The sequence below is a fragment of the Lagenorhynchus albirostris genome, chromosome 16 (assembly GCF_949774975.1).
Source record: "Lagenorhynchus albirostris chromosome 16, mLagAlb1.1, whole genome shotgun sequence".
Taxonomy (NCBI): domain Eukaryota; kingdom Metazoa; phylum Chordata; class Mammalia; order Artiodactyla; family Delphinidae; genus Lagenorhynchus; species Lagenorhynchus albirostris.
The window spans coordinates 68,154,763-68,276,658 of NC_083110.1; the positions used below are offsets into that span (position 1 = coordinate 68,154,763).

The 121,896-nt window shown below is 38.9% G+C and overlaps 2 protein-coding genes and 2 non-coding genes across 5 annotated transcripts; 3 read left to right on the top strand and 1 right to left on the bottom strand.

Moving 5' to 3' along the window:
• Positions 1–4,383: 4,383 nt before the first annotated feature.
• Positions 4,384–4,456, top strand: TRNAW-CCA (transfer RNA tryptophan (anticodon CCA)). Its single transcript has one exon. It is a non-coding gene; the product is annotated as a tRNA-Trp (tRNA).
• Positions 4,457–8,327: 3,871 nt separating this feature from the next.
• Positions 8,328–8,432, top strand: LOC132507682 (U6 spliceosomal RNA). The gene has a single exon (XR_009536257.1). It is a non-coding gene; the product is annotated as a U6 spliceosomal RNA (small nuclear RNA).
• A 5,491-nt stretch (positions 8,433–13,923) lies between these two features.
• Positions 13,924–62,537, bottom strand: CCDC186 (coiled-coil domain containing 186). Of its 2 annotated transcripts, XM_060126437.1 has the most exons (17): positions 62,359–62,537; positions 52,785–53,480; positions 48,249–48,375; positions 41,512–41,640; positions 35,994–36,206; positions 34,970–35,089; positions 31,321–31,425; positions 30,756–30,854; positions 30,503–30,589; positions 28,790–28,932; positions 25,387–25,642; positions 24,546–24,735; positions 23,274–23,354; positions 20,626–20,836; positions 19,157–19,376; positions 18,342–18,472; positions 13,924–13,957 (listed from the first exon to the last, which is right to left on the bottom strand). In XM_060126437.1, the coding sequence occupies exons 2-16, from the start codon at positions 53,444–53,446 to the stop codon at positions 18,389–18,391; spliced, it is 2,727 nt and encodes a 908-aa protein (XP_059982420.1). In that variant the 5' UTR covers positions 53,447–53,480; positions 62,359–62,537; the 3' UTR covers positions 13,924–13,957; positions 18,342–18,388. The 2 variants fall into 2 exon arrangements, with proteins under 2 accessions (XP_059982420.1, XP_059982418.1); XM_060126435.1 differs by lacking the exon at positions 13,924–13,957 and having other exon boundaries at positions 14,435–18,472.
• Positions 62,538–75,386: 12,849 nt separating this feature from the next.
• On the top strand, positions 75,387–113,269 carry TDRD1 (tudor domain containing 1). Its single transcript, XM_060125970.1, has 24 exons — positions 75,387–75,705; positions 77,849–77,907; positions 82,306–82,450; positions 85,098–85,203; positions 85,699–85,762; positions 86,931–87,035; positions 87,260–87,442; positions 87,955–88,098; positions 88,656–88,824; positions 90,581–90,667; positions 91,442–91,609; positions 91,729–91,836; positions 95,943–96,185; positions 96,544–96,681; positions 99,419–99,529; positions 103,027–103,302; positions 104,018–104,137; positions 104,233–104,235; positions 105,656–105,769; positions 108,249–108,416; positions 109,615–109,842; positions 110,489–110,535; positions 110,615–110,707; positions 113,156–113,269. Exons 1-23 carry the CDS (start codon positions 75,405–75,407, stop codon positions 110,705–110,707), a joined length of 3,180 nt encoding a protein of 1,059 aa, XP_059981953.1. The 5' UTR covers positions 75,387–75,404; the 3' UTR covers positions 113,156–113,269.
• The last annotated feature ends 8,627 nt before the right edge of the window (positions 113,270–121,896 follow it).

The window sequence follows — 121,896 nt, forward strand, 5'->3', positions numbered from 1 at the left end:
ACCTCGATAAGGTGTCTTTTCAGACTGTAAGGTCCTCATCCTTTTTATATGAATTGCATGCCCTGCTGTCATCTCAGCCGGCCCTGTTCCATTCCTCAGTCACATCTGTCATGTGGAAATAGAAGAGGAGGACTTGATTCTTAAACCAAGGGCCTCCATTAGCTACCTTTAGTTTTTCTCCAGAAATTGGAACAATTAATTGGATGGTTATAAACGACAGGAGAAAGTTTTGTTATTTTTAGCAATCTATAGCGAATGTAATAAAATTCAGAGTCATAAAGCAGAGCCTGCTGGATTTCTTCTTCATGTGGTGGTGATATGACATTAAAGCAGCTCTTTTTTCCAGGAGGGCATTTCCTCTCTGCTTGCAATGCTGCTTGATCAATCCCATCCTAAACTCTCTCCAGATAGGAGATAGCTGAGACAGAGCTCAGAAATAAAAATAGTGCTTTCTAGAAGGAAGGAAGGAAGAAAGAAAGAAAGAAAGAAAGAGAGAAAGAAAGAGAGAAAGAGAGAAAGAAAGAAAGGGAAAGAAAGAAAAGTAAGACCCATTGATTAAGTTGCTCAAGTTTAATCCAAATTAGCCTCCCAAATTTTGGAGTGTTAGAAACTAGATTAAGAAGTTAAAGATTTAGATAACAGTAGTGTTGTTGGCCCCTCCTGGGAGTGGGCAGTTTGAGAAGTGGATCTGCCAGCCGGAAACGAGACGGCTCTGCAGCGCATTGGGCTCATTCTCTCTAACAAACATCTGCAAAGTGCTGCAGGAATGTTGCCTTTCTTCCAAATGTCCAGCTCTAGGAGACTTGAAAATTCTTCAAAGGTTGGAAAGCTTTTGATATTTTCTGTTTAGGGATTTGGGCAACAGTAGAATCACACACTAGGTTATGCTAGTACCAGCCATCCAGGGTCACAGACTTGTCTGGGGGCTGAGTATACGCAAAGACGGGGACTAAAAGCCCAAGTTACAGGAACGATCTCTCAGGATCCTGCAGACTGGGCTCCCGCCAGGTGATGAGAAAGAAAGGGAGATGCATGCTTCCTAGTGTGTGATGATTGGCTGGTTTCATAACGTTCCTCTGCCACCTAGTGGCAGTTAGAGCCTACACTTAAGTCCCACAGAACCTTCTAGGAGTACCTATGTCAGGGAGGATTATCTACAAAACTTTTAAGAATTAACTTTATGTTTTACACAAACGCTTTTCAAAACATCCTTCCTGAGGTTCACCAGAGAGATCAATGAAAACTGACTTCGGGTCTATCATGGTGTGTGGGGCGATGACCACTTTACAGGGACACTTTGCCTAAGAACTTGTAGCAGGTAACAGCTTTTTCCTTCATAACAATGTGATCCACAGCACAAAAACTACACACACACACACACACACACACACAGTCCTTGCTCTCTTTATCACTAGACACAAGGAGTTCCACCGTAACTCCCTGGCTGGCCTCTACTGTATGTACTGCTTTGGAGATTCTTTTCTAAGGATGAGGCCAGCCTTTAATGACATCATGCCAATTTGCATGACTGCAGTCTTTTGCCTGGTATCTATGACCTTGCACTGTTCTTCCTTGCCTGGAAGAGCCATGTTCAGTGCTGGTGTTCTGAACTCTCTACCATGACAACAGCTTGTTTTTATTCAGTGCTCAAACTGCATGAAAGAGTAGATGGTATAGGCTTGTTATTTCATTTGAATCTCAAGGCAATACTACGAGCAAGGTACCTACTCTCATCATCATTGTACCTACGAAGAAACTGAAGCACAAAAAGGTTTCATCAAGTGATCAGACCCAGGTGGCCAGATTCCAGAATGTATACTCTTTAGCTATTTTGCCACAGCTTCCTTCAAGTTCATATCATATCCCCACTACTGGACTTTTTGATGGTATGAAACTTATCGAATTTTTCAAGCTGATCAAATTGCTTGATTAATAGTCCAAGCTCATCACTACGCACAAATATAAGGTCTCTCAGCATAAATAAACCCAGCCTTATTCCAGGAGGTGGGTGTCATATTGGCATTGCATGTCAAATTATGTCAAGGACTTCTTAGCACAGAAGCAGAGGCCTGGAAGTGAATTACACATGTGAAAGATCTGTAGCATATTTCAGACTAGCAAATCTCAGTGAATATTTCCCAGAACCATTCCAAAGGAAGAACTTATAGATGGTGTGAAGGAGTGAAATGAGCCCAGATCCAAAGTCGGGCACCTGAGCCCCTCGTATGCAGTCACATGAATTGGGAAACTAATTTTATTAATCGCTAAAAATCATTCTTTCAACAAAGCTAAAAAGTAAAATAAACATTGAAATTTAAAATCTTAAGCAAAATGTGACAGCATAAAAAATACTCCAATTTACACATTTTCAGGCAAACGTAACATGGTCTTTTAGTGCTTTGACATGAATAAAATCATTCAGTTCTGTGCCTTTCAATTTTTAAAGCCACTTGAGGTTTTAAGGCCGAGTGTTGCTCAATCTGTTAGATGTTCTTGTCACCTCAGGGTGCTCCTAAATCATTTAAAATTAGTTTTCATTCAGAGAAAGGACATTCTGCTGAGGATAGAGTAATGAGAATGGTCAAAATTAATAATATTAAAGGGAACATACTCCACAAAAACTTATACTCATGTCATTTGAGGTTTTTTCAATTTTCCTTTTTAATAATGATGTACAAACAGTAATTGATTGCACCCATATGATTAATTCTATAGCTCTCTACTTGAATATCTCTATCTTCTCCATATCTTTTACAACAGACGTTTGATTCATGTCGATTAATTAGATCAGAATAAGAAATGTCAATAAGTCAGCGACTGGCAAACTAACTGTACTTGGCCTTGAAATCTTGGGTCTATCTGGGCCATATCTTTATTTTACAATATGTGATGGAATTTTACATGTTGTAATCCTTTCCCATCCAATAAACGCTGAAGCTCAAAGAGCTTTTACCTTGGCTGTTGGCAAATCAATCAAACAAAGTAGTTAATGCAAAAAATTTTTAATATATTGTTGGATTGTTAGCAAAATGTCTGCCAAAGGAGCTTTTCAGTACAGAAAACAAATATTTTTAAAATATAAAAATATATTTGTAAATAGAAGATATGTTTTAAAATATAATTTAAAGCGGTCCTAATACAATATTGTTTTCCATTACCCATTAAAATGTAATGACAGGGTCTTCCCTGGTGGCGCAGTGGAGAAGACTCCATGCTCCCAAAGCAGGGGGCCCAGGTTCGATCCCTGGTCAGGGAACCAGATCCCACATGCATGCCGCAACTAAGAGTTCGCATGCCACAACTAAGGAGCCAGTGAGCCACAAATAAAGAGCCCGCCTGCTGCAACTAAGACCCTGCACAACCAAATAAATAAATATATTTTTTTTAAATGTAGTTAAAAAAAAATGCAATGACAAAGCTCTGTTTCCTTTCAACTAAAATGTGTCCGGATACCAAAGGGCAGTCCACTGCCTGGACAGCTCTTTGTGTTTGTTGAAGTCAATGCCTTCTCCCATATCCTGCTAGAGCAAAAACCGGCAAAAAGCAAGAATCTTTCCTAGAGACTCTACCATTTCTCTAGCAAGAAATACATGCCATTTTTGTATACTGTAATAATCAAGGAATGGTATATTCTTTTTCAATGACCTGCAGAGCAAATTGTACCTTGGGCTGCACAAATTAATCTGAATTACCCGGTACAGAGATCTATTGTGATATTGTTTATATGCCTGTGTTCATTTTTCCTTGGCATTGTATAATTTGGTCTTGCAACTGCTTAGGTAAATAGTAGTTAAGAGAACACTGAATAATTTATAATTCATTCACTTATTTGATAAGTGGTGATTGTGCATTCTCTAGGTGCTGGACTATGCTAGAGCTGAGGATTCGGGTGACTAGGAATTTGGTGTCCTTGCTGAGAGCAAAAGCTCTACAGTCAGCTGGCCTGGGTGCAGATGCTGACTCAGCTACTTACTAGCCAGGTGACCTCAAGCATGCTGCTTAAACTTACTTAGCTTATTCATCTCTAAAATTTATTTTTTTGCAAGAATCAAACGAGTTAACGAAACAGTACCTGGTTTATAGTAGGCATCTGCCATTTTAATTAATACAGCAATGGATTAGCACAGGCAGAGAGGAGGCATTCCAGAAAAGTTAGGTGTGAAGTTGCTCCCAGTCCTTGTCAGGGAGGCATTTGTTTGCTAGTGTTGTCAGATTTATTGATTTTATTAAAATTTACCTGCTCAAGGCCACAATCAATACCACTGAAACTCTGATCTCAGAATAGTCCATGTGCCCTGGTGTGATGCATCCATTAAATCGACCATTGTTTGCTCTGCCTGATATAATAGGTGTCTTCTCAAAATGCCATGAAGGACCACCACTTCCCTGGTGGTCCAGTGGTTAAGACTCCATGCTGCCAATGCAGGGGGCCCAGGTTCAATCCCTGGTCAGGGAACTAGATCCCGCATGTCGCAACTAAAGAGCCCGCATGCTACAACGAAGATCCCACATGCTGCCACAACTAAGACCCGGCGCAGCCAAATAAATAAATAAATATTCAAATCCTCTCCCACAAAGACAAAGCAGAACAATTAAAGCTCTTGTGTTCCCAAAATTCTAAAAAAAAAAAAAAAGCCATGAAATGCTCCTTGTCCTATCTTACCCCCACTCCTTGCAGTGTCTTTGAGACACAGCAATTGCTCACCGCCGTAATCTCTCAAAACAGGTCTCCAATTAACTTGCTTGCTTCCTGTAATTACCTGAATTCTCATCATTGGCTCTCACGGTCTAAGAAAACTATGAGACCAAATGATGCTCAGAGAGATTGCCAGAAGAGCTTGGATGTGCTAACCAGGCCCTGGTGAGTCTCTTACCGCTCTGTAGGTCCCTGCAGCACAGGCTGGAGCCAATGTGTTGTCATCTTGTTTGTTAGTTTATTTATATTCTGTCCTCGTTTTTCCTCATCCCCACTTCCAACTATGTGCCACTTAAATTGTAGAAAAGCAGTGAGTATTTACAGCTCACAGTTTCTTGGTACCGCCATTAGCAACTGAAAGCAGCTCAAGGAAGCACTCCACTTGACATAGGATGACAACTAGTTTGCCAACTAAATTTAAAAGAAAAAAGCTCCTCTCTTCAGGGCAAAATATTTTGAAATAATTTCTCAAACTATTTTGAAGTTACCCTTAATCTGAAGTTACTTGCTTTTTGCTAATATTTTAATCTTTACTAAAAATGTTTACTGCTGGTATTCTCAGCACCTAAAACAGCGCTGGACATGTGCTTTGTAAATTTTGCTGAATGAATTGAAGTACGATGGGCATGATTATCAATATAAGATTGTTCGGAAAATTATATGATGGATCTCATGATATGAAGAGGATTCAGTGAACTATATCCAGAGTAGAATTTATTCATTTATTCATTTAATAAATATATATGGTACTTAGAATTTGCCAGGCACTATTATAAGTGATTTATACACAGTAATTAATTTAGCTAATATTTCCTCTCTATAGGGCTGAATAATCAGATCCTAGAAATAGAGTCTGAACAAAAAGAGGTGCATAGATTTCTATGGATATTTTGCAAGAAATGTGTAAGATTTTTTCATAGTAATAACACCTTATTACTTATTAAAAAGGCCCATGTTATATGCTTTATAAAATAAACCCCTTTCATCCTCACAACAAATGTATGTTGTAAGTGTTCTTACAGGTATAAAAACTGAGGCTCAGAGAGAGCAGATATAGGTCCAAAACCCAAAGTTACAATGTTAAGAATTTGAACCCAGCTCTGAATTCAAAATTTTTGCATATTTGGAAATCATCTTTTTCCCTTATTTACTTTCTGCCCTCTTTCTTCCTCACTCCTACTCGCAAGTAGTTTGTAAGCTCTATGCATCGGCAGACAAAACCTGCTCCTTCATTGTACTATCCCTGTGTCTAGATCAGGCCAGGCATTTATGGGCACTGGGGAAATATTTGTTTGATGGGTGAATAAATGGACTCCAGAGTCCTTGCAGAGGTGCCACACTGCCTTCTGAATACCACCAGTTTCCTCTACAGTAATTTATAACAATTTCCAGACTTATTTTTCTAACTGAAATGTTTATTAGCTAAAGCATATGTAGTGTGTTAGGTACCTCCTCCAGATTTTTAGGAACCAGGTGTGCTGAAAGAACATGGGCTTTGAGAAGCCATGCAAAAGGCCAATGGGTACATGAAAATGTGCTGAACATCACTGATCATCAGGGAAATGCAAATCAAAACCACAATGAGCTATCAACTCACACTTGTTAGAATGGCTTTTATTCAAAGGACAAAAGGGACTTCCCTGGTGGTCCAGTGGTAAATAATCCACTTTACAGTGCAGGGACTGGGCTAATCCCTGGTCAGGGAACTAAGATCCCATGCTGCGGACCAACTAAGCCCTCGCGCCACAACTACTGAGCTCACATGCCTCAGTAGAGAGCTGCATGCCGCAAACTACAGAGCCCACGTGCTCTGGAGCCTGCAAGCCACAACTAGAGAGAGAAAATCCACACATGACAACTAGAGAGAAGCCCGTAGACCACAACGAAGAGCCCACACGCCGCAACAGAAAGATCCCGCATGACTCAATGAAGATCCCGGGTGCCACAAGACCCGATGCAGCCAAAAATAAAATAATAAATAAATCTTTTAAAAAAATTAAAAAAAATAAAAGGACAAAAGATAAGTACTAGCAAGGATTGGATGAAGGGGAACACTTGTGCACTGTTGGTGGGAATGTAAGTTGGTGCAGCTACTATGGAAAACAGTATGGAGGTTCCTCAAAAAATTAAAAATAGACCTACCATAAAATCCAGCAATCCCACTTCTGAGTATATATCCAAAGGAGATGAAATCGGCATCCCATGTTCATTGCATCATTATTCACAAAGCCAAGATATGGAAATAACCTAAATATCCATCACTAGACAAATGGATAAAGAGAATGTAGTATATATATTCAACAGGATATTATTCAGCCTTAAAAAAGGAGATCCTTTTCAGAAGGTCATACAACGTATTTCACTCTCACTTTCAGAAGCAGTCTGGGTCGTCAGGACACAGAAACAATACAGTATGCTAAACAAAAGCTTAATACAAAGAATTACTGTGATAAAGAGTTACTATAAGATATAAGGAAATTCTGTACGATACCTTTGGCTGAGGGAGAGGACCCAAGGAAGCACAAACTTGGAAGGGGTTCAGACTGTGCTGGAGAAGGTGTGGTTCAGCCCATTGGGTAGCAGAGGTGTTAGCAGGTTTGGCCAGGATGGAGCTGGTCTGGAGCTGCTTGGCCAACAATAGGTAGGAGTGCCAGCTGGGGAGCAGGTGGTCAGCAACCAGTGGTGTGGACCTGCACAGGCTATTTTGTGTGTAACTCTCTGGACCACATGTAACTTTGTGTAGCCATGCAGGGGCTTTGGTTTCCATGTTGAGAAGGCCATGGAACGGTTACCATAAAGTGCTGCAAAGTTGCAGAGGGATGCCTGGGGCAGGCTCCACTGGATGTCCTCTCATGCACAAGGCTGACACCCAGCCCCTGCCAGCAACTTCCAGAAACTTCTTCCTCCTGTAAGTTGCTTCTACTGCTCTCTGCCAAGGAAGGTTAACACCATGCTTACTTTAAAGGAGAGATGGTTAAAGGAATTCTCTTGTTGATCACTGGGCAGATATTTCGGAATGCATTTGGACCTGAGAGGCAGTAAGTCAATAACCCACACAACTTCCATCTTCAGAGCTTCCTTAACTCCTTTGGTTCCAAGGACCTGTAGAACCATAAGGTATTGGTATTAACTGTTTCGGGCACTATCAGGGTCATCGGTGCCTCTGGAGCAAAGAAAAGCCTGATGAGGTGTGACCTCAGGCAGATCACTTCCTCCCATGAGCCTTTTCCCTCATCTTATAATGAGCGACTGAAGTGAATCAGTGGTTTTTCAAATACCAGGCTCCACTGAAGGAAGAAAACAGAGCGTTTTGCAGAACTAAACTCATGCAGTTGAAAAGTGGAATCTTTCAGCCTTTTTTGAAAAGTGTTAAAACATCCTGTCTTTCATGAAATTATGGTGATAAACTGCAGTTCTTTTTGATTCTCACTTAGCAAAATAAAAGTCTGCAAGCTCAGAATTTTGTTTTTGAAATTTTACTAGCCTGTAGGACCTGCAAGTCTGGTCACTTGAGCCTAGATGCTCTCTCTCGAGCCTTCCTTCATCTCTCAGACCTGCGGTTCCACAGAGCCCTGTGGTCTTTGCTTCTCATCATCCAACTCTAAAGCAGGCAGAAGAAAATCTAGAAAAGGTGCTTGCTTCAGCAGCACCTGTTGTAAATTTGCACCCATCACAGAGATCCACATGGCCCCTGCACAGTGATGACTCACCAATAAGTGAAGCATTTCATATTTTTAAGATATTTTGTAAACCCCAGGGCAACCATCAAGACTTTTTTTTTTCTCCTACAGTACGCGGGTCTCTCACTGTTGTGGCCTCTCCCATTGCTGGAGCACAGGCTCCGGACGCGCAGGCTCAGTGGCCATGGCTCATGGGCCCAGCCGCTCCGCAGCATGTGGGATCCTCCCAGACCGGGGCACAAACCCGTGTCCCCTGCATCGGCAGGCGGACTCTCAACCACTGCGCCACCAGGGAAGCCCCCAAGACATTTTTTTAAAAAGGGTTAACTCCTAAGCCAGTACTGGAGATATAATTGAATCATACAAACGAATTAATCCAAAAGCAGGCAGAAATTCTAGAAAAGGATGGAAAATTTATTTTACACGTGTATCTTGCTTAGCATAATGACTGAGTCTTAGTGGCAGCAAACAGAGCCTGAGTTCTATCAAAACACACATTGAGTCAGGAGCAGTGCTTGAGTTATCTATATTGCTTTGAAAGCACCACAGAACCTAAAGGAAATATTGACAGTGGAGCTTTCTTAAACTAAGAAAATGAGCGACAACCACGTGGCAGGGGTGGCACGTGGTTAGGTGCCAGCTAACCGTCTGCCTTCCTATCTTCAACAGCCCACCAGTGCTTGTGTGTTAGCTAGGGGGTGGGTGGAATTGGAACCCGGGTTAGACCTCCTGACCTCCAGAGGCTACAGGAGGCAAGTCATGTGAACACCTCCCTTTGGCTGGTATTAGTAAAATTCTAAGCCCCATAGTGCTTTTTTTCCCTTTCCTTCCTCCTTCCTACAAAAGGGTGAAACACTCACAGTATGTTCACAGTTAGAACCAGGCCCTCAGGACAAAGTCTATGTGACAATGTCAAACAAGTATTAATTTTAAAGCTCCAGCCATCTAAACGCTCCCCCTGCTGACACCTCAGTGGCTGTGCACAAGAGGATGGGGTTGGCTCGAAAATGAGTAACTTGCATTCTTCTCGTTACTTATTTTCAACATGCAGCCGCCGAACCCGCCATCCCACCTTCAGAAATGGCATCAGGTTGCAGGTGTCTCTAGGTTGCACAAAGGTCTGAAGCAAGAATTGAATTATAGACCTTCTCAGGGAATGCTGCTCAAATGAACATTGGCAATACATCACCTTCTCCTACCTCTTTCCAAACTCAATCTTTTTCAAGAGAATAAGGAAACTGAACAATAGGATCTTTCCAGATAGTAACTATGTGTGTGTGCGTGTGTGTATAATCTCCACCCCTCACTCCTCCCTTTCTCTTACTATGCACTCCTATGGTACCAGCATGTGATATGATTCTTAGAATACAATTTTAAAAGTCAACTATAGTGGGCTTCCCTGGTGGCGCAGTGGTTGAGAGTCCACCTGCCGATGCAGCGGACACGGGTTCGTGCCCCGGGCCGGGAAGATCCCGCATGCCGCGGAGCGGCTAGGCCCGTGAGCCATGGCCACTGAGCCTGCGCGTCCGGAGCCTGTGCTCTGCAATGGGAGAGGCCACGACAGTGAGAGGCCCGCGTACCGCAAAAAAAAAAAGTCAACTATAGCAAAAAAGAGTACATATTCATTGAAAAATGTTTTGGAAACAAGAATTTAAAGTGAAATATGAAAGTATACCACTCCTCAGGGGAAGCCACTGTTGAGTCTATGTATCCAATCAGAACTTCTCCTTTACATATACACATAGTTGTATATATAACAGTATTTTTTCACTTTGTTGTAAAGGTTATTCTATTAAAGCAACAATTTTTATAATACACATATATATGCATCCTTCAACATTTTGAATAACAGTTTTTTAAAAAAAAACAGGAATTAGCCCTTTATTTTGAAAGACTTAGCTTATATGTCCACATCTCAGAGCTTTGCAGTTTACAAAGTTCTTCCACATTCAGTATCCTATTTAGTCCTCAGAAAAATAGGTTTTATCATCCCGATTTTACAGGTGAGAAAACTGAAGCTCAAAGTGGTAAAGTGACGTGTTTAAGGTTTTACCATCAGTGGCGGGGCAGGGTTGTCCAAGTCCATGTCCAGATCATTTCACAGCCCTCAGCGTTCTCCGGTTCCTTAGATGGAGATGGGGCAGGAAAGGGAGGCTCCATTACAGTCACCAACAGGGCAGCATGAAAAGGTATACCCATAGGTAATTCAGAAGCTTAAGGAACACCTATTCATTGCCCAGACTGTCAAGAAAATTATAATATCATCTATCAACTGTGAGTCCCCAGAAAATCTTTACTGAGTTTAAAAGGGAACAAAATGACTGATTTTATTTCTGTTCTTCTCTGATTGAAGTTAGAGGAAGAGCTTAGTCAAAAGACAATCAGAAAGAGGAAGAAAAGAGGGGCACCAAGTCTCCAACTAAGAGTCTGCTAAATCACACAAACTTGCACATCCATCTTCTTTAATAGATTATTGGTCTTTTGTTTAAACCATATTAGTGCAAAGAAAAAGAATCTAAATATGACTTCAACCCAAGTATTAGTACTTTTGACTTTTGGGAGGCGGCAGAGGATAGTGAAAGGCACCCCCAAACCGTGTTCAAATTCCACCTCAACAAATCCCTAGCAAGAAGATCCTCAGAACTACTGTGCACCTGTTTCCTAACTCATACGGTTGTCAGAGCCTCCCTCAAAGCAGTTCATTAGTATTTGTTCCCTGCCCCTGCCGTGATGTTTGTCCTTTAACTGTGTTCCTTATCATTTCAAAGGGAAAACAAACGTTCTTAAAATGCAAAAGCAATACAGTACATTGTATTTGATTTATTTCTGACCAGAGAGACTAGGTTCTAAATGCTACTGTTAAGTAAATACAGCATTGGGTAAACTCCTAAAACACATTAGAGCACCTCGCAGGACAAACCATGTTCATATATGTAGCTACTTTTCTTATACTGACAAGTGTCCAGAACCAATCAGAGGGCCTTTTAACTTCATTGGGGGATGGATCATGTAGCCAGCTGTATCAGACCATGAGCTCCATGGCCCTCAGGCCATCACCGCAGACCTCACCTTTACTTGAACTTAGTCCTTACCCCAACTCTACCCATCCCCCCAAACCTGTTAAGGTCTCTGCCTCTCATCTCCACAGCCTGCAATACAATATGACGCCTATTTACCTGTTAATGAGCATTTAAGACAGAGGTTAATCTAGAAAAACATTTCAGTATACTCTGTTTCCTAGGATTGACTGGCTTTTTTTCTTTTTCTGGAAGCTTTAATAGAAGTCAACTTTAAATTACATAATATATGAATACATTCTTTTAAAAACTGAAACAGTCCTTTAACCCTGCACCCCTACACCATGCCCCCAACACACAATCACACAAGGTTAATTTCTACTAGGACTTCAGTGTTTAACTCTCTGGAATCCCCTCCTTCAAAAAAAAAAAAACATACACATATGATAAGCTGGTACATCTCTAGTTCGACTTATAATTTCAAAAAGGTACAAAGTGAGATCAGGAATCACCATGGACCATTCTCTCTAAACAGCCACATTACATGGGTCTCGCCTCCTGCGGTATATCGTCTACAGCACAGGCAAGCCCGTCTATGACATGGAGCACTTCCACCAGCGAAACAGTAATTTGACAAGGAACTGAACGTGACAAGGAATGTCGCTGAACTTTCTCTTTTCCCTTTAATCTCTTCCTCACTTGACTGACTCGGTAAATAAAAGCCCATCCAAGCAGGATGCTGAAGGAATCGATGAAGGCTGGAAACTCAGAGACAGCCAAACCAGCTCTGCACAGGTAGAGTTCTGGTTGTTGTTTTGGGTGTGATAAGTTGTGTGATGGGGGAGGCAGTGAGTGTGGGCAAAGACAAAAGGAAAGGTCCTCTTCCGCTTTATCCCAAAGCTGTTACTGAAATGGAACGACGTCATGCCTGCAGGTAGAGTGCGATCTTTAAAAACCATCAGCAACGTTTGTGCTTCAGAGCATGCACTTTGCAAACAAGTTACTCAGACTGCTTAAACTTCACAACACCTTTGTGAGACTGTGATATTGGATCATCCAATCTCAGAAGGCACCTGGGGCTTGAGCATGTGGAGCACCATTCTGCCATGAAGTTATGCTTCCAAGCCTCTGCTTTAACTTTTTTTGAAAGTTGGTGCCTTGGAGCTTAGAAGGCATTTAACCACATAAAGAAAAAAGGTAATAAATGTTACAGGCAAGCACACAAAGCCTTTTTACTCATAAATTTTGATAAGACTTAGTCAGTCACTGTTTCAAAATATGATTTCTATAAGAAAGTGGGTTCTGAATTTCAATTAGGAAAGCCAGGAACAGACTTTTTGGCCGGCAAGTCCCACCAGGGTCTCCCTCCAATCCCTCCAGGCTTGCCCCAAATTAACCCCAAAACAAAACACAAAATCCAGGAAGAAGCCAGTTCAGAGCCCAAAGCAACAGCCTCCTTTAGCATGGACTCCTAGGGACCTGTTTTTTGGGGGGAGATGGGATCTATGGGGGCTCCGGTGGGAAGAGAGCTGAAAGTGTTTCATGTGGGCAGGCAGACTAGATCAAGGGCATCAGAGGTAGTGGGCATTTGGGGGTATCTTCCCTGGTCAGACTTCATAAAGAAGAAACTGCCAAAGAAACAATAGCTACTGTGGCAGGTTTAACTGCTATTTCTTGGGACAAGTAAAGCATAAGGATGCTGAAAACACATACACACAATTTCCTGTCCTTGGGCCTTTAATTAGTCATTAAAAGCAAAAACTACACAGTGAAATGGATGATGTGGAAAGCCATTCTAGTATTTAATATAGTTCCCAAGTAAATGTAACTAGAAGTTGACTCTCAACAAGCTAAGTTTTCTTATTTCAGTGAATCCTAAACTTTCAATAGAACTCTTTTTACACTGGGTTAAATGGTAGAGATTTTCCTCTCAGGTCTAACATCCTATCCTTTTTTTTGAAGTACAATTAGGGGGCAGACTGGCAAGTCTGACTGGCAAGAAGCATGGCCTTTGGACAATTTAAAGGCTGAAAATTCTTCAGAAATAGAAAACTACTTAAGTGGATGCTTCTTTTAAAAAATAAGAATCAAGTCTCTTAAATGTAACTTAGGAATTAATGGTGCATCTCTGCAGGGGCAGGGACATCAAGTCTAGTCACACTGTTCTCAGAATCATTAAAAGAGCATTAGCATTGGTCAGCCAGAGGCATCCTCCCAAGTTGCTGGTCCTGAAGAAGTGTGCATTCATTCTACACTCATTGATTGAAGCAGACTTTATTAAGAAAAAACAGACTTGGATTTAAGTTTGTTGGAACGGTCTTTTACGACTGTGGGTCACACTGAAGAACCGTAAGCCAATACTCTTCCAATAACTCACCCTCTTCTTTCATATATTCCTTTCTCTTGCAAACAAATCTACAAGTTGCTGAACGCAGACTATTAAGGATGTCAGGAAAGCTTCCTCTATTCTATCACTTTTACCTTTATTCCAAGGATCCTGATTTCAGGGGATTCTTTCCAATAGTAAACTCTTTAAGGAACGTTGCATAATCTGTGTACTTGAACTGTTAAGAGAAATGGAAAACAACACATTGTGATGTGAAATATCCACCATACACATTACCTTCATGAAATTAATGCCATTTCAATATATTTTTATTGAACGTATTAGATCTTTATTGTTAAAGCTGGATAATTCGGGCAAGTAAGTTCCATAATTTTGTGGAAAATCTGAATTTATTACTGGCTTGTCAAGTTCAATGAGAAATTTTCACATAGGCATGTATAAAAGGCCTTTTATAAAAGGCTGAATTTTGCTATCAATAATTTAAACAAAAATTTAAAATACAATGTGGCATTCAGTTTGCTTACTATTGTTCACTGACTTTTAATGGTAATCAGTAAAGACAAAAATGGAAAGCAAACATTCTTAATCTGGTTTTAAAAAAGAAAATTCAAGCAATCTGTATCAGGTTTTGCCAAGTCTGGAGAATCAGTCTGTTAGCAAGTGGTGTGCGTAAATAAATAAACAAAGATGCCAGTAAAATACAACTTGGTAAATAGGCATTACCTATTTAATAAGTACAATATATACATAAAATTCTCTTGAAAAGCTTCATTTTATACAGAAACATATTTACAAAATGAACAGTATAATCAAACTAAAGATTATCTGTACAATGCACACACATATATATATATGAACTTTGGAAGGTAAACAAGTTTCATCATAGTCAAAATGGACAGCCATATGCATTTTAAAAAAGAATTTCATTCCAGAAGAAAAATACATCTTTAATATACAATTATATTTTTCATTTATTTTCCTGAAAATTCTTTGTTTGGATTATCTTCTCTTGTTCAGCCTTGAAAATTTTCAGGTTTCTAGTGCCACCAACTGGTGTTAAAAATTAACAATCTTAGTGTCAAAAAAGAATTGTTTTGTTTTAAAAAGGTTACTGGAAGATAGACCACTGGACTCAGCATCCATAAGGCAAATTAATGATATGGAATAACATGATTGATAAAAATATTTTCACCACGGTAGCATATATAACATTTACAATATTAATGGTTTCTAGTGCTTTTTTCCTTCTACTGGTAAATCTTGGTCTAAAATTATATGTAAAAGTCTTTAGAGTATACTGCAAAACAAAGTTTGGAAATATGCATGACAATGTGATTAGATTCATCTTTATAAGCATCAAGTAGACATTAATAATTTACTAAAATGGCAAAAATCAAATACCATTTTATAGTCTTTGGATTTTTTTCCTTCTTCTTAAAGAATAAACATCAAGCTGTGAAAAAGTTAGGAATGTGCAGAACCACCATGAAAACAGCAATCTGCTCTCAGCGTACCTCAGCAAGGATTCATTTCCCAAAGCTTCACGCCAGAGTGAGACTTCTGGGTCACCTACTTGCACAAGTGAATTAACCCTCTTCCAACAGGGGCTGGTTGTGAGCTGCAGAGGCTTAAAGAGCCACTCCTACTGCCTCCCAGCTGTTTTCACTAGACCATAAGCTCCGTAAGGACAGGAATTGCCCTGTCTGGTCTGTCTACCAGTATAATGATGATACCCTGTATGGTGCCTGGCAATAAGAGGCTTCTAATAACTATGTTTATTACATGAATAAATAACATGTTGGTAGCCTGACAAAATTTAATTTCAAGATAATCTGCTTTAAATGGTTATGGATAGAAAGTTTAAAAAAAAAAACAACACTAAAGTTTAAACTCATTCTTCTGCCCAAACCCACCATTTTCAATCCTTAAAACTTATCAGGCTAACGTTTGAAGTGGTATGGGAAAAAGGGAGTCACAGCAAGTATGCACTTTAAAAGTGAACCTAGCGAAGTGTATACATATATATACACACACACAAAAATCATTTCCTGCTCAAAGAAACCAAAATACTGCTAACAAAAACAGCATTTGATGTGTTCAATTAATAATAAACACATAAAACAAAATTTCTCCTAGATCTCAAGTTTATCTGGACCATTTTCCTTTTCTAGACACCCCATTCTTCTCTCCATATATTCAGTACAGTAAGGGTAGAAGGTCCTCTAAATGTTTACATCAGAATCTGTCTGTGAATCAGTTTAGAGAGAGGGAGCTGATAAATGCACATTTTTGTACACATTTTGCTCAGTCCTGATCCATATACAAAAGGATATAGTAGAAACTAAGGAGCAAAAGGAAAATAAAGCATTTTCTTCAAGTTTTCCACAGTTCCATACATTTATGGGTGGGAAAAGTAATAATAAGTCAAAATATGGTTTATAATTACATTCTTCTAAAATTGTTTAACCATTAAACTTCTCTGAGTGAATGCTGGCACAAATGTTAATATTGGAATGTTTCATTTTCATATGTAATATATGTATGCAAAAAAATGTATATACATTTTTAAGGTGTATAGACATAGAATACTATGGTTCTGACCACTATTTGGTCTCCATTAATATATTTTGTGTCTTGGGAGGAAAAAAACAAATATTGTAGTGTATGAATCTATATCACATAAGAAGCTATATAAATTTAGTTATGTTGACTACTCTAAATAGTCTTTGGGAGTATCGACAGTATTGTCAAAAACAACTAGGAAAATAATTCAGATGTGATTGCACTTACCCTCTTATTTCTTTATTTTGATAAATTATTACTGGTAAAAAGAACAAGATACGTTATGGTAAGGCTAAACGTTTTACAGCTATTTTAAATATAAAATGTTTCTGAACTTGTATTTCCATTCTGAAGTGAAAAGATTTTGTTTTTAGATGACAACATATAACTCAATAGACAGAAAAAATGCTACATTGAATTATCTAATCCTTAGTAACTGATTTTTTTAAGCAATGTTCATTTAAAAAAAAAAGTTAAAACACATTAAAGGGAAATTGCCACCATAAGCCCAGCCCAACTTTTAAAGCCACACAATTCTTGTTTTTTTGGGTTTTTTTGGCGCTACGTGGGCCTCTCACTGTTGTGGCCTCTCCCATTGCGGAACACAGGCTCCGGACGCGCAGGCCCAGCGGCCATGGCTCACGGGCCCAGCTGCTCCGCGGCACGTGGAATCCTCCCGGACCGTGGGACGAACCCGTGTTCCCTGCTTCGGCAGGCGGACTCTAAACCACTGCGCCACCAGGGAAGCCCTGCCACACAATTCTTTAAAGGCTTTTAATCCACCGCAAAGCTTACTTCTGTTAAGGGGAGAAAGAAGTTGGCGAAAATCCAAAACGAAAATGAGGCTTGCTGCAACATCTGTGTATGTGCCAAGGTATCTACTATAGAAATTATCTGAATATAATGAAATGTGAAAAACCACACACAAAAATTAAAATAAGTGAGAAATTACAAGAGGTGAGAAAAAAATTCAATGACAGAAATACTGATACTATGACTGTCAACATTTAAGTGTACATCATAAATACTGTAAAACTCCAACAGGATACATAAATTTGGTTCTAAAATTCCTTTGGTTACGGAGATGTAATTATTTTGTATTTTAAATAAATATACCAAACATATCATATCTGGGGACTGTAAGATCACCCCACTATAATATATAATTATACCAATAGTAAAGAATGGTGCACAGATAAAATGGTTAACAGTGCCATATGCTGGATTTTCTTGGAAACTGGTTCTTTATAAATATCTTAAATTTATCTTTATACTTGATGTCAGTAAAACTAAAGTACTTCAGTTTCAAAGAATTCATTATTCATCTCTCTGTTCTAATGAGACTAATCCATTTCACATTTTAAAATATAACTGAAGTCCACAGGAATTCTCTAAATGAGATTATTTAAAATCATATTTTATGTAACTGGAGATTTAAAAAACTCAACTATTAACTCAATTCGAATCTGAAAAAAATGTACCTAGCACAAATAAGGAAACCTGACAGGGGCATACAATGCCTGATCATTGCTAGTTACCAAAAGCTAGCTTTCCTATTAGCTTCCATTAAAATCAAATGGTTTAAGAACTCATTGGCATCCCTAACACACAAGCAAATGTTATATTAGAATGTCAAAACAAGTTTTTATCACTTCTTTAGTTTTCTTCATGTTGGAGAAATAGCATATTACTGAATGATTAACACCTGTCCTTTCATGCATAATTTTAAAAAGTGAAATCATTTTTGAGATTATGTATTTTAAAGGAAAGAAATATGGAGAAGGGGTTTTCAAAAGCCCTTGTCATAATGTTCAGCACTTCATATGACTATCAGCAAATTAAATAAGTTGTTCTGATTCAATGACAGGCTGTCACCACACAAAAACAAGTTTCATCAAAGCTTACATTCTTACAGTATACACAGCAATGCACTTGTATTGTAAAAAGGTACTTTTTTATACAGATGAAGCAAAACAAATTTTTTTACTGGCTGACACACAAAGCAGGGAAAAGTTTCCAACAATACTGGGCAATGGCACCTGCTCCTTGTGTAGCTTTTGTCTGTTTACTGAGGAAGAACTTTGTGTTAGGTTTTCTTCGTCCTCTGTTCTAGGTCGTGCTGGTGTTTAATAAGACGTTCTATTTCTGTTCCAAGTGTTTGCAGATTTTCCTTTAACAATTGGAAAAAGAGGGAAAAGAAAACAGAACTACTAAGTATAATAAGTAAAAAGATTCAGTTTGAACTATTTTTGCCTAAATTCTGAACTGAAACAGTGACAGTCTTAAATGCCATGCAAGATAAACTAGGCACACGGCTGTTTTCAGTAAAGTAATCCTGTACACTTCAGAGTCAGAAACTCTTTTTACTGAAGCTATAGCAAATTTTAGTGCCTAAAAATATTACCAGATTAAAAAAATTATTTTTTAAATCCATTACTAACCATCAAGGCCCAAACAGCACAGATAGAATAGCTGGGTCAGATAACAGCTGCAAAAAATAAAATAAAGCTGGAATACATTAGAAAATAAATGCCTCAATCTTAAAGTCTCAGTAATCAATTATAACTAATTGTAATATATGTCAAAGGCCACCCATTGCAAAGTAAATTACTCGGTAAATGACTCATCTTAGCGTCTATCCAACAGCTAAACTGATTTTTTTGCTATTTCTTTCTTTCCTGCTAATTTAAAAAATTGTACTTTTCAAAAAGAGAAAAACACAAAATTTTATATATGGAAAAAACGGCTACCCTGCATTACAGAAATAGTCCATCCATGTGTTGGATTGAACTATGAAAGAGGCACCATTTTTGTCATGTTTATTGGTTGGTAAGTGAATGAGAAATACAAATACCTTCAAAGTAATATTTTTCAATAACGTATCCTCCAAAACAGCCTGTAGTTTTCGGTTGATCTCCAAAGAGAGTTCCAATGTTAATCCACTATCAGCTGGATGGGATGTGTATAAAGATGCCATGATGCCACCCCGTCTACTTAAATGGACTTTGTTAAAATCAGATGCCTCTGAAGAAAGTGTGCCTGATTCTTCTCGTAAAACGTAACTCTGAATTATTCTGCAAAATAAAACGACACTATCAGTTATGGCCTTGCAGAATTACAAACACTATAATTTGCAAGAGTCAACTAATCATAAGCTTAAAGATGATTAGCATAAAGTAATTATCTATTAGTTAATAAGAGAACTATATTAGAAAATAAAGGGGTTTTCCTTATTCAGATGGTTTCTTAAACAATCCCATTTTTGTTCTAACATGGTATTTAGATTAAAGATACATAAACATTGCTTTTCTATTTTTTCCTTATTACTTTAAATCAAAATATGTGAGCAATTTATTGTTCCAGTTTCAGTTAATATTTTCTATTTTCCTGTCATTAAACTTAAAACTGTGTTTTACTCTTTTTCGTTTAAAAGTCATGGGCAAATTTTTCTCTAAGTCTAAACTTATTTCAAAATAAAAATTTTTAAGTCATGGGTAAAGACCCACAATATTACTTAAATGAATATGGTATCTGTGAGAGGAATTTGGCCCAGCACAGGCTCTGGAGCCAGTCAGAGCTGGGTTTGGATTTCCAACTCTCGGTCTGTCACTTACAGGATGAGTGGTGACTCTGGAACATTTAGTAATTTGACCTGAGCCCCAATTAATTAACCTATCAAATTAGACACAGTGGTCCCCAACCTTTCTGGCACCAGGGACCAGTTTCGTGGAAGACAATTCTTCCACGGCCTGGGGCGTGGGGTGGGCTACTTCAGGCAGTAATGCGAGCAATGGGGAGCCTGCATTGCCAGGAGTTGGGGACCCCTGAACTAGAGGACTCATTCTCTCCCTGGGTAGTTTTAAGAAATCAATGAGATACTGTTAAGTCACAGGCACAGTGCCTTATATTTATATTTCTCTACTATATTTAGTAGATGCCCAATAATAACTCACTATGTCCTGCCCAACAGGAATGATAATCCACAACCCCAGTATCTCTTAAAACCACCATCTTGAAAATAAAAAGCTAAGTAGAGTACTATCTGTTTTTAAGTCCAAAGGTATTTTAGTCTCTTAAAAAATTAGTGTCTACTGAACTCTGTATCACCTTAAAGGAAAGACCTGTGTTTTCTTTAATGTCTGTAGTCCCAAAACCTAGAACATAAATAAGTTATCAGTAAAAGATTGGGAACTGAGTGACTATAGTTTTAAGAACTATTTTTTGAAAGAAAAGCTCTTGATATGACTAATTTTGAACACAATAACTTTACCATGTGAATAATGGTATTTTGAACACACATTACAGTACCATAATAATACATACTTTGTTTTTTTCCTAATTTCTTCCACCAATTGTTTGATGTGATCCTCCATAAATTCTATCTTTTCATTTTTCCGAGCATGTGCCTTCTGCAGCCTTACTATCCTCTCAATCAGCATGGCCTTGTCTACTTCTGGAAAGTTATCCACAGCTACTGACGACCCAGTATTTTCTGGAGATCGATCTTCTGCACTGCTTCGAGCATTGAGGGACCCTGAAGACAAAAAAAAAAAATCCACTTATTGTACTTAGTCTGGAGTCAACTCTAATCTCATATATTATTTCTTCTAGTATCATTTTCACATATTCAATTTAACAGAGTTGGGTCCAGAACACAAGTCATACGTGACCTGAGTTCTTGTTTCTGAATACATTGATGATAGAAAAAAGGGTCTAGGGCTTCCCTGGTGGCACAGTGGTTAAGACTCTGCCTGCCAATGCAGGGGACACGGGTTCAATCCCTGGTCCGGGAAGATCCCACATGCCACAGAGCAACTAAGCCCGTGCGCCAAAACTACTGAAGTCAGAAAGAGAAAGACAAATACCTTATGCTAACACATATATATGGAATTTAAGAAAAAAAAATGTCATAAAGAACCTAGGGGTAAGACAGGAATAAAGACACAGACCTACTAGAGAATGGACTTGAGGATATGGGGAGGGGGAAGGGTAAGCTGTGACAAAGTGAGAGAGTGGCATGGACATATATACACTACCAAACGTGAAATAGATAGCTAGTGGGAAGCAGCCGCATAGCACAGGGAGATCAGCTCGGTGGTTTGTGACCACCTAGAGGGGTGGGATAGGGAGGGTGGGAGGGAGGGAGACGCAAGAGAGAAGAGATATGGGAACATATGTATAACTGATTCACTTTATTATAAAGCAGAAACTAACACACGATTGTAAAGCAATTATACTCCAATAAAGATGTAAAAAAAAAAAAACTACTGAAGCCCACGTGCCTAGAGCCTGTGCTCCACAACAAGAGAAGCCACCACAATGAGAAGCCCGTGCACCACAACAATGAGTAGCCCCTACTCACGGCAACTAGAGAGAGCCTGTGCACAACAATGAAGGCCCAAGGCAGCCATAAATAAGGAAGGAAGGGAGGGAGGGAGGGAGGGAGGGAGGAAGGAAGAAGGGTCTAGTATGTCTCTCAGGAACAGAATGAGTAAGTGCAATAGAGAAACGAGAAATTCCAGAGAAGTCAGAAAAACAAGTCTGAAGTGACACCAAAATTAAACTGAGACAGACACAGATAAAGACAGAAGACAGAATATAGCCAGTGGGTTAAGCTCTGGAGCCAGTCTTCCTAGGTTCAAATCTTACTTCTCCACTTTCTAGCTGTGTGACTTTGGACAAGTTAACTCTCTGTATCAAGGTCACTTCGTTTCAAAATGTGAATCATAATATGATTTGCCTCGTAGGACTGTTATCCTCATTTAAATTAGTTAACATGTCTGAAGTGCATGAACAGCATACATAGTATGCACTAAGTGCATGTTAGCTATTATTTTTACCAATACCATTTGAGAAGAATTTCTAATCCTTTTTATTCTACAAAGACACATTTTTTTCCTAACCCTATTATGTAGATTTAAGACAAGTAATATATCTTATCCAAGGTCATGCACAAATAAATGGTAGAGCTGGGATCTAAATACCCAATGTGTAATCTCAAACCCATGTTCTCTCTACTACACAATTTTCCCACTATTGTAACAGTTGATGATGTTTTTTCCCCTAATGTGCAACTCCTGGGAGGCAGTGTATGTAGTGGCGTGCAGACTCCAGAGCCTGAGAGTTCTGTTACTGTGGATTTTGGGAAAGTCATGCAACCACTATGAATCTTAAGTTTCCCCATCTGTAAAATGGGAATACAACACTTATTTCACATGGCTGTTCTGTGAGTAAATGATATGTTTAAAACGTTTAGCACGGTTCCTGGCATTCCAAAAATGGTAAATATGCTGATATTTTGCCAATTATAATTTTCACAGTGCTACTGATCATAATTTTATAGATTCAATTTTTGCTTTAGACTATAGGTATATTTACCATGAGAAAAGCAAAAAGATTTAAAAATACACAGGCATAAATATATATATATATAAAAGCTGATATATAATGATGACCATTTCATTAGCTCTCAGGTGTTAAAAGTAATATAAAATTAAAAGAAAACGAAAGCGCATACTACACCAAATCTCTCTATAGATGGATACAAATCTGAATTTAAAAATGGAAGAGTAAACTGTTGCACAGAATAAAGAAGCAGGTATGGAAAAGGAGGTAGGAAGACAGATGGTATAGAAACCCATGACAAACTTGAAACCCTGTCTAATGATTAAACATTTAACTGGAAATATTTTTTACAACATAATTATGTACAACTACTGCTTTTTATAATTCAAAATTAAAGAAAAGCATATCGATACTTTTTAAACAAAAAATCCTATTTCTTTTCCTTTTTTTTTTTGACCATGCCGCAGCTCATGGGATCTTAGTTCCCTGACCAGGGATTGAACCCACACCCTCGGCAGTGAAAGCACAGAGCCCTAACCACTGGACCACCAGGGAATTCCCGAAAAATGCTATTTCTTTTTATAATCAATCACTAAAAAACAACTGTAAAAACATTAGTTTTTCACCTGATGAACTAGAACGACTTCCCATGCTGCTGACTTCTTTATCATAGCTTCCATTCTCAACCTGATCTAACTTTCTTCGTGCTGCAGGAAAAAGAAATGGATTACTTGTGACAACTGTCATGACCATTGGCCCCCACTATCTCTGATTTTAATTGCTAAAATCACTTAGGCCAAAATGGCATAAACAACAAGAGAAACTTCTTGAACATGTACTTTCGAAAGGAGGGCTGTAGGGTCATTCATATAAAATGACATCTAGAAATGTACAGGTCATATACAAAATATATGGAAACAACATTATGATAACAACTGATACAGGCATCACTTAGGTACACAGAACCTAACTTTTGGAGTCCTGAAAGATTTCGAAGAGCTCCACACTACCACAAATTTCCCCCAAATTTCCCTTTAATCACATCTATGAAAACAAACTAAATTCTTATGGCAAATATCTGAATATATTTATATTAAGTAAATGCTAAGTCTCTTTTACCATATTACTATATTTCACCCTATTTTAATACAAATAAAGCAGTGGGGAATAGTAGAGAATAGGATGTCAGAATACATCTCTTATTCATCTTTGTATCCAATCACATAGCACAGACCCCCAATTTGTATGAATTTTTAAATGTAAGAAATCTGGGTTCCAGTTCTAGATGTTAATTGTTGTGTCCAGGTAATTTATAACCTTTGTGGGTCTCAGTTTCCCCTAAGAATAAGGGTTAGGGTTCAATGATCTCTAAGTGAGAGGTCTACAAGGTGGGGGCAGGTACCCTAGATGCTGCACAAAACAACTCACAGACAAGGGTAGGGAGAAAATATCAGAACTCTATTTATACTTATATTTAATCTAATCTTTTTAAATTTGTATTTTTCATGTTTTTCTAATGTGCATAAACTAGAGTAATACATGTTTAAAATTTACAAATAACTAGATACAAATTGGAGAACAAATACTTAAATGCTTTTTTATTGACAGCAGTATGTGATCAACAAAGTCTAGACACTACTGCCTTGGTAAGGTACCTTCTCAATTCTTACATTTTGTGGTTCTGTGAATAAATGTCTTTTAACATATAACATGCTATAAACTATTCACGGAACTACAAGAAGGTCAGCCATGTGGTTTATTAACATTAATACATTAAAAAGAACATACAGCTCTAATCAATGTGGGAGAAACTGATGTAAAATATACTTTTTCTATAAATCCTTAACAATGAAAAGAAACAAAAACATTCCAAGTCTAAGTGTAGAAAAATTTTATACCTTGCTGAAGTTGTTTGGTAAGATCCTTGACACTAGAGGCATGTTTACGTCTTTGAGTTACTAATTCATCTTTTAATTCTTCCACCTGGGTACTCAGTGTTTTAACTTCGGTTTGTCTACAAGTGAGTTCAGCTTGCAGAGTCTGGACTTCCTCTTTTCGCAGTTCTTCTTCTTTTAACAATCTACTTTCCTAAATATTAAATAAGATAAAAAATACCAACTTTAATATCTGTTTCAATTACTGTTCACAGTTTAAAACCTTAAAAATACAAGGTCTTTCATAGTAAATTCTTCTGTCATCACTCATTATCAGGTTTTGTTTACGAGCTCCTCAAATTCTTTATACAGTAATGCAGGGGGATATATTAATGCATCTGCCATTCTATACATGTAAAACAACATGTGATACAGGTCTCTGTATTTTTTTTTTCATGTCTCTATTTCTGGTTTAAAGTCTCAAATTATTTCTATGAGTAACCTGAAGATACTCTCACTACTTGGAAATATTAAACCATTTTTAAGCTATAAAAATATAGAAATTTAAAGTTCTTTTAAGAAATATATAATAAATCCAGTTAGGAATAACAAAAACCCTGGTTTTCTTACTTTCAAAAGTGAAATATTTCTTCCTAACGATGTTAGGGAAAAATTTTTATTATAAATTACATAAGTTGAAAGGAAAAACTGACATTTCTCATAGCATTTGAAATTATCAGAAAGTCAGTGCCAAAAAAAAAAAAAAAGAGTTTAATCAACTACCATTAAGTTTATGCTTTTAGGGAAATTTAATTTGTGCTACTTGCCATGTTGCTTTAAAAGTTAAATGTACACTTATACTTACCAAATTAATATTTGTCTGTTTCATGTGTTCACATTGGCTTTGTAACTGACTTTCACTACAGGAAAGTTTATCAAACTGTGACTGCAAAGAATTGGATTCAGATTGAAGTTGTGCATTCTTACTAGTGAGCTTTTCTGTAAACAGTAGTAGCTCAGATTCTCTTTTCCTACTGCCTTCGATGTCTTTTTGTAGGTCATTAATCAAAGAATTAAGACTTTCCACTTCTTCCTTCAAATTTTCAATTTCTTGTTTACCTCTAGAAAACAAAGTTTACAATTAAGAAAAAAATTAAACTATTAAAAGACATTAATGGTTTGAGAATTTTCATCAAATGAAATTCTTTATGAAGGTACTCTTATTCATTCATCCAAGTATTTATTTGGATTACTATGAATGCCTAACATATGCTAGGAACTAAGAGCTGGGAATATACATAAGCAAGACTGACATGGCCCCTGCTTTCAAAGAGCTTTTAGTCAAGTAGTGTGAAAAAACATTTTTGATGATGAAAGCACAGAGTGGGTCACCTAAGCTAGTGTAAGTGATGAGTAAACTAATATTTAAAGGGTTAGCAAACTTTTCCTATAAAAGGCCCACACAGTAAACAATGTAGGCTTCTGGAGCATATGGCCTTTGTTACAACTGTTTATAACTCTGCCATTGTAGTGTGAAAGCAGCCACACATAATACATAAAGGAATGAGAGTGGCTGTGTTCCCAAAAAAAAGTTTATTGACAGAAAGAGGCAGTGAGCTGGATTTGGCTTCTGGGCCATAGTTTGCTAATTCCTGAGCTAAAGGGAAAGTAACAGTGAGTGGGAAAACAAAATATGTTCCAGGTAGAGGAAACAGTATGTGCAAAGCTGGGAAGGGAACAAGAGAATGACTTCTTGTTGGTACTAACAAACAGATGTTCAATACTGATGAGGATAAGGACAGTACTATATCCTAGCACTTAACACAGGGCTCGGCACCTAGGAGACAATTAATTAACATTTGTTAACCAACTATTGCTGAAATACAGAATAAAGAAGGAGAAGGCACAGAGGGAGAAGCAAGGTTACTAATGATCTTCCAAGCCATGTTAAGCCATCTGAACTCACTAGGCAATCCTTGAGGCAATGGGAAATCATTGAGAGGTTTGAGATTTCCTTTGTAAAAAAGATTATCCTAACCACAGTGTAGGAAACAGACTAAAAGGGAAGCAAAAAAACAAAACAAAACAGTTTAGAAGCCCTGGCAGTTTGCCGGGAGAGCTGATAACGGCTTGGACAATGGTAGCAGCAGTGGGGATGTAAACAGTAAATGGATTTGAAAGATATTAAAGAGTTAGCATCAAAAATATTTTGTGACTGGTTACATGTGTGAGGGAAAGGAAAGAAGAGCCAAGGGTAACTCCCAGGTTCCTGGGTTGGAAAATCATGTGGATGTCACACTCATCATTCATCTCAGGAACATCAGAGAAGCATATTTGTGGACAAGATACATGAATCAGTATTGGACATATTATAAGTTTGAGGTGTCTTTGATACTTGTGTATCTAGAGCTCAGCAAAAAGGGTTGATGATAATTAACTTGAAGGTCCTGCAGCACACTACTGGAAGAGTTAGGATCACCCAGGGTTATAATAAAATAAGAACAAAAAACAGCTTTATGACATAAAGAGAAGGCTGCCAAGGAGACAGAAAAGATTGGCCAGAAAGTGGGGAGGAACACCAGGAAAGTACAAGGAAATGAAGCCAAAAGAACAGAGCATATCAAGAAAGGTAATGGGCTTAGTGTGTCCATACTGAAAATTCAAGCAAGGCTTAATCTGGGAAATATCTACTATATTTAAGGATGCATTAGCAGTCTGTAATGGAATGCTGGGACATTAGAATAAATGGAGAGGAACAGAAGAACAAAGCATGTGAAGAAATGGAGAACAAGCACAGATGATTCTATAAAGACATTTTTGGTTGTGAAGAAAGGGAGAAAGGAGATCATAGGAGTTTTGATGTTTTTAAGATATAATATTTAAATGTAGAAAGAAGAAAAGTCAGTAAAAAGAGGGAGGTAAGAGATAAAGAATAAAGAAGGAATAATCAAGGAAGACCCTGAGAAGGCAGAAGAGCATGGGATCCACAGTAGGAGTAGGGACCACAATTTGATTCAGAAAGAATAGGAACATTTCTTCCATAATAACAGAAGGAAAAGAGAAATGACTGCAGATGCAGGCAAGTTCATAGGACTGATAGCAAGAGGTTGAGAGAACTGTCACCTGACAGCTCCCTTTTTTTCTGTGAAGTAAGAGGTAATCGCCTGACAAGAGTAAAGAGCAAGGTGAGAGGGAAGATCAGAAGTGTGAAGAAAGCAGTAAGGTTTGGAATAATGCTAAGAAGATGGGGAGAAGGCTCTGACTAAGGACATATGGTAGGACTGGAGGTGCATTAGGATTCCCAGTTGAGGTTGGTTGCTAACCATGAATTTATAGCAGCATCAATCTGGATGATCTTGAGGATTTCTTCAGCAACACTCAGCAGCCTGGGTGTTGGTAGGGTATGAAGAAGAAGGTATCTGGATCCAGCCTGAATCCCGGCTCTCTCAGGTAATGTCGTAAGTAGAATTTAGCTAAATGGCTTTATAAGAAGCCAAGGAATAGGACTTCCCTGGTGGTGCAGTGGTTAAGAATCCGCCTGCCAATGCAGGGGACACAGGTTCGAGCCCCGCTCCAGGAAGATCCCACATGCTGCGGAGCAACTAAGCCCGTGAGCCACAACTACTGAGCCTGCGCTCTAGAGCCACTGAGTCCACACACCACAACTACTGAAGTCCACATGCCTAGAGCCCGTGCTCTGCAACGAGAAGCCACCACAATGAGAAGCACGCACACCACAACAAAGAGTAGCTCCCACTCACCGCAACTAGAGAAAGCCCGTGTGTAGCAACAAAGACCCAAAGCAGCCCCCAAAAATAAATAAAATAAATTTATAAAAAAAAAGAAAAGAAGCCAAGGAATAATGTTACCTCCTGACCTTGAGCTACATACATGCAAAAATATAGACATAGATACATACCTATCTTTTAGAAGAAAACCTACTGTGTATAAGTAATAGAATTTGAAAGCTAAGGAATGGATAAAAAACTACAATCCATTCTGTCTTATAAATAGTTACTGCCAAAAAAAAAAAAAAAAAACTACTGCCAATATTTAGGGAATATAAACTTTGATTTTTTAGAAGCCGTGATGGGAACTACAAAGAAAACCCAAAATAAGTTCAAATGAAGACAGGAATTAAAGTTTTTTTTAATCTAGTAAAATATAAAATTACTCTTATTTAATGCAACAATTGCATTTAAAAACAGAAACAAGATAGACTCAAAAAGCCTGTTGATTAGCATAAACAGAAGTTGCTCATTTTATACCTTTGATGCTGCTCCTGTATCTGACCTGCAATTTTCACTTTGTCCAATAAATTCTGAATTTCAGCTTTTTGGCGATTAATAATTTCTTTATATTTTGATAGTTCATCTTCTGTTCTCAATCGTTCATCTTCTAGACATTTTACCTATCAAATAATCATAATTGAGTTAAACTACAAACAATATTTTCTTGTTCTTTATTAGCTATTTCAGACAGTGGTTATATATTAATAATCTAAGCTAAATTCTGAAGCAATATTAATTAACATGAAGAAAATATAATAGGAAGTTAACAGTCTTGGGTTTCAGTCTCAGATTTCTCATGATTTAGTCATGGGATTTTTAACATGCCACTTCATTCTGGCTGAATCTCCATTTTCTCATCTGAAAAGAGGATGTACCTTCCCTATCTGCCTCAAAGTACTGGCATGAAGAACAAATAGAAAGGTACATGAAAGACACTTTAAAAATTATTAAGTGATCGCAAATTCAAGGTGGTTACCTAAAAGCCTATTTCTAAATAAATGAAAGATATATAATGATAACATATTTCACACTTATATTAAAAGGGCAAATATTCTTAAAATGAGAACCATAACACTGGAAAAGATTTAAGAGGTTGTTAGAAATTAAAACTGTATACAAGGGACTTCCTTGGTGGTCCAGTGGTTAAGAATCTGCCTTCCAATGCAGGGGATGTGGGTTCAATCCCTGGTCAGGGAACTAAGATCCCCCATGCTGCAGGGCAACTAAGCCCATGCACCGCAACTACTTAGCCTGTGTGCTCTAGAGCCCACATGAGAGCCCGCAACTAAGAGAGCCCGCATGCTGCAACTACTGAGCCCGCGTGCCACAACTAGAGAAAAGCCTGCGTGCTGCAATGAAGAGCCCACATGCCACAACGAAAGACCCCACATGATGCAACGAAGATCCTGTGTGCTGCAACTAAGTCCCAATGCAGTCAAATAAATAAATAAATAAACAAGCAAGCAAGCAAACATTTTTTTTAAAAAACTGTATACAAGACTATTAAATATACCTAGGAGAAATGTAAAGGTTTTCTATTATTTTCTTTCTTCTTTTCTTTTCTCATTAATTAATTTTATTTATTTATTTTTGGCTGCGTTGGGTCTTCATTGCTGCGTGCAGGCTTTCTCTAGTTGCAGCAAGCGGGGCTACTCTTCGTTGCGGTGCGCAGGCTTCTCATTGTGGTGGCTTCTCTTTGTTGCGGAACACAGGCTCTAGGCACGCAGGCTCAGTAGTTGTGGCTCACGGGCTGTAGAGCACAGGCTCAGCAGTTGTGGCGCACGGGCTTAGTTGCTCCGTGGCATGTGGGATCTTCCCAGTCCAGGGCTCGACTCTGTGTCCCCTGCATTGGCAGGCAGATTCTTAACCACTGCGCCACCAGGGCAGTCCCTTTCTATTATTTTCTGACACAGCTCTAAAGCCCATGTAACAGAGGACCAAGGATAACTTATAGATAAAGCAAATGTGCTGTGAAACAGGAATGTTTGGCAAACACTTTAAAGGGACTGAAATGGAAGACACTTTTATTTCTCTAAGAGTCAATTTTGTTGCTAGGGAATTGACATGCTACTATTTGATTTTGGAATATTTCTATATAAATATCCTTTCCCCAAGATTTAAAAATCAGAATGAGTACAAAATTAAAGATAGTTATCCTTCCTCTGGAGTCATGACTAAAGACTGAATTACCTTTGTTCTCAGTGTTCGTAGCTCATCCATGCCCTCCTTAAATGTCCTCTTCAGATCTTCTAGTTCCTTTATTTTGGCATGATGCATCTTTAAAAACGTTTAAAAGAAACCACAAATCATTATATACTAAACCAGATCTAAAATTTATTACCTGCTCCTTCCAGAAGGCCTTAAAATAGCTGACAATAAGTACTTGTTCTTTCTCTCCTCTATATTATACCATCCAAGGTATACAAAGAACAAAGCTACTCACTTCTAGCTGGTTAGATTTTTCTTGCATTTGTTTTTCAAGTTCTCCTTTTGTGACTCTAAGCTTGGCATCAAGTTCATTTGATTTAATTTCTTCTGATTCCTAATGGGAAAGAAATGACAAAAGTATGACAATTTTTAAAGTTTTATGCTTTGAAATGTGAAGAAGGCTTTTGCAATTAAGTTTCCTCATCGTGAAATACATAGCTCATGTATGTAAAATTGATGACTGTATTCAAAGATTTTAAATACGTCAATTTTGCACCAACTAGAAGAGCATACTTAACATATATAACATAATAGAATGGGCTCTTTTTTTAAGTTATACATTTTCTTGTACTCTTCATTCTTCTAACGTTTTCTAGTGTTTTTATTTGGTTAAAAACTTCTCTAGTAAGATCTCTATTTAACCTGCAAGTACTTTAACATAGGAAATAGCCTGTATTTAATTTAGCTGCCCTACCAAATCTATTCCACACTTCGAATATTGTAGATACAAAAATTTATGAAACAAGATTACTGATATCTGGCATAATTTGTTACTAATCTATTCAAAAATTTAAGCATACCTGATATGTTTTTATCATATCCTGACAATTTTTCCGAATTTGATCTGCTTCTTCCTTTGCTTGAGTTAATTTTGTTGTTGTCTCTTTGAGTTTATCTTTGGTTTCCTGCATTGACAAAAAGACAATGTGAGATGATAGAAAATATATATTGGTCTCTGTCCCCAGTTCCTGGCACAGAGCTCCTAAAACCCTTGTAATTTTTTAAGTGATAAAAACATCAGGAGCATCTCTTGTTCTAATACTGGTCTTTAACCTCTGTTCCTGCCACAGAGCTCCTGAAATCCTCATAATTTCCCAAGTGATAGGAGTGTCTTTTGTTCTACTGAGGTGACTCTAACTGGACTTCCGGATGACAGCTGGTCCCCAGAAAGACCAAGTCATGGTTAGAAGCTTGGAATTTTCAACCCTGTCCCCCATTCCCTTGAGAAGGCAGAAGGGTAAAAATGGAGTTAATGATCAATCTCAAGCCTATGTGATGAAGCCTCCACAAAAAAACAAAAGTATGAGGCTTGGGGAGCTTCCAGATGGTGCACACATCCAATATCGGGAAGGTGACAAACCCTAACTCCAGAGGGACAGAAGCTCCTGCACTTGGGACCTTCCCAGACCTCACCTTATGTATCTCTTTATCTCACTGTTCATCTGACCCTTTATAATGTCCTTTAATAAAGTGGTAAAGGTAAATAACTGTACTCATTCCCTGAGTTCTGTGTGGTACTGTAGCAAATTTTTTTTTTTTTTTTTTTTGCAGTACGCGGGCCTCTCACTGCTGTGGCCTCTCCCGTTGCGGAGCACAGGCTCCGGACGCGCAGGCGCAGCGGCCATGGCTCACGGGCCCAGCCGCTCTGCGGCACGTGGGATCATCCCGGACCAGGGCACAAACCCGTGTCCCCTGCATCGGCAGGCGGACTCTCAACCACTGTGCCATCAGGGAAGCCCTGTAGCAAATTTTTGAACCCAAGGCGGGGGGGTTGTTAGAACCTCCAATCTATAGCCAGTTGATCAGAAGAACAGGTCATAACCTGGGCTTGGGACTGGTGCCTGAAGTGGGAGGTGGGGGAAGTCTTGTGGGACTGAGCCTTTAACCTGGGGGATCTGACACTATCTCTGGATCGATAGTGTCAAAACTGAGTTAAGTTGTAGGCCACTCAGCTGGTATCACAGAGAATTGCTTGTTGTGGGGAAAAGCCTTCTCACATTGGTAACCAGAAGTGACAGAAGTGAAGTGTTCTGTGTAAAAGTAAAAGAGACACAAAGGGAAGAAACCCACAGTAGGGAGAACTGGATTTTTCCCTACACTGAAGGAAAACTGGGTTTTTCCTTTACAGACAGTAACAAGGTTGGCATAGTGATGTGATGAATGGTGAGAACAATGACCAGACAGTAGAGAAAGCTCTTGTCGTAGCACTGCCACTGGAGTCAGATACTATTTTAGTAATAACATTTTATGCTTCTGACAAAAAACTAAATGTGGCCTGAACAGTTAATTGATAGTCATTAAATAAAGTTAAATTTGATAGAGTTTTCATCAAATCACTAGAAGTTACTAACCTGAAAAGACAAAAAGAGCAAAGTGTTTAAGCAGTTCTTTGTAGATCCATAAAAAGTCAATTGTTTGGTTTATGGCCAAGGTATCTATTCAAAACTTTTTTACAGATTCATGCTGCAATTTGGTTTCTGTTCCTAACTACTCTCCTAAAATAACAATTCTGAAGGTCTGCAGGGACTACTTTCTCATCAAATCCAATTGCTTTTTCTCATTTCTTCTTCTTGACTTACCTGTTCCAGTTCTGATCACTCCAGACTCTGAATAGCCTTCCTCTGTTTACAAGACAACATACTCCTGTTTTTGCCCACTTCATCATTGCCTTCACTGTCTCCTTGACTAGCTAGACTTCCTGTGGTGACTGTCCCAGTACAGCCCTACCCTGTAGCTCCAACGTTCTCCTTCAGAGTACCCATCCAGTCCCATAATTTGGGCTATTATGTGGATTTCAAATGAGAGTTTAGGTATCATCTCCTCCTAGTAGCTTCCCTTCAGAAAGGGGTAGAAGTTGCTATTCTGCCTTCCCATAGATAGAATCCAGGGAATCCCTAGATTGTAACACTTGATACATTGTACAGCAGCTTACATGCTTCCCCCACTGAGGATACGGCTTCTGGGTTAACACCTAGCTCAGTAGTTGCCACATATTAATTGTTCATGTAATAAGTGTTGAATTAACGAAGGAATACCTAACATAAACCTTCTGTTCTAGTTAGGTTGGTTTTCTCAAACACCAAATATTCATCTCCCTTTTCTCTCTTATCTTGCTGTTCCTCCACTTGGAAAGCCTTTCCTGTCATCTCTTAATGTAAATTGCATCTATCCTTCACACACGGCTTCTTATACATCATTTTGTTTTTGGATAAACCTACCATACAATTAAGTGCCTACTTACATACTTTCAGTTGCAGGTCTTTTAAAAATAATTTCACTTATATTAAAACTGTGTTACTTTTAAAATTTAAACATTTGAAGGCTTTTTCAAATATTGTTTTTTAAAATATTAGCTCAACAAGAAGAAGGAGAGAGAGATAGAGAACAGAACTTTATCTGTTTTACCCCCCCACTTCTATATCATCAATAACTAAAACAGAGCCTGATACATAGTAGGTACTCACTTCATTTATTCAAAACATAGCAATTGAGAGACTCCTGTGTCAAATACAATTTCAAATGGTTTGTAGCCCTGTGTGAGCCCTAAGGATTGTTGCCCCTACTCCTTCTGGCAGTTCTTTCTCTGCCCATATAGTTTCCTAACACTCATTTGCTGATCAGCAATTAGCTCAGAAACCTACCATTCTCTAACCTATCTTTGACCACTGTCAACAGACACTTCTCCCTACAGTTTTCTCTGATATTATAATATACAAATATCCAAAGGTTAACAGTTCTACCAACTTAGGATTATTTAAAGAGATGCCAATGATAATTTAAACAATATCATTAAGCCTATTTTTGAAAATGTGGTAACTGTTATAAATAACATGGCTCTTTTGTTTAAATCATATTTCAAAGTTTTTTTTTTTACTTCACATTCTATCATCTTCAGATTTTTATTACTGCTTATACCAGTTCAGTTACTGCTTAAAATTATGGCATCAGGTACCAGCCTTTATCACCACTTTTTATTATATTGTTTAATAATATGATATTCATTATACAAATAGAATTATATTCATAATAAACAGATAAGGAAACTTTCTTTGTTATGTTTATATTTAAATAAAAATTCGTATTTCTTGATTATAAGAATTGTATCATCACTAACATTTTTTTAAGAATTTCCAGAGTTTACTTTCAATTTTGATAACCTACATATTCTCCTCTTCCCCCGAACCTGACAATGTTTAATATAAAATATAGAACACTAAAAATGCTTAAAGAACAAAGTCATTGGGGGGTTAAAAACAATGAATGCTAAAACAACATTCTATCCAATTTAATATGTAAATCATGCAAGGAAGTATCTTTTTATGATCACCAAATATTCAGGCCCAAGCTATCCTACAGGAGTCACTAAGATTTATGCCTCATTAATAACTATTACTGCATGTGCTCTTAAAACTGATTCTAATAATTTTTCCACTGTATTACAGTACTCACCTTGTGTGAATCCATTTCTGCTTTTAATTTGTTTTGTGCCCATTTTACTTTAATGATTTGAGAGTTGATATCTTCCTTTAATTTGTCTATTTCTCTGACGAGTCTAGTAGTTTCACCTTCCTAAAATAATATCACCAGGTCATATTTTTCATTTAAACAACCAACCAATCATTTGTGTATCTTTTATATCTCAAGATAATTAATGCAATAACACTATAATTCAGGGCTAGCACATTATGGCCTATAAACTGACTTAAAGTTCAATTCATAAGAGGACAGTAAAAGCCTAAAACCAATTAACAGACATAAGATGATTAATATTTATATTTTAACCAACTAGTACACTGTGAGTATAAGCGTACCTTTCTGATTCTTCTCAACTGGCTGACATAAGGTGAAATATGAATTAAATTGGTTTTGCCAGAATTCTTGAGACAATGACAACATTCCTGAACTAAAAGTTAATTAATAAAAAATATCATTGATTACCAAGAAATGATAACCTACTGGACACAAGACTACGCCATGAGGATGCTAGTTAATAGCAAGGATTCTAAATAGCACAGTAATTAAATCTCCTTGGACAGCATGTAAGAACATGTTTTTCTACAAGTAAAATATAAATTCTATGATGTGTAAGTAAGTGTTACATTAAGATTCTGGTCAAAGTATACTTCTGGCTGAAAAACTACTCACATTTTGACACACCATGTATATCTTTTACCAAAATAAAATCTTCCTGTGAAGCACAAAGTCATTTCTTCAACATGCAGATTTTAAAAGGAAGTTTTTAAAAAGATCTGTCTAATAAACAACATGTCAGTTTCTCATCTTTTCATAGGAAAAACTTTTTGGAGCTAAGTAACAAGATATTGGAATTATTAAAGCATTCTTTGAAGGTAAACTAAGAAAAACAACTTTATGTTTAACAGTGGTTTAACCATGTTAAGTTATGATTATTTGATTAAATAAGGAAAAGCAAAGAGAGTAAGTTTCAAATAAGATACAATATCAAAAGTTATACCTTTGTTTCGTACAGCTGGTGCAGCCGTCCTTTCTCCTGAGAAAGTTGCTTAATTTTGTTAGTGTTTTTCTCATATTCTTTATTTGCATCTCTAAGTTTTTTTTCAAGTATCTCTTTTTCCTTTCGAAGGTCTAAAGATTCCTTCTCGCCTCTTACATACTTCATTACCATTGCTTCTTTTTCCTGGCGTGCTTCTTCACATTTCTTGTTGGCCTTTGAAAATAATATCTAGCATTAATAAAACATATTTTTCAAATAAAAATTGATTAAAACAAATAATATTTTCCTATAATATCACCAATGTATTTTTTGGTCTTTTACACAAGATTTTCAGGACCTGTGTCATGAAATTTTAAAAAAGAGAAATGATACAATGAACAAATTAATATCATTAATATTTGCTTCTTCCCTTTCCTATTCCTTTTCCTTTAGCTAATATGGTTGCTATTTTCTGTTTACTCCTTCAGATCACTTTTCCACTCTTTCCTAGCCCACTCTGTGCTCTGGGAAAGTGACCATCAGGGACCATATCAACAAGTTTCTTTGCCCTCATACTTCCAGTTGGGTTTGGCCAACAGGAGGCACTAAGCAGAAGATTAGGACGGTAGACAGAGAATGAGATCTGGCTCCTCCAGAATCATACACTGTTCCTGTCAGGTGACCTCTCTATGCAACTACCTTCTCTGGGTTGTACTACCTGCACCATCTCCTTATTCCTTTAGCCCAAAGAGTGATAATGGCTCCTCCAGCAGCCCCAGGATCCTGCATTTTCCCAGGTTGGACTCCCTAAATCTCACCCATACCTTTGTCAAGAGTCCTTTTATGAAATTCTCCCCAAATCACCAGTTTCTGTTTTCTGTCAGGATCCTGAGTCTATGGCTGACAATTTCTAAAATCTATAATCTTAGCTCCCTCACAAAAAAGTAAGTAATATGCTAATTAGTGATCGCTGGGTTCCTCTGTATGAAAAGTATTTGGCATTTTAACAAGAAATACCTAATTGGACTAGGTGTGACATCTACCTATATACTAACTTAAAATTCTCTGTAACTATAAGCTGGTACTCCATACTGTGAAATTTCATACAATGAAAACTTCTACAGATAGCCCTTCATTTAAGTAAATTCATAGTTTGCAAATACGATGAAGCACATACTTATTTTACAGAAGATGGATCCTTAAACTTTAAGGATCTTCAATGGCATCTAGTGGTAAACTCCAACTAATACTATAACTGAATTGAAGTAGGTTTAGCGTTAGGATAATGTGGGGAAACCTCCTATGCTCTGATGAAAGTGACTGACAAAAAATGTTTCATGAAGTTCTGCTACAGCTGATAAGCACATCTAGTAACCACTCAAAATACTATACATATAAGTATTTTTAAAAATCATCCAATTGGGATTTTTCCCCCATTGAAATAGCCTACTAATTTTCAAGAAATTAAAGAAAACACTGGAATAGGGATGGCAGAGATCCCTGAGGCTTTGAAGACATGCTTGTGGACAAATGATTGACAAAACCGTGATGGAATTGGCTGACAGAATTAGCTAGATTTTTAGATAATTGAATAACTGTACTTAGAAAAAGTCAACTAATGGTAATGTCAACTTTAAAAGAAGTCCAGTTCCATGATAACTTAATGCTTAGATAATGGATTAGCTTTTGGGAACACAATGAAGAATAAGCCATGGTAAGTCCTGGAAGAGCTCACTACCTAGTAAGAACAACACATAAACGAAGATTATGAAACAATTTCTAGTGCATGAATGTACAAAGTTCTTTGAAAATACAAAAATACTAACAGTCCCTGGGAAGGGTTGGCATGAAGGGTGAAAGATGCTATTTGTACTTGAACTAGGTGCTATACTTGAGCTAGGCATTGAAGGACTCAGTAAAGGGATCAGTCAAGGAAAGGAATTCAAGCTAGAGTGGTTATCATGTGGTTATTTTAGGCTCAAACGCCTAAAAGTATAAAATAGCATGATATATTTAGAGGACATTAAATTATTCTGTAGTGATTAAATTTGGTGTGTTGATTGCAGTGGAGAGGAAGTAGTTATAAAACAGAAAAGGAGGTAGAGATCAGATCCTGAAAGGAAGAAGGACTTCTCTTCTTGTCATGCTAATGATTTGAGATTTTATCCTACAGGCAAAGAGAAGCCAAAGACGGATTTAATAAAAGGTGTTTTAAATTTTATTAAATTAAATTGTGTTTTAAAAAGATACCTGGTAGCAACATGGAAACTTCACTGAAGTTAAGAGATAAGAAGCAGAAAACAGATAATTATAATACACGAGATAACATATTACAAGGTTCTTAACTACAGGAGGGGATATGCACCAGAATGTCCTGTTACCCAGAGTCATCCCTGAATCAGCTGCAAAAGAATAACCTGGGGTGGGACTTCCCTGGTGATCCAGTGGTAAAGAATCTGCCTTCCAATGCAGGTGATGCAGGTTCGATCCCTGGTTGGGGAACTAAGATCCCACATGCCACAGAGCAACTAAGCCCGTGCGCCACAACTACTGAGTCCGCATACCTCAACTAGAGAACCCGCGTGCTGCAAACTACACAGCCCATGTGCTCTGGAGCCCTCGTGCCACAACTAGAGAAGCCTGCGTACCACAACTAGAGAGGAGCCCGCGCAGTGCAATGAAGAGCCCACGTGTCGCAACTAAGACACGACACAGCCAAAAATAAATAAATAAATTAAAATTTAAATAAATAAAACAAATGGATTTATTAAAAACAAAAGAATAACCTGGGGTGCTAAAAGTTCACATTTCTATATCCCACCCCAGATAATAGCAGCACCTACTTCATAGATTGTTGGGAGTATTAAATGAGATAATTGACTACTCTTTAAGCTTCTATTGAAAGTCAGTCCATTATGGCACAGATAAAGAGGAGTCAGTAAAAGTCTTCGGATTTGACTAGTTTTAAGATGTTTACCATTGACTTGGATGAAGATATGAATAACATAATTGATAGGATTCAATAGTCAACTAAAATTAAGATAAACTGTAGAAATAGTTCTGCTTCTCCAAGTATGGCAGATGAACCCTCCCCATTCAAAACACCTAAAATTTTAGATAAAGTACAACAAATGTTTTTTTAATGCACAGTTGAGTTCACAAGAAAGTATGGGAGGGCTTCCCTAGTGGCGCAGTGGTTGAGAGTCCGCCTGCCGATGCAGGGGACACGGGTTCGTGCCCCGGTCCGGGAAGATCCCACGTGCCGCGGAGCGGCTGGGCCCGTGAGCCATGGCCGCTGAGCCTGTGCGTCCGGAGCCTGTGCTCCGCAACGGGAGAGGCCACAACAGTGAGAGGCCCGCATACCGCAAAAAAAAAAAAAAAAAAAAGAAAGTATGGGAAATTTCAGGGCCAAAAAATCTAATTAGCAGCAGGAATCCAGAATGCTTCGTTAGAGCTGAATACTTACCAATATGAGGTCATGTGGGGCTGAGGGAGACATGCTACAAAGTCCCTAAGAATTTATAACTAACTCTACCCTCCTGTAAATTTGAGGTTCAGATACATTCTACGTATCTGTTCTGAGAAATGGAGAAACCTCAAACTAGAAAATTAAACTGGGGAGTGTACACATGTGTGTGCAGCAACATGTACACACTCATGCTAGGAAGCTATTTCTAAATAAAACTCACCAGGTTTGGTGACTCTAGGTGAAGGGTAAACAAATGTTCATTTTACTATTCTTTTACCTTTTCTACAGGCTTAAAAATTCTCAAATCAAAAAGTTGAGAGGAAAAGTTATGGGAGAAAAGGAATGAAGCCAATCTAGAAACAACTGAATGGAACAATCTCCAAAATCTACATAAGAATACCCACCTCTTAGGGTTATCCTGAATATTAAATAAGTGAATACTTGTAAACCGTTATTAACCTCACCGACACTCATCATTAGAGAGGAAACAGATACAGAGTACTGAGTGTAGTATGTTGCCATTTGTTTAAAAACAGGGGGGAGGATGGGAGGAATAAAGGAAATATATACATGCTTGTCCATGCAACAAATATTCTGAGAAGGATATACAGGAAACTGGCATCAATGGTTGCCTCTGGGAAGGGTGCGGAGTGGGAGAAAAAGTTTGGAAGAAGACATGTTTTACTGTTTGAATTGTTATTGTGCACATTTTACTATCATTTTGTTTCTATTTTAAAATATAATTCCAAAGAATATATATAAATATTTAAATTTATTTATGGCTGCGTTGGGTCTTTATTGTTGCGTGCAGACTTTAGACGCGACGAACGGGGGCTACTCTTCGTTGTGGTGCGCGGGCTTCTCATTGCGGTGGCTTCTCTTGTTGCGGAGCACAGGCTCTAGCTGCGTGGGCTTCAGTAGTTGTGGCACATGGGCTCCGTAGTTGTGGCTCATGGGCTCTAGAGCTCAGGCTCAGTAGTTGTGGCGCATGGGCTTAGTTGCTCTGTGGCATGTGGGATCTTCCCGGACCAGGGCTCGAAACTGTGTCCCCTGCACTGGCAAGTGGATTCTTAACCACTGCGCCACCAGGGAAGTCCCCAAGAATATACACACACACACACACACACACACACACACACACACACACACACACACACTTCTTCTCTTATAAATTTATTTATTTTTGGCTGCACTGGATCTTTGTTGCTGTGTGCGGGCTTTTCTCTAGTTGCGGAGAGCGGGGGCTACTCTTTGTTGCAGTGCCTGGGCTTCTCATTGTGGTGGTTTCTCTTGTTGCAGAGCACGGGATCTAGGTACACAGGCTTCAGCAGTTGTGGCTCGGAGGCTCTAGAGCACAGGCTCAGTAGTTGTGGTGTATGCGCTTATTTGCTCCACGGCATGGGGGAATCTTCCCGGACCAGGGATCAAACCCGTGTCCCTTGCATTGGCAGGCGGATTCTTAACCACTGCACCACCAGGGAAGTCCCCAAGAATATATATATTTTTAAAGCTCACTAAGTTATTCTAATGAAGCTATGTTTGGGTCCACTAAAACCAACAACTTCTTAATGTCTTATCTTCTACATTTCTCTTTAGTATAAAAGGTTTGAGAACTGATAGTGTAAATTTTAAATATATAACATTCCTAATGCTCAGGGTAAGCATATTGTAAAGAATCACAGGAATAAAGGTTGAAGTTTTTTGTTGTTAGCATGCATTTATGTATTGCTTTAGCGTTTTTTTTTTCTTTTTTTTTGCAGTACGCGGGCCTCTCACTGTTGTGGCCTCTCCCGTTGCAGAGCAAAGGCTCCGGACGCGCAGGCCCAGCGGCCATGACTCATGCGCCCAGCCGCTCCGCGGCATGTGGGATCTTCCCAGACCGGGGCATGAACCCGTGTCCCCTGCATCGGCAGGCAGACTCTCAACCACTGCGCCACCAGGGAAGCTCCCTGCTTTAGCATTTTTTAAATCCTAATCCTAATACACACTAATGTCCAAAACTGTCTAAAAGGTTACTTAATATACAAAGAATCATCAGAAAGTTAATAATAATAATGCCTTGAAAAATACCTGTTCCATCCGATGGGCCATCTCTTTGTGTAATTGCTGAATTGCATTTTTAGTTGCAATGTCTTGAGCTAGTACTTTATCTTTGGAAGCTTGAACTTCTTTATTAAGTTCCTCTATTCTTGATTCTAACTGTAAAGAAAATTATTTCCAGATCATTTTTATAGTTATAACAAACAGACCCCCAATATTTCAAATAAATATAAACAATGTAAACAAGCATAAAGATGGCAATGAATATATTTCAGCCATAGAAATCAAAAGTAAATGTTAGCAATGTTCTGATATATCAATAGAATTAAGTCAGAATAAATCTGAAGCAGATTCTGGTAAGATGGATGATAAGCTCTAGAGTAATTACCAATGAAATAATTCAGAAAATATCATGAAAAAAATTTTAATGTTACATATTTACTTAATGCAAAATAAAGCAGTAAATGAGACACAGGGAAACAAAACAGAAACATACAGAAAGACATACAGAAAACACAGACACAAAATTTTAAAATGGTAGACAAAAATCGAACTGTCAACAGTAACATTAAATGAGAATAAATAATCATATCAAAAGGCAGAGATCTTCAGACTGAAATAGAAAACAAGATCTAGACTGGAATAAAAAACAAAATGCTGTTTACAAAGGTACTTTAGGGAATTCCCTGTCAGTCCAGTGGTTAGGACTCTGTGCTTTCACTGCTGAGGGCGCGGGTTCAATCCCTGGTTGGAGAACTAAGATCGCACAAGCCACGCGGCACAGCCAAAAAAAAAAAAAAATAAGGCACTTTAGATTCATCTCATAATGATAAAAGGGTCAATCCAGCAGAAAGGTATGGTAATTATAAATATACATGCACCTAGTAATATAGCACCAAAATACATGAATCAATAACTGACAGAAATGAAGAAGGAAGTGGACAATTCAATAATAATAGTTGGAGACTTCAATACCTCACTTTTAGTAATGAACAGAACTAGAAAGAAGATTAACAAGGAAATAGGAGACTTGAACACAACTATATAACAACTAAATCTAACACATCTATACAACATTCCACTCAGCAACAGCAGAATACACCTACTCCTCAAGTGAACATGAAATATTCTTCAGGACAGAACTTATGCTAGGTCTTAAAGCAAATCTCAATAAATTTAAAACACTGAAATCGCACAAAGTATCTTCCTTTGACAACCATAATGGAATGAAATTAGAACTCAGTAACACAGAGAGAAACTTGACAATTCATAAATATGTAAAAATTAAACAACATCTAAATAACCAAGGGAGAAATCAAAGAGAAAGTAGAAAATAAGGTGACAAATAAAGATACAACATATTTATGGGATGCAGCTAAAGCAGTGTTTAGAGGGAAATTTGTAGTTATAAACATCACTATTGAAAAACAAGAAAGGTCTCAAATCAAAACTAAACTTTCATCTTAAGACACTGGGAAAAAAAAAAAAAAGAGCAAACTAAATCTAAAGCCGGTAAGAAAAAGGAAATAATAAAGATTAGAGAGGAAAGTAATGAAATAGAGAATAGGAAAATGGAGAAAAATCAACAAAACAAAAAATGCTTCTTTGAAATGATCAACAAAACTGACAAACCTTTAGCTAGATTGATCACAAGAATCAAAATGAAAGAGGGACATACTGACCTTACAGAAATAAATGAAATTTACAGAAATAACTAATTATGAATGAATATTATGAACAATTTAACTTAGATTAAATGCACAATTCTTAGAAAGACACAAACTACCAAAACTGGCTCAAGAAGAAATAGAAAATCTGTATAGACCTACACAGGCATATCTCAAGAGATACTGCGGGTTTAGTCCAGACCACTGTAATAAAGCAAGTACTGCAATAAAGCAAGTCACACAAATTTTTTGGTTTCCCAGTGCATATTAAATTTATGTATACACTATATTGTAGTCTTTTAAGTGTGCAACAGCATTATGTCTAAAAAAACTGTACATAATTAAAAAATACTTTATTGCTAAAAAATGCTAACCACCATCTGACAACACAGGTTGCCACAAATCTTCAATTTGTAAAAACCACAATATCTTATGAAGTGCAATATGGTGAAGTGCAATTTTAAAAAAGGCATGCTTGTAATAAGAGATTAAATTAGTAAAAAAAAAAAAAATTTTAACTACCCACAAAGAAAAATTCAGGTCCAGGTGACTACATAGGTATATTCTACCAAACATTTAAATAATTAATACTAATTCTTCACAAACTGTCACCCCCCCAAAAAAAAGGAACACTTCCCAACTCAATCTATGAAGTCAGTACTATGCTGCACCAAAACCAAAGACATCACAAGAAAAGAAAGCTACAAGAGCAATAGCTCTTATGAATATAGGCAGAAAAATTCTCAACAAAATACTAGCAAAAACTTCTGTAATATATAAGAATTATACTCCATGACCAAAAGGGATTTATCACAGTAAAACTATGTTGGTTTAATATCCAAAAATCAGTTAATGTAATACACCATATCGACAGAACAAAAAACACATAATCATCTCAACAGATGTAGAAAAAGCATTTGGTAAAATTCAACACTCTTTCATGATAAAAATACTCAACAAACTAGGAATAAAAAGGAACTTCTTCAACCTGATAGCATCTATGAAAAGCCGACAGCTAACACCGTACTTAGTGGTGAAAGACAATGCTTCAGAAATGAGAGAAGGATATCTACTCTTGCCACTTCTACTCAACATTGTATTGGAGGGTCCAGCCAGGGAAATCAGGCAGGAGATGAAATAAAAAGCACTCAGATGAGAAAGGAAGAAGTAAAACTCTCTACATGCAGATGACATGATTTTATATATGGAAAATCCTAAGAAATCTGCCAAAAAATTTTAGAACTAATAAACAAGTACAGCCAAGTTACAGAATATAATATAAAAAAATTGTTGGGACTTCCCTGGTGGCGCAGTGGTTAAGAATCCACCTGCCAATGCAGGGGACACGGGTTCAAGCCCGGGTCCGGGAAGATCCCACATGCTGCGGAACAACTAAGCCATGCGCCACAACTTCTGAGCCTGTGCTCTAGAGCCCACGACCCACAACTACAGAAGCCTGCACACCTAGAGCCCATGCTCCACAACAAGAGAAGCCACCGCAATGAGAAGCCCACGCACCACAACGAAGAGTAGCCCCCGCTTGCCACAACTAGAGAAAGCCTGCGTGCAGCAACGAAGAGTCAATGCAGCAAAATAAATAAATAAATAAAGTTTTATATACACTTGTAATTAACAATCTGAAAATGAAATTAAGAAAACAACTCCATTTACAATAGCATCAAAAAGAATAAACCACCTAGGAATAAATTTAATGAAGGAATTGCAAAAATTACTCCGAAAACTACAGAGCACTTTAGAAAGAAATTAAAGATCTAAATAAATGGGCGGATATCCCTTGTTTGTGAATTGAAAAACATAATATTGTTAAAATGGCAATACTCTCCAAATGAAGTCTACAGATTCAATGCAATCCCTAACAAACCCAGTTGGCTTCACTGTAGAATGACAAGTTGATAGTAAGATTCATATGGAAATACAAGAAACTGAGAATAGACTATCTTGGAAAAGAAGAACAAAATTTGAGAACTCACACTTCCCAATGTCAAAACTTACTGCAAAACAACAGAAATCAAGATAGTGTGGTATTAGCATAATGAAAGACAAATAGATCAATGAAACAGAACTGAGAGTCTAGAAATAAGTTGATGTATCCAATTGGTTTTCAACAGGGATGCCAAGACCATTCAATAGAGGAAGAATACTCTTTTTAATAAATGGTTCTGGGACAACTGGATAGCCATATACAAAAGAATGAAGTTGTATATCATACAATATAAAAAAAATTAATTCAAAAAGAATCAAGACCTAAATATAAAAGCCTAATTATAAAACTCTTAGAGGAAAACATAGGAGTAAATCTTCATGATCGTGGATTTGGCAATGGAGTCTTACATATGACACCAACTGCACAAGCAATTAAAAGAAAAAATAGATAAAACTGGACATCATCAAAATTTAAAACTTTTGTCCAAGTACACTATCAAGAAAGTGAAAACAAATCCACAGAATGGGAGGAAATATTTGCAAATCATATATCTGATAAAGGTTTATAATCCAGAATATAAAAAGAACTATCACTACTCAACAATAAAAAAGTTTAAAAATGGGTAGAGAAAATACTTCCCTAGAAGTATCTATTTAAGATATACAAATGGCCAAGAAGCACAGGAAAAGATGTGTAATTTCATTGGTGATTAAGGAAATGCATATCAAAATCACGAGATACCATTTCACAACCATTAGGATGGCTATAATAAAGAAGTCCAATAATAACAAGCATTGGCAAGGATGTGGAGAAAATGAAACCCTCATACACTGCTGGTAGGAATATAAAATGGTGCAGCCACTTTGGAAAACAGTCTGCCAGCTCCTCAGTAAGTTAAACATAGAGTTATCATTTGACCCAACAATTCCACTCCTAGGTAGACACCCAAAAGAAATGAAAGCATATGTCCACACAAAAACTTCTACATCGCAGCATTATTAATAATAGCCAGAAAGTGCAAACAACCCAAATATCCATCAGATGATGAAAGGATAAATAAAATGTTGTATACCTATACAACAGAATATCACTTGGCCATTAATTTAAGTACTGATACAAGCTACAATTTGATTGAAACCTTGAAAACATTACACTAAGTGAAAGAAGCCAGATATTATATGATTCCATTTATACGAAGGAAAAGGACACATATTATAGGATTCCATTTATATGAAGTGTTCAGAATTGGCAAATATACAGAGAGACAGAAAGTAGATTAGTTGTTCCCTAGGGCTGGGGGGAGACAGCTGCGAGGGGTTGGAGGGAAATGAGGAGTGACTACTAATGGATTCAGAGTTTTTTGTATGATAAAATTTTCTAAAATTGTGACAAACCCTGCACAACTAAAAACCACTGAACTGTATACTGAAATAAGTGAATTATATGGTATGTGAATTACACCTCAATAAAGCTGTTATAAAAAACCCTAAATATTAGTTTACATATAGTACATGTGTACTAATTATCCTTATGACAAAATTATTTAGAGCAACACTGTCCAATAGAAATATAAGCCACAATTTTTTTTCTTTTCATTTTTGCGGTACGCGGGCCTCTCACTGTTGTGGCCTCTCCCATTGTGGAGCACAGGCTCCGGACACGCAGGCTCAGCAGCCATGGCTCACAGGCCCAGCCGCTCCGCGGCATGTGGGATCCTGCCAGACCGGGGCACGAACCCGTGTCCCCTGCATCGGCAGGCGGACTCTCAACCACTGCACCACCAGGGAAGCCCCTAAGCCACAATTTTTTAGTAGCCACATTTTAAAAAGCAAAAAGAAACAGGTGAAATAAATGTTTTATTAAATCCTATAAATATCATATCAACGTGTAATCAACATGAAAAACTGAGCCATTTTATCTTTTTTTGTACTAAGTCTTTGAAATTAAGTGTGTATTTCACACTTACATCACCTCTTAATTTGGACTAGCCACCTTTTAGTGCTCAATAGCACTATGGCTAGTGGCTGCCATATTAAGTGGTGCAGATTCACAGATAAAATTAGGAAAGAAAACTCTGCTATACTGGCTAGCAAAAGAATGGTGAATCGAATTTTCTCTTTTAAAAAGGCACAACCACTAACAAGCTCATGAAAAGAACAGCTCTGGTTCACCTCCATCTATTTAGTCTGAAGTTTCTGGTCATCAGCAGTGACCTGCCTACCAAAATACAGATTCAGGCTACTATTAAGGCACCTTCACACTTTAAAATTCTAAGTTTGGTCTGCATGCAGTAGCCCTTTCCACACAAAAATCAGGATTAAATATGTAAAATTTTACAAATATGGTCACCTTCCAACTATGTAAAGGTTCATGAAGTATACCAAGGCATAGATAAGTGAAACTTGGTTTTTTATTATATTACTACCAGCTGTTTACTTTTATTTTCATTATATAGCTTTCTGTGAAAGATGAGGCAAAAAGAAAGACTTTTAAGGCTACAATGTTTCTAATCCTTCCCACAGAAGAAAAAGCAGCTCAGAAAGATAAAGAGCAGCTGAGCTTTGCTACCAGTCTTGAATATGAACTTTGTCAATCCAAGCATCACAGTACATTAAAAAAAAAAAAAGAAACAAAGAAAACAAAGATGAACTTTGTCAATCCAAGCATCACAGTACATTTAAAAAAAAGAAAAGAAAGAAAAGAAAGAAACAAAGAAAGAAAAGGAAAGGCTAGGGAAGCTAGCTCACCAGATAAAGTCTGAAGAGAGCCAGTCTTCAGTATAGTTCACAAAATACTGAGAATGGAAACATATTAAACTATAAGCTTGAAAACATTCTAATGCGAGATATAAACTTTTAAGTATATACTGCTTCTTCCAAAACAATCTATTTGACTGCCAAACAAATAGTCTTTCCCGCTCAGATTTCTATTATATATAGAATAGTCACACATATCACATAGAAATATTAATTTATATAAAACAAAAAGATCAACTATGATTCCCAGTTCATAAAAGACAATGCTTCACATACCAAGCAATCTTCTGCATTTAAAGTATGATTTAACTTACAGAACTTCAATTTACACACAAATATTCAGGAATGTATTTATTTTATATATTGAAGAACAGACTTTAAAGATTTTTGTCTTTTTACCTGTTTAATTGTGTTCATATGCTGCTTCTCTGTTTCTGTTCTTTTTTTTAGTTCTTCTCTTAAATTGTCTTTTTCTGAACAAATGTCTAAGATAAGTTCCTGATGCTTCTTATTTTCTTTAATTAACCTAAATATAAAAAGGCAGTATCAGTAAAACATAATTAAAAATGACAATGTGTAATATAATCTGTTTGCAGACTAGGGTGTAGATACCTATGATTAAGAAATGAAAATTCCCAAGTAGTCCTTTTGTAATGATATATTATACTTTACAAAACATTCTCTGGCCAGTCAGGCTATTAACTTTTTCCTAGAAATTTGTATTATTTCAAATTAAGAGAAAAATAATCAGATAAAGAAAACCACACACTTTTAAGTTTATGTCTACAGGCATATGAATTATGTAGTTCATCCCTTCAGCACTGGAATTCCTTCAGGTCAGTCAGTGGCAACAAGGGGCAATTGTTCCCCTCCAGGCATGTGTCTGGAGAAACTTTTTGGTAGCCACTACAGTGGTGTGGCTTGCTACTGGCTTCTTGTACACAGAGGCAGGGATGCTGCTAAACATCCTACAATGCACAGGATAGCCCCAGCATCAACAAAAAATGATCTGCCCCCATATGTCAATAGTGCTGTGGTTGAGAAATCTTGCTTTAGATTTCTAAAATATTTTAATGATATTCTTATAGTTACAAAAGTAGTCAATGTAAAATAATAAAGTTTGAGCAGAAATTTCATTTTGAGTTCCCTAGAAAAATATAAATAAAACCTTAAAAATTACCTGTAAAAGTACTCAGAACTATAAAGTAAGATACCTAAGAGGGTTAACAGCTAATATTTTAGGATTACTAGCAACAGCTATTATTTGACATTTATTGTACAATTACTATTTACTAAGTTTAGCTTTAAATGCATTATTTAACACTCAGGTCTATAAATTAATAAGTCTATGAAATTATTATTATGCTTTATGAATTTGAAAACAAACCAAAACTGAAGCCTAGAACTTATTCCAGGTTATATAGCTAGTAAGCGGTTGAACTGAGATTTGGACCCAGGTCTAATTCCTTGCCATCTTCTCCTTTGAAGATCCCTCATTTACTCAACAAATGCTCACTGGGTACCTACTATGTACCTATATTAGTCTATATGTTGGGGGTACATCAGCAAACTGTCCCTGCCCTCATGATGCTTACATTCTAACAGAGAAATTAAACAATAAATAGATATATAATGAAATACCAAGTTGTGATTAAGTTCTATTAAGAAAACTAAAGGAGGGCAAGAGGACAGGGAGAGTGACTTGAGCTGTGATTGTACATAAGGTAACCAGGACAGACCTCTCTGAGGAGGACAGTAATGCAGTGAAGAGGAAAGTCATGAAAATATTTGGGAAAAGAAAAAAATGTGTAGCATGCAAGTTTCTTCAAGCCTTTTATGGCACAGGGGGTTAACTTTGTTTATGTACATGATTAAGGTGTACACTCAATTTGTTGCGAAAAACAACCTGAAACACAAAAATCCTGACTATACCTCAAAAGTAAACAATTTAGGGAGGGAGAAGTGAAGAACAGCAAGCCCTGAAATTGTTATTCTTACATGCCAAATGCATATCCTGTACACAAATAACTGTTCTTAATTAAGAATTCTGGTTGGGACCTTGGACAATAATATTGATGTTAGAAAATAGAGGAATGGATGTATAAGCAAAGCCATTTGAAAATACATGCATTCATGAAAATTTAAGCCAAAGGAACTGAAAGGTAGTTTTCTTTACAGAAAATTAAATGAAGGCAAAAGAAAAAAAATGAGTTGTTTTAGAGCTAACCTTAATCACAAGCATTTTATTTGAAATTTAAAATATTACATGTATGGGTTTCCCTGGTGGCACAGTGGTTGAGAGTCCGCCTGCCGATGCAGGGGACACAGGTTCGTGCCCCGGTCCGGGAGGATCCCACGTGCCGCGGAGCGGCTGGGCCCGTGAGCCATGGCCGCTGAGCCTGCGCATCCGGAGCTTGTGCTCCGCAATGGGAGAGGCCACAACCGTGAGAGGCCCGCGCACCGCAAAAAAAAAAAAAATTACATGTATAACAAAAAATTAACTTAGATTTAAAATAATATTTGACATTTTTATAATGCTTTAATGTCCTCAAAACAATCCCATCAGGTAAGTATTGTCCCCTCATAAAGATGAAAAAATCTTCGTCTTGGAGAGGTTGATTTAACTAAGGAAACAGAGCGTGCAAGTGGTAGTGGGAATCTTCCAACTCTGGGCTTCTGACCAGACCTGTGCTCACCCCAGTCTACCGTGTGGCCACTGTTCTGACATGACGGAACAAAAGAGGAATTAATTTTCTACTGTATTCCTAATGTTTTTAGATAAATTTAATAACATGTAACTTGTTCATTTCAGATAACCACATTAAAAAATCCACTGAAGCCAGACTAATTGGGTTTAACTTTGCCATTTACTAGCATGTGACCTGAAGGAAGTTACTTAACCTCTCTGTGCTTCAAGTACCTCATCTGTAAAATGGGAATAATAATAGTTCATACCACATAGGGTTGTTGTGAGGATTCCATGAGTTAATACATGTAAAGTGCCAGGCACATAATTAACAGCATTTAAGTGTTCCTGATATTATTATTAAATCTGTAACATCTTATAATTTACAAGAGAAGCTTGAAAGTGGTTAAGTCTCCAAATCTAAGGAAAGTAGAGGCATCAAGGATGATCTCAAAGGGAAGGTCTAAGAGATAAGCACAGGTAACAGGAAAATGAGGAAGTTACCCTAAAAAGCAAGAATGGCAGAAATACTGATGGTTCAAGTATAAAATCACAGTTTTTTCAATAATAGCAGCATTCCAGTAAAGTTATGAGCAGGAGTAGCTGACATTGGTTTTTGCATAGTATTAAGAAAGGTGTTAGATTCTCAAGAGATATTTGTACACTCATGTTAACAGCAACGTTATTCACACTAGCCAAAACGTAGAAGCAACCCAAATGTCCACTGATGGATGAACAGATAACAAAATGTGGTATGTATACATACAATGGAATATTATTCAACCCTAAAGAGGAAGGAAGCTCTGACACAGGCTACAATATGGATGAACCTTGAGGACATCTGCTAAGTGAAATAAGCCAGTCACAAAACGGCAAATAGTATCAAAAGCAGTTAAACTCTTAGAAACAAAGTAGAATGGTGGTTACCAGGGGCTGGGGCAGGGGGAAACAGGGAGCTGTTGTTTAATAGGTATAGAATTTCAGATTTGTAAGATGAAAAAGCTATGGAGATCGGTTGTACAATAATGTGAATATACTTAACACTACCAAACTGCACACATTTAAAAATGTTTAAGATGGTAAATTTTATGTTATGTGTATTTTATCACAATTGAAAAATAAAAAAATAGAAAAAAGAAGGGCTCTGGATGCTGAGATTAAAATTCATTGGGTAAACCAATGAAGGGTGAGCTGGCTTGGGGAAGACTGATCTACTGATAATCTGGAAGAGTAAACTAGAAGCAAGGAGATCATTAAAAGTCAATTGCATATCAAGCAATATTTGGATTATGGTATATTTTCCTCTGTCATCCTCCTCTAGCGTGTAGATTTCCTCCTCCCCTTTCTCTACACACACCCCTCCCATTCCAAAAATTTTTTTACCATTCCAAAAATTTTTTTAAAGTATCACTTTTTTAAAAAGAGAATCCGTCTGTATTTTAGTGAAGGCTAGCAAGTTTTATTTTCCTTTATTAAAGGTTATAGGAGTACCTAAACATATGCATCACTCACATATATAAATTTAAAACAAAGAGTGATATAATATTATTAGGAAAAGATAAAATGAAATTAAACTGTTGTTAAAATAGAAATTAACTCCATAAATCCAAGAGAAGTCTAAAAACAACTATGTTCTTATTTACTGAATGACACTAGACCAATTCTTCTGTTCTAATTTTAATTTTTTAAACCAATGAATTTACAGTGGGAATTTTAAGAAAATTTTTTGAATTTTATAACTTGTCATTCCTCTTGAATTTATCTTAATTCTGACATTATGTTTTACATTCTTTCAAAACTGGAAAATTTGAAAGAATATAAATTTATTTCTCTTTATAAATCTTTCTAGATCTTTAATAAACTAACACTTTAATAAAACATTTATTCTTTTAAACTTATACACTAAGACATATGTAAAACAGAAATTTTGAATCATATTCAAAACAGTGCCTTTTTACATAGATACATATGTTTCTATATATGCTAATGTATTTGACATAGGTATATTATATATAACTCTCATAAAAACACTGTTTACCTATTATTTCTAAAATAATGAAAATACAATACCACATTCTAAGAAAAAACAGAGTTATATATTAAATAACTAGGCAAACTTAACATCTGCTCAACTACCATGTGCATGGCTCTATTGTGGAAATAAAAGTAGATAAAATGATACCTTCCTTTAAAGAATTCAATCTTTAATCCCTGTGGAAAAAAATAACCTGAAAGAATAAAACACTTACTTCTTTATGGTATGCTCCTGCTGCAAATGCTTATCTTGCACACACTTTTCAAACATAACTAATGCATTTTCTCCCTTATTCATTCCATTTGGTAGTCGGTGTTCTTTTGCAAACTCAGTAGATAAGAGCTCAGATTCTATTTCTTCCAACAAATCCTCTGATGTTGAAACATTCTTCATTTTTGAAATAAGTTTCTTGGTGCAGTCTGTATCATAAGGACTTTCTGAATAGGTCTTTTGATTAGCTGCTTCTGTAAATGTAGATGACCTTAATTCCGCCAATATTTGTGTTACTGTTTGTTCTGCTTCATTTGTTTTCAAAACTTGCTTTGTAAAATCTCCACCAGGAAAATTAGCTATTTGTTCAGAATCTTCTGGGCATATGTCTGTTTTAGCACAGGAATCCTCACCTCCACCATGATCTGGAATATAATTTTCCTGTGTTTCAGTTTGATTATTGTGTTCACTGGGCTGACATAAAGTTTTATCAAACTTTAATGACAACAGTTTGGACTCATTTGCTAAGCTGCTGTTTTCATCACCAGAAAACGAATTGCACGAGTCTTCCTTTATTTCAGATGTTTTCTCAATATTTTGATCAGAGGAAATGGAGGCTATGTGCTCTGTTTCTGACATGCTGACTGGCACCAATTCACTTTGCATCTCTTCAAAGCTGTTCCTGATCTTCGTTTTACATCTGAGAAAGTCAAAACATAAATTTTTTTTAAAAAGGTTTTTTAAACCAAGACCCCATATATATTTGCACACATTCCATGATGTGGAAAATCTAAGGCCGCACATTTTACCACTAATAATTCTTTAAAAATTCTTTCCTTGGGTGGGGGTGGGGGGAAGAATAGAACAGCTGACCCACGTGAGCCACAACCAGTCAGGTGCTACATAGGCTCATTCTCTTTTCTCCTTCAGTCCAGTCCTACAACTTCACTTCAGTTGCAGTTTGGCATTCCCCAATCACCCCCATAAGATGTTGGGTATGGAATGATACTAATAACAGGAAGATTAGCGCCCAAGAATTGTTTAGAATTCCTTCAGCTCCACAAAGGGAAAAAGACTACCTAAAGAATTTGTAAGAAACTATTGGGGAAGTAAGATAGCAATGAAAACACTAGGCAAGAAATTACAAATCAAGATAATAAAACAATGTACATTAACAATGATAAATATTTACTGCAAAAGGAAAACTAAACAATAACAAAACACAGCTACCTATAGCCCAGACACCTAGAGCTGAGCTGAAAGAAGTCAGGGTGTAAAGGATCCCTGACAGGAATTCATTTTTCACCCAGGGTTGCAGGAAGTATCATGGCGATTTCCAAACATTCTCGTCAAGAACACACAATGTTCAGTACAACTCAAATGGACCTCATATACATTGCTTAGGTCATAAAAGAAACATTTACAAAACTAATTCAACAATGTTAAAATATATTTTATGCTGTTTATGAGCATTACTAATCTAGCTATTTTCTGAAAATTAGTCAACTTTAAAAATTATCCTGAGACAGAAAAATAAAAACATTCCAGCAATCTTGATGAAGAAGAATTGTCAACTTCTTTTGTCAGACATCAACCAAGCATGTACTGGAGTCATGTGAGGTTGGATAAAAATGTGGGCAGATCATAGTTTTGAAAGAAACTAGGGAAAAAATACTTCCAGATGTAAGGTATAAATGGAAAACAGAAAGACTAATATTTGAATAAAAGAAAGATACATGTTTACGTTGGTCTGTGGTGAAGGTGGTGGTCAGAGGATGGTGAAAAAGGGTAAGAGAAGATGGTCAGGTAGAATCCTCAGAATGATATGCAGGAGTGAAGGTTGTTAAGAAGGACGATAAATCATGACAGACTTGTATACTTGATATACCATAGAATTTCTAGCACATACTAGGTTTTCAAATATTTGTGGAATTAAAGCAAGAAGTAATATGAGAAAAGCAGTATTTGAGGACTAGGAATGCAGAAAATGGGAAGAATAATTCTAAGAAAGGAAAGAAAACCAGCTTGTTTGTTAAATACTCTGGCGTCGACTAATACAGACGTTGGCCTTAATACTATAAATTACCTACCTGTAAAACGTATTTCCAAACAATGAAACAAATTATCATTATTATCTTGCTGCATATATTGCATACTAAGACAAAGTCCACACTAGCAATAAAGGTTTGGTTTAGGCAATACAAATAAATGCAGTAACAAAAAGCCTTGTGAGTATGCTGTATTCCAAATCTAGGACAAAGTAAAATAATTCTCAAACAGGGACATTAGCCGCCTACATTACCTTCCTCAAAGTAACTAATTTCAAGATACAACTTGTGAACGTGTTGCTGCTGAATTTGAAATCTTAATTTAGAAACATCATAACTAGTCAATGCTATGTGATATCTACTTAAGTCAAATTCAGAGCTGACCAAATGTAATGGAAAGCAGATAAAGAATCTATTTAAAAGAGAATGAGTCTACGAAGGCATTGTGACTCTCCAGCATAGATAGCAAGTGAAAAAAACCTCTCATTTGAGAACTCTTAAGGCTCTTGCCTGTGCACCATGCTTTGCGAACAGAAAAGCATTACGCAAACAATCGTTATCTTCTCATCCAGCTTTCATATTCCCCAGGGTTCAGTCCTCAACTTTATTTTCCTTCCCAGAATTCATCCACTTTGATAACTTAAACCAAAAACTCACAGTTGATGCCCACTTTAATTATTTTCATTCCTGTGCTCTTGAGTTACAGATAATGAATTATCTCTTTGTCTTCACTCTATCTCTACATAAAATAAAATCTCAAATGAATACAGGCATTTCCAAAGGCTCAACTCAAAAATGGTTAAATCCAAAATCATAACAATAGCTCCTAAAATTGAGTACCCCCAGATAATCTTTTTTTTATTTCTGTCAATGGTATCATTTTTCTTAGTCATGACTCCTTCCTTTCCTTTAGCCTCATATTCTTTTACTAATTTCATGTCTCCTGCAATTATACCCTCCTTTCTACTGTCACTGTCCCCAACCTGCAACCCAACCCAGGCCTGATAACTTCCTACCCGAAACACTGAATTGTTGGTTTCTCAGTCTCACTCCATTCCTCCCTCCTGCGTCACCCAATCCAGAGAAGGGGTTGAAGAATATACTACATTGGCTCTGCCAAAGGGGAACAGGAGCTGCCCTATGAAGCAAGTCCTCAATGGCACAAGGGTCCACGGAGCTACAACACTGCCCCCCAGAAATCCACACATACCACCTCCAGAGACCACCATCAAATACAACCAGATGGACCAGAGTAAGGCCAGAGCTATCTCTTCCCTCTTTAAAGTTTCAGAGAGTGAGAACTCTGCCTCCACTGGCTGGTTTTCTTCCCCCAACTCCAAAAGGGCTAGTTAGAGAAAGGAGAGGGAACATATTTTAGAGCCAAATTACACCTCTTCTTCTTTAATCCAAGCAGCTGGGAACTAACAGCTTCAACACTTCTTTAGGGAGATGATAGAGTTTATGATTAACATTTTTTGTTGCTTTTGTTTTGTAAGCGATTGAAACCTGTCTTAATTTCTGGAATAAGTTTTTTCTGGTTATCAAAAGTGGCAGCAAAAGAGTTATGACATCAAACCAAGACATTATTGAAGGATTGCACCTCAGAGGGAAGTGGAGGGGATGTGAGCATTTCATGTTTATACCTCAGAGTTGCAATTCCTCAATAAACCAGTTGTAGTATTTTTCCAATCTTATCTCTCAACACATTCCTAAAATCCTAGTACTTCACTATCCAGTCCCTGACCAGTCTATTCAAGATTCCTCCAAACAGTGTGCTCATTAACATTTCCATGGCTTTGCTCTAATCTAGAACATTCTTCCCTTCAGTCTATCCAGAGCCTAATTATATTTAAGGACGTATTCTAAGGCCACATTTTCCTTCAAATTTTCCCTCATGAGAAGTACAAAAATAATCTCTCATATAAATGAAAACATACTTCATTTATACTCATCAGGTACATAGTGGCAGTCTTCCTTGTGACGTTTCTTTTTTTGTTTATTTTTTTGTTTTGTTTTGTTTTTCCTTGTGACATTTCTGAACAGCCTTTTAAATGATCTCTTGCAAAGAAGAGGAACCACGCTCTGAACTGAATCAAACTTCTTAAATCTCAAGCAATATAATAGTAATAATAAATAGATAAATAAATCTAACAAATATATTCTCTACTACCTTTACAGTCATTCTTGCAAAGGCTGTTCAGTGGTTCTCAGTGAGGGTGGGATTGGGTTTACACCATGAGCTGGGGGGGGGGGTTGAAGGACATTTAGAAGGTGGGAACCAGGTTGTAAGAAGACTTGTCATGTGTAAGACAGTACAGAACAACAAAAAGGTCTCATTCTGCTGGATATTCATCTAGGTAAAAAAAAAAAAAAAACTTTTTATAATTACCTCAGCTTGGACTGTTTTACGTATTATCCTCCTGTAAATTAAAGAAGGCTTAGTTCAACCTCAAAAGACAAGCACTGGGCTTCCCTGGTGGCGCAGTGGTTGAGAATCCGCCTGCCGATGCAGGGGACATGGGTTCGTGCCCCGGTCCAGGAGGATCCCACGTGCCACGGAGCGGCTGGGCCCGTGAGCCATGGCCACTGAGCCTGTGCGTCCAGAGCCTGTGCTCCGCAACGGGAGAGTCCACAGCAGTGAGAGACCCGCGTACCGCAAAAAAAAAAAAAAAAAAAAAAAGACAAGCACTTTCTATACTGTTGCTCAGTAATATGCCCGTGACCTTTGAAAAAACTCTTCAGATGAACTGGCATCTGAGAATCACTTAACTTGCAAACATAGTTTTCTGATGCTCAAATGAATACTGATTGGAGGCAAAAGAAAAAGGAGAGAAGTTAAAGAAGATTTATGTGTATATATGTAAAAAGCCATCACTAAAGAGTAAATAACTGTACAAGAATGGTGCGGGGAAGAGAGCCATGATGAGCTTGATTGTCCACGATTAACCAGGGGAAAAAAGAGTCAGCTGACTCCTCTTGTGGGCCTCCAGTTGGCAATGGTGATATAGGCCAATTTGGCTGCTGTCCAAGTTTTTTCTTAGGGGTGGGGGTAGTTATCATTAAAGCTACTGAGGACTGAATAGCCTAGAAGTAGATTAAAGGTGTAGGATGTAAAACTAGACATTTGTTTACAAGATTGTTTTAATTAAGAAGTGCTTGTATAAATCAAATTCACACTCATGTATATAGATATAGCGACTACAATTACAATATCTGTTGCTTTTTTGAGGTAAGAAGTAACACAGGTTATTTGACTTTTTAGTAACTCTTACTCATTAGGGGAAAATACTGTATTTAAATTTAGCAGTCACAAAATTCCTCTTAATTCAAGCACTATTTTCCCCCCTGAGAGTTGTTTCTGTTTCTGACACAGTACTACAGGACCAATTCACACTTCAAAATTGTTTCAGTGGAGTGAGAAGTGGTTTCGCTCTTACTGGAGCTCGTCAGCTGTAGGCAACTGGTCGAGAAACATTTACTTGCCTTAAAGCCAACCATTATCCACCTTGGATTTTATTTCTTAATCAAAGAACTAGCAATTCTACAAAATTATTTCCAAGCAAAAAGCCTTATAAACGAAAACACTGTCTTTAACAGCTTTTAGTACTATTTCTTGTTTCTCAGTAAACAGCAGTATAAACAACAACAACAAAAGAACTTAAGCTTATTCAATAAATGCAAATACAAATGAATCCAATTCACAGATATTTGGTAATAGATTATCAAACATACAAGCCTCATACAAAAGTACCAAGCCAGAAATACATTTCTAAACTAGATATTAATTCATTCATTCACCAAATATGTATTGAGCATGTAATTATGTTCAGGCACTGTTCTATGTGTTGGGAACACAGCAGTGAATAAAACAGATATCTCTTCTGGAGTTTACACTCTGGTGTAGTGGACCAACATATAAAATCTATGTTAAATCTTTTGCTCTTGTGTTTACAGTATTTTAATTTGAAGGTCTGTCAGCGTTCCATCAGAAGCTGTATAAGATATGCATGAGTGTCTAAGTCCAAATGCATGAGTGTTTAAGTCCCACAGAAACATGTGACTCAGTTCAGCATAAGTGTTACTTACAACAAACTAAAAATTTTAAACTTTAAAAATTTTAAATTTTAAAAAGTCTCAAATAATACCAGCTATAGCTTCTCAAATAATGTCCATTAAGATAAGCAAGTTGAGCCTGTGAGGGCACTCCTGTTCTTCAATATAATGGTTTACTGTCCTTTGAAGGAAAAGTAAGTACATCCAAAGGTCTTTTACACACTCCCCGAATACACTCTGAAAGCAGCATAAACAAAATAATGACCTATCTTTCCAACCAGTTGTAACAAGGTTCTAAAACGGCAATTAAAATCAGAAGCAATTAAAAACTGGTTATTTCAAAGAACTCTAGTTTTACCAAAAGTAAGATATATTTATAAAGTAGTCACATTGTAACTAAGCTTTTGGGTAAAATTTAATATACCGAGTTTCCTTTACGTGAAACATTATTACTTGCTCTTAAAAGTTGTCTTTAGTCCACTAGGTTAAAAAGCATATTATATGAGGCCAAGGTCAATTATCCCTGTAGGGATTTGTTTAGTTTTGCAACCAAGGGTTAGGGCATTGTGAATTTTACAGTGTGTACACTATATCACCAAAAAAAAAAAAAAAAAGATGTTGAAAAGACTCAGGGCAATAGATGCAGCAGGATACCCCACCCCCACCCCAAACAGTACCAAATCCTGTGACATGAAAACAGAAGACATTACAGTCCATCAAGATTCCAGGAAAAAGAGCGTAAGTAGCCACATCATACATCACATTATCAAGTATATGTCATATTATCAGTTTGGTATCTTAGATCCATGCAATTTTATGTATCTCTAATAGTAAGTTTTAAAATAGAAAAAATTTTAATACAGAAATCTCAGTTTGAAGCTACTTGTACAGAGCTCACCAAATGAACTTTAATAAGTCTAAGAAGACATGCAAAGTATTTTCAGCTAATTTCCCCCCCAAATCTGAAAGCTTAAAAAAAAAGAGGGGGCGGTAATTGGCCTATAGCTCCCTTTTCAAAAAGGAAGGCTAATAACTTAAAAAAAAATTAAGTTTTAAGTCTGCCTTATATTATATTAAGAAGTTCTGGTTAATGTTTAAATTTTGAAGCCACCTTTGGCCTGGGCTTGGTTAATTTGGTACAATGTAGTTTACCAAAAAAATAAATTATTCATTAGCTACTACATAATCATCCCTGAAATAGACTTAACAGTTCATGTGCCTTAATGACTGACAACTATACTCACAATCCAATCAATACTTTGCTGGGTTTGATTTCCACTTTGTGTCTATTGCCCCTTCATGCCAATACTTTTTCTTTTGTTTACTTCTTAGCCCAAATAGATTTTTAAAATCTCAGTAGCTGAGAAATAAATTTTAAAGGTGACATTTGCAATAATATGATAAGATTACAGGGTTAATTTGCAAATTTAAATTATCTATGCTCCCAAGGTTGCCCTGAAACGACACTGAGCATAACATTCCCAACACTGCAAGCAGCGTGACATGTTTATGAGAAACTCAAGAATCAGCTTTAATTATTTAAAGCTAGAGATAAGGGATAAAAGAAAGACCTAAATTTTACTGAAAGAAAAGAAACAGAACTTCAGGTTAAGCAGTCTTACTTTAACATGAAACTGTTAAATGAATTTGAAAAACTAGCACAAATTAGGGAAAGATGATTCCCTTCAAAGGGAAAGATGATTTTTCTAAATCTCTAAATAAAAGCTGCTTCAACCTATCATCTCTTCCTAAAGAGTGAGTATACTTCACTGTTTTACCTTCATTCCAGGATGTCAGCATGTAGCTGTAAATAGATGGTTTTAAAGTGAATAAGTAATCATTATCAGCTATGCTGTTACTGTACAGCATCAAAGAACAACTCTTTAGTTTATGGTTGAAGGAACTAAAAGGTTAAAGAGTGGTTACTGTGCTACACCACTCCTTTCCTGTTAGCAGCGAACAAGCCTCTGAAATACCAATGAAACTCTAAGGAATCTCCGCTGTTTAAAGAAACCTCTGAGTTTATATCCAGGTATCAGGAATTAGACAAGGTCTTAAAAAGAATAAAACCAATATAAACACAATCCAGGCATTTCCAGGTAGAATCTTCAGTAATTATACATGCTTGCTTATTACAATGTAATAAGGAGTTTTAATTCTTTATACTGCAAAATTTGTTAATCACTAAATACTGTCACTGAATTTAAAATAAAAGACCAAAAAGGAAGAAAAAAAAAAAAGAGGCCAATCATCACTGTTTTCTATTTGTGTAATGATGGGTAAAGAATTGGAAAGTAGCTGTACAGAGACGAGCAGACTTTATACACAAGCAGATAGTTCAGTTTTACTATCAATATCTCTTGAACCTTAACCTTTCCCACACACTGCAAATATGACAGTGTAGTTAGTAGTTGGGAAGGCTGCACCCACAACTACCATACCTAAACACTTAATAGATTTTTCTTTTTGAGTGACTACCAGCACACCTCTTGAAACACTTCCACTAATTTGCCGCACAATTTCCTTAGAAAAACTCCCAACCTATCATTTCGGAAAAAATAACAAAGCTAGGCATCAAAGGTACGTTACACACGCATACACGGAGAAAACTGCCAAACGCCTGGGGCTGCATGGCCTTCTAAACAACGCTCCTAAGTAACAAGATTATCATGTCAAAGGTAATCCAAATGTTCCAAATCCAGGCCTCTTTCCTCAAAACAATATCAAAATGTAAATATTAGCTCAAGTTATTAAACTGTTAACAGCCAAGCAATAATTACACCTGTTCCCCAAGACTGCTACTAGGGAACATGTAGAAGGGGTTTTACCATTTTACAAGTTTGAGAGAGGCTCAAATTTGAAACATGATCCTTACCAACCAAGGTTTATCAAATGCCTTGATGTCCTTGGAAAAAAGGCAACATAAACACCAAGAACGATTTCTCTCATATCCACAATCCCAAAGAATCGTCTCTAAATTACTTAAAATCACAGTAATGGAAGTGTTTGGAAGAGAGTTTAAAAAGTCGCTAACAGTCAACATAAAACACATACACAGTGAACTTGGAGAGGAAAGGAGAAATAGGCGACTGCGTCTATGAGGGATGGCCGAGCAGGTAGGGCTTAGCTACAGTTCGCATTAGGAGACCGGGCAAGCGGCCCAAGTTCCGCCGCTCTCTAGGCACCACTCTGGAGGCGCGGCCCTCACGGCCCCCGGCGACCCCTCGGCCGCCTCCTGCCCCGGCGCCCGGGACTGAGGAAGGGAGGCAGGGAGAGGAGGGGATTCCGAACTCCTTCCCCCAGCGCTCGCCTCGCCCCCTAGAGAAGCCAGGCAGGGAGCCGCCCCGGGACCTGCAGGACGGGGCGGAAGGTGGGCACGACGGCGCGGAAGGTGGGCACGACGGGCGGAAGGTGAGCAGCCCGCCGCGCCGCCACCGCGACTCCCCGGCCCGCCCCTGGCATCCCTCAGGCACTTACCCCACTTCTTCGAGCCTTAGGCCACACCCCTAAAGAGGCCATTGGAATTCCCGCGTAGGGGCCAACTTCTCCATAACGGGGTCCAGAAGAACAGGAAGTGCAGGGGCGGGGGGCAGCGATGAGTAACAGGGCCGACACCAAGCTCCCTCCGCCGCGACTTCCCCAAGCCCCCGCAGAGCTGACACATCAACAAAGATGGCGGCGACGCTGAAGCCGGCCCCACTACAGCTGAGGGGGCGTGGCTCCCTGGAGGAGCCAATCAGCACGGCGCGGGCGGCGTGACGCGACGCCCCTTGGTGCCTGGGTAACCTGTCTGCAGTGGGCGGGGCCGGCGCAGCGCTGTCTCCTACCCCGGGAGCGCCAGGCACGAGAGTTAGACTTGCTGGGCACCCCGCCACCACCCCGCATCCCCGGTCGACCCGGCGAACCGGTTCTCCCGCCTCTAGTTCCGTCCTATCTCTCACGCCCCTCCCCGGCCCAAGCAGGTTATTGCTTCCTGTAGAGCGTGCTCCTTGGAGATGTTCCCTCTGAACCCTTTGGCCCTTACTCATCATAGGGACATAAAGTTATAAAAATGAGAATTCAAAATTGTGACTTGCAAGCTTTGATGCGTGTCTTGCACCTGACGTGGGCGGCGTCAGCAAGAGCAGCCTACCTGCCCGTCAGACAGTTCATCTCTGGGAGAGGTTCTGGGGGTTTCCAGAACACCGCGTTCGAGTCCACCACGCGGCCCCTACTGCCATTGTTTAATAATAAACTGTTGGTGCGTTCGTCGCCTGTACTGCACTGTGAGCCTTGAGCGCTGGAAGTGTCCTCATCCCCGCACGCAGCGTCGGGGTTGACATGCTGGAGCAGCTCAATAATTCGCAAAAAACTTTAAAAAGTGTACTGGGGGCCGGGGTGGGTGGAGGATGTGTATTCAATATAGTTGCCTAATCGCGTCCTGAGAAGTAAGGTGAGAGCAGTTTCAGTCTGGAGGGTTTGCAAACCTACTCTGTCCAGTTAAGTGCTGTTCTTTAAGATATCTTACATACAACTCCTGCGTGAATATGTTGGTTCTGACAAGTCAATTCAAGAGTTTATAAAGAAAAACTTCTTTTTCGGTTAAACTTCTTTGATACTAACTGCTGGCAAAACAAAAACAAAAACCTAAAAAACAAAACCAAAAAACAAACCCCACTTTAAAAAATTCAACATTTTGTAACTCTGTTCCTCTTTCCTTTCAACAGGAAATGGCACCTCCCTCCTTAAATGAAGATACTGATTAAAGCACATTATGCAGTGAAAGTGTGACAGTAAAGAAATTATTTGGCTTTTTTTGTTGTTGTTGGCTGGTTGGGTCTTCGCTGCTGTGCGCGGGCTTTCTTTAGTTGCTGAGAGCGGGGGCTACTCTTCCTTGCCACGCGTGGACTTCTCATTACGGTGGCTTCTCTTGTTGTGAAGAACAGTCTCTAGGCGTGCAGGCTTCAGTAGTTGTGACCCGTGGGCTCAGTAGTTGTGGCTTGCAGGCTCTAGAGCACAGGCCCAGTGGTTGCAGCACACAGGCTATGTGAGATCTTCCTGCAGCAGGGCTCGAACCTGTGTCCCCTGCATTGGCAGGGGGATTCTTAACCACTGAGCCACCAGGGAAGTCCCAAGAAATGATTTGACTTTTAAACAATAAATTGACCAAATATTCCTACTGAGATGTTATTCCAAGGGGGAAAATTAAAAAAGAAACTTTAAGCTTTTTCAGTGTGCATATTGTCAGTAATAACATTCATACTGTTATTTCTGAAATATATTAGTATAAAGCGTATATGTAATCCTTGGGAACCAAGATTTTCAGTATTGGAGAAAGGAAATACACATATAAAAATCAAAGAAATTAAGTAAAAATACTACAATCCTAAATTTGAATTTAGAAATATCAGTATGAACTCATGGCACATTTCATTTCCATTTAAAAAAAAGGCTGTCCACTGGAAAGGCCTAGAACAATGATCAACCCAATGCACACCCCTATTCTCCTATCATCTCTAAATATAATTTACCTCTAAAAGTCACCTGGGATCCTTGAAGCTCAAGGGCTAAATCTACATCTGGGGCAAGAAATGTACAAGAAAGCCTAGGACATTTTGGTTGTATCAGAAAGCAAAGAAGAAAGCAAAGATCATAGGAGTTGTGTCAAAAAGATTCAGGAGGCAATTCAAAGGTGTTCCCACTGGTCAAAGATAGGACAATTTTAGCATTCAAAAATAACAGCAATAGAGATACATCTACCAGGTTAAAAATCAATGAGCGTTGATTTTTTAAAATGTCATTGGTCACCTTTGGAGGATGCCAAGGAATCATCACATTCTGAAAACTGATAAAAGAATAAAGCATCCTACCTTTTCTGTTACAAACTGAATCTCAGTCAAGTAGTTGATGTGAGAAAGTTCTTTATAGAATTTCAGGTAATAAATGCAGAGGAAAAGATAGACTATCACCATTTTGGAAACCCTAGTGAAATAATGTATCCAGGTAATGATCATCAGTGAATCCAGAATCATTAGATGAAAAGCTGACTGGAAACTTTACAGTGCATGGATAGGTCTGACAACATTAGAACCTGCTAAGTTAATTTTAATATCCCCCAAAGAGAAAGGACTAGATATTAAGTGTCTTCTGATGTGGAGCAATAGAGGAACACACCACCTGTGAAGTATTCTTGCTAGAGAGGATGTAATCAACAAAATTGTGAGAAAAACTGCAGTTACTTCAATACATAAGCTGCAAGAAATCTCTTTTTAAAATACATCACTGAATGCAAATGTAGGATCTGATTTGACCATAACAACTGTTAAAAATCATTTGAGACTATCTGGAAATTTTCAATACTAATTTGATGACATTAGGAAACTATTTTTAAAGGTGGGATAAATTTTGGTGATTTTTTTAACAGTCATAATCTTTTAAAAATACATCCTTAAATATATATGGATGTAAAGATACAATGTCCCAGAAAGTAAGAACGTGCTCAAAAAAATAAAAACAACCCCACATTGATGGGAGTATGTCAAAGGACAACAAAAAAGAACTGAAGGGACTTCCCTGGTGGCGCAGTGGTTAAGAATCCACCTGCCAACGCAGCGGACACAGGTTCGATCCCTGGTCTAGGAAGATCCCACATGCCACGGAGCAACTAAGCCCATGGGCCACAACTCCTGAGCCTGCTCTCTAGAGCCCACGAGCCACAACTACTGAGCCTGCGTACCACAACTACTGAAGCCCGAGTGCCTAGAGCCCGTGCTCCGCAACAAGAGAAGCCACCGCAATGAGAAGCCCACGCACCACAACAAAGAGTATCCCCCACTCGCCGCAACTAGAGAAAGCCCATGCGCAGCACAAAGACCCAATGCAGCCAAAAATAAATAAATAAAATAAATAAATTTATAAAAAAAGAAGGACTGAAGGAGCTTCCAATGGCCCTAGTTGGAATTTGAGCAAGGAAATAAAGTAGTATTGGATTATAACCCAAAGTATAAAATAAATATCTATGAGTTCCTACTGATAGAGATGATTGAATATATTAATAAATAGAAGAGGCGAGACAAATCTCCCATGCAAAAGAATTTTAAATAGGGACTTCCCTGGTGGCACAGTGGTTAAGAATCCTCCTGCCAATGCAGGGGACACGGGTTCGAGCCCTGCTCTGGGAACGTCCCACATGCCGCAGAACAACTAAGCCCATGCAGCCCACCTACTGAGCCTGAGCTCTAGAGCCCGCTAGCCACAACTACTGAGCCCATGTGTCACAACTACTGAAGCCTGCATGTCTAGAGCCTGTGCTCCGCAACAAAAGAAGCCACCACAATGAGAAGCCCACACACCACAACGAAGAGTAGCCCCTGCTCACCGCAACTAGAGATAGCCCTCACACAGCAACGCAGACCCAATGCAGCTAAAAATAAATAAATTTATATTTAAAAAATTCTAAATAATTTCTGTAAGTACTCTGCCCTTAAGGAAGTGAAGCATAACCCTCTTTCTTTAGGTGTAGACTGCACATAATGACTTCTTCCAAAGTGTATAGTATGTAAAGGGAGGGGGAAAAAGTAACTTTATAGTAGGGAAACCTGACAAGTACTAGCCAGGTGATCATGGAAAATATCAACTGTCATAAATCATGCTCATAGAATGTACCCTTCATATGATGCTATAGGAATGACACTTTACCTCTGTAGTCTTCCTGCTAATAACCCATAACTACTCTCTTAACATGAGAAAAATATCAGACCAATTCCATCAATGGTGCATCGTACAAAAATGCCTCACCATTACTCCTGGAAGCTGGGAAGGCCATCAAAACACGGATAGTCTGAAAAACTGCCATAGCCAAGAGCCTAAGGAGACATGACAACTAAATAAGTGTGTTATCCTGAATGGGATCCTGGCTCAGAAGAAGGACAATAAGTAAACACTACGAAAATCTAAATAAAATATGGACTTTAGTAATAATGTATCAATATTGGTTCCTTAATTGTAACAAACATATCCTACTAATATAATGTTACTAATAAGGAAAACTGGGTGTGGCTTATGTGGGAATTCTCCATACTGTCTTCTCAGTCTATTTGTATTTCTAAAACTGTTCTAAAAATAAAATCTATTAAAAAGAAAACAATATACAAGTCGGAATTTGCCTCAAAACAATGGATGGAGAGTATGTGGGGTACAGATGCAGACAAGATTGACTGTAAATTGATAATATTGAACTGGGTGATGATTACATAAGGGTACCCTTTTTCTTCTCAATTTTTTTAAAGGTCATAGTTCAAAAAATAGCTAAAAATATTTTTTCTTTGAGCAACATCAACCTATAATCACGTGCTCTCAGGGCAAACTGTGATCACGTGTACCTGGTTTCCACGTGCAGGCAGAAGCAGTGGATTGATTTGAGAAAACTTCTTAAGACTTTAAGTGATTAATATAACTCAAGTGACCCTTGCGGAGACAAGGTCTGCATTTTTGCCCTTGGAGTTTCCAGGGACTCCTTTCTAGAAAAAGCAAAAACAACTACCTTAAGTTTCCGCAGTGGACCTCCCTCTGACCCTGCAGCTTTTGTACCAACGTTAGAGCACAAAAATGGCGCCGCCAGGCCCAGGGCGCAGCTCCCAACGCGCAGAGAGCTCACGTCGCCGCAGCGGCAGCACGTCGCCGCAGCGGCAGCACGTCGCCGCAGCGGCAGCACGTCGCCGCAGCGGCAGCACGTCGCCGCAGCGGCAGCACGTCGCCGCAGCGGCAGCACGTCGCCGCAGCGGCAGCACGTCGCCGCAGCGGCAGCACGTGGATGCGGACTGCGCAGGCGCGCGTTGCCGCGGGAGAGCGGCCTGGGCGTCAGGAGCGAGGTAAGCGCGGGGAGCGCATCCGGCGGCCGGGGCTCCGGGACACGGGCAGGTGCCACCACCACCAGGCTTCAGAGGCTGGTCGGGGTCAGCGGCCCTTTTGCCTCTTTCCAGGTCAGGATTCCCAGGCGTATGGGGAAGCGAAAGGGACTGCGTGAGGGTTACGGAGCTTCAGTCGTTGGGGCCGGATGTTGGGCGCTGAACGTTTAGGTCGTACGTTGAGCGGGTATCAGGGGCCTGGAAGTGGAGAGAGTACGGAAGGTTGAGAGAAGCCCTAGGAGCTTTGGCTGGGAAGGCAGGTCTGGGGTGGGAGGTTTTGGGAGGAGGGGCGTATTGGGAGGAGGGGCGAGAGACGTGGGAGTTGAGCTTTGGGCAAATGCGGGCCTTGCAGCAGATTTGGAAAATAGTTAATACTTCCAGGCATGACTCTCCAAAGTGTGAACATCCGCTTGCATCCCATTGGAGGACCTCTTTCCCCTTCACTCTAAAACAATTTGGTTCGTGGATTCAATGTCTTCATTTAACTCAAAGCTACAGTGCAGACAATACTTTTTAGACTTCTTCCCCCTACTTATCTACTGTAGAAAGGAAGATACATCGCAGCGTTCGCTTACATATAGGTGAGGCAACACTGGTTCATTTAACACGTATTTATAGCATGTCTGCTGTGTACTAGTCGCTTTTCTTGGCACTCAGCCCTTGCTATAAATATGCTTGCCCTGTTGGCCTCTGGTTCCCTTATTGAGCCGTCCGGTTATTGAATGTGCAATTGCACGGCCTAGGAATGTGACGTGAGTTTTCATCTTAGCTGTGTAATGGCGCTGGTCCTCGTGGTTTTGGCGAGTTACTAAACCTTCTCAGGTCTCCCTTCCTTGTCTGTAGGAATAAAGAAATAGTAATACTTTAATCCTCAAATTAGTTTCGTTTTCAGTGTGCAAACTAATTCCACCTGAGTGAAAGAAATTCTTTGTGTGTGGGAGTGGTATAGAAGTAAAGTAAAAATAACGGCTGCTTTTTAAGGATTTAGTAAGGTCCTGCCACTGTGCTGGGTAGTTTACATGCAGTGTCACATTGAATCCTCATGATTAGGTGTTGTGAGGAAGTTACTACTTCTGGCCACACTTAACAGCCACTGAATCCTAGAAAGATGAAGTGATTTGCCTGAGGTAGCATAGCTAAATGAGGAAGATGAGACTGCTCAGACTTGGGTCTGACCGACTTTAAAGCTCGTGTTCTGTGGAACCATTGAGTTTCATAGCTTTAAAACTGACTGTTTCCTTTGAATAGCCATTCTCTCTGAATGCAGGGGGTTACCAGGAGGACAAAAGCAAACAGAGAAGAAAAAGTATTAGTTAAGTATCTGCTGCATGCACTTTTGGTATTAAAGGAATTAAGTCACTGTGGGTTTACTCTAGCCTCTAGGTTGTGGTCTCTTGGAAAGACAGGAGAGGCCTTATGTCACTGTTTACAGTGTATCCTGGGATGCTCTGGGCTTCCTAGGGGAAGGGTAGCTGGATTTCAAGGGAGTAAAAGAAAGGTTTTGCCCCTTGGGGAGCATCAAGTCTTACTGAGATCAATTCATGAAGTACAGAACAAAAGGACAACACAAAACCAAGGCCTTATTTTTGCCTGTAGAAATGCAGAAGTTAGTTACTTTCATTCCACTGCTCTTATTACATCAGTGATTCCTTAAAGAAATTTGGGAACCCTTCTAATTAATCTCTAGTGTTGGTTAAGGAAACAAAACTAATTACTGTAGATTTGAGGATTATCATAAATATATTTTATTCGTCACTAGTAGCGTGTAAAAAATAGTGGATTGTATATGGGGGAACTGCTTATTTTAAAACTGTGTGAGGTAAGCCTGTCCTCAAGGTATGACCCCCAAAGCAATATCTATCACACCTCTGTATCTGTATATTCCAGAAGTTTGCAACCCAAGATTGGGAAACACAGAACTATGGTATAAGGCCTGTCCTCTCCAGATTCAAATATGCCCCAGTGATTGACACACGATGAAGCCAAGTAAGGATAAACGCACATTCTTAGTTTTTTTTAATGTTCAAATTCAGCTTTAAAAGTGTATTTTGTATCCCAGTTGTGGTGGTTACATAAATCTATATATGTGTTAAAATTCACAGAACTGTAAATTAAAAGAAAAAAGACAATTGCATGGTATGATAATTACACATTTAAAAAAAATTAAATTCCAAAAGATTTTAGATGAGTGCAAGTTTTATGGGTACTCCCAGTAGTCCAGGCTTCCCTCCAAAAGCTAGTGCATAGGAAGAAGTAACTTTCAGAGTCAGGGATAGTGTGATTCTCCTGCTGACCCTTTGTCGGCCCACATCTAGAATCCTGTGCTGTTAGGAGAGTCCTGTCTATATGAGGGTTTCGGATGAACTAGAGAAAGTGCTGAATTGTGAGAAGTCTAGAAGATTAAGGACCTGGAGGAAAGTGGACATGGTGGCCATTTCAGATCTTTGAACGGTTGGGGTCACGGGGCAGCAGCAGGAGTCACTTGGGAAGAGAACCATTTTATAAAGAAGCATGCAGTACAATTGGCCGTCCAAAATGAAAGGAAGTTAGAAGCTTCTAGTTACAGGACAGGGCTAGATGTCTATTTGCCCTGGGTGTTGTAATGAAAATTCCTAAATTGGGTGAGGCAAGTGAGATAACCTAAATTCTAACCTAAATATTCCACCATAGGTGGAGCTTCTTTTAACCTTAAATCCTTTTTGTTTGCTGCTTACACTTTACATTGGGTCTAAAACTGATTGTTATCCTTCCTAAAGTCAAATAACTTTATTAATTTTTGGACTTCGGAAGAGTTGAGGTAAGACATGAAGTATTGCTATTAAATTTCAGTAAACCTCATAGCATGGTGTAATTCTCCCTTTAAGATTGCTAGATGAAATTTCAGACAGTGAATTTAACTTTCCCTGTCCAGGTTGTCAGGAAAACAGTGCAATAGTGCATTTTAGATAGTTTTATCATACGAGTATCTTTTGTGTGTGTGTGTGTGGTAAGCGGGCCTCTCACTGTTGTGGCCTCTCCCGTTGCGGACGCGCAGGCTCAGCGGCCATGGCTCACGGGCCCAGCAGCTCCGCAGCATGTGGGATCTTCCCGGCCCGGGGCACGAACCCGTGTCCCCTGCATGGGCAGATGGACTCTCAGCTACTGCACCACCAGGGAAGCCCATACGAGTATCTTTTGAATGCTGCATTGTACCAGACGCAGTGGTAGGCACTGTGGGAAATCAGAGGGTTTTTTGTAAGTTGTTTTAGTAAGACATGGTTCCTGCACTCAAGCAACTTAAAATAATTGTCTATAGGTAACTCTACAGGGTAGTAAGGAGTTAAGGATTGACTGTCAGCCTTATTAATAAGGACAAAGTTAGAAAAGCTATTTCAGAAGTTAAAGGCTGTGTATTGAGGGTCCCAATGGTGTCTTGAAACAGTGTCTGTACCCTGGTTTTGTGGTTTAAATATTACTGTGATCTTTTATTTGGTTTAAATTAACCACAGTTTACGAAAAAAAAGTTTGAACATGCAATGATATTTTAATCTTTAACATACTTTTTTATATAAAAGTAAATCATCCTAAAATATAATTTGGAAAATGAAAAAGATTGAAAAAGAAAAAGATTTCCTCAACTTACCTACCCCAGAACATTGTTATTTAAAATTTAATGTATCTCACTCATCTCTTTTTACATGGAGTTTTGTTCTTTTTTATTTTGCAGTTATTATACTGAATATACAGTGTTTTTCTGATTTTTCATTTGCCATTCTAATAGACATTTTACAATGTTTTTGAAAGCTGTGATTTTAAATGGTAGTGTAATATTCTGTGTAGTAGAAGCATCACTGTTAACTTTTTTCCTTTTTTTTCTATTTTAAATGGATATTTATACATGCCGTATTTTTTGATATTTAAGATTATTTCAGTGGGATGATTTCTAGAATAGACTTGTCAGGTGAGTGGCTATGGATGTTTTTAAGAATATATATTATATGTTATATATGTATAATATGCACATATATATTATATAACTATATTATGTATAATACACATGTACATATATAAATCTCCAACTTATTTCTCAGGCAGAACATATTAATTTATATTCCCTTCAGTAATGAGTGTTTTACTTGCACCTATGCTGTATAGAAAATAATATATAGTTATTTCAATTTGAATTTTTTTGTTACAAATGAGGTTGAATGTTTTCCCCCTTATGTTCATCAATGAATCTTCATCCTCTACGTATCCTTTCATGCCTTTTGCTCGTTTTTTTTTTGTTGGTATCTGTGTCCATTGGGCTTCAAATAGCAGAAAATCCAAAGGTGTATTTTTCTGATGCCACGGCAAGGCTGTGCCTAGGCAGATCAGGGCTGGAGTCAGGGCTTCTGCCAGGGACACCAGACTCTGCCTTCTCCTCTCCACTGTCCTGAGGGTGTGCTGCTTTCTCATGCTTATTGCTTTCTCATTGCATTGTGGGTGATATATTTTCAGGCCTCAGGTCCGTGTTGTAGGAAGAAAGAAGTGAAAGACCCTGCTAGCCAAATCTGTCCCTGTCCATCAGGAAAGGAGAGAGCTTTCTGAGAAGCTCCACTCAGAACTCTGATTATGGCCAGTATTTAACTCAAGCTGGCAAATCAGAAGTAGAAGGTGATGTTTGGGTCGGTTACCCACAGTGTCTGCTACAGTGTCTGGATGTTTTTACTATTTATCCCACTTTTTAAAAGGTATCAAATTTGTCATCTTTGTGTTAGTACTTATTTTTCCGACCTCTTTGCTGTTTTTTGTAAGTTTTTAATTGTTCATTTAATCATGTTTGCTATCATTTCGTTTATGGTATTTTACCACTTTAATAAAACAGGGACTTCCCTGGTGGTCCAGTGGTTAAGGCTCAGAGCTCCCAAAGCAAGGGGCACGGGTTTGATCCCTGGTCGGGGAACTAAGATCCCCAGAAATAAAAAAATAAATAAAACCCAAACTCCTCATCCTCCAGCGTGGGTGTTGCACACTGATTCTCTGGGAAGCAAAATCTGAGATGGAGGTTTGTATAGTGTGATGAGTGAACATGGCCCGTTTGGAACTAGTTTCTTTTGGAGTTAGTTGAAGTGGACTTCGTAGTCCATTATGTCTCAGTGTTGGAAAAATGAATGTTCTTGGTTGTATTAGTCCCTGTTAGATCAGGTTTATTGTGTTAGTAAAATATATATCACTGCTTGTTTTCTATCTGTTGACTATTATGTGTCTAAAGCAGGTGTGTCCTTATTGTGACTGCATTTCTCTTCTAATCAGTTTTTACTTTATACTTCTCAAGGCGATGTCATTGTGAGTCAGAGATTTCTGGCCCCTCTCTCTCCTGGGAGGGTTTCTTTTACCAATGTAAAATATCTCTCTTTATCCCAATATTTTCTACCTTGAGTTCTATTTTATCTGCTGTTAATGCTATTAATATTAGCAGCCCAACTTTATTTTGGTTATTTGCATAGCACACATTTTAGTCCTTTTATTTTCAAGCTTACCATGTATTTTGTTTAATGTGTGCCTTTTGTGCACAGTACGTATCTGGATATTTTCCTCCCTGGGTCCATCTCTCTTTTTCTATTTTGAGACTGAATCATTGATATTTAGATTACTTGGGCTTGGGTCTGTCATCTTATTTGATATTTTCTGTTTACCATACTTGAATTTTTTTTTCCCTGTTGGATTGTGATTTTAAAGTTATGCTTTGTTTTTGTCCTTGTGGTAGTTGCCCTAATACTTTTTTTTAAATTTTATGTATGTATTTATTTATGGCTGCGTTGGGTCCTCGTTGCTGCACGTGGCCTTTCCCTAGTTGCGATGAGCACAGGCTCTGGACGCGCAGGCCCAGTGGCCATGGCTCACCGGCCCAGCCACTCCACAGCTTGTAGGATCCTCCTGGACCGGGTCACGAACCCGTGTCCCCTGCATCGGCAGGTGGACTCTCAACCACTGCGCCACCAGGGAAGCGCGGGGGCCACTCTTCATTGCGGTGCATGGGTCTCTCACTGCAGTGGCCTCTCTTGTTGCAGAGCACAGGCTCTAGGCGTGCGGGGTTCAGCAGTTGGGGCACGTGGGCTCTAGAGCACAGGCTCAGTAGATGTGGCACACGGGCTTAGTTGCTCCACGGCATGTGGGATCCTTCCAAACCAGGGATCAAACCCGTGTCCCCTGCATTGGCAGGCGGATTCTCAACCACTGTGCCACCAGGGAAGCCTGCCCTAATAATTTAAATGCATGTTCTTTATATTTCTTGTACAGAGTCTAGCGTTACTCAATATTCACATCGCCACCCAGCATCCCCTGGAAGTTATTTTCCTTTTGTAATTTCACAGTATTTCTGTCTTACTGCATCCTTCATAGTAGTTCTCAATCTGATCCTTCAGTTTAGGTATACCTGAACATATCTGCTACAGGTATGCTTTCCCTGACAGCTACAGTATCTCCCGCCACAGCTGCCCATCTGCTGGCCTTCTATTAGGGATCTTCCCACCTGTAAGTCTGCTTGTGTATTTCTTTTCTTTCTTTCTTTTTGTAAATTTCATTATCTTTTCTGTACTGTCATTGAATTAGGCTGGGCCTGATTTAGAGCAGAGATAGAAGTTTTAGGACACCACGAGGGAGGATTTTTCTGCTCTTTATCTTCTATTTAAAATAAGGTCAAATAATATTTAGCTATTACTCATACCAGTTTCAGCTATCTGTTGCCTTTTTTTTTCCTGAGCAGTTTGGGGAAGATAGGCAGAAGTTTTGTCTTCAGGCTGAAGACAAAGCGATAGGTCACTACTTAAAAATAAGGGTTGTTTGTCTACTTATATTACTTCCTCTGTGCAAACACTTAGTATTTTCAAGGAGTAATAGGGAAACAACAAGCCCACATAATGTCTGATTAGAGGTTTCTCAGAAGCGCTTTGCAACAGTATGTGTACCTTATTTTCAGTGAAGGGCACACACAGATAAGTCCTTAAAAGCAGTAGATACAAGTTACAATTTATGGAAGCCCAGATGGACATTATGAAACAGAGGACTTGGGAAAAACAGACCAAACCGGAATCAGCTGAGGCAAATTGTGAAGGATGACTAGGAAGGAAAGGGTTGACCAGGTGGATGAGAGAGTGAGGGCATTCTGGGGACCTGGTTCAGCATAGTCAAAGACATAGCAGAGCAACAAGTAGGGGAGGATGGAGGGATTCTGAGAGGCTAGACAGGTAGGGGATGACCTGATCTAAACACTACCCTCTATTGTATTTCACCATTAAGTTGTAGGCTTTAGGTTGGAAGTACTTCGTTTAAAACTTGATGGTCCTTTTCTATTCATGTTGTTTCCAGAAGCTTTTTAAAGTAAGGAATGGTGTCGAATCCAGAGATAACTCTTTTGATGTCTCTTGATTTGCCCGTTGTCGAATTCTGTTAAACTTGGGAGTTTGTACTTAAAGAATCGTTCTTTCCTCGTGCCTGTAGAACAGGCTTTGATATCATGGTTGCAGTTACATCTGCTTTGGAATCATTGATGAGAAAGAACTGTTACATAAAGAGAAATCACCTGGCCCTGCACTGCTTCTACTTTTGGAATTAAAAGTTGCCTTTTAAATACATTTCTTCCCTTAGACTTCTGTGAATGTTAAATTGCCGCTTAATATGATGTCAAGAAGTAATTTGGAGGCATCTAGCTGTAAAATGACAGAGCCATTTAATTTTGAGAAAAATGAAAGCAAGCTTCCACCGCATGAGTCTTTAAGAAGTACCGGAGGACATCCTAACCATCCTAATTTCAGGTTGAAAAGCCCAGAGAATGGAAATAAAAAGAAAAATTTTTTGCTTTGTGAGCAAACCAAACAATATCTGGCTAGTCAGGAAGACAATTCAGAATCTTCAAACTCTAATGGCATCAGTGGAGAAGTGGCTGGATCCAGAGGAGACAGGACGATGCTGCCAACAGGTGAGTAAAACCTGTAGGCTTAATACTACTTGATTCTGATGGTTTCTTCGACTTATCGAAAGTATGTGTAACTATACACCAGTGTGCTACTAACAGAACAGCCAAATGGCTAACTTACAGGATTTGCATATACATATTAATTTAGAAGGAAAAACCAGATGCCAAGTAGCTACCTTTGGCTACATTAATCACAGAAGGATTCCTGAGGAGAAAGTGTCTACAGACAAGCCTCCCTCCTCCCCACCTGCCCCAATCCAGAGACATACTGGGAATGTAGAAAGCAAACACTGGCTTTTTATGGATGTTCTAAAGATTGGCCGTATTCTAAAAATACTATGCAGATTTTATGCATGTAATAGCTCACAAAGGTATGTCTAAGACATTAACTTGTTTCATTTGATTTTTTAAATCATTCCTTTAGTCTTAATTCTAAAAATCTGCTTTTTAAGGAGACTGGGGCCTGGTGGAATTAGCCTCTGTGAATGTGTATGAGATGTGATCTTTTAATATTATGGTGATGTAGTTCTCAGAGTATGGCCCTTGGGCCTCTGGAGTCACAACTATTTTCCTAATAATATTAAGACATTACTTGCTCTTTTTCACTGTGCTGACTTCATGCTGGTGGTGCAAAAGCAAAGGTGAGTGGACTCTGGCACCTTGTTAACTTGCCTTTAGCAGAGGTACCCGCTTGGGCTAGTGGTCATTGTTTTTCATTTTCATGCCCTTGCAGTTAAGACAAAACAACCCAGAAGGGTCAGTTTTACTTAAGAATGCCCTTGATAAAGCAGTACAAATTTATTAATAAGTCTTGAGCCTTGTGTACAGGTATTTTTAGTGTTTTGTTTAACAAAATGGGAATTGCTCCTAACTTTTGCTGCTTACTGAAGTATGAAAAGCATGTGTGTGATTGAGTTGTGAGCTGAATGGAAACTTTTCTTGGAACGTCATTTTTAATTGAAAAGAATGAGACACTGTGGTCATTCGGGCTTAGATATCTGGCAGTCATTTTCTCAAAAATGGACAAAGTGAGCCTGTCACGTCAAAGAAAAGAGCTGACAGTATTTTGTTGCTAATGATAAAGTGCAAGCTTTCAAGCAAAAATGAGAATTTCAGGAAATGTGTATCTGCCACTCTGAGCTTGACAGCTTCCCAATACTTAAAAGACTTTTCTGGTGAGATGCATGGTGATATTAACACATAAGGTTTTTCGGTACTGTCTTATGAAATGTGTCAACATTTGGAAGATCTGCATAACTCAGGAGTTTCTCAATCTTTTCCTGAAGACCAATGCATGATGCTCTGTAGTCCTGCATGGGTAAAAATCCATTTAAAGTGCAAGATAAATCAATGGATTCTAATATAACAGTATGAAAAGTTTATTGATAACGGTTTTAGATTCCACATTGCAGCTAACCCTTAAACTACCTCTTGAGTTTTGGGGTGAATTAAAGGAGAATATCCACAGTTACCTGAGAAGGCCATAAAATACTACTCCTATTTGCAACCATGTATGTGTGTGAGGCCAGATTTACTTCACAGTTAAAGCAACATATCATAACAAATTGGATTCAAAAGCAGATATGAGAATCCAACTATCATTGGTTAAGCCAAACATTAAAGAGATGTGCAAAAATGTAAAACAGTGCCACTCTTCACACATTTTTTTTTTTGCTTTGGAAAATAGTTTTTAAAAAACCATGTCAACATGTAATGCAGTTATTATTTTTAAGTAAATATATTTAAATGTTTAGTTTTAATTTCAACTACTAGTATTTGAAATTTCTAATACTTAGTTTTAATTTCTAATAATGCTAAATATTGATAGTTACAAGCTATGTAAACAAAAGCTCTTTGAGGTCCTCAGTAATTTCTAAGGGTATAGAGTCTGGAGTTCAAAAAGCTTGGTAACTTGTTGCCTTCGTGAATGGAGAAAAGTTCACAGTGAGGTATATAGTAGTCAAGGAAATTTCAAACAAATCCTTTTTTTTCATTAGGAAAAGTAGGATGTTACTTATTTATAGTGTAGCTTTAAGGTTATTATGGTATAGCTTTATTATCTGAATGTTACCTAATTATGTTGCTGTACATTTTCAGGAATAAAGTAATATTTGACTTTTATTAGGCATTATGTTTTACATCCCAGGTAACTCTGTGTCACCATTAAATGTTGGAAATAATTCACCACCCAAAGAAGTAAATAGTGTAAGTTATTTATTTTTTTTTCTATTTTGTGTTTTTGGATAAAAAATTCTAAACATGTTTTTATATCGTGTTAATGAAGAATTACTCTATTTGCGGGTATTGTTCAAGGTCAGACTGTCTTATCTCTAGCCTAGTATCTTTTTAAAAATAAAATTCAACTTTTTCTATTTGGGTAATTATAGATTGACCTACAGTTGGAAGAAATAATAGAGATTCTTTGTAGCTTTTACCCAGTTGTTTCCTGTGGTAATAAGCTGAAGAGCTATAGTGTAATATTACAGTCAGGCTATTGACATAATACAGGCAAGATACAGAACATTTCCATCACTCGAAGGATCTCTTCTGCACCTTTTTATGGTCACATCCACTTCCCTCCTGCCCCTACCCCCTTCTTAAGCCCTGGCAACCATTAACCTAATCCATATTTCCAAAATGTTGTCATTTCAAGGATGTTATTATAAATGAAATCATAGAGTATGTACCTTTTGGGATTGGATCTTTTTCATTCAGCGTAATTCTCTGGAGATTCACCTAGATTGCTGTATGTATCAATAGTTCAGTGCTTTTTATTGCTGAGTAGTATTCTGTGGCTTATTTAAACATTCTCACATTGAAATACATCTGGATTGTTCCCAGTTTCTGGCTGTTGTAACTAAAACTGTTGTAAACATTCATGTGTAAGGTTTTATGTGAACATGAGTTTTTAATTTTTGTTTTTGCTCTAGGATAAATGCCCAGGAGTGCATTTTCTGGTCATATAGTAGTTGCATATTTAGTTTTTTAAGAAGCTGCCAAAGTGTTTTCCAGAGTGGCTATACCGTTTTACATTCCCATTGAGAATGTATGAGTGATCCAGATTCTCTGCACCCAGCATCCTCACCAGCATTTGGTGGTGTTACTATTTTTAGTTTCCCTATTGTCACATTTGTGTAGTGATAGCTCATTGTGGTTTTGTTTGACTAATGGCTAATGATAAACATCTTTTCATGTGCTTATTTGCCATCTGTGTATCCTTTTTGGTGAAATGTTCTCCATGTCTTTGTCCATTTTCTAATTTGGATTGTTTATTTTTTTACTGCCAAGTTTTGAAAGTTCTTTATATATTACAGATTCTAGTGCTTTGTCAAATATGTGATTTACAAATATTTTCTCCCAGTTTCCGGCTTGTCTTTTTATTCTCTTAACAAGATGTTTAGCAGAGCAAAAGTTTTTAGCTAGGTCCTGGTCAGTTTTTCCTTTTATGGATTATACTTTTGGTGTCAAGTCTAAACTTTTTCTGCTATAGATGCAGAAAGTTTTGGGGTTTTTTTTCCCCCCAAAGTTTGTAGTTTTATATTTAAATTTGTGGTCCATTTTGAGTTAATTATAAGTTGTGAGACTTAGGTTGAGGTTAATTTTTTTTTGGCTAGGGATGTCCAATTGCTGCAGCACCATTTGTTGAAAATGTTATCTTTCCTCCACTGAATTGCTTTTGCACTTTTGTCAGAAATTAGCTGGGCTAATTTGTGTGGGTCTATTCTGGATTCTCTTTTCTTTTCCACTGATCTATGGGTCTTTCCCTCCACCAATACCACACAGTACTGGAGCTATGATGGTCAGTCTTGAAGTTGGGTACAGTGATTCCTCCCACTTTCTGTTTCTTTTTTCAAAATCATTTAATCTAGTTTCTTTCCTTTCCAGTATACATTTTAGAACAATCTTGTTTGTATCTACAAAAAATCTTGCTGGAATTTTGATAGGAATTGTATTAAGCCTGTATATCAATTTGAAAATTGTTGACATCTTTGCTGTGGTGAATCTTCCAATTAACACAATCTGTCTCCCAATTTATTTAGATATTCTTTTATTTCTTTCACTTTGTGGTTTGCAGCTTACCAGCGGTGCACGTTTTGTTAGATTTACACCTAAGTATTGTTTTTTGAGTGATTGTAAATGCTGTTATATATTTTATTTCATGTGTCCTCATGTTCATTGCTAATATATAAAAATATGGTTGATTTCACATGTTTATCTTGTATCCTGTGACCTTCCAGGAGTCACTTATTCTAGGAATTTTTTTGTAGACTGCTTGCAATTTTCTACATAGACAATTATATCATCTGCCAATAAAAGACAGTTTTATTTCTTCCTTTTTAAAATAAATGGTTTTAATTTCCCTTTCTTGCTTTATTGCACTGACTAGAACTTCTAGCATTATGTTAAGAGTGGTGACAGTGGACATATTTGTTTCCAAACCTAGGGGGAAAGCACTGAGTCTTTTCACTGTTGAGTATAATGTTAGCTATAGAATTTTTGCAGACGATCTTTATCAAGTTGATGAAGTTTTCTCTATTCCTACTTTTCTGAGAGTTTATATCATGAATAGGTATTGAAATTTTTAAGATGCTTTTTCTTCATCCATTGATATTGTTGTGATTTTTTTCCCTCCTTTAGCCTGTTAGTTTGGTGGATTGCATTGATATATATTTTTTTAATTTAACCAGTCTTGCATCCCTGGAATAAGCCCCAGTTGGTCATGGTGTATAATTATTTTTTATATGTTGCTGAATTATATCTGATATTGTTTCGATGAGGATTTTTTACATCCATTTTCATGAGAGAGGTTGGTCTGTGATTTTCTCTTTTTTATTGTCTTTGTATAGTTTGGGTATCAAGGTAATATTAGTTTTCTAGAATAGAGATTGTATAGAGTTGGTGTTAAATAATTCTTCTTTAAACATTTGGTAGTATTCTCCGGTGGTAAAAACCATATGGGCTTGCGGATTTATTTTTTGGGGAGTTTTAAAATTATGATTCAGTTTCCTTAATATTTATAAGGCTATTCAAATTATCTATTTCATATTGTGATAATTTGTGATTTTTCAGGAATTGGTCCATTTTGCTTACATTGTGAAGTCTACATAGAGTTGTTCGAAGTATTCCATTATCATTTTTATATCTTCATGGTCTGTAGTAATATATCCCTTATTTCATTCCTGATATCGGTAATTTCTGCCTCTGATTTCTTCATTGTTAGTCTTGCTAGAGATTTATCAATTTTGTTCATCTTTTCAAAGGACCAGGTCTTGTTTCACTGATTTTTTTCCTCCAAGTTTTTATTTTTAATTACATTGATTTCTGCTTTTATCTTTATCGTTTCCTTCCTCTGCTTGCTTTGGGCATGTTTTGTTCTTATTGTTTAGGTTCTTGAGATGAGAACTTACATTATTAATTTGAGACTTTACCTCTTTTCTAGTATGTGACTTTAGAGCTATAAATTTCTGTCTTGGTGATACTTTGTGTCCCACAAATTTGATATGTTGTATTTTTATTTTCTTTTAGTTCAGTGTATTTTTAAAACATTTCCCTGAGACATCCTCTTTGACTCATGCATTATTTAGAAGTGTATTGTCTAGTTTCCAAATGTTTGGAGATTATCTGTTCTCATTCTGTTACTGATTTCTAGTGTAAGTCCATTGTGGTTGAATAACACCGTCTGTATGATTTAAATTCTTTTAAATTGGTTGAAGTTTGTTCTATGGCCCAGGATGTTCTTGGCTGGACAAGGGTGGGAGTTCAGCTTCCCAGCATCCTTACTGCTCCCGCCCCCCCCCCATATCCTCTCTACTTAACACGAGGTGGAGGGAGGATTGGAGGTGGAAGGGTTTGGAGACACTCTACTCATTACTGTTGAATGGTGGTGGAAAATCCTGACTGTCCACTAGGTTTCCTCTTAACACCACCCCAATGGTGCTGGTAGTTGGGGGGCATGGGGGACACTCTTTACTGCCAGGCAGAAGTCCATGCTCCCCATGCAGTCTCCACAGGGAGACCCCACGAGGATGAAGTGCTGGCTCCCTACTCTGTTGGCCTTCTCTGATACCACCCAAGTGGGAGAGAGGGGCACCTCACTGTAGCCTGGTGAAGGTGGAGGTCTAGGCTCCCCAGTCTACCTTTGCTGGTGGGATGGGGCCACAGTTTTTTCTGCGGCAACTGTCTGGAGTAGAGCAGTTACTGATAAAGTTTTTCTGTCTGGCTGGACCATCCCTTTCCTGGTCTTTTGGCTAGAGAGAGCAAGCGAGCAGGCTTTTTGTTGGGGCTTTTATCGTCTGTGCCTTTGGGTGTTTCTGACTTCTCCAGCACTGCATCTGAGATATATGAGGCAGAATAAAAACTCTGGGGACTCACTGCCATGTCCTTCTCTGGGTGCCAAGTTCCTAGCCTGTCTGCTGCCTTCCTTCAGTGTCACTGTATGTTTATTTTATATATAAGTCCAAGGTTTTTAGTTGTACTTAATGGTAGGAGTAAGGGAAAGTACATCTATCTTGTCTTCTCGGCAGAGGAAATCCCAAGTCTAATATTTAACAAACAAAACATTATTACCAAGTTTTAATACTGCTATTGCTCTTTTCTTACTAGAAGACTAGCAATAATGTGTCTCCTGCAAAATCAAAAAAAGTACACAAGTTGGTTGAGAGTTCCTTGTCCATAAATGATCCAGCACTCTTCAGCTCATTAGGACCTCCTCTTCGGTCGACAACTTGCCATTGCTGCGGTCTGTTTGGTAAGCATATTGCTCTCAGATGCCTGTTGGATTATTCCTTTACACATTTGAAAAATATTTTTATTATGTAAAACATTACATATAAACAGAAGAGTATATATAAATCATATACCCATTTCCCAGCTTCAACAGCTGCCAACATCCTACCATTCTTGTTCATCCAGGCCTTTTTTTTTTTTTTTTTTTTTTGCAGTACGCGGGCCTCTCACTGTTGTGGCCTCTCCCGTTGCGGAGCACAGGCTCCGGATGCGCAGGCTCAGCAGCCATGGCTCACGGGCCTAGCTGCTCCGCAGCATGTGGGATCTTCCTGGACCAGGGCACGAGCCCGTGTCCCCTGCATCAGCAGGCGGACTCTCAACCACTGAGCCACCAGGGAAGCCCCATGCTTCTTTATTTGATTATTTTTTATACTTTTTTTGAGATAAAACATACTTGCACTGAAAGGCACAAACTCATAGCCCAATCAAGATGAAGAATACTTCCATCTTCTCAGAAAGTTCCCTCATGTCCCTTCCCAGTCACTATACCCCCCAGAGGCAACCACTGTTGTTGTTTCACCATAAATTAATTTTAACCAGTTACAGAATTTCTTGTAAATGGAATCATACAGTATAGACTCTGTGGGAAGCTTTTCCTGTTCAGAAAATATTTCTGAGTTTAATCCATGTTTTTGCCTGTACATTAATTTTTTTGTTCGTTGCTGAGTAGCATTTCATTACATGATATCACAGTGTGTATATCTGTTCTGTTGAACATTTCGCTTGTGTCCAGCTTTTGGCTATTATGAATAGAGCTCTCTACACGTTTTTGCATAAGTCTTTGTGTGGACGTATGTTCTCGTTTCTTTTGGGTACAAACCTAGGGGTAGGATTGCTGAGTCAAAAGGTAAGTGTATGCTTAACTTTATAAGAAAAAGCCAAACCGTTTTCCAAAGTAGTTGTCCCATTTTGTATTCCCACTGGGAGTGAGTTCTGGTTGCTCCACATCTTTGTCAACATTTGGTGTTTTCAGTCCTTTTAATTTTAGCCTTTCTCATGGATGTGTAGTGGTATCTCCCTGTGGTTTTTTTGTTTTGTTTTGTTTTGTTTTTTGCGGTACGCGGGCCTCTCACTGTTGTGGCCTCTCCCGTTGCGGAGCACAGGCTCTGGACGCGCAGGCTCAGCGGCCATGGCTCATGGGCCCAGCCGCTCCACGGCATGTGGGATCTTCCCAGACCGGGGCACGAACCCGCGTCCCCTGCATCAGCAGGCGGACTCTCAACCACTGCACCACCAGGGAAGCCCCTCCCTGTGGTCTTAATTTGCATGTCCCTCATGATCAATGATCTTGAGCAGTTTTCCTGTGCTCACTGGCTATTTGGATATTTCGCTTCTTTTTTCCAATTTCTTTTAGAGTGGAGGCATTTGAGGCCAGCCTGATTTCGTTGTTTCTTTATGTGTTTTTTGCTTTGTTTTCCAGATAACTTGTTTTCCTCTGCCTGGAAACTGATAGGTTTTTTTTTAAACTTCATTTCAAAAACTTACTGGGTTTTTCTAGGTGTGATTCTCCTTGTTGGTTTTTGTCTTGTTATTTTTAAATGGCACGAGGTGAACCTCATCAGACTGTGTTTGCACATGTCTGTTTTCACCACTGCGGATTTTCTGTTCCCTTTGATTGTTCCTTTTATATCGTGTGTTCTGGGTTCTGCTTTAGGAAAGTCAGTTGTGTTTCCAGTCTGTCTGATAACAGCCAGGGTTCTTGGCCTTCCCCAATCAATAGAAATTGATCAGAGGACAGGCAAGAAATTCAGGCAAGGCTTTATTGGGGCAGTAGGGGGAGTGAGAATAAACAGCAGGTTCTCTTGCTTGCTCACTCCCTGAGTAGGGGGTGAGCTTGTTGCTTATATGGGGTGAGGGTAGGAGTGTGTCCAGGGGTCAGGCCGGCGGGGTGACTTTAGGCGGTTTGCCCACCTAAGATGATATGGTGCGCAGGGGGCATGCGCAGTACCCTGCTTTTCCTCCCGACCTCCTGGTTTTGCTCCTGGCTCGTCAAAAGTGGCAGTTGGGTTTTTCTGGTCTCTTGGTATGTTTTGTCCAGAATTTGCCCCAACTGCACATGCATGCAGTTATCTTTAGTCCCATATGGTTTCTTTGTATTTTGTGGCTCGAGGAGAGGTGTGTCCGGGTGCAAGCACTGCGGCAAAGGGTCGCAGGTCCCAGCCTGTCTCGTGTCCTCCTTCTCTTTTTCATCTTGGCCCCCTTTCTCTGCAGTTCAACGGAGCTTTATAAATTCAGTTTGTTTGTTTGTTTGTTTATTTTTGCGGTACGCAGGCCTCTCCCTGTTGTGGCCTCTCCCGTTGCGGAGCACAGGCTCCGGATGTGCAGGCTCAGCGGCCATGGCTCATGGGCCCAGCCTCTCCGTGGCATGTGGGATCCTCCCGGACCAGGGCACGAACCCGTGTCCTCTGCATTGGCAGGCGGACTCTCAACCACTGCACCACCAGGGAAGCCCTATAAATTCAGTTTTAACACCTAATCATAAACAGCATAATCCTCTTCACATATTCTCCTTGATATGATTAATAGAATGACGTCTTTGAAACGGTCTCGTTCCTGCCAACAAATATTTGCAATAAAACATTGGTGGTGTCATGGGCTGTGTTCTGTAGGGCCGCTGAGGTGCTCACAGTGCAAGCAGACGTACTACTGCTCTGTCGCATGCCAGAGAAGGGACTGGGCAGCCCACAGCATCGTGTGCAAACCTGTTCAGCAGAAGTAAGTGTGATTTTTTTTTTTTTTACATTCATTAGAGAATATTTTAAAATACGGGTTTTTTTTTTTTTTTGGTAGTATAAGGATCAAATCAGGTAAGCAGGCCATAACTATGTAAAAGTTGCTGCTTTTTACTTTTTTATTTAAGTATAACATAAAGTATACAAATCTGAAGTGAACAGCTCTACAATTTTTGATCCCCAAAACTCTGTTTTAAGTAATGTAGGTATTTTCTCCATTTTGCAGATAGGGAAACTGAGGCTTGGAGATTGTGGCTATCTCCCTTTCATTAGGTGGCTTTTGGAAGAAGCACACCTGTGCACAGGGCAGACCCTTGCATAGCCAGCATGGGGTTGTTTTACTTTGTTACTACTGTGATTCTTTCTGGAAGAAGCTGTTTTGTTCTTTCTGGATTTTGTTGAGAATTTAACATTATTGTGGCCCTTACTTTTAATTGGTTCTGTGCTGTAAGTATTATAATTGGTTGCTTTATTTCAGTTTCCACAAACTTGAAGATAATAAATCACCTTTTGAAACAAAGAACATGGAAGTGAAAAAAGAGGTATGATATACTTACTTTCTCTTTGCCTTTAGAGTGAATTTTTAATGACTCCCTTTATTTTGAAGTAAGAGGACCTAAGCTAAATAAAATATTTATGACTTATTTCTCCATTTCACCAGTGTTTGTTTATTCCTGTTGAATAAATCTGTACACCCTAGTGATAGATTTGGTGAGCGTTGGGGGTCTATGAGAACTGTTTATGCCCAGCTTTTTCCAAAAAGGACTTGAGATGGCCGTGTCTCGCTGTAGGTGGACTACTGAGAAAGTTGTCTCTTTGTAGTCCCTGCGTGCACATGCTCTCTAGCTTTGTGTACTGGATTCTAATAGGGCCCTGTTATCTAAGGAGCACTTTTTCCTGTTAATACCTTTCTTCCATGTAGCTAACTGTATAGGGTAAATCATTTGCAATCTGGAAAGTATCAGTGATGTCCAACTCATATTTTATAGGTAAATTTTAGCTTTCTCTAGCTGGTCCTAGCTTCTACTTTAAAAAAAAAAAAATCCATTCCTATAAAAATGTTAACAAGTGAAAACTTAAAACACGACCCTCCCCGCCCCCTTTTTTAAAAAATAAACTCAACATTGCCATCACCATCATGGCCTGATTCTCGGGTGATCCCAGTGCTATGCACACTGCCTATGGACGGTACGTTTTAGTGACTCTAGAAGACGTATGTTATTTCTCTACACCCTCATTCAAACCTGGGAGTCAGGCTGTTTTGACCTCGGTTCTAGCAAATAGTGGCCATGGTATCATTTATTTTATTTTATGTTATTTTTAATTATTTATTTTTTATTTATTTATTTTTGACTGCATTGGCTTTTCGTTGCTACACGTGGGCTTTCTCTAGTTGCGGCGATTGTGGGCTACTCTTGGTTGCGGTGCACGGGCTTCTCATTGCAGTGGCTTCTCGTTGCAGAGCATGGGCTGTAGATGCACAGGCTCAGTAGTTGTGGCTCACAGGCTCTAGAGCGCAGTCTCAGTAGTTGTGGCCCACGGGCTTAGTTGCTCTGCAGCAGGTGGGATCTTCCCAGACCAGGGATCAAACCTGTGTCCCCTGCATTGGCAGGTGGATTCTTAACCACTGTGCAACCAGGGAAGTCCGGCCATGGTATCATTTAAATATGTGCTTGTAAGTAACTCACTTAATGTGTTTTTTCAAACCAGAGTGACTGTCCTGTTGGAGTTACTAAAGAAATAGCCATTTGTGCTGATAAAATAATGTTTTCTGATTTGAGAAGCCTACAACTCAGGAAAAGCATGGAAATAAAGGTATTTGTTGTTTAATTTCCATAGACAGAGATCCAAAGAACTGTAGATTTTTATTTCCTTGTTTCCTGTGTTTGAGTTTATAAGACAGCTCCAAAATACAACTGAAATTGATAAAGATTGCAAAAACTTGTCTACAGTACTTTCTGTATCTTGTTATAAAGCTTTACAAAATTAACATTTGCTTTGTTCTCAGTGAGTTATTGCAACTTTTTTGTCTTTGAAAGGGTATAGTTACTGAATTCAAACACCCAGGTGACTTTTATGTGCAGTTACATTCTTCAGAAGTTTTAGAATACATGAACCAACTGTCTGCGAGCTTAAAGGAAACATATGCAAATAAGGCACATGAAGAAGATTATATTCCTGTAAAGGGGGAAGTTTGTGTTGCCAAGTACACTGTCGATCAGGTAACCCCTAATGAAATATTTAACAAGACATTTTAATTTACTTTGGTCCTATCAGCTTGACACCAGAGCTTTTAATGATGCATTAGATGGCTTGAGGTGAGACTCTGGTCACACTGCTGTTTCTCTTCCTCAGTCAGGAGTCCACATCTGTTTGCTTACTTCCTCCCTGCCTGAGGCCACTCCAGCTCTGCATGTAGGCTCCTCAGTTGCTGGGTACAGAGTGATTGCTAGTCCTAGAGCTTGTGTTTATTTGTGTAGCTGAGGCATTAGTGTGTCACAGAGTCCGCTGGGCTAGAATAGCCTGGGAATTGTTGTGTATATTAAAGCATCTAAAATGGACAAATTTGGGGATTTCTGAGCCAGATTCTTAGGAAATTAAGGTAACTTGTTCATAGAGTATCTCAGAACAGAACAGTAACTTTTCCTTTGCATGTTCTGTAGATTGAGAGTTTTTAAACCTAAGATTGTGAAATGCTGTTTAGAAGCAGAATACCGTTATATTTCACTTTCAGACCTGGAACAGAGTAATAATAGAAGATGTTGATGTACTGCAGAAGAAGGCACAAGTCTTATATATTGATTATGGAAATGAAGAAATAATTCCAGTAAACAGAATTCACCAACTAAACAGAAAAATTGACTTGTTTCCTCCTTGTGTAAGTCTCTTTTACTTTTTGAATTCCTAATAGCATCCCAAAGGAGCTGTTTTTAATGTTTTGATGGACATAATATTTGCGTGTTTGTTGCCATGGTTATTATGAGAAAGGACCTATTGGTGTATCTTTTACTATGTAGAGAAACAATCATGGACTTTCTTGGCTCCATTTTATTAGGCATTCCTTAGTTAAGTACTGCTTCAGGTAGGAAACTTAGCATTTTTAGGGACATCTTATCAATCTGCTCTTTAAAAACAATCATTTTTATATTTATTACATTATTTGGAAGCAACTTAAATTTGTGTGTAATTGAAGGATAATAACCATCCTTTGGTTGATTTCTCAAGCTTAAAGTCCCAAAAGGAAAAGCATTGTGGATAGAATATCAAGAGAGACAAATAATTATTCATAAAATTGTTTATCGGATTAGTACTTGAAGATTTTTGATGAATATTCAGCATGAAATACCTTGTCTTTAAAAAAAATCTTTGCATAATTAATTAGAAAAAAGTCACTTTCAAATACTAATTTTTAGTAACTTGTGTAAAATCTTTCAGGCCATAAAATGCTTTGTAGCCAATGTTATCCCAGCAGAGGGGAATTGGAGCAATGATTGTATCAAAACTATTAAATCACTGTTAATGCAGCAGTACTGCTCTCTAAAGATTGTGGACATCTTAAAAGAAGTGATTTCCTTTGCTGTGGATGTTATGCTGACAAGTTCAGGTAAGATCTGAATCTTTCTTTTTTTTTTTTTTTTTAAATTTTATTTATTTATTTATGACTGTGTTGGTCTTCGTTTCTGTGCGCAGGCTTTCTCTAGTTGTGGCGAGTGGGGGCCACTCTTCATCGCCGTGTGCGGGCCTCTCACTGTTGCGGCCTCTCTTGTTGCAGAGCACAGGCTCCAGACCCACAGGCTCAGTAATTGTGGCTCGCGGGCCCCGTTGCTCCGCTGCATGTGGGATCCTCCCAGACCAGGGCTCGAACCCGTGTCCCCTGCATTGGCAGGCAGATTCTTAGCCACTGCGCCACCAGGGAAGCCCTGAATATTTCTTTTTAAATGGAGCACTTAATATGTTATTTAGTGCCCACCTGTAACTCAGAGAAGAAATAGAAACATGAAGTGAGACCAAGTAAGCCCCACTCTGGAGTCATTCAGATTGTGACAGGAAATATGGCCTTGGCTCTGCTCTTGCAGTTGGCAGTTTATCAAAGACAAGGCACAAGTTATAGAATTTGGTACATTAAAAGGCTAGATCTAGACTTATTATGGGAAAACTCTAGTATCTTTTTAATACAGCCATTATAATATCCCTGATTTCTACTCATTTACTGGGAAAATTCAGGAATTTTTCTGTGAATTTGTCCATCCTTACCATCAGTGCTTTTTCTTTGAACAACCTTCACAGAACTGCATTTGGTTAGCATTAAGCCCATAAGCACATAGTATTTAAGTTGTGGAAATGGAAGCAGTTTGGAATCCTGTTCTTCCTTTATGGCTTTGTACATATTTAAAAAGTGACTTCTGACAGTGTGCTTATAATTGCCTCTTGGTTTCCAAGGTATTATTACTCTTCTATTGCTTGAGACCCATCATTGGTTGATTACTTGGTAGAAAATTCAGTTAATCCTGTTGTGAAATTGAGTATAAAATCTCTGTGTTTTGTTTCTTTGCTATGTATGTTCCATGTTGTGACTTGAGCTTTTGGATACTGTTTGAGGGAACTTGAAGTTTATATGGCTGCTGGTTGACACTTGATTCAGCCATACTTTATGTCTGAGATGAAGTAGTCTTATGTCTTAAATTTATTTTTTCTTATAAATGGTGGTCATTCTAAGCATGCCAGTGAGGTGGTAACTAAATCTTCCATGTTATTCATAATTTTTAAGTGAAATATTTTTATTAAATTTTTTGTTAAGTGATGATGGGGATTTTGACTCAATTTTTTCTAATAAATGTATTTATTTTTGGCTGCATTGGGTCTTTGTTGCTGCAGGTGGGCTTCCTCTAGTTGCAGCGAGTGGGGGCTACTCTTTGTGGCGGTGCATGGGCTTCTCATTGCGGTGTCTTCTCGTTGCAGAGCACAGGCTCTAGGTGCGCGGGCTTCAGTAGTTGTGGCACACGGGCTCAGTAGTTGTGGCTTGTGGGCTCTAGAGTACATGCTGAGTAGTTGTGGTGCACAGGCTTAGTTGCTCCGCGGCATGTGGGATCTTTCTGGACCAGGGCACGAACCCGTGTCCCCTGCATTGGCAGGCAGATTCTTAACCACTGCACCACCGGGGAAGCCCTTTGACTCAATTTTTAAAGCTGAAAATTAATAAACTATATTTTGCACATAGAAACTGAACTAGTAAAAAATATGCTGGTGTGCGAATAGCTATAATCTTTAAATCATGTGATTCATTTCTTTTGTATTTATTCTTTTCCTCTAATACTTAGTATAATATCTCAATGGAAATATGTTCTCTTAATTACTTTTAGGAAAATTCTTAGACCATGTGCTCATAGAAATGGGATATGGCTTGAAACCCAAGGGACAAAATCCTAAGAAGCCAAGTGCAGATTCAAGTGAGTATACAGATTAATATTGAACGGTGTAGTGATTTTAGTTATTGAAGAAGTTATTGTCTCTTGTCTGTATTCCTAGAGTACTGCCTATATGAAATCCCTGAAACATCAATCTTGGGTGAGACAGCTCTGCTGAACAGTTCTCAGGAGTTTTTTTGGCCATCTGGAGGAGAAAACTCAATACTTACTGGTCTAAAAGTTATCACGGTTGAAATTGTAAATGATGGTGGTGTCCTAGAGAGACTGTAAAGTGAGAGAAGTGAACCTGAGCTTACAGTACCAAGGGAGAAGCTGTGTTGGGAGAGGTGGAAAGAGAACAGGGAAAATGTTGCCAGAATAACAGAAGAGTAAATGTTCTGGGAAGGAGTCATCAGCAATAATAAATGCTGCAAAGGGGTCCGGTGGAAGGAACAAAATCCTCCCAGCAGTATCTGCTTCACTAAGGCACTGTGGAGGTGCCTTCAGGGAGGGTATTCTGTGGGCAGTTATACGCCCACATAGAGAAGAGATTATAAAACGGTGGCAGGATCGCAGAGTGCAGTGGGGGCCCCGGGAAGGGCACCTGACCCAGATTTGGAGGAAAGCCTTTCACAGTGACATCATACTGAGCAGGAACTACTCAAGTTGCTGGGAGATTTGGGAATATGTTCTGGGAAAAAAGACCAGCATGTATGTATTAAGGCCTAGAAGTGTGAAAGAGCACAGTTAGGCCTGAGAAACTGGAAAATTGGATTAATGAAACCAAAAAGGCTTATATTTCTGCTTTTTGATAAGGTGATCTTGAAGATGTCAGGAAAATCACAGCTGAAAACAAAATTGTTATAAACAGAAGTGGCCTAATCCCCAAAGTGTTGACTTTGAACGTAGGTGATGAGTTTTGCGGTGTGGTCGCCCACATTCAGACTCCAGAAGACTTCTTTTGTCAACGACTACAAAGTGGGCGTAAGTAAATCTTGATTTGTGTTATCAATATAACATACATCAAGAGACTCAGCATGCAGATATGCAGATAATGTGTAAACTTGTGTTTCTTTAGTTTAAGATGTGATCTGTATCCACAGATAAGCTCGCTGAACTTCAGGCGTCGCTTACCACGTACTGCAGTCAAGTGTCTCCACGCTCTGATTTTTATCCAACCATTGGTGATATCTGCTGTGCTCAGTTCTCTGGTAAGGAAAAGAGTATTATTGAATTTTTTACTTACAATTAAGTACCAAGAAATGAACCAATCTTCGTTTTGCGTTGATGGCTGCATTTGAAGTTTGAGTAGTGCACCAATTATGTTTTTAAGTATATCCAATTAAACTGAATCCAAGTGTGTAAGGGAGGAGGAGGACCTGTAAATGCTGCGGGGGTGGGGGTGATGGAGGTTTTTATTTTATCAGCCCTTTAGTTCTGGAGACTGATACAGACATTTGTTTATATCAGTGTGGGAATGTGGAACCTCCCAGGGTCATGTCTTGGCCAGTTTTCTTTGGAACAGCAAGAGTGTCTGGAGGCACATAGCTGTTGTGGCCCGGCCTCTGTAGCTGCACAGATGATGACCCTGTGATGACCGGGTTCAGTTCTTTGCTGAAGGGAGGACCAGTGGCCTCACAGGAGGGGAGAGACAGGTAGGCCTCCGGTAAATCTATGGCTTGGTTAGTGGAGTCTGGTTGACTCATACTGCCAGGTATTCTAAAATTGATCAAGACCTAATGGATTCACTCACATGACCAGGACATGTTCCCTTGTCCTAATGAGTTAACTGTCCACTAGAGGGATTAAGCACTTAATAAATAAATAATGACAAGCATACAACATGAGTTACCTAGAAAGGGATGAATAAAGGTGACATTTCAGGAGTTGAAAGCTTCTGATAAGGAAAAGTAGGAATGGTGAATAAGCATGCATAGTTCAGTAAAGCTTGATGTTACATGAAAATAGAATCTATAAATGACCATCTAAATTGAGGAGGAAAAATTTTTGTGTATATCTACATTGGAAAAGCATTTCAGATTGAGTCTCTCCTATTTTTAGAGGATGACCAGTGGTACCGTGCCTCTGTTTTGGCTTATGCTTCTGAGGAATCTGTACTGGTCGGATATGTAGACTATGGAAACTTTGAAATCCTTAGTTTGACAAGACTTTGCCCCATAACTCCGAAGTTGTTGGAATTGCCAATGCAAGCTATTAAGTGTGTGCTGGCAGGTATGTAATTTTTATAGTTCCTGTATTCTTAAAATATTGAAACCTAAAGTTAAGAGCATTAGAATTGAAATTAAACTAGTGAGTAGATCAGGGAATGTGTTTAGCTATAACTTACCTCAGTACAAAAACAATCCTTAATGGAACATTTAGGAAATACAGATGACTATTTTGCTATCGGTAATAAAATGAAGTTGAATGTACCTGTGTTTATGAAGTTGAGTATTCTTTTTTGTTATTTATAGATCCTGCATTATCAATACATATCACAGAAGCCTGTCAATTGCATGAATTAGGGGGAAACTGCTTTTGAAAGCAAGAACATTAACGATCATATGCTTAGAAATCACTGTATATGTAACATGTCCCGCTTGGAGCAGGAGCTTCTTTCCAGTGTAAAAGACTAGCTTCTACAACTTTTCATTCACATGCACCAGAATTTAACTAGTATCCAGTTATCAGAAGGATATTTCCAAGTTTCTGCTACTAGCAGTGTTCTTTTAACTACATTTTTTAGCCTATCCAAGATCATATCCTTAGGAAGAGGTACAAACTACTGTGTATAAAATAAGTAAGCTATAGGGATGTATAGTACAGCACAGGGAATATAACCAATATTTTATAATAACTTTAAGTGGAGCATAATCTGTAATCTACAAAAATACTGAATCACTGCATTGTACACCTGAAACTAATACAGTATTGTAAATCAAATATACTTCAATTAAAAATTAATGATCTTTTTTAAAAAACTAATTTTTAAAAACAGATAATTTCCTTGGGATAGGTTGCAAAACGCACTTACATTTGCAAAAATACCGCCTTAGGTGGAATGGAGGTGTCAGTGGGTATGCTTTTCATGTTTGTGATACACATTATGATTGTTCCCTAGAAAAGGTAGAACTAGTTTACACACCTACCAGAAACGTAGTAGGGAGTCAGTTCCTTGACACATTGGTGTACCAAATATTGGGTGGGCCAAAAGGTTCGTTTCGTTTTTTCCGTAAGATGGCTCTAGTAGCACTTAGTTTTCTTTAACTTCACTCGAAACAATTTTGTTAGATTGTATGTGACAGCTGTCATATCAGCGTGCATTTAAAAAAAGACTTACCAAAATTGGTGAATTTTTGTGTAGCCATTTTAATATTGAAGGTGGAAGAAAAACAACTTTTTTGGCATATTATGCTTTATTCTTTCAAGAAAGGTAAAAATGCAACTGAAATGCACAAAAAGATTTGTGGAGAAGGTGCTGTGACTGATTAAATGTGTCAAAAGTGGTTAGTGAAGTTTCGTGCTGGAGATTTCTCTCTGGACGATGCTCCACGGTTGGGTAGACCAGTTGAAGTTGATAGCGGTCAAATCAAAAAACAATAATTGAGGACAATCAACGTTATACCACGCGGGAGAGAGCTGACATACTCAAAATACCCAAATTGAGTGCTGAAAATCATTTGCACCAGCTTGGTTATGTGAATCGCTTTGATGTTTGGGTTCCACATAAGTTAAGCGAAAAAAACCTTGACCATATTTCCGCATTCGATTCTTTACTGAAACGTAATGAAAACGTTCCGTTTTTAAAACAAATTGTGACGGGTGATGAAAAGTGGTTACTGTACAATAATGTGGAACGGAAGAGATCATGGGGCAAGCGAAATGAACCACCACTAACCACACCAAAGGCCAGTCTTCATCCAAAGAAGGTGATGTTGTGTACGTGGTGGGATTGGAAGGGAGTCCTGTATCAGGAGCTCCTTCTGGAAAACCAAAGGATTAATTCCAACAAGTACTGCTGCCAGTTAGACCAACTGAAAGCAGCACTCAACGAACAGCATCCAGAATTACTCAACGGAAAACGCATAATCTTCCATCAGGATAACGCAAGACCACATGTTTCTTTGATGACCAGTTAAAAACTGTTACAGCTTACCTGGGAAGTTCTGATTCATCTGCTGTATTCACCAGATATTGCACCTTCAGATTTCCATTTATTTCGGTATTTACAAAATTCTCTTAATGGAAAAAATGTCAGTTCCCTGGAAGACTGTAAAAGGTACCTGGAACAGTTCTTTGCTCAAAAAGATAAAAAGTTTTGGGAAGATGGAATTATGAAGTTGTCTGAAAAATGACAGAAGGTGTGGAACAAAAGGGTGAATATGTTGTTCAATAAAGGTCTTAAGTGAAAATGAAAAATGTCTTTTATTTTAAAAACTGAAGGTACTTTTGTCCTGCCCAATAGATATTTCTGGATTGTTTCATCTTGGCCAATTTTGATAAGCTAAAAACTAAATCATTTTAATTTGCTTCATTACCAGTGAGACTGGATGTTTTTTCATAAGTTACTTGGCTCTTAATTTTATGAAATGACTTGGTATAACTTTGGGGTTGTTGATTTGTAAGTGCCCTTTCAGTAAATGCTACAGATGTTTCAGACGTCAGTATTAGTGACCGGTGTTTCTTCCTGGATTGTTTTATACTTTTGTTTGTGATTTTGTTAACAACCTTATTGACATATAATTTATATACCATAAAAGTCACTGTTTTAGGGAATTCTCTGGCAGTCCAGTGGTTAAGACTCCGCTCTTTCACTGCCAAGGACGTGGGTTTGATCCCTGGTCGGGGAACTAAGATCCTGCAAGCCGCACAGCCAAAAAAAAAAAAAAACAAACAGTGTTTTAGGTATACAATTCAGTGATTTTTAGTAATTTACCGAGTTGTACAGCCATCACCATAATCCACTTTTGGAATATTTCCATCACCCCACTGAGATCTCTTGTGCCCATTTATATATAGTTAATCCTAGCTTCCTAGGCAACCATTAATCTACTTTCGGTCTTCTAGATTTGCCTCTTTGGACATTTCGTATCAATGGATTTATGATGGTTTGTTTACATAGAAATATAGAAGCGTTTTACAGACGTTTTCTTTATAATTTTGCCTTCATTTTCATGTTTAGAAAATCCTTCTCAGATGGGACTTTCTGGTTCCAGTGTTTGTCATAGAGTCCTTAAGTTTGTGGAAATTAGGAGCTAAATTTGTAAAGGCTTGCAATAAGAAATATTTTAACATTCTTTTAAAAATTCTTTGTTAGGAGTAAAGCCATCATTAGGAATTTGGACTCCAGAAGCTATTTATCTGATGAGAAAAATTGTACAGAATAAAATGATCACAGTGAAAGTGGTGGACAAGTTGGAAAACAGTTCCCTGGTGGAACTTACGGATAGGTCTGTGATGCCCCACATCAGTGTCACCAGAGTGCTCATCGATGCAGGCTTTGCCGTGGGGGACAAGGGGGTAGTGACAGTTAAGCCCAGTGTCATGAAAGAAGCCAGTGGTAAGTAAATTGTCCACCAGATAATGTCCGTGCTGGAATTCAGGTGGCTTTGTGAATGTATGGGTTCTCATACTTTAAACAAGAATTGATGTTGAGTACCTTTTGTCCTTTTAAATCAAGCATTCATCTAAAGAGTGTGTTTGGGTCACTGGCAGCTGAAGGTCGATCAGAAATGTGAATTTGGAATTCAGTGAGGTAGTAATGGTTAATTCTCATACTAATTAACTTTCCTGCAAAGTCACTAAGAAAGTTATTGGACATTCAGTTCTTCAAAAGCAGACTCTTTATCTTTAGCAGCCCTGCTTCCAACTCCCCGCTCTGGCCATTTGTTTTGCAAATCGTCCGTTTATTTTCACAGTTCCCTCGGGTGTAGAAGCAGAAATCAGTCAGTTGGAGTGGACGTGGGTTGAACTTGCTGTTGATCAGACAGTAGATGTTGTGGTCTGTGTGATGTATAGTCCTGGAGAATTTTACTGCCATGTGCTTAAAGAGGATGGTAAGTTGACTCTTACTTATTTCTTTTTACAGTACACTGGCATAGATAATAGGTCAAGATAAGTTTGTTATTGGGTGGTGAAACTGTTCTCTTTCCAGTAAAGGCCAAGTGGGTATTTGTACTTTCAAGAAAGATTTGGTTTTACTTCGTTGCCTTTCATTCCATTGTAAGACATTATTTTCTGTTTTCAATAGTCTCTGTTTAAACCAGCTTAGAGTTCACAGAATGTCTCCTAAATTCATTTTTGAAAAATTTTAATTGTTGATCTCATTGACGTATGACATACATACAGATAAGTGCACAAATACGAGTGCAGCATAACAAATTCTCACAAAGTCAAAACCTTGTATAACCAACCTCTGGTTACCAGTAACCCGGAAGTTTCCTTCATGTCTGCTGACAATCACTGCCACTTCTTTCTTTCAGAAGTAAATATGATCGTGCCTTCTAATAATAGCATAGATTAGTTTTTCCCATTTATGAACTTTATATAAATGGAATCATACGATATGTACTATTCTGTGCCTTGTTGCTTTTTTTTTTCACATTTGTGAGTTTGGACCATCGTTTTCACGTGTGACTGTAGCTCGTTTTTTGTTGCTGCATAGTGATCCGTTGTGTGAATGTACTGCAGTTTACTGTTCCTTTCTACTCTTGGACATTTGGGTTATTTCTAGTTCTGAGCTATAAAATGTTGGTAAGAATATTCTCATACAGATTTAGCGCACATGCATTTCCATTGAACATGTACCTAGGAATGAAATTACTGGCCAAATCTTAAAGGGTATGTGTGTTTTCAGCTCTGATCGATGAATGCTAAAAAGTTTCCAAAGTGATCATGGCAGTTGTTGGTTGGAGAATTCTAGTTGTTCCACATCCTCACAAACACTTTGTATTTTCCGTCTTTTTCCCTTGAGCCATTCTGGTGAGCATCATTGATTTTAACCTTTCTAAGTTTTGGGTTTTCTCTCTGTCAAATAAGGATGTTACCCTAGATAACTAAGTTCCTGACTGGCTCCCAACTTGTGAGGTTTGTCATCCCTTCATACAGAATCATCTGGTCGATAGGCTACTATTTTAAAATATTTGCCACTTATTTTCATAAGTGATTGTACAAGCATATGGTACAAATTTTAAAGTTACAAAAGAGAATATAGTGAAAAGTTAAGTTTCCCAGTTCCTCTTCTCAGATTTCTAAATATCCTTCCAGTTCCTTTTCTCAATGTTCTCAATATTTTTCCAAAGTTGCTCTATACATATGCTTGTAAGTATATATATAATCCTTTTTATGTAGGCATAAATGGTAAAATAAATAATATTTGCACTTTGCCTTTTTCTCCCACTCTGTCTTGGATATCAGTTCACATAGTGTTTCCTCCGTTCTTTTTAAAATATACTTTTAACTTTGGAATAATTTTAGATTTACAGAAAAGTTGCCAAGGTAGTACAGAGAGTTCCTGTATACCCCTAGTTTTCTCTATAGTACCACAATTACGTAAGATGTTAACATTTGTTACAACTTAAGAGACCCACATTGGTAAATGTCTATGAACTAACCTCCAGACTTTATCTGGGTTTCGCTAGATGTCTTTTCCATTTCTGGTAATGGCCTTTTTCTGTTCCAGGGTACCACATCACTGTACGTCCTCATTCCTTTTCATGGTTACATGGTATTCCTCTGGGTGGGTTTACCCTAATTTAGTTAACCTAGGTGCAGCTACAGCTAAAGGATTCCTGTGTACAAGCATTTATCACTAAAAACAATTCTTGTAATCTGTGATTTTATTCTGAGACTATATCCTTGAGACAAATTCCTAAAATTGTACAATAGTTATTAAGTCAAAAGATATGTGCGCTTGTGCTCTTGAGAGAGTGCCCTCAAGAGGCCATCCAGGCTGATTTCCACCATCAGTGTATGAAAGTGCCCTCTCCCACACCATTTCCTGCAGTGTGTCCTTAAACTTTCTTATTTTGACTAACCTGAACGGTGACAATTCTAACTCGATACAACTTAATTTCCATTTCTGTGGATGGGTCTTTGCCACATATTTAAAAGATATTTTTCTTTTACTTCTATAGTGTTCAGATCCCTTTACTTGGCATTTTAAAGCTCTCCACGGTCTGTATATTTCCAAGCACATCTCTGGTGTTCTTCTTCAGTGATTCACCTTTCCATTCCTCTTCTCTGCCAGACTGCTCCCAGCAAGTGTTTTTTTGGCTGCTTAATTTGGTACTTTGCCTCAGAGCCGTTTCTTTTTCTGGAATTACCCTCTCCTTTTCTAGCAAACAAGTCATACTTCAGATTTCTCTATGAAGCCTTTAGTGCACAGAGCTCACCTCTCTGAAAGTCCTTAGCAGACACTATCTGTGCCAACCATTTAGTAATTACATATACTCCTTCAGGACAGCTTATATGTAACTTCCTTTTTGTGCAGGCTTGTGCACTGTTTCCTGGTCCACATGCAAAGCTCATGCTCTAGCATACTGACAACAATGCCATCATCATGGCTCTGTGCCCAGTAAATTGTTGGCATGGGGTTTACTGAGAGTATTAACTAAATAATGACTTATTTGCCCAATTGCTTAATAAGGAGAAGGGAGAGGTATTTGGCGTACTTTATAGTTGCTTGGGGATATGCCTGGGTTTTTATGATCAAAACACTTTCCAACTTTAAATGAAAATCTGTTACTCTGCATGTTTTTAAAATATTAAACACTATGTGTATTGTGTTTTCAGCTCTAAAGAAACTCAGTGACTTGAACAAATTGGTAGCAGAATATTGCCAGCAGAAGTTGCCTAAAAATTTTAAGGCAGAAGTAGGGCAACCTTGTTGTGCTTTTTTTGTAGGTAAGTTGCAGTTGGCACAATATTGACTATATTAGAATCTTTTATTTCTTGACTTTCAAACCTCATTTTTAGTGTATTTTCTTCCTGATGTTTAAGCAGATATTTTTCATAATCAAAATTAAGTGAATGCTTAAAATACTGTGGGTTTTTTTGTTCTTCTCTCTTTGTAACAAGGAGCCTCCAAATGATACATTCTTACCTAACTTTGTCAAATGCTTTTCTTTCCAGAATTTCTGATAATATTAAAAGCTAGAGAGTGGGAAACCTGTTCACTGCAGATTCATTGTTTCTTCTGGTCACCCTGTGCATGTTTATTTTGAAAATATGTTTGATGAAACACCTTAATTTCATTGCATGTTTTTCTGTTTATTTTTTCTATTATTTACCAAGTAACAAGTGAAACAATCTCATTAGTGGTGAGACTATTATAAGTCTTCCAGTTTGACAAATATCAAGTTTATTAAGTCTTTACTTCACTTAATATTCTGCATATTGGTTAGGTTATGAATGAAATCTTTATAGTAGATGTAAAAGTGTGATGCTATAAAAACTTCGGTGATATTCTAAGAATGAATTTTGAGAATCCTCCTTCTAGGGATTTCTGAATTAAAAACTAAAGGTGTTGTCTGGGAAGAGAAATATATTAGCTACTTTAGACAAAGAATGGTCTTTTTCAAGATAAAAATTTCAAACCTTAATAGAAGGGAAATATTCCATGTTACAAATTCTGTGTTAAATCTAGGTGATGGTAATTGGTATCGTGCTTTAGTCAAGGAAATCTTATCAAATGGAAATGTTAAAGTACAGTTTGTGGATTATGGAAACATTGAAGAAGTTACTGCAGATGAACTCCAAATGATCCCATCCAAATTTTTAAAACTTCCATTTCAGGGGATACAGTGCTGGCTAGTAGGTATGGTGCAGAGTAAGAAATTTTCTCAACTGTCTTCTAATACTTAGAGTACATAAATTTCTCAGTATTAATATATTTATAATTTTAATATTTTGTGTAAGTTATTTTCTGTTTCATATTATAAAATTTAGAAACATATATTTAAAGATACTGGCCAAAATGTTCAGTGTTGATGTCAAAGTAAGGAAGCAGCTGCTTTTCTATACTTATGATAGGAGTGAAAACTGATGCTTTCTTTTGGAGACATTTTGCAGGATTCCTTAAGAGCCTCAAATATTCTTACCTTTTGTCTTAGCAAGTTTACTTCTAATAATTCATCCTAAAGAAATAATCATGTTATTTCACAAAGTTCACCTACATGGAAATTCATTACACTGCTGTTAATAATAGCAAAACAACCTAAATAGCCAATAGTAGAGGCTTGGTTAAATGAGGATCCACATAATGGGTAGTGGTAGTACCTATTTCATAGGTTTGTTGTGAAGATTATTAAATTAATGTTTAGATCAGGGTCTGTCTGGCACTCAGAGTTCTATTAAGTGTTCGTTCTTATTACACAGTCATTAAAATGTTAAGTATGTGTTGATGTGAAGACTAGTTCATGATTTAAGTGAAGGAAGCAAGTTATGAAAGAGATGGCAGGATGGCATTGTGATTAAGAGGACAGATTAGAAGCAGCTCTGCTGCCTACTAGCTGTGAAACCTTAGGTAAACTGTTTAAACTCTATGCTTCCTTTTCCTCATCTGGAAAATAACGGTACCTTCCTCAAAAAGGCATTAAGGATAAAAGAGATACAAGGCATAAAGCACTGAATAGTGGCTAACATTACAACTATTTTTATTATTATAAAAATTTCTTTATAAAAGAATTATGAGTATATATGTGCATGTGTGTATTTCCATATGCACATAAAGATTATGAAAGGTTGGATACCAAAATGTTAATAGTGGTCATGTCTAGAAGCATTAGATGCTTTTTATTTTTCCTTTTGCCTGTTTAATTTCTACTTATTTTACACTAACTGTGTTCTGGATTATTGTTTTTAATCACCATGTTTTATGTCAGTGTTTCTTAAAATATGACCCCTCCACCCCACAGCCAGTAGTATCAGCGTGAGAACTTGTTAAAAATGTAGATTCTTAGTCCCCATCCAAGACCTACTACTAAATTGGAAACTCTAGGGTGGGGCCCCAAAATCTGTTTTCACAAGCCCTGTACATAATACATATGCACACTCACATTTGAGAACCACTGTTATGAAAATAAGGGTATAAGCCAAAGTTATCCCAGAAAGATAATTTTTGGTTAAATAATTAAATATGATACTTTGAAATTATCATTGGAAGACTCTTCACAAAGGTGCAAGTGTAGGTTTAACATCTTTTACTAGAATAGTTGATAACTCATCATTGTGTATGTAACCATAGTGGCTTCTAAAAGAAATAATAATTCTATTTTTGCCTATTGGGAAAAATGCCAGGTGAAGATAAGTTAGTGAGGAAAGTAAAGACGGATCCTGAGCCTCCTAAAACAGTAGTATATTTGTAGATGCATTATCTGCAACTCAGGCACTGAGGATGTAGATATATAATTGATTATTGAGAAAAGATATTCAAAATCACTGACCTGAATGGTAAACTTGGGAAGGGTCCAGTCCTGGGTATTATTGAGGCAAAAAGTGCAGCTTTGGGGCACAGAATTCTTACTTTTTTTATTTTTATACTCCACATCTTTATTTATTTTTATTATTTTTTATACTCCACATCTTTATTGGAGTATAATTGCTTTACAATGGTGTGTTAGTTTCTGCTTTATAACAAAGTGAATCAGTTATACATATACATATGTTCCCATATCTCTTCCCTCTTGCGTCTCCCTCCCTCCCACCCTCCCTATCCCACCCCTCTAGGTGGTCACAAACCACCGAGCTGATCTCCCTGTGCTATGCGGCTGCTTCCCACTAGCTAGCTATTTTATGTTTGGTAGTGTATATATGTCCATGCCACTCTCTCGCTTTGTCACAGCTTACCCTTCCCCCTCCCCGTATCCTCAAGTCCATTTTCTAGTAGGTCTGTGTCTTTATTCCCATCTTACCCTTAGGTTCTTCATGACCTTTTTTTTTTTTTTCTTAGATTCCATATATATGTGTTAGCATATGGTATTTGTTTTTCTCTTTCTGACTTACTTCACTCTGTATGACAGACTCTAGGTCCATCCACCTCACTACAAATAACTTAATTTCGTTTCTTTTTATGGCTGAATAGTATTCAATTGTATATATGTGCCACATCTTCATTATCCATTCATCTGTTGATGGATACTTAGGTTGCTTCCATGTCCTGGCTATTGTAAATAGAGCTGCAATGAACATTTTGGTACATGACTCTTTTTGAATTATGGTTGAAAGCTTCCCTAATGTGGGAAAGGAAATAGTTAATCAAGTCCAGGAAGCACAGAGAGTCCCATACAGGATAACTCCAAGGAGAAACATGCCAAGGCACATATTAATCAAACTATCAAAAATTAAATACAAAGAAAACATATTAAGGGCAGAATTCTTCTTAATGCTGTTTTATTTGTTAGATATACAGCCTAGAAACAAACACTGGACCAGAGAAGCCATAGCAAGATTTCAGACGTGTGTCACAGGGATAAAACTCCAAGCCCGAGTGGTTGAAATCACTGAAAATGGAGTGGGAGTTGAACTCACCGATCTTTCCACTTCTTATCCCAGGATAATTACTGATGTTCTGATTGAAGAACATCTGGTTTTAAAAGCTAGTTCACCATGTAAAGACTTAGTGAAAAACAGTCCTGTTAATAAACATGGTCTTCAAATTGATGCCCCATGGCTTCAAGGTAACATTTTTAAACTGCTATTTAAATTTATGTTATCCTTTGCTTTTATAGGCTGTGAAAATTTTTCTATTCCAAGTGACATGATTTTCCTGTAGAAATATGCTTTGTGGAAATAGATTAGTAATAAGTAAAGTTAGTTTAATATTTATTGAAACATGGCTTTTTTATTAAACACTGTACTCTTTTTTTTTTTTTTTTTTTGCGGTACGTGGGCCTCTGACTGTTGTGGCCTCTCCCGTGGTGGAGCACAGGCTCCGGACACGCAGGCTCAGCGGCCATGGCTCATGGGCCTAGCTGCTCTGCGGCATGTGGGATCTTCCCGGACCGGGGCACGGACCCGTGTCCCCCGCATCGGCAGGCGGACTCTCAACCACTGCGCCACCAGGGAAGCCCTGTACTCATTTTTAATGTAATTACTTGTCAGGCAGACGTGTATCATACAGCTATGTATCCTTTAAAGTTTGAGTAAATTTTAAGAATTAAATATACTACAGAAATGGAAATATACTACTGAAATATACTATAGGAGCATAATAGTTTAAGGATTCTTATTATAGATTGAACTTTTTTGTAATGCACACCAAGATCCCTGAAATTAAACAGATTGTTTTATGTAAACACAGATTTTCGTTTTGGGAATTTGGGAATGTTGGTATTCAGTAGAATACTAAATGTTATCTTTTTCATGAGAGACCTGTATTTCGTATGTTTTCAGCCACCTCTTCAGCTGAGCAGTGGAGGACAATAGAATTGCCAGTTAATAAAACTGTACAGGCAAGCGTATTAGAAATCGTAAACCCAAACTTGTTTTATGCTCTACCAAATGAAATGCCAGGTAAGAAACCAAACAGAGTTTGAGACACATTTATGCTGGTCTTTTAAACTGTAGAATGAACTTACCTGAATTCCTTAGGAAGTGATGGGGAGAAGAAGGTGATGATTTCTGTTTCACTCATGTTTTAATTGATCATAATAACACTTAAGGAAAATTTAATTATAAAAACATGAATGTGAACATGCCGTGCATTCAGCACCTACTCCACCTGGTCTTGATCATCTACAGCTTTTTATAACAAAGCAGCATCCTTAATTACTGTATAATTTCTTGTTTAAAAATAGGTACTGTCTGTATTGAATTGTACTTATTACTAAGCTAACCTTCTACAAGCATTACGAGAATTTGAACCAAAACAGTTTAGATACGTTGGAAAAGTACTTCCTAATCAGTCTATAATCACAGTGTTACTGTATCTTAGAAACTTGAAGAAATCTTTTACACTGGCCCTAATCATGAAGAAAAGTAGCATGTAAATATTGACTTTCCTTTTTTATTTCGTGAAAGATTACAATTAAGGCATCTCTTCAGTGTATTTTAGTGTTTTTTTTAAAATTATTTTATTTACTTATTTTTGGCTGCATTGGGTCTTCGTTGCTGCGTGCGGGCTTTCTCTAGTTGCGGTGAGCGAGGGCTACTTTTCGTTCAGGTGCGCGGGCTTCTCATTGCGGTGGCTTCTCTTGTTGCGGAGCATGGGCTCTAGGCCCGCGGGCTTCAGTAGTTGTGGCTCGCGGGCTCTAGAGCGCAGGCTCTAGTTGTGGTGCATGGGCTTTGTTGCTCTGTGGCATGTGGGATCTTCCTGGACCAGGGCTCGAACCCATGTCCCCTGCATTAGCAGGCGGATTCTTAACCACTGTGCCACCAGGGAAGCCCCAGCGTATTTAACTTTATTCTTGCAGTATCAGAGGCTGAGTTAGTGCAAGTTTGCTATTCAAAATAATTTGCAGGTATTTGAAAGCTGAAAAAAATGAAAAAAAAAGTTTTTTCAAATGGTCAAACCAAGAATTGTGGTGATAACAATAACTGCTCCTAAATTTATCCTCCAGTATTAGGAATAATCAACTTTAAACTGTATAGTGGAAAGCAGCGTCTTAGGATTATTGCATCCTGACAATAACATATGGTATGATGAATTGGAAGTACTTTGCTTCATTTAATTAACTATAACACACTTACTGAAAAGTATACTGAACAGTCGTAAAACTGCAGCTTAATAGAACAAGTTTTTGTAGAATGAACACACTAGAATAGCCACCCTGATCAAGAAACTAGCCCCCCAGTGGCTTCCTTCTTGCCCCCTCCCAGTCTTGCATCCCTTCGCCACAAGGTAACCAGTAGTGGTTTTATCTTTTTTTGGCTTTATCTATTTTAAAAATATAAATGTATATTTTAATATATATGGGTTCTTTTTTGAGTGGTTAGATTTGACTTTCCTTTTTATATAAATACTTTATTATAAATAGTAGCTTAGTAGTAGTTGAAAATTTCTTCACAAAACGTTTTCTATATATGTTTTAGATCAGGAAAAACTGTGTGTATTGACAGCCGAATTGTTAGAATACTGCAGTGCTCAGAAAAGTCGATCGGCCTTTAGACCAAAACCTGGAGATGCGTGCTGTGCCAGATACACAGGTAAGACTCTTTTCTATTCCCCAAACAGTGTTCACCTTAAAATTTAGATTTGCAGTTTAAAAATGTATTTCGTTTCCCTCTTCTTTTGTATGACAACTAGATCTACAATTTCCCTCTCTTTCTTCCCAGTAGAAATGTGTCATAATTTTTGTTTAGATAAGTATTCTGTATTACGTTATTAGTTTTGCATAAACAGTATTCACAGCCTACCCACGTAGTTACTATAATTACATTTTTCTTTTGCAGCCTTTTTTGTTACTAGTGTCCTATATACTTTCACTAATGATCTCCAGTTCTCTGCATTGGTATAAATTCTCTCCATGAATACTGCCTGTACTTTATCAACTTCTATCATATTGTAGGCAGCTCCAGCCTTCTGACACACTCCTATCCAGACTGCTTGTCCTCCAGACCTGAGCTGTCATCCTGAAATTTTCCTTTCACCATCATACTGGAGATTGTTTCAGCACGAACCCCCTATGTTTCTTGGATTTCTCTCCCACCCCACCTTGTTGGCTAGATTTCTCCCTCCCTCATCTCAACTTGTTTTCTGGACCCTTTACTTTTGATTTAATATTTTGGTATATCTATCTCATCCTCTAGAAGCTGAGAAAAGGTACATGTAAGATAAATTTTGTTATCTTTCATGTTTGAAAAAGTCTTTATTCTACCCTAATAGTTACTTGATAGCTTACCTGTAGATAAAATTCTAGGTTGGAAATCATCTTTCTCTTAAAATTTTGAAGGCATCGTGGATGTTGCTGGTGGAGAGGTAGATGTCATTCAGGTTCTCCAAACTTTGTACGTATTTTTTTCCTCCTTTCTGGAACTTTTGGTAATCTTTTCATCTCAAGTTTTGAATTTTTTTTTTTTTTTGCGGTACGTGGGCTCTCACTGTTGTGGCCTCTCCTGCTGCGGGGCACAGGCTCCGGACGCGCAGGCTCAGCGGCCACGGCTCACGGGCCCAGCCTCTCTGCGGCATGTGGGATCCTCCCAGACCGGGACACGAACCCATGTCCCCTGCATCGTCAGGCGGACTCTCAACCACTGCACCACCAGGGAAGCCCCTGAATTTTATGATGTGACTCAGCACTGGTTTTCTTTTCACCTTTGTACTGAGCACCCAGTGAGTGGGCCCTTTAGAAATTCATGAGCTTCAGTTTTGAAAATTTTTCCTGAATTTTTTTATTCCTTTCTTTTATTTTCTGCTCCTTTATGAACTCCAAGTATTCTCACGTTGGACTTAAACTCTACTGCTGAATTTCGTTTGCTGTTTTTTTTTCTTTTTTTTTCCCCAAGAGATTTCCTCAGTTTTCTCTTCCAGCCTTCCGTATTTCATTTTTAATATCACATTTTTGGTTTCAGTAGCTTTTTTTGTTTCTCAAGTGTGTGGTTTTTAATAACTTGTCTTGTACTTGCTTCAAGGATGGAAGGTCATTTCTCCGAGGATGTTAATATCATTTTTTTAATTTTCATGGTCTTCTCCGTCTTTGGGTCTCTGTTTCCTTGAGTTCCTGTTTGTTTCAGTCTTCTCTTTCATTTCAGAGACTTTCTTCTACTATCTGATCATCTTTCGCTGTTCATTTATATAAGGTGAAGCACTGAGAAGCTAATTGGAGGTTCCTTTGTGCACAGGCAGAGCTTGTCTGCTTAGTGGACTTTCCTGTAGGGTGACCTGGCTCTGCCGTTTCACTGGGAACTCCTGATGCCTGTGTCTTGAAGTGCTTTTGCTTGAGACGGTCGTCTCCTCCCTGGAGTGCATAGCTTGCCTGGCAGGGTTCTTGTAAACTCCCTCTTCTGCTCTGCCTCACGTTCCCCAGTCCGTAGTCTTTCTGGTTCGTCCTCTCTGGGGAGGACACTCGTCTTCTGCCCATGGGTAGGAGCAGTTACCTGAAAAGGGGGAATTTTCTAAGCGTTATTAAAACACGTAAACATAAAACTGAGCATTCTCTTTAGCAACTTTAAAAATAGATATTATGTGTAAATGTGTTTATAAACTAAAGTTTATTCACGTGCCTTGGGGAAGCAACTCTGCTTCTGTTATCCAATCCCCATTTCATCTCCACCTTTGCTCCAACTTTTGAATGAGTAGCATCAATTATTGAGCCTTGATTGCTTGGGGATTTGAGATGCAAACTGAGATGTTTCTTGGCTTCTTTACACCCAGCTTTAGTTGAGCTCTGCTAAATCATTTCCACTCACATATTTGCTTTCCACCTTCCACTATTACACTGTCTTCCCTCTTGTTCTCTATCCTTGTGGTTTTAGGCCTTTTTCTATTTAGTTCTGTAACTGTCTTTTGAGTAGAATCTGCAAGGAGTATATGTGATGCTCCTATTTAATCTAAACTCCTTGGCGTGAAGTCAGAAATCTTGGTGTGAATTTCTAAGTGATGTAAATGTAACTGTGAATAACCATCTTAAAGGAGGAGGGCATCATTGAATGTAACTTCTCACCTGAGATTCCTCTGTATTTTCAGGTGATGATTTCTGGTACCGTGCCGTTGTTCTGGGGACATCAGCTGCTGATGTGAAAGTGCTCTATGCAGACTATGGAAACATTGAAACTCTGCCTCTTTGCAGAGTGCAGCCAATCTCTGCCAGCCACCTGGAGCTTCCTTTCCAAATTATTAAATGTTCCCTTGAAGGTACACAATTAAGTCACTTTCCAATTTGGGTGTCTGTGGGATGTTTTTCTTCCTTTTATAGCACTGAGTCTGAAACAAATGAGTATTTTAGGACTTCCCTGGTGGCATGGTGGTTAAGAATCCGCCTGCCAATGCAGGGGACACGGGTTCGAGCCCTGGTCCGGGAAGATCCCACGTGCCGCGGAGCAGCTAAGCCCGTGCGCCACAACTACGGAGCCTGCGCTCTAGAGCCCGCGAGCCACAACTACTGAACCCACGTGCCACAACTACTGAAGCCCTCAACGCCTAGAGCCCCTGCTCCACAGCAAGAGAAGCCACCGCAATGAGAAGCCCGCACACCGCAACGAAGAGTAGCCCCCGCTCACCGCAACTAGAGAAAGCCCGCATGCAGCAATGAAGACCCAACGCAGCCAAAAATAAAATTAAAAATTTTAAAAACGTATTTTAAGCAACAGCCCAGATTTCTAAATATCAAGCAGAGTTTACCAAAAAATCTCATACCTTTTATTATTATTTCATTCTCACAAAAATTATGTTCATTTGTTCCATCTTTGTTTACAGATTAGTTTCAGAGAGTCAAGGCTCAGAGATTCTGGTTTGCCTCAGGTTGCAAAGCTAGTTAAGTGGCAGGGCCAGGGTGAACTGGGGTCAGTCATCTGACATTTTGTGCGGGGGTCTTTCTGCTTCGTCACAGAGGCTAGAGACATTCAAATGGCACCGTTTGGGGCTACTTTCCTATTCATACCATATCTGCGTATTTATTCAGCCCTTCAGTTGGAATTTGAATAAACGGAACTAAAATGCTAAAGTAGCGTTTTATTCTTACTCCTGGTTTCTTTACCCAGAGGTCCCAGCAGATAATAACACACTGATTTCCTCACAGTCTGCTTTGGTTTTGACTCAGAGAGTTGGAAAATTATCTTTATTATTGTTTGCTTCTACCATTAGAATGTAAGTCCACAAAGGCACACATTTGTCTGTTTTGTGGCTTCTAGACCTAAATGAGTGCTTGACATAGTAGGGATTGAGGAATATTTATTAAGTTTGATTTTTTTGAATGCAACAGCAGTAGTACATCAAAGCATACCTAAACCTAGCTTAAATCAGTGAGCCTTTTGCTTATTATCCTTAGATAATTTATCTAAATATCATTTTTCAGGAACTTGAAGATTAACTCTAATATTCAATTTTTTTCCAGGACCAATGGAATTGAATGGAAGCTGTTCTCAATTAATAATAGAGCTACTGAAAAATTTAATGTTGAATCAGAATGTAATGCTTTCTGTAAAAGGATTTATCAAGAATGTCCACACAGTGTCAGTTGAGAAGTGTTCTGAGAATGGTACTATCAATATAGCTGACAAGCTGGTGATGTATGGTCTGGCGAAAAACATCACATCTGAAAAGCAAAGTGCTTTAAATAAAGGTATTTTTTTCAAGTTTAATTAATAGCAGGTGTAAGTGTAGCCAAGAACACATGTGATCAATTTAGTTGACCTGATCCTTCCTTATTCTCCATGGCCACGTTCCCTCTGTCGTCATCCTTTACAAATCCAGCAGCAGGGTGCTGACTCATGTTGCCACCTCAGAGGAGCCACCTGGAAGGAAGCAGGCCTCCCAGTCCAGATTTTCCTTAGATCAGGCTCAGCAACGCTGTTGATAGAATTGATGCTGAGAGCTTTAGAAATGTCAAGCATTCAGAGTAGCTTCCAACTTCCTTTTGATCCTGATCAAAGTGAGAAGAACTCGCATATTTGAGAATGGATCTTACTAGTTATTTCATAAGATGATGCTTTGGCAGGCCTGCCCTCAACCGAAAAGAGATATCCCGTGTATGACAGGCAAAAGACCTGAAACCTCGGAGGTAAGGGCACTCATTTGGTAAAACCCAGGACAGGAGTAGATAACATAAAGCCCAAATGAAAAATTAATTGATCAAGTCCTTTGTAGTTGGAAAGGATCTGCCCTGAGGGGCAGATCTGTATATGTTCAGACTGCAGGTTTTGTTTTGTTATATTATTTCTGTTATTTATAGTGCTAGTTGTCTAATGGCTTTTTGCATTTGCTTTTAGAAAAGGTGAACAGGATGAATTGCTGCTGCACAGAGCTACAGAAACAAGTGGGTAAAATTTCCTTAAGTGAAATTATACTCCCAACATTTTTAGGAATGAAATAACACCATTTCTTCTCACCCTCAGGTTGAAAAACATGAACAGATTCTTCTCTTCCTCTTAAACAGTCCAACCAATCAAAACAAATTAACTGAAATGAAAAAATTGTTAAAAAGTTAAGTAAGTTAAATTTGATGTTTTTGCACTTGTGTAACCCCCAGCAGGACATCTCCAGTCATGTTGTCATGACAGAGCTAATGGGGTTGACACCCGTTTTGAGGCTGTACTTTATTCTGCGGTGTAATGATCTGAGGTCTGGCTGTAGTGTTTCTGCTGTCTTTGTAGGTTTTGTTTGGTAAGCTCCCTTTGACACTGCTAGTGGGACTGAGTCCAAGGCTGTCCGGATTGCAGCGTCCTTTACTGTGTTTGACATAGAGACAGCTCTTGATGATATTTGCAGGGACTTGTAAAAATTGTCGTGAGGTCAAGCTTAGCGTGAACTTCTTTGTGTCTAGAGTGAAATTAACTCTCCCTTGTACGTACTTCTATAAAAACATTTAGCACTTTTTGTGAAGAGGTTCTAAGAGGCCAAGAACAGAAAATGGGCTGTACTGATAGTATATTTCATTTCAAAACAAAACATACTCTTCCTTTTTTGGCTGCGGTGACTCTAGTGGTTCAAGACTACATTGGTGGATTTTGAATAGTGGTTCCCCTGCTTTTTTATATTGCCTGGGATCCTTTGTTCTAAGGTGGCCCTCGGAAATTGTTTTGTGATCAGTAGCCAGTTAGAACTTCTCATCAAAATGAAATCGTCCTTCTCACCACTTTGAATTGATAGAATTCTAGCTAAAAGCAAAGGATCTTTGACTTACTCAGTATGTGCACTCTTGCTGGCTAACCTGCAGTTCATATCTGACCATTTGCAAGTAGCTCCCGAGGTCCTCCTGCCCTCTGGGGCTCAGTGGGTGTAGCAGCTCTCAAGGAGGTACCTACTGGGGTCAGACCTATTCTCCACATGATAATGGACAGTTGTTTTGTTTCTGTTTCTAAGAAAGTATGGCTAAGTTCTAAGCTAAATATCATTCATGCAAGATCAAGAGTTTTGCTTCTCATGATTTATTTTGAGATGATTTATTTTACTTCACAAGTTTTGGGTTATTTTTAATAAATGCTGACTTGCAGTTACAACTTTCAGTCCTTTCTAATATATTTTTAATACTGACTGCTGTTATGTGTACCATACTTGAGTTTAAAATTTAATGATACCAAATCACCATATTTCTAATCAAGTTGATTAACTGTATGTGCTTTAATCTTTATATCTGTGCAATAAGCTTTTTTTTTCCCCGTAAGAATATTGAGTGTGTTTGGGTACACAACTTCAGATGAAACCTGTATTTTCTATTGTTTCTAAATAGATTGAAGATATTACTTAAAAAAAACCAAAACACTTGATTTAAAGCATAGTGGTTGAACTGGCTTTACCCCTACTGCAGAAATAAATATAGGTTGTCTACCTTTGAATACCTTATATTTGAGTAGTGCATTATCTAATAGTCACATATTTTTTTTACATCTTTATTGGAGTATAATTGCTTTACAATGGTGTAATAGTCACACATTTAATCTTCACAGTGCTCAGAAGATTTCAAGAAGGTAGGCCTCATTTTATAGATGAGGAGGTGAAGGCTCAAGGAGGTTAAGTGGCTGCCCCAAAAACCACACACACACAGACTGGAAAGTAGGTCTTATGATGCAAGCTGAGTTCTCCATACCACCGTTTGCTGCTTACCTGTAGCTGTGCTACAATATCATTTTAGATTAGATCAGTTCTGGACGGCAAGAAACTAAGGGGTTATATTACTAGAAAAAATTACATACATGGTTCCGTAAGCATACTTCCTTCATTGTGGTGAAAATATAGTTGGTTTTGTTTTGTTTTTTCCGGTACGCGGGCCTCTCACTGTTGTGGCCCCTCCCATTGTGGAGCACAGGCTCTGGACGCGCCAGGCTCCGGACGCGCAGGCTCCGGACGCGCAGGCTCCGGACGCGCAGGCTCAGCGGCCATGGCTCACGGGCCCACCCGCTCCGCGGCATATGGGATCTTTCCGGACCGGGGCACGAACCCGCGTCCCCTGCATCGGCAGGCGGACTGTCAACCACTGCGCCACCAGGGAGGCCCTGGATAATTGTTTAAATTATTCTTCTTAGAGAAGGATAAAATGTGCTTAAAGTTTCAGTGTTTCATCATCTCTGGAGAAATTTGTTCGTAATTTTATTGTAAAATTGCTAAACTAGGAGTGATGTGGTGATGAGAACATAAAACTCCCTGGAATCTATTACTCAAAAGTGGTATTTCAGCATACAAGTTAATAAAATATTTTTTATATTTGGAGGGAGAGCAAACAGCTATATTTTATATCTGTGAAGGGGAGTACAGACAGCTGTATTGGACATAAAGCACTGTTACTGTGGTGGTGAATTTTTTTTAATTGGCAGATTTGACTTAAAGTAATATCAGTTAAAAGTGAATATTTGGTTTACTTTTACTTAAGATAGAAATTAAGAACCATGGTAATTGAGTTTTTATATAAGGCGTAATGATAGCTGATTTTTCTCTTGCAGAAACACTCTCAGAGATCAACACTTACGAGAAAGGAAACAGTGAAGGCTTGACTGAGGAGAGAAAGTACAGCATCTTGTGTTTTTGTTCCTTGGAAACTTTTTCTTTAATGACATTTTATGCCTTAATTTTTGTTTGCTTACCACTCTTCTGCCTAGGCGGGGTAGTTTTATTTTTTTCCCTCGAAGTTCTTCCCCCCCAAATAAGTCTTGCATAAAAGATTCATACCAAGTGCGTGGGAATATGGGAAGGGATACATAGGGGCTGTCTAGTGTACATGTAACTTTTTATTACTTAAAGGTACTGAAGAAAATATGGCTCTGGGTTACTGTTGGATCAATTTAGTTGATAGACACATGAGTTTTATTTTTTGGATTTTTCTGTATGTTTGATATATTTCATAGTAAAATATGCCCTACTCTCCCTGTCGCAGTCTGCCTCTTCCACGTAATAAATGTTCTTTGGTTTGTTGTTGCTTGGGTCTCTGCCCTTCTTATCCTGTTCTCTCTGAGGTCATCAGCTTCTTTCTCTCCATGTTGATTCGGATGGCGTTTCCTCTGCCCTTGGGCACAGTCTGCCCTTGGGCTCTCACCCACTAGGTGGGCGGAAGGCACAGATTCTTCTCTCTGTTCCTGCCATCCACAGGTACCTTTCCAATCTGTAGCCACTTAGATTGTTAATGTAGATAGAATTTACATTTTCTGAAGCACAAATATAGTTAACAATTTAAGTTAAAAAGCTAAGTTAGAGTATATATTTTTCTGGAAGCACATACAGTCATCTTAAACTGTAAACTCACATATACAGAATTATGGGCCAGCTGACTTTCCTGCCAGCCTGTAAGTTTCTATTTGGGAATTTTTCCATGATTTAAGTATCAGACTGTGACAGCCTAAGAAGATGTTGTCACCAACTCAAAGAAGAAACTCGACTTTTTTTTTTTTTTTTGCTTTTACTGGTAATGTGTGTCAGCTTAGATTAAGTGGAGTTTTTCCTCATGTTAAATGTTGTTCAAACATTGATGTGCTTCTATTAGATAAAAATTTAAGCTGCCCAGTAAAATCCTTTTCCTTCACAGCCAGATTTCCCTTGTGTCCTTATTGCCAGCAGCATTTTGCTAATTTCCTTTTCTTGTTGGCACATACTAGGAGCACTGGACGTTTAGTTTGTTCATACTCTGTTCAATTCCAATCACAATGAAAATGCAAATGAAAACTGGGATCGCAGAATTGTCCTTTTTATTAAGGAAAATTAGGGAAGCAAGTCATGGAACACATTAAAAAAAATCTAAGTTCATCGGATTCCAAGGTTTTATTGTATGGTACATACTGGAAGTTTGAATAGAAACCGTTTAAATTAAATGGAGTTTAATAATAGTTGGTGGTTGAGCTATTTGCCTTGTTCCCAAAGAGAAACTAACGTAATCTATAGTGCTAGTCTCACAAGTAGAGAGATGGGTTAAATGTCTTCTGGATTAATGCAGCATATTCTCATATTCTCGTACTGGACCACCAGATCTTATTTTTGATCTTTCACATTAATTCACATATTTACTGAGCTCCAGCTGTGTTCCTGACACTGAGGTAAGTGACGTATTTTTTGTTCAGTAGGGCCATGTGTGGTCCGTCAACACCTGCCAATCCCAGTCTTGGGGTTCCCTCAAAATACTTAGTTCAGTCATAGATAAGTACTTAACACCTGAGACCATATAATCAAACAGTTATATTCCTTGGCATAGGGCATGCAAATATTGAGACAAATCAGATCCATTGTGCAAGGGATTCTTAACCATGGGTTAAGCAGTGAACAGGGGTGGTGGGGGGCAGTGTGGGAAGAGGACATATTTGATGGGCCTTTTTCTTTTGGTAGAATGTTGTTTGCTAGGGCCGCTAGAAATGAAAAAGTTTCAAAATTGTGAACAAGGGTGAGTGATAGTCTGAACTCGAGCTCTCTTGCTCCAGAAAACCTGAGGATCCTTCTCAGCAGGGCCTTAAACTGCTGAATTCTAGGTGAGGAATAAAGTCATTGTGATGCCCACCACTCTCAGTCTGCCAGACCAGAGCAGTAAACCAATAGAGTAACTAGTGGGCTCATCACCAACATGACTGCTGCCTGGATTGGGCCAATCGAGCTCTTCTGGGATTAGGCAAAGAGTGACACCTGGGCTCCTCACCGCTGTGGGTGTTTCTGTAGCCAGACTTGCACCCAAGGAGTGCTTTACTTGTTAAACAGAAGAATCTCAAGGGTGCTTTTTGTTTGCTCTGTTTTTCCAGATGAATTAGAGGGCAGCCTGTGGTTCCAAACGTGCAGTTAGGAGTCGTAGGATGGTTTTGTTTGCTGAAATTAAAGAGAGGTTCAGATACGCTAAGACTTCTGCCTATTTGTATGGGGCAGGAGTTGTGGAAGGCTCACCCAGGGAACTGCTAACACTTCTTCTATGCCTGAACATTGTTCAAGTTACCGTTCAGGCACTGCGGTCTAACTTCCCTAGGAAGGTTCTCAAATCTTGGCAGTAGCTTTCAGATAACCTAACATTGGTTTCACTTAAGGCTTTAGCTGCCCAGCCTCAGCCATTTTCCTATGCTTTCCTTGAGACCCTGAGGTGATGCCGTATTTAAAGACTTGTGATAACCTTTTGATGATCAGGTGCCCACCTCCTGTTACATGAGCCTTCCAGGACATGAGACTGACTGTGAGGTTGATCATACATCAGGCAGAGCCTAGTCTGCTGCCTCCAAGGGTGCGCCCAGATTCTTCTCAAAATGCACTCAATGAATACTTACATTAAGGCATGCACGTATATGTGAAAACTAAAGACACAAAATTTGGAACTATTGACAGTTTGAAGTCGAGTGCATATGTGGTTTTGGATGTTGATTGAATGACTGAATGTTACCCAAGCCTTTGCCTTTGCCGACATTCCACGCTTACTCATGTAGCCAGAAAGCATCACGTTTCCTAAAAGCAAATCCAGTAAAACCTTGTGCATAATTTTTCTCACTGTTTTAAGGAGTTGAGATGCTTTAACCCTTAGAACGATTAGTGCCTGCCCCAAACCTAAGGGTCATTAGCTTCAAGATGGCGGTATTTCTGTTCCTTATGTCCCCCTGCCACGCCTTTATTCTCTCTTGCTGCTGTTAGCGCCACAGTTTTTGCTCTGGCTTAATTTGTTGCCTGTGGAGTACTTGAGAGCCAGGCCCTTTGTTTCCTCTGGGGTGGTTTCTTCGCCGTTAAACATGCGTTGTTTCCTGTTCTTTCATTTTTCAATGGAGGGTCCTGGTTAATGGCTGCCTTGTGGGTTCTGGGAAATCTACAACTTTCGTGGCTCTATTATGAATCCTTCTCTGGGTTTTTTAATATGTGCTTCACCTTTATCATGTGGGGGAGTGGATGCAAAGAATTTGAATTGGGCTTCCATAGGTTTGGGAACCACTGTACCCATCCACTTTTATAGTCCAGCAAACGGAACAGTCAGATATTAAGCATCTTATCTCTTGTCAGAAAGCCAGTAGGGAAGAGAGCTGGGTGGGGAACCCCAAACCACCTCATCTCCAAAGCGGTGGTCATTCCACTACGCTGGGTGTCTGCCTCTGCACATTGCTGGGAGCCAAAGTCCCCCTTTATCTCTTCGTGGAATTCAAAGTTGTCTTTATACCTTGTGTGTTTACAACTGAGACATGCTGTATAGGGCAATTCATGAATTAACTCATTTGAAAAGGGCACTTACTACGTAGAGTTACAGGGCATTGGGGCCACAAAGATGAATATGGCAAGTCCTTGGAAGCAAGGGGCTCACAAGCCCTTTGGGATGAAGGTCCTTCATGGTGGCTATTTTTAAAATTTCCACAAATCTTCAACAAGGGAGGGGTTGCCATGGATGACAAAAGTAGTTCCCCAGCTTCTCCCTGTATTAAAATCCTCTACCGCTGCTAGTCAACCACTCAGCACACGGCATAGCCTGGGCCACCTGCTTTCCCCGCCCACGCATACATGGAAGAAAGGCACAGGTGATTAACTTTTGATGTGAGGGAGTTTGAAGCAACTGATGCTGTTACCAAAAGAAGGGGTCCATCTACTTGCCACTCTAAAGCCAATAAAGAAGCAAGGTTGGTGGAAAGGAAAGTTTGCTTTATTTTGGAGGCTGGCAACCTGGGGGGAGGGCGGACGCCTGTCCAAAGGCCAACTCTCCAGAGCTGACAGAAGGCAAGAGCTTTTATAGGCGGAGGGAGGGGGCTACATACAGAAACAGCACAGTCAGCTCTGTCATCTTGAATTTGGTTATGCGGTGGTCTGATCAGCATCATCTTGATTGTTTTTAAGTACAGTTAATCTTTAGTTCCAGGGTTGGTTTGTTCCCATTTCTTTGAGGCCAGCCCTCGGAATTGTGGCAGCTTATGTCCTGACTACAGCCTTGTCATCATTAGTTCACTTCTTCCACCTGGCGGGGGTTTCAGTATAAGACAGCTCGCAGGATGTGGCTCAGAGTATTATCTATAGCCCTTGAAAAAGGATCTAGAGGTCCTTGATTTGTGTAATGACTAAACTATTATTATTTTGTTGGACTGTCTTCCTGTTTATGCATTTTCTCACTTCTCTGATTAAACTTATTCTTTGGCTAAGGTTTTTTCACAGACAGAAGGCAGGCTGAGGACATGGGGGTGGGGGGGGCAAGGACCATATAGGGTCCTACTCCATTTCAATATCTCCACCAGTATTTATAGTTTCAGCCTTTTTACTTTTTTTTTTTTTTTTTTTTTTTTTTGGCGGTACACAGGCCTCTCACTGTTGTGGCCTCTCCCGCCGCGGAGCACAGGCCCCGGACGCGCAGGCTCAGCGGCCACGGCCCACGGGCCCAGCCGCTCCGCGGCACGCGGGATCCTCCCAGACCGGGGCACGAACCCCCGTCCCCTGCATCGGCAGGCGGAGTCTCAACCACTGCGCCACCAGGGAAGCCCCTTTTTACTTCTTAATCATGGAATGAAAATGTGAAATGCCCCCAACTACAGATGTAAAACTGTCAGGAGCATCCAGAATTGAAATGTAGCTTCTCTCAGGTAAACCTGCTTAGGCAAAGGTGTGCTGGTTCACTGTCAACAACCAATCAGAACAGGTTGGGGAGAGGGTTGCCAGCTGTGAAGTTCCCACTTTGACCAGGACTTGGTCTGCTCTTCTCAAGCCCCTGCTCTATATAGAGCTGCATGGGCAACTCGACACTTGTGGCTATTGAACACTTAAAATACAGCTAGTCCAAAAGCAGATGTGCTGTAAGTGTAAAATACAACTGAATTTCAAAGATTTAGCTTAAAATATCTCACTCTGATTACATGTTGAGATAGTATTTGGGATCGAATGGGTTAGTAAATTAAGTTCACCTGCTCTTTTTCACTTTAATATGGCTACTAGACCATTTGAAATCACCTGTGTGGCGTGCACTGCCTTTCTATGGGACAGTGCCCATCTAGGGGCAGAGACCATGCCTCCCCCACTGAGCATTTAGACCCGCAGACAAGTTCCCCTGCACAGGTGCTCAGGCATTACTTATGCTGCTCTGGTTGACTGTTTTTACATTTGGGTGCTCAGTAAATATTATTGGGAGGAATGAAACGAGGTGAAAAAATGAGGCCTCTTTTTTTCCCCTCTTCAGTGAAGTTTGCAACAATCGACATTACCATGGGCCACTTTCACTGGAAGTTGTCAATATTGGGAGGATTGGAAACCAACTGAGAACCACAGAGGGAAATGTGACATTTTTAGAATTTTTTGAAAAGGAAAGATGTAAAAACAGAATTGTTATTAGTCTATCAGATTGCCATTTATAAGAAAAATGGGGGAGGGGCTTGGAAAAAAGGAAACAGGTCAATCTTCCTGGAGGGCAACTTGATGATACACATCAAAAGGCTTAAATTGCATATATAGCCTATAGCCTAGAACTTTACCATCTTGCAGTTTACTCCAAGGGAGTAACTGGGCAAAAGCACAAATATCTAATGATTAAAATTAAAAGAGTGGACTGGTTAAGTACACTAGAACATTAAAAGTGGCTAAAAGCCACAGAAAGAAGCAGAAACTAACACACCATTGTAAAGCAATTATACTCCAATAAAGATGTTAAAAAAATTTTTTAATAACAGATTTTTTTAATGAAAAAATATCTCCACTTGCAGATAACATGAATGTTTATCTAGACAATAGTAAGGAATCTACCAAAAACTGCTAGAATTGTGGCAAAGTGTGTTTCCAAAAATAGTCACTGCAGAAGTTCTGGTACCATATCTTACAGAATCTTGTTACTCCCCCCTCAGAATCTTTTCCCCTTTCCTCGAAATTGGACTATTTTGTGACTGACTTGAAAAATAAAATGCAGTGTAAGTGAAGAAAAGCCACAGAAAGATGTTCAAAAAGGGACATAAGAAAGCTGGTTATGGGCTTCCCTGGTGGCGCAGTGGTTGAGAGTCCGCCTGCCGATGCAGGGGACACGGATTCGTGCCCCGGTCCGGGAGGATCCCACGTGCCGCGGAGCGGCTGGGCCCGTGGGCCATGGCCGCTGAGCCTGCGCGTCCGGAGCCTGTGCTCCGCAGCGGGAGAGGCCACAACAGTGAGAGACCCGCGTACAGCAAAAAAAAAAAAAAAAAAAAAAAGCTGGTTATGATACACTATGCATGGAATGAGCTAACAATAAAATTTAATATGAGTAGAATGATGCTGGAAGAAGGAACACCATAATGTTAACAGTGACTATCTCTGAGTGGTGGGGTAGGTGTGCTTTGCTTATCCATTTTTTTTTGGTAATGAGCACACGTTATGCAATGACACTTTTTTTGATGAAGTATGAAAACTATAGATTATGCAATAATAGCTTTTGTTTTTTGAGTGCTTACTACGCACAAGGCATTGTGCCAGGCATTGCGCTATTTTCGCTTTGTGGTGTTTGATTTTTTTAAAAAATCAAGGCACCTACTAGACTTAAACGAGGATACTGGCCAAAAGGCCCGCTTACTACCGCCCAACTGCAAGAACAGGACAGACAGGTAAACAAAGGGCAATTGCCATGACAAATAGAAACGATGCCAAAGTCAACATTTTCGTGAGGGTCGAAGCAATAAATCCTACAGAGTCGAAGGGAGATGACACAGTGCTCCCTGCTGCACCGCTCGGAGGCTGGGAGACCAGAGCAGAAGTAAGTACCTTTGTTTATTTGCCAGCCTTGGCCAACGCGTTGTTTAAAAACGCGAGAGGCGCTGCGGACCGTGTTCCCAGAAGCGCAATGCACCGCCCTTGGGAGAGCGGGCTCAGCCGGCACCGCACTCCGCGCCTCTCCTCCGTGAGGAACACAGGTGTCCCACGTGGCTCCCACCCGGGCGCCCCTCCCCGGGCCTGCAGCGCTCCCTGGCCCGAGCATGTCCCGCCGCGCGCTCCTCGCCGCGCTCGCCGCCTCTGTTCCGTGAGGAACACAGGTGTCCCACATGGCTCCCACCTGGGCGCCCCTCCCCGGGCCTGCAGCGCCCTCTGGCCCGAGCGTGACTCGCCCCGCGCTGCTCGCGGCGGAGAGCCCAGCCCCAGTGGTCTCCACGCCGCAGGAGCCTGCATTCCGGGGCGTGGTTAGCTGCGTCGGAGAGGCGCCGCTTCCTTCCTCGCGCTCGCAGGAGAGGAGAAGCCCGGCCCCCGGGCGAACAAGCCCGGCGTGCCGAGACCACTGGTCCCGCGCGAACAAGCCCGGCGTGCCGAGACCACTGGCCCCGCGCGAACGCGGCGTCGGGACGGCGGGTTTTGTTCGGCAATGTCTGCGCTCCACCTGAGTGCGGCCGTGGGGCCCGGTCGTCTCTCCGGGAAGTCGGCGTTCCGGGCAAAGCGCACCTGGCGCGCGCCTCCTCCGGGCTCCCCGCTGTCGGCCCCGGGCGAGCCGGCGGGGTTCTTGGGAGGCAGCGCGCGGCGGGCCCGGGAACGGCCCCTCTCGTGGGTCCCCGGCAGCGGAGCACCGAGCGGAGGGGCGCGGACCGCAGGTAAGGAGATGGGGGCTCGGTGAATGTGGGTGGAGGAGGGAACCTTATACACCCTACAGGCTTGGCGCGGTCGTGGAGCCCCCTGACCTGGCTCGCCTTTCGAATAAAGGCTTTGGGGACAAGCCCATGCCTCCCCCGCGCTCCATTTTACAGAACAGATGCAGGTGCCCGCTTGGTTTTATCAAGCAGCCCAGTGGCCCCAGCGAGGTCTCTGCAAGCAGAGCCTGAGAGGGGCCCGCTGCCCTGAGAGACTCGCCCTTGGCCTGTGGGAAGTCCAAGGGATTTATCCTCCATGGTGATTTCACCTGCTGGGACCCCCTCCCCAGCCCAACCCCACTCTGGCCAGCTGGACCAGCCTTGCTTCCTGCACTTCTCCAATTCAGGTCCGGCTCTTGGCCACCTTCTGGGATGGGAAAGGGGAGGGTCTCAGAATTGCACCTTAGAAACTCGCCAGGGGGCATGGATTTAAAAACAGGATGGACACCCAGGCGGAAGAGAAGGGAGGAGGGCACCTTGCTGCCCTTTCATTGTGGAATCAGTGGCTTTCCCGCTGAGACGGACCTTTCCATGGTGACGCTATGCAGTGTTTGGTGTCTTGGAACTGAATAATTAGAACCTGTACAGTTTTCAGATTATGCGGTCCATTAATTTAAAAACAAAACCCCGAGAACCTCTGAGTGTTTTATAAATTGAGGTCTAAAAATTGAAGGTCTGAAAAAAAAATAAATTAAAAAAATAAATAA

Bases quoted from the DNA above. Each gene is read 5' to 3' on its own strand.
- CCDC186 (XM_060126437.1), bottom strand. From the start codon at position 53,446: ATGCAAAGTGAATTGGTGCCAGTCAGCATGTCAGAAACAGAGCACATA. The intron at 36,207-41,511 runs GTATTTTTCAAG...TTATTTTCAAAG, and splicing joins TGGCCCATCGGATGGAACAG to GCCAACAAGAAATGTGAAGA. The intron at 19,377-20,625 runs GTATGTATTATT...TTTATTTTGCAG, and splicing joins GAAATTAGGAAAAAAACAAA to AATAATTCAGAGTTACGTTT.
- TDRD1 (XM_060125970.1), top strand. From the start codon at position 75,405: ATGATGTCAAGAAGTAATTTGGAGGCATCTAGCTGTAAAATGACAGAG. The intron at 82,451-85,097 runs GTAAGCATATTG...TGTGTTCTGTAG, and splicing joins CCATTGCTGCGGTCTGTTTG to GGCCGCTGAGGTGCTCACAG. The intron at 85,763-86,930 runs GTATGATATACT...TTTTCAAACCAG, and splicing joins ACATGGAAGTGAAAAAAGAG to AGTGACTGTCCTGTTGGAGT.